The following is a 108,478-nucleotide window of genomic DNA, read 5'->3' on the forward strand; positions in this document are numbered from 1 at the left end:
GCGTGACTGAATCTGGAGTGCTTTAGCCAGATATGGACACCAACATTTCCATACAAGCAAAGTTTTCTCAGTCAGCCAGAAACAGCACGCAGCCAGAACGTTTCCTGTGTGCTTTTCACGTTTGTTAAAAACAAGTTTGCTTTTCGATTCTCACTTTCTGCCTGTGTCTTTGAGCCTTGGGGCGTTTATCGCAAAGGTTGTTTTTGGATAAATCTCAGCTATAGTCAGATAGCACTCAGGCAGTGAGAGCTCTCTCTCTCTCTCTCTCTCTCTCTCTTCTGCTGTTCTACATTTTTGCTCAGACTTGCTTTTTAAAGAGGTCATATCTACAGTGAGGTGTTGTGGGTTTTTTTTTCCCCAACCCACTAATAGATGAACTTGCAAAAACTGGCTATGGAGCTCTTCTGCTAGAGCAGGCAGTTTGTGTTCTTATTTACCTTCTGAAATGTGATGTAGTCGTTATTGTTGTTGGCGAGACTGTTGTAGCCAAAGGTAAATATTTAATTTAATAATCCTGGGTTTTGTTTTCAATGAGCAAATTAAGCCGTTTTTTTGCGCAGCCCTCATTTTCATGCGGTTTCCAGATTTCCATTTGATGTCTGATTTGCTTAAGCTTTAACTGCATTGCAGAGCTTTGTGGGTTGTGTAGAAGCTGTTAGGTGATCGGTGAAGTGGGAACGTGTTATTGTCCTGAGTGCTGTGGCTCTCTTTATTTAACAAATATATACATATGATACTTCAATAGTAATACAGTTCCATAGAATAAAATGGCTTCTCATTTACCAGGCATTGTATATTACAGTTTATAATATTTACACAGTCAAATGCTAAATCTGACTACCCCTGGTCGAATGATGTTTTATCGACTGTATATGTAATAAGTAATATTAGCTATAGAAGACGAAATTAAATATGACCTTATCTCTGCAGGTTATGGGGCACCAGGCCTAGGGGTCACGACCTGTGCGTCCTTTACACAAGAACCAGGAAAGTACATGTTTTTCGAAATGTCATCACCAACATTCCAGGTCTTTGTGTGAAGTTGGTGTACGCACATTGGTTCTTCCGTGTGCAGATAGAGTGTAGTTCACTGTGACTATACCCTACGGCTCAGTGGGAATGAGTCTTACTGCTGTTGGATATTTTTACTCATTCAGTCTTATAACTGACCCGCTTTCAAGCTCTCAGCAGGTCACATGATCTACTGTATGGCATTCATTACCACTTTACCGTATACAGGGGGCTGCCTTACAGGAAAGTGGAATATGATAGGCCTCTCTCAGTGGATAATCCTCCCTTCTCCATTTTAGTGGGTAGCCAATTGCATTAACACTATTGGAAAAACTTTTCTTATAACTATAAACATAGACATATTTACACACAGTGAGAAGTGTTGGACCGACAGCACTGAAGTGAAAATGATTCTATGTTGCAGTCTTTTTCTAATAGAAATATACTGAGTAAAACAATGGTTGGGAAAATTAGAATATTTTGCAGTATTCACATCAGTCTGAGAATTTCCAATGCCTTGTTTGCTGTAAGAACCAAATGCACTGGATCTGAGATGAAAATCTCTGCTTTTCAGTGTGATGGACTCCACTAAATGAATATCTATCTGCTCCAGGTGAGGATTAACACTGGAGCACTCACTTTTGTACACAGAATGCATTCAGAAATAATACAAACGCAAGCCACATTAGGAACATATGCAGGTTAGTACAACGCAGCAGTGCCCAGTCAAATAAAACAAAGCCAAAAATCTAAGTCTCTAAGGTGAATTGAAAAGTCATGTGTTAGATGTTAGCTATTGCTAAGCTATTATTGAATATTTATTCTGTAGGATTTTAAGTGTTTATTTTTATACGTCAAACTTTGATGGACCTATGCAGTGACTGTTTTGTCTAAAGCCTAAATTCACCTCATTGTTTGTTAGAGTTCACTTTGAAAGATGACCGCAGGCTGACATTATCATCCATTCAATGCATTTGCAAGTTTCTTTTAACATTTACAAATGTTTCCTTGTTTACTCTTTGTATGTACAGTGACTGGAGTGTCTCATTAGTGTAAGAATAAAGGTGTATGATGTCCATGGGTTGCAGGTGACCTCACTGGGTATAGTAGCCGTGATATGGGTTACTTACTCATTACTCAGACACACACAACTTTCATCCAATGTTTAAGTGGTTTTATTGTTTTGTTTTGTTTGCTTTTGTTTCTTTTTCAACATGTTTAGTTCTTATTTATATATGACAAGGAAATAAATATGAATTCCTGACCCATTTATCCATGTCACATTTGGAAACAGGGTGGTTAATGTGTGTCAGTCAGTAGAGGAGTCCCAAACAGCACCATGCTCCCTACATAGTATCAGAATCACTTTATTTTACCACATATGTTGGACAGACTAGAAATTTGTCTTGGTAAGTGCTCACATGTATAACATGTTATACATACAAAATAAGACAGACAGGCACAGAGAGTAATAACAAGTATTAAACTAAGGGAATCCAGAATATAGAATAAAGAAAATGGGCAAAAAGCATCATGTGCAAGAAGCTAAAGTGGATGACTGATATGAGTACACATGCAGATGACAATATGTTGTTTATATATCTGTCTCTGCACACATACTATAAAATGTGCTATAAAAATATTATATTCAGGATATTACAGTATTTAAAAAAGGAATAAAGGGTTAAATACCGTAGTTGTTTAACTGCATATATTACAGGGCAGATGTTATAGATATTATTAAAAAGGTGTAGGTTCTCATAGTGCCCAAACCATTATATTATGACCTACACTGCACCCTACGAAGGGTGTAGGTTAGACATTTGGATTTCAGCCTTGGTTTTACTTCTGCATGGAAACATCTCTCTCTGATCACTCACGTTTACAGACAAGGAGAGCTACTTTCTCAAACTTTAAGCCAAATCAGAGAAACAGACAGTGGAGATAAAACACTTATCCCCCAAAAGTCTGTTCCACTCTCAGGGTGCAGGGACATAAGAGTCCGATTATTTACACTGTAAACAATGCTGAAATACTGAGACAAAATGTGGCTTGTTCTTTAAGTCTCTTACACGCTAAAACAAAACACGAGTGAAAAGGCTTGATTATTGAAGCTTGTATATGACCTGTGTGTGAATAATTAGCACAGATTCAGTCAGAAGAGCTGAGAATAGCATTGGAGTCTAACGTACTAAATTTTTCTTTAGATGCTATGATGAAAATGCTATTATGGCTAAAAGAAGATAAAGGTTTTTTCCCCCTCTCATTATGCAGCAGAGTCTTTTACCCCTCACACAAAGAATGGTATGTGGAATGTGTCTGTACGTCTGAGTGTTGTAAGACTCTCTCCAGCGCAGGGAGAGGAGCTGTGTATGAGAGAAATGTATCCATTTTTCCCATCTGTTCACATGAGTGCTGCGCTCTGTAATCAGACGACTGATCACTACCATGACACCCGGGTCAACAACAATCATGTGACTGTAACCCATGGATAACAGTTGTTTTGTTATTGGGCGTTTTACTCTTTTTCTCATGTTTTAGTTAGAGGTAAAGTATAATTACTGTCATTGTGTTCAATTTTTTATATGTGTTATGATGCTTGTGATTAAAATGTGTTTTATTAGTTAAACTGTAATGAATGTGTCCGTTAGCTTCCCTTACCTTTATGATTTTATGACTTTATTTTCCCCCATAATTTTCTCTTATTTAATTTTTCTCTGGGGTCCATTTATGAAAAAAATGTGCTCTATACACACTCTTAAAAAATAAAGGTGCTACAAAGGGTTCTTTGAGTGATGCCATAGAAGAACAACTTTTGGTTCCGTAAAGAACCATTGTGGTTTAAGAGATGTGTGAGTGTGAAGAACCTTTTAAACGTTCAGAAATCATCTCACAATCATAAGGTTCTTTACCCATTTAAACGTATTTGCAATAATGGTTCTGAAAGTGGTTCTTCTGTGGAAACACTCAAAGAACCTTCTGTTCCATTGTAATTTTTTAAGATTGTACCAAAATTGTTGTCATTTATGGTCAATTTCTGTCCTCTCTTGATACTTACACAGGATTATCTTTAGTACTGTGCACTTATATTATCGCTGTCCAAAGAAAAACATGTATCGTTTTATACCTTTCTACATTATTTGAACACAGAAGCGGTCCTTTTCACATTGTGTGAATGTTTCATGAAGAATGGACCAACAGAAATGCTCAGATTACTCCAGATTAATAAGAACAAAATATTTTACACTGACTTCCACTGAAAGTGAAGTTGTTTTTTTCCTTCTCCTGTAAAATAAGATGCATGCTGGAGATGCATGTTTTTCTTGGGTCAGCTATGAATTGTGTAAATGACCTCTGTTCTGATTGGCTGTTTTGTGTGGTGCCCCTGTAGACTGAAATTATTAATGCTGGAGATTGAGTGGGCAGACATATGTAAATGTGTAGGTTTTCATGACACCACACAAAAAAAATGAATCCAAAACAGTTTTTTTAAAGGTTAGTGTATGGACTGTGAAGTGATTGGTAACATTTCAAGCCCTGTTTTTACAAACTACATCAAATTTACAGCCGTAGAGCTTGTAGTTTACTATATTCTTTTAGATACTAACTTCAGCTCATTTACATCCATTCAGAACTTGAGAGTGCAGCATATGGATCTGGCAGCCATTATTGCTCAGACATGTTGACCGCTGTCTAGTGTGAGAACACTGTGCCTTTTCCGATTGCCCATCACTGATAGGAGTCAAAATGGCAGTCGCTGGCATTATGTCATTTTCATTATGCTCAGGGATCAGTTAACAGTACTTATAGATGAACAGATGCTGCTGAGTGAAGGCTAAAGTACCATCATTGAAAAACCTGAATACAGACATGCGCCATGTTTTTATTACACTAATAATTCAGCTTGAGATTTCATTGCTGTATTTCCTTTCTCGTTTGTTTTGGTAGTTCACGAATGTTGTCACAGTAACTAACATAGATCCTGTATCATTTCACTATGACCAAAGTTGCACTTGCTAACTTTTTGTTTTTTCTTTTGCTCTCTCTCGTGAGGAATTCCCCTCATATCACTGCACCTTTTGCTTATTTTAGACTGCACCTTCCCAGAAAGGGAATCAGTGCCAAAATATGTGCACTGGAAAATCAACAAACAGGCTCCTGATTATGGCAAAGCGAGACTGAGGAGGCCTGCCACTGATAGACCTGTGAGAGTTGGCAGTCCACCAAGAAAAACTGAGAAAGAGAGATAAGTCGACATGGCACCACACCTCAATTATCATGTTAGTGGGGAAAAAATGTGCCCTGTAGACATCTAAATATTTACTAGACATGAATGGCCAGAACAGGTTGGATGTTGTTGATCTTGCTGTGGGATGGTAATATGTTAAGTTTGTGTTTTGCTCGTCTGACGTTTACAGAAACAGAGGTAGAAGTGGGTGATATTTGGAAGCAGGCAGAAAGTAAACAAGCCCTGCCCATGTTGGCATTCAGATAGAGTAATAAAAGCTAACTGGAGAGTTGCCAGGCCTCAAACACTTGGAGCTCAGAGGTGGGCAAGGTGACGAGATTTAAATGTTATCACGGTTGGTTTTGTTATTATGAATACCTCATGCGCATCATTAAAACCAGCATATTTTGAATATTCAGATGTGTTTAAAGCTGTTTAATGGCCGCTTTTAAATGTGACCCTACATGAACTTTGCGTCTGTCTCTCTGTCAGAATACTGAGATATTGACTGTGTACTGAGAAAACGTCTATCAGTGGGATTCACATCCACCAACAGCAGGTTTTAATGTGAAGACGGCATAACTCCGGTGTTTAGGGTGGTGCAGGGTGAGTGTGGAATTAAACACATTTGCATTCATTCTGCTTAAATGTAAAGCGCCTCATGGAACTGGTTTGTAGCACATTCTCTCACATTTAACAAAGTGCTCCACTAGGGGCGCTATTCAGTGTTTCGCATCATAGATACTGTGCGTTATTGTTGATAGTATTTATTTCATTTTTGCAATTGTTTATTCATTATTTATAACTTCTTTAACCTTAAAGCCTCTAAATATTATCAAACATACGATTTATTGTGGAATGCCTTCAGGTTTTTTTATCACCCACCCCAGTTTGAATCATGCATTGTCTGTCTCACTGTCTGTCTCACTGTTCACCTCTCTGTCTCACTGTTCACCTCTCTGTCTCACTGTCTGCCTGGCTGTCTCACTGTCTGTGTCACTGTTCACCTCTCTGTCTCACTGTCTGTCTGTGTTCGCCTCACTGTCATATTGTCTGTCTCACTGTTCGCCTCTCTGCCTCACTGTCTGCCTCACTGTCTGCCTGGCTGTCTCACTGTTCACCTCTCTGTCTCACTGTCTGCCTGGCTGTCTCACTGTCTGTCTCACTGTTCACCTCTCTGTCTCACTGTCTGCCTGGCTGTCTCACTGTCTGTCTCACTGTTCGCCTCTCTGTCTCACTGTCTGCCTGGCTGTCTCACTGTCTGTCTGTGTTCACCTCACTGTCATATTGTCTGTCTCACTGTCTGCCTGGCTGTCTCACTGTTCACCTCTCTGTCTCACTGTCTGTCTCAGTGTTCGCCTATCTGTCTCACTGTCTGCCTGGCTGTCTCACTGTCTGTCTCACTGTTCGCCTCTCTGTCTCACTGTCTGCCTGGCTGTCTCACTGTCTGTCTCACTGTTCACCTCTCTGTCTCACTGTCTGTCTCAGTGTTCGCCTCACTGTCTTATTGTCTGTTTCACTGTCTGCCTGGCTGTCTCACTGTCTGTCTCACTGTCTGCCTGGCTGTCTCACTGTCTGTCTCATTGTTCACCTCTCTGTCTCACTGTCTGCCTGGCTGTCTCACTGTCTGTCTCACTGTTCACCTCTCTGTCTCACTGTCTGCCTGGCTGTCTCACTGTCTGTCTCAGTGTTTGCCTCTCTGTCTCACTGTCTGCCTGGCTGTCTCACTGTCTGTCTCACTGTTCACCTCTCTGTCTCACTGTCTGCTCCTCTGTCTATCATTCCTGATATTCATCTGTAAACGTGTTTGTCAGCCTTTTCCTCTTTACCTTACAGTAATACAGCTGTATCATTTGAAACATCAAAACAGATTGAAATTCATTCTCTCTCCTTATTCTCTCAGTGTCCAATTGATTTATATCTGTCACCAGTATGTCCCTGTATTTGTTTTGATCTCTGTGGGCACACTGTGTTATGAAATGTGAATCGATGAGTTGTCCAATTCCTGCACACACAGTTGAGCTTTGCTTTGAAAGCTATGTGTTGGCTCTGGAGTGAATAAACTGATAGTGTCTTCAGTCCAGTTCCCCTCCAGCTTACACACACACACACACACACAGAGGCACATATGTACATGTATACAAGTGTGTGCAGGTAAATGTAACCTAATACCTAAGCTATAAGGTTGTCACAATCTGAGCACTGAACAAAGAAGGGTGAGTACTCATACAGAGCTTAGCACATGTATAATCTGTTCACACACACTGTCCATATGTGTTCAACATTCACAACCTTTAAAAAAAAGATGCATTTACAAAATGTCACACTCACTGCTTCTATAAAATGTATTGGAAACAAATTATGTTTTTAAAAAATAATTTAGTGAGGAAAGGGTTAACAATAGCCCCACTAACATAAGGCTGTATGCTTCTAGTTTCTGTTCCACTTAGTGACATGAGGAAAGCTGATCTCAGAAGAACCTGGGAAAGCTATGAGGGAAAGCAATATGACGATTATAATTATTATTATTATTATTGTCGTCATTATTATTATTATTATTATTATGATTATTATTATTATTATTATTATTATTGTTGTTGTTGTGGTTTTGTTGTAGCTGCTGCTGTTTTTGTTTAATAATCTTCTTTTGTTCGCTCTATTTTTCTTTCGGGGTTAAAATACGTTTGCATTGTGACGAATCCAGCTGTTACGTAAGACCTGCACTATTGATTATCACGTCAAAAATATAGAAATAAATAATTAAAGCATTATGATTTGACGAGGCCTTCGCTGGTGTTCAAATGTTCATTTTAAAATGATGAGTTGTCAGCTGGGGGTCTCGTGCTCTGAGCCTCAGCCGGGCGCGCGGGATAATGGCCGCCGCGTTATTGTTCATATCCTTCATTGTGCTCCCAGCGCCATTTTGGGGAAGCCAGAAGAGCTCAGCTCAGCTCAACTCAACTCAGCTCAGCTAGACCAGAGCCCGAGCATTACCAGAGCACACACTCCGCTGAGTAATACATTATCAAAATAATAATAATAATAATAATAATAATAATAATAATAATAATAATAATAATAATAATAATAATAATAATAATACACATTTCTCGTTCGCCATTCTGAGGGGGATCTGTGCTGAAGCCTATTGTATATTGATTTAATGTTTTTAAAACGTCATAATGCGTTGGCAGCACTTGATAAAGTTAATGCAGATAAATATATAGTGTTTCCTTTTTTATATCTGCGATATTTGATGGTTAATGTGTATGTGTTCAAAAGAATTTTTAATGTGTTTGAAGTTAGGTTCCACCCGCATAAAAAATGCTACTAATTTGAATAAAAAAATAAAACGTTATTGTTGTTGTTATTATTATTATTATTATTATTATTATTATTACTGCTTCCTTTAATTTTTTTTACATGGCTGAAATTAATTAGTGAACTGTGCCACCGTGTAGTTGGAGAAATCATAAATCTTTTTTTTTTTTTTTTTTTTGGGTAAAGCTGATATTCAAAAAATAAAACTGAATTCTCAAAAAAATGAGTTGCTCATTAATAAATACAGCAGCGATTACACTGATCAGGAGCCGTAGCTGCAGGTTTTCCACCTCATAAATCATTCACACTGGTTCCGGCAAAATATATGTATTTTTTTTTCTTTTTTTTATTTTCAACTATGAAAATAATGTACAATAAATAATTTGAAATTTTACTATTAAAGAATCTCAATAAATAAACTAGTTCTAAAATTCATCATCCAGGGGGCAATGCCCGTCTCGGGAGAAAAAAAATGTCCTAAAAGCAGTTCCGATAGAGCCTCCTCTCTGACACGTTTCCTGAGAATTCAATGATTGAGCTTCAGTGAAAAGAGTCCACGCACATTATCCGCCGTCAGCACGAACTGAAAGAGAGCCGGTTAAACAGAAAAGGCAGTGGAATACCTGATAGTGGAACAGGGGCGAGATCCCGGGGTGGATTCACTACAACTGAACATCGTACATGGGTCAAAAGCAATGAATTCCTTCTCTCTGCTCACAGCTAGTGTCTGAATTACAACCAGCGTGGCATTTCCCTCTCTCCCTCTCTCTATGTCTCCCTCAGTGTCTTTCAGGAATGTTGCAGTGGAACAAAAAATATATATTCATTCATAATACTGTGACGGGATGCACTTCTAAATAGTTTTTTTGTTTGTTTTATTTTTTATAGTCGATCAGAACTGTAAGTGCTGTAAATCTATGGTACAGAGCGTGCTCGTAAACAGGTCAAAATCCTCCTCGGAAAAGTCCACGGGGCTGTCCAGCGAGCTCTGCAGACTGGGCGATAAAGCGTCCGAAATTTGGAGGCAAGAGTCAGTGGAAAAGAAATTCAGATCTGCTAGCGAGCCCGCGTCCTGCGGCTCTGGGAAAGCGCCGTGCTCTCGGCTGTCGCTGGCCATTGTGGCCGAGCTCTGTGCAGTGGGCGTGGGGTCAGGAACAGCTGCGCATTTAGGCTGACCTTCCTCTGGCGTGGGATGCCCATTGTCCGCGGGGGTCGGGAAGCAGGCGGCCGGGGGACACGACTCGTTCTCGGAGGCGGTAGCCGAAGAACCGGATCCCGGAGCGGAGGGCTCCTGCGGCTGGCTGGAGTAAGGCGAGGCTGCGTCCGCGCCTTCGAGGCTCTCCAAGCCGCTGTGCTCGCCCTCCGCGCCGTCCCGGTGATGCGTCGTCTGCCGTTTGTGTTTCATGCGCCGGTTCTGGAACCACACCTTGACCTGGCGCTCGGTTAGATCCAAAAGCGCGGCGATCTCCACCCTCCGCGGCCGGCAGAGGTATTTGTTGAAGTGGAACTCCTTCTCCAGCTCCAGCAGTTGCGTGTTCGTGTAGGCAGTCCTCAAGCGCCGAGACCCGCTGCCATTATCCAGTCCCTGCGCCTCTGCAAAATAAAAATAATAATAAAAGTCAACAGAAAAACAACTACCGCGCCACGAATATCCACGAGCCTGAGGGGTTTTGGGTGGGCGCTGGTTGCAGAAATCCCCGCACGACTAGCAGCTTTAGCAGTGCGCATGCAGCAAGCTGCATATTTTGTTTTTGTTCCAGCGCATTCGCCTTGCTTACTGACAACCCAAAATGGCCACCCCGAGCCGTGAGACATGGTTATGAATATATATCATTAAGACAGCGCTGACATCAATCGCGATGGAATCGTTATTCCACAGCAAGATTTACTATCTGGATCCGAGGATCAGGCAGAATACACACACGCGAGATACAATATTACACCAGGAAACGGTGGGGGAGGGGTGGTGGAGTTCTGTAGTGTGGATATTGAAATCTGGATTTTTTATATACATAAATTGCTGTTCGATGGCAGTGAAAAAGCATAAGCGAACATGCCTCGGTGTTAATAATTTGACAACACACACAATAGCAGCACTGATCATAATGCTACATTCCTTAGTACTCATTCTGAGCCAGGGGTCTAAACATGCCTGGTATGTTATCGTTTGCCTTAAAAACGTGGCTCAGGGCACTAAGCAGGGCTTTTTGGTGGAGAAGATCACGCGTGTTTGAGTTATTGATCGGACAACGGATAAAACATTAGCATCACTGAGCAAAACCCTGCAGTCCACACTGTTCATTTAAAGCCCAGAGTAAGCACGTCAGTACTGTGACTACAACAATGTGGCACTGACACTGGGCACCGTGCGCTGAAACACCCTGCGACGGTGAAACTGCAGCATGCTTAAAAATGTGCAAAAATAGCATCCCATCATTATCCTGCATTGGTCCAAACGGGCGTTAGATGTTGGTGTCTTAGCCTGAGCGCCCATGCAGTTCCTCAGCCTTGTGCTCACATTAAAGGTCCTCAAAACCCCCCAAAAATGTGCTTCAAAATGTTCTGCAGTGGTATACTGACCTGTGGGGGACTCGAGCCCTATTGTGGTGTAGCCGGAGGATGCTGGAGATGGAGAGGCAGCTGCAGTGGCTGCTGCTGCCGTGGCTGTTGCTGCTGTTGATGCTGCTGCTGCTGCTGCTGTTCCAGGCTTGGGGCACTTCTTCGAAGATTTCTTTTCCTTCATCCATGGGAACTCGTGGGCGAGCGGGCCGCCGGCGGACAACGCAGCCGAACCCTGCTGCTGCTGCGGCGGCGGCGGCTGCTGCGTTGGCGGCGTTGTTTGCGTCCGGAGCTGGAGGCCATTGGAGGCGGTTCGCTTTTGGCTCCTCGGTCGCGCCTGGTTGCCTGTGCACGGGCTCAGGCTGGGGATGGTGTTCTCGAAAGGAGGTGGAATTACTGTCGAGTCCTTGATTGATGAAGTTTGAAATGACTCCAGGACAGCGGGGAAAGACGTCAGGCACTCAGCAAGGGAAGGCTGGCTGTTGATGAACCCAATCTCCCTCTCAAATTCAAAATTCATCGCTTCGCCTAGGCAAGAAGGGCGACCGGCGACACCAAAATGCGCAAAAATGGAGCACCTCACATCCAAACGGCGCCGGTGTAAATTTTTTGCGCTCCCGCTACGGCTGCATTTGCGGGCTTTAATAATTGTGTATATTGGTGATATTACTAGCGTATGGGGACCAGGGTCTACTAAAACTGAAGACTATGGGCGAAATTGCAGCCAATTCCTGATCACGTGACAGCTCTCGGCCAATCCACACGCGGGGCCTTGTGGCAAAAAAGAAAGCATTATTTTTCTGAATTGATCAAATATTCAAGAAGATTATGGATTTCTGATGTTAGCAGGGATTTACATACAAAATGTAAAAAAAAAAAAAATGCGCGGTTGCCATGTGTTGGACCCGCGCGTGGGTGGTGAAATAAAGCCCGTACAGAGACAATGGCCATGCGAATACCCAGCTCACGGTGATGTAATCCTCAGGCCTAAAGTCACTGTTAAAAGCACATCCACAATATGGCTAACTGCGTATTTTTCACCAAGCTCATTAATCTTCAAAGTTTTGACAAGAGTAACAGACAAGAAAGCGAGCTGGCGACGGCGCGTTCACGAAGATTCCCCAAGTATCGCGTAAATAAATAGCAGTGTATCCGAGAGATTTTAAGATTTGCATAGAGGCATCTTTCGGAGAGGAGGGAAACCTCATTGTGGGTTCGTGTGTGTGGTTAATTTCTTTTTTCAAATTTTCACTCTTTCTTGGGACTCCATGGAAAATTGGGAACCGATTTCGCGTAAGTTTGCCCCTAAATTTAGGATCGAATAAATACAATTCTATTCGCATGCAAAAAAAAATAAAATAGCAAAATCTTATACCAACATTTTATTGTGTAATACTTCAATATGATGCACAATGTAGATATGATCGTAATGTTAGCGTTGAAATGTCAGTGATTCTAAATGGCGTAGTTCAGAGCACGGCCTGTCTAAAGTTCACCGAGAGGTCGCCGTTAAAATTGTAAATGTTCGCTACGCCTTGATTAGCTTTAAAAATTTGAAATACACCGCACTGGAGAAAAACCCGCAACATGAAACGTTTGGTGAAATAGAACAGTGATGCTCTTTTTTAAGAAAGCTAAACAAGAATGAGATATAGGGTAGATATTTTTAGAAAGTAAGTAGTGAAGTAGCTGCGGTGATCAATCTTTTCTCCGGCAAAGCGCCTGACAGGAACCACCCTCAAGAATTCGCTTCTACCCTCCAGGATCACAACAAAGAGAACCCCCTTTATTCTCACAGAGTCTTGGATATTTTTTCCTTTACGTGAAATCATTTTACGAAAGCACTTTAATGACACGAGCTAACGTTCTGCTTTAAATTAGCGAGGAAATAAACACGCGATGTATCTGGACGCTCAGAAAGATAATTATGTCCGCAGACATTTTTTTTTCAATAATCTGTTTTGCACTAGCGTTTCCTTTCGCCATTTTCTTGGTTGGAAGAAGCGTAGGAAAAGATCAAATGTGTGGGAGTTTGGGTTTTAAAGGCTTTACAAAGCGAGCTGGGGGAAGTGGACTTTCGAATAAGAGGTGGTCCATTCAGGAGGCCCACTTCCAGAATGAATCTACTGCGGGTTACTGGGACACGTCGACCTCTCTGTCCAGCTGTATTTTAACCAAGAAAAACAGAGGCGCTGATTTAGCAAATTCGTGATTTTCGAGATTTTTTTTTCTGCTCAAAGGAATTTTCGTCTCATTTGTGGATATTTTAAAAGTTTACCGTTTTATCTCGGCCTCGAAATATCTATCTATCTATCTATCTATCTATCTATCTATCTATCTATCTATCTATCTATCTATCTATCATATTTGTGAAAACAATATATTTTACTTGTCATACGAATTTTTAGCGTGTTATTTTTAAATTGCACGTGCGTGTTTAAAATGTAATTTTTTGTCATTTACATTTAAATTGTAATCCCGGTTTATTTCCTATTTAAACTTTAAAAATATATATATGTACTTATCGAAAACCCATCTAGAAATATTTTAACGTGTCCCCGGATTCAGACTGATTTTGCTGTGCCACAGGAAATGAATGAAGTTTGTAAGCTGTCATTGTGCGCGACTGATTTATGTGGCCACCGAGCAGAGAGTTAAAGCCGTGGAGATACACGAGGTGATTCAGTGGCAGATAACGGGAATTTTAAAACTTAATATAAATTTAATTGTACTCTCGAATGTTTGTATTTGGTTTTAAAACTAGTCGAAACTAAGCTAATTCTGACTCACTGTTAAGAAAATACGTATAAAATAAACACGTCTTGATATTTGCTCTAAACGTGTTTTGTATGTTTTCTTCTTTTATTTCTTTTTTTTCTGTTTTTTTTCCCCTTAATTTTTACTTCTGTCAGAACCGCGGATCTTTTTAGAGCACTTTAAGGTTCAGACAGAGAACATTTCCTTCCAAACTCGGAGAGTAAACTGAGAGTAAGGCCCGGGTTGACCTCCCCTCACGTGACCACTTTGCAGGCGCGGCCTCGAGGGCTCTTTCAGAAGCCGTAAAGAGAGAGATACCACGTGTTCGTGAGTGTGGAGTCCAAAGTTAGAGATGTAAGACGAGAATGGAAATGAATAACATAACATTTTTATTAAAGAATTGTTCAACAGCCAACTCTTAACAAGAAAATCAAAGTAGCTACAAAGAACAAATGAAGTTTCCCAAACAAAAAAAAAAAAAAAAAAAAAAAAAAAAAAAAAAAAAATGGTTTCTCTATACGGTCTAATCTCTGACTATGCAGGAGCGGGTGGGTTCCGCTCTCACGCCCCCCCTGTACACGTCAAATCATTGCTTATGTACAAGGGTAACATAAACCTACGTTTCTCTAAAATACAAGAACTAAAATTAGTTACAATGACAAGAACACAATGTCTTCTTCTTTATAACAGGTAAATACTAAAAAAGTACACTTTCTCGATATAAATACATGGGGGATAAATAATACAAAAAAGAAAGTATTTAAACTGGCTATAACAAATAAATATATATTTATGAATGTTCATTTGAACACACATACCGAAAGACGCTGATTGAAGGTCTTTCGCTTCAAAATAAGATTTAATTTTTTTCCTTACCCATCAAAATGTAAACTCTAAGTGCAACAATGATGCCCAGACGAGAAAGCATTAGGCGTAAACCGAAACGTCTACACCACTGCCTGCTTTCCCGGACATGCATTTTGTTCAATTATACCCTGTTTCCACGTTAAGTCAAGACATGAGAAAGTGTGGGCCTTCCGCATTAGTGTGGGCTAATGTAAGCAAACCCAGAGAGAGAGAGAGAGAGAAAGAGAGGGAGGGAGGGAAAAAGGAGTGGGAGGGTGGTGAAGGAGGGACACTAACAGTTGAGAAAGATAGGGGTGGCCAGTGTAGGCCTTATTGACTAAATTCTCAAATCTTCTTTCTTTACCCTGTACCAATGTCAAAGCAATGATCTTATTCTACTGTCAGTTCATGGGAGAAGGCCCTATAGGTAGCATAGTTCAAAAAGGGACCTCAACTTCTAAAAAGCCAGACTGCCGAAGAGGGTGCGCCATTGTTCTGCTAACGCATGACGTGTTTTTCTGGTGAACAGACGAAACATAAAGAAATAAACAAATGTTTAGCAAGTAAAAAGAGGTATGTGAAAGAAGGGAAGTGAAGGAAAAACAATCCAGTGGTTTCCTAACGCCAGTCTCGAGAAGCACACTACCTCTCCGCCCTCGGGCAGGTCCGAGTGTGAAGAACTCGATAAATATGCTTGTACGAATGCTAACAAACAGGGGTCACGCAGGGTCATACAGTGAAACATAACCTATTCCTTGGTGCACTCTAGCCACAGTTAACCAACATTGGTGGGCATTGTCTTTAAAGGGGCCTTGTTTTTAAGGGAAGGACTGGTGGGAGGTCTTCTAAACAAACGTGTGCTCACACAGGTGAACGGGGAGGACAACATCGACACCGACTGCGGTTCTAGACACGAGGCAAGAAACCACTGGATCATCTTTTTCAACCCCATTGCATCGTCCCATGGGTTTGTGTCTGTTTTATTTTGTTCTTTGTTTTTTTTTTTTTTTTTACTTTTCTACTTTTTATGTCCAAACCTGCTACAGATGAGTCAACTTGGGTGCTTCTTGAATTCTACCCTGAGAAGGATGGTGCGCCGACAGATCCGTGTATGTCGGGTGTGAGTCGCACGGTCCGTGGTGTTGGCTGGCCGACATTTGTTGACCGTTGTAGTCCATGCTGGCAGACTGGTGGTGTGGTAGGTGATTGAGGCCATACATCGAAGGCCCCGTAGCGGGCATGGCATCCACGTAGTTGCCGCCCACATACACGGGACTGCCCTGCATGTTTGGCGTCCCGTAGTTGTTGTTACCCTGTAGCCCGTGTGGGTCGTATTCCGGCGCCGTGTTGCCGTACTTCTGTTGCGACGGGCAACCCTTCATAGGATTCTGATAGGCTGTCGACATGGCGTACGCGTTTTGATGAGGCTTGTTGAACGATGGCGGCGAAGGCGCATCATAGCTGCCCATAGAGTGCATGGAGTTCATAAAACCGGCCGAGGACTGCATTGAGAGTGGGGGGCTTCCGGTGGGAGACGGACCCCCTGAGGAGGAGCCCATGCCTTTTGACTTCTGATCCTTCTTGTACTTCATGCGACGGTTCTGGAACCAAATCTTGATCTGCCGTTCACTCAGGTTGAGGAGGTTGGCCATCTCCACGCGCCGAGGCCTGCACAGGTACCGATTAAAATGGAACTCCTTCTCCAGCTCCACAAGCTGCGCGCTCGTGTAGGCCGTGCGCGCTCTCTTGGAAGCCGCCGAACCCGGAGGGCTTTTCTCGCCACCACTGCTCTCCGCTGGGGTGGGAATGAAATAAAACATAATTACTACATGCAGCAATTGAATGCATCGCTCCCCTTAATAAAGCCGGTCACATATAGGGGGGGAAGAAAACATAGCCCCCCTGATATTGGTTGTCAACACTTCATAACTGGCATTTATTAAGAGATGTGCACCCTAACATTGACCGGAGTATATGTAAATTGTGTTAGGACCAATGCCCACGGCCAAAATCGTACACGCTAGACCATATTTGCTCTCCAAGCGTTGATTGCATTAGAATGGCTCCTTAGCCTTGTGAGCCCAGGCTCACGCTTATGGTGTACACACTCAGCAAATATGGATTCATCTACACTCCTAATAAAGAGGGTTATCCAGGGGTTCTTTCATTCAGGCGATTGTTGTGATTAGAACTGTTGGTTCTATATAGAAACATTTGGAAGGTGAATGTGAGGTTTTTTTTAGATCATTTTTGAAAATTGCAACAAAAAAATGCTGGACGTCTTAACAGTAGAACCACTTTTGGTGCAGTGTACAACCAGTTTCAAGAAGGTTTTATAGGTCTTATCTGGAACCAAAGGGTTCTTTCACTTCTAACAATATTGGAAATCCTTGGTTGCTACTCAGAGCTATTCCCATCAAAAAGAACAGTTCAAACATTCAAATGGTTCTTTGCCATTTTACTAAAGGCACCTTGAAGTATCATTTTTCATCTGTATGTAATAACGTAACCACGCAGTGAAGCACGGTTCTTTACGTAACCGATGTCTTACTGGCACATCTTGAAGAACTTTTGGAACAGTGTAATGTTAGTGCTCGCTGTAATCACTTTAAATAATGCTGTGAGTACTCCTCGTTTAATCTGATCACACATAAATAGAGGAAGGCTATACTCTTGGCAAAACAAAATGTATTCTATGCCAAAAAATGTTCTTTAAATTGTAAGAGTAGTGAAATGTCCCTTGGCTTTATCTGGAGTTATCATTAACCCATTTCTAAATCCCAGTTGTTCTTTCTGTGTTTGTGGTTCTCTAAAGGTCTGGTGCCACGTGGAGCCATCTATATCCAAATATTCGGCATGATCTTTGATAGTGAAGCTCCTCTTATTAGAGGGGGTTTCTGATGTTTATATTACACTCTCATCAAAGTGGTTCTATATAGAACTGAAAGTGGTTTGTAGATCATTACACAATTGTAATTCTTTTTTTTAAACATATATTTGGAAGAACAGTTTATAACAGGTTTTCCACCACAGGGAGAGCACCATTAAAAGAATCATTAGTTCGTTCATGTGGCTCTATTAATATTCATGACTCTATATGTCGTTAGTGAAGAGGACTCTGTCTCTTTAATCCCATGTAACAATCAATGGGACTTTGGTCACACTGCATTTACTGCTGTATTAATGTAAACAATTCTCTTAATGCACACCCTCACAATACTTCATATTTGCATATGGTGGGCTCTTTGCATATTTACTGCCATTTTATGACCCATACCCTACAGACAAATGGAGGAGCGCAATGAGGGCTACTAGCTTGTCACCATTAGCAGTTAGTATACTTAGCAATGAGCTAACTCTCTTTTAGAGCACTCTGTCTGTTGTTTAAACCCTAGGCCTGACCCACTTCTGTCCCAAGCGGACAGGAGCAGGTGGGCTTGGGTTTGGGAAGGGAGCGCGTGAATGTTTAGGGCTGGGGAAGGGTAGGCACACACCGTTAGCAGAGCTGGCGCTGGGGGAGCTGTTTTTTTGCTTGGTATTCTGACGGGATTCTTTCATCCAGGGGAAGATCTGCTTGGTGAGGGTCGGGTTCGGGGCGAGAGTGGACGACTTTGAGGACGACTTGGTAGATCCTCCGCTGACAGTCCCACCATTGCCGCTGCCACTGCCACCTGCCTGCTGGGGGGCGCTGGACGCAGTGGGGTTTACGGGGTTTTGAGGAGGGGAAACTTGGGCAGGTGGGTGGTGCTCAGAAGGCAGGCTAGGCCGCATGCAGCTGCCGTTGAGCTCCTTGGTCTTGGCATGTTGTGGCTGCGTTGGCGCGCTTGTGCCGAGCGACTGTAGCGAGCACGCGGATCTCTGGTAGTCGGCCTCGAGGTGCGCCGAGCTCTGGAAGGCGGCCTGCTGGGCCTCATAGCCGAAGCCGTTGGCCCCCTGGTACGAATAACCTCCGAACAGCGTCGAGTTGTCGTAGTAGGTCGTTTTCTGCATTTCCAAAAGTGGCGTTACCGGCTACCAGGGTCCTGACGACCTTCTGGAAGAACATTGGCACCAGATGTCACGTGACGGTCTTTTTTTCCAACGGCCTCTTGGAAGCTGACCTGAAAGGTTATAAAGAGGCACATAATAAGAGGGGCACGAGGTAAATCCATCTTACCGCGCTGAAAGGCGCCATGACATGAATAGCACGTTCCCACAACGCGGCTTGCAGATGCTACGTCAGCCAATGGTAGACGGATCTCTCTCTCTCTAGCTCTCTCTCTCTCTCTCTCTTTGTATAAATATTTATTTTATATATGTCTATTTAATGAGTATATAACATCTAAAAATATGAATATATAGTTTAATAAAGTAAGTTGCATGTGTTTAAAAAAATATAATATATTATACACACACACATATATATATATATATATATATATATATATATATATATATATATATATATATATATATATATATATAATTAATTCTTACATTTATTTATTTCGTTAAATGTAGCAAAAAAAATACCAACCGTAATTAAACAAGTACACGAAAAATCAACGAAGCGTTCAATTCTATCTATCTATCTATCTATCTATCTATCTATCTATCTATCTATCTATCTATCTAGAGCCCAAAGCACACAAATACAACACAATTAATGAAATGAACTTTTTAATATTACAATTGACCATGTGTTTGTACCAGGCTTGTGATTTTCATATCTGTAATAAAAATATATTCTCTCCTGCAGTCATCTTTTTTGTCAATAAAACACTCTACTATTGGTTGGTCTTTGTTTCTGGAATGTGATCCTCTCGTCTAAGTTACACACTGCATGTAGACGCCTATCTATTTAGCTGTTATTTAGGAATACGTTAATAATTGATAAAAGATTATGTATTATTAAAATGTTCGAAATTGCATTCAGTTCAGTTAGCCAGCCTTGAAAGCGCAGGCTTGACAGAGCACGAGGCTGTGTTTAGTTATTAATAGACGGTAGCATTTAGCATTAGCTCACGTCTGTGTAGCCTAGAATGTGGGCTGGAAAATAAAGCAAAAGAACACTGGTGGCAGGAAAACGGGAAAGCCAAGTAATGCAGCCTTGTTTTCTGAATACTGAAGAAGCATCAGAGGCTAATAAATGACCTGAGCTCGCCAAAATAGGTTAGCAGCTCAGACAAATCAATAAATATGCTTCATGCACAAGGGCCATCTCCAGAGGGGCTTTCTCCAGTTACACACAAATGTATTTGGTCAACATTAAAAACCTGAAAAACCGGCATTGTGTTCCAAGACCAATGTGGTAGTGGAACTCAGTAGTGGACCCTGTGAGTGTGGCGTGAAAAGAGGTCCCCGGAAGCCCTCGCTAGATATGATTCATGATGGTCGCTGAACCGAAATAGACAAATGTAATCCCGGAAAGAGCGCGAGACCTCCTCTCACAGTGCTGGGGTGGTTGAGAGGACAGGGCGAGGGCAATCACTCAAACACTTACAGGCACCTGGCATTCATTTACGCTTACTAGTCAAGGGAGAATCGTAAAAATATGAAAAACCGACACCTCGCCGTTGCCCAGAGGTTTACAAAGGTTCACTTCACTTTTGCAGCAGATATAATATCAGCAAGTTATTTTTATCACTGCCAAAGACATAAAAATAAAAATACATTTAACCAAAATACAGCCCCCATAGATGTGTGTAATAATTAATGGCGTACTGACACGTTTATAAACGTTATCGCTACTGAACACCTTTGTAATCGCCAATGACTAGAGGCCGTGTTTACCTTTGATAAATACAGTCAGCGCAAGGCCTAATTTTAGCTTGATGTAGTGGGCAGCGCTGCTATCGCCTATCCTTTACAAACAAAGTCCAAGCGATGATAATAATTATTATTATAACAACGATAATTACTATATTCCACGCAGAAATAATCTGAGAGAAATTCACCGCAGTAAATAGGTTTAATTAAATGCTAATGGAAAATAAATTAATTCGTAAATATTGTTAACCAAATAATAGAAAACACAAATTAGCGCGAGGCCATATAATTGGCCAGTAATAACATCCATAATGTATCTCAGCGATGGCCCCAGTGCCACCTTTAAATAAATCACGTCGTGTAATAAATCGTTTTCGAAACGAACATCCTGGAAACGTGCAATTGTGGCTTTCCGTGAAACGAAATTTCCAACCACAGTGAAATTACAGCGAATTCACTTTTCCACGTGGTAAAAAATTGTGAACGTGAAACGAGTGCGGCTTTTGCGTGTGTCTGTTTATAACACAGAGAACCTGAGCTACAGCTTTTGGACATCAACTCTCAACACGTCACAAATGTAGCTCATTTATCTTCGCAGAGGACGGACGGAATCCTAATCATTTACTCCAAGGAATTGTTCGGGGGAGAGGGAGAGAGGGGGAAGAGGGACGGAGGGAGGGAGAGAGGGAGGGAGGGTTAAAAAAAAAAAGAAGCATTATAGATATCAAATCATATCGCGGTTCCATTAAATGGAACACGTAATGTCCTGGCCCTCTTGTTACCGTAACACAATAACCAACTTTTCTGTAGATTCAACCTTAACGCAATTATGGAGTGGAGAGCGGACGTGGTTGGAGTGGAGGGGGGGGGACCAAGCCGTGAAACGTCAACAAAAACAACAAGGGGGGAGAAGGCTGCTTTGGGCAGCCGTGAAGTGTGGGGGGGGGTGGTGTAATATTTGAAAGAGAGTATTAAAGTAGCGATTAAACATCAGTGGTCGTTGGCGGTTGGTGTATTTCTTCGCCTATTGGAGTACACTGCGTAGCGGAAATGTAAGTTGACTTAGTCCTTGCTTTGGGGCTAAAGCAGGCCCGGGACATTTGTACAGCAAACAAAAACAAGTCCAGTACATAAGGGTTTGTGAGAATCCGCTCGTAAATATTTCATTCTACAAGCAACACCTAACGAATCCCTTCCGTATTCCGCCAAATATGACCCAGTCCCGCGCGGCGAAGGCAGGAGAGCAGTACCCAGCCGAGTCTGAAAGGACCGAGGAATATATACGTGTTTATAGAAGTGTATATGAATACAAATCTGCGGCTGGCGAAATGATATTCGTTAGATCACTGAGGGATCAGGAGGCTCCCGCTGCTGCGTGGAAGGAAGCTTTAAAGCCTTGTGAACTCTTCTTGAACCGCGTTTGGAGTCCTACGGTCATAAATCACTAGGACACACACATACCGCCATTCACAAACTGATAGCCCTGTTTCAAAGCAGCTTACCTTAGCCTCTGACGAGCGACGTCCGAGCAGCCATCATATATTTATTTCTTCCCCTTTCCTTTTTTTCCTCTGTCCTCCCCCTCCTCCTCGCACCGCGCAATCGATAAAGGAGCCCGGAGCTCGCCGCCGCCGTGGCGATATCTGAGGCCGCCAGCGAGCGTCAGACGCCGGGTATGTGGAGCACGGCTGCCCCGCGCCAGAGTGCGGGCGCTCCTGGACGCTCTAGCATGAAAGATCTGAGGCATGCGAGGAGGGGGGATCTGCAGCTGCAAAATGGACAAGCAGCGCTGCTCCTGGCCGCTGCCTGTCGACTGCTACGCCCTGCGCGCTGATAACAATGGCCTCAGGTTTCGCCTCCTTTCTCCCCTCGTCGCTCGCTCACGGCGCAAGCCTCCACATCATAATCCGAGCAGAGCTGCTGCTGCCGCCGCCTCGCCACCGTCACATTCTCCCCGCCGTATGTGGGCCCCTAAAATCCGTTCGCTTGTCCCGATATTTTTTTCGCTCTTCTCTGTATTATTATTATTATTATTATTTTATTTATTTACCTCGTTGTCAACACAGGCCTTCTCCCGGGCTGTTTGGGAATAACGGAGCTGGCTGTGGTGGATGTGCCAGGCGCGAGCGTTGCCTTAATCCCCATCAAACAGCGTCACCAGTGAAAAATTATGCTAATTGCAGGCGCGCGGGACAGGCTAAGGGCCTACAAGCGGACACCGTTACAGTTTATTACCACCACCATCACCATCACCGCCCCCCCCACTTTCTTAAAAAAAAAAAAAAAAAAAAAAAAAATAGCAAAACACTACTTCTGCACTAGTTTAACTAAGCTAAGCTAATGCTATTATGCTATGTAGTTGGGTACACGTTTAGCACTGATTCATATGAAGCTGCCTCTCTGTTTAGCTCTCTTTAGACTTCATTGTTAATGTTACATCACATCTCTGGAAGCACACCCTCACTACTTACAGAACTTATGCGCCAAACATGAAAACAGGTGGGGAGGAGGGGGAGGGGGGGGTGAGGGGGGGGCACCGAGCCAGAGAACAGACAACAGGCGGAGGGAGGAGTGTGACAACAAATCACCAAATAGAAAAAGAAAAAGCAAAGATCCCCCCCCCTCTTTTTGTTTTGGTATTTAACCACAGTGTAGATCATGGTCACACTAGTCCAGAGAGGCTAGTTAATAACACTCAGGAGGGCTTCTTTGGACCTTTCCTCTTCTTTATGCTGTTATTCTAAAAGGGACTTTGACACGCGGCGCGTTTCTTAAAAATAGTAAATCATCAGGAGATAAAAGACACGCGACACGCGTAGAGGAAACGTGGAAGAAAGCCAGCGCGAGAGCCAAAATGGAAACGAAAACTTGAAGGTGTTTTAGAAATATTACTTTCTCTCCTCTCAGCCTCAGGTCTCTCTCTCTCTCACCCTCCCTCTCTCTCTCTCTCTCTCTCTCACACACACACTCCAACCCCCCCTCCCCCCACCTTCTCTCACCATATTTTTATTATTCAGGACACTACCCTCGTCGTTTATAGCTATACGTAAGATTTATGACTTCTACCACACACAGGCAGCTGTAAATAGGCAACTTTAAAAAGATGCTTCCCGCCTTGGTGCCTGAATAGAGAGCATCACCAGCGGTGTGGGAGGAAGTCAGGAGGCAAAAATGTACGTGTCTGCAACTTGTATTATTTTTTCCCCCCCTCGTAAACAGCATTGTTCCTTATTTCGCAGCTACAGCCAAACGACTGATAAAAGAGAGGACCCTCACAGATTACTAATTAACAAATAGGAATGTCGAAGGACAGAACGGCAGAGCACGGGCTTTGGTTCTTTTTTTTTTCTCCCCTATTTTTCCAGTCAGCCTGGTTTTCTCGAGTGGATTACCACTGTGTTCTCTGGATTACATCACTCTTCTAACCCATGGGATCTATAGACTTTTTTTTTTTAAGTTTTCACGTGAAAACAGGGCGAGGAATTCTGTGTGGCGTTAACCGGAAATGGATATCATATTCGCTTGGTTACGAGGATGGAATACGAAAAAAAACAACAAATACTCGAAACACGTCAAAAACATTTTTTCAGTGTTTTTTTATTTTTATTTTTTAAATACACGTTGGTTTAAAATGAAGCAAAAATATTTGCAAAAATCGAATTAAGCACGAGCGCGTACCGCTACATCAGTTGTTTTGGTTCTCGTATTAATGCAGAAGGCTAAACCCATCAACTGTGTGACTTTAAATACCCGCTCAGCGCCTGGTAACCGATGATGTATTTTGTGTTGAGATTTTGTAATCTATTTTTAATATGACATCACAACGATAGCAGTCGCTTGAGGGTGAAATAATAACCCTGTTTTACAGGTTTCTGTCAGTGTCACTGTTACAGTGTAATAACCCAGTGGTAAAACACTCCGAGCTGGTGCTGTTATTGTTCTTGTTGTTTCTGTTGTCCTCGTGTTTGTTTACAACCCAAGAACAGATTGGGAATGTTATTACAGCGCGTGCGTTTCTGTGGCCGGGCGTTGATTGTTCACCTTTTGCTGCGCCATTATTTGTCATTTGATTCCTCGACTTCACACGGTGGGAGTGGAATGTAACGCCTGGCCAGTATTTCAGAAATGTAGGGCACTCGGATTATACTCTTCCATCAGAGCGGGATTCTTAGTGTTACTTACGCAGAAAAGTCTGAGATTTTAGGAATTTCCTTCGCAGGAAAAGTACCTCCGACATATGGCCGTTGCAGGAAGGCCGAGGACAGACACACAAAAGATTACCGTTGATTAATAGTTCCCTGACAGACCGAAGGGACTTGTTCAAAACTGCATTATGATTTCATTATGATTTTTGTTCAAATGTTCTTGCCATTGCCCTCTTCCACGTGTTCCAGCTGTGCACCTTACTGTCATTTCTGTTTGTGTTCTGCAGTGAAAATGATGGAAAATAATAATAAATAAATAAAACATTTTAATAAAAAACGGAGATATATCTTGTTTCTTTCTTGGCTCAGCTTTCGTTCGTATTGGGTATGAATGCAAATCAATAACGCACATAATAGACTGTCAATGCAAAAGCCCAGGCTCCAGCCCCAGCGTCCTCTCCACAAGCAGCACACACTGAAGATATGAATTATGAGCACACACCGCAGTTTAAAAAGAGATTGGATCACTTACCGAGATAACGTCTTTCACTTCGAGATTTTATGCAAGGATACAGCTTCCTGATAACCCCGAGGAACTAAAAGAAGAAACACACACACACACACACACACACATACACAGAAAAGATGCGATCAAAATGGGGTCGCTAAAAATCCAATACCGAGCATACGACCTCATGTACACAAATCGACCTCGGAGGCACCGGAGGAGTGTAATGTAAGAGTTGGCCACCGGTGACGGATGATCATCAAGTTTAAATGATACTGAGAAACACAGGAAGTCATTCGAGGCCATCGAAAATATACAGAAGAAGCTACATCAACAATTCCCACATTCCTGCTCGGTGCTTCAATTTTGCGTCATTATTATCGCATCATTTTTGAGTTAGAAATGTAGAACAAATCGTCTTTCTACTCGGTTCTATCCAAATAAACTAAAGGCCTTTTTAAAAAAAAAATCTAAATCCATTTGTGGATAATTACTTCCGATATTTTCTAGGATAAACGCGCTAATACAGCTTTGTTTTTCAAGCCCAAGTCAAATCATACAAACAATCATGTGTTAGTCGTTATTATTATTGTTATTATTAATATTTAAATCTCAATCGAACTCTGTAATAGTTGCGTCAAAATATTGTTCGTTATTTAAAATATAAAACACGATCTTTTAAAGAAAAAGGCAAAAATATATAATAACAATAATAATTATTATAATTGTCATAATATAAATGTGATAATATTAATAATCAATCCACGTGTTTAAAGAAAAGCACAAATAAAAATGCATTTGAAACGAAAATAAAAGGAAAAAGATGAAAGCGAGGTGCGGCGACCACAGACAAAACCATAAAACACAAGCCCCACCATTCTGCTCAAAAATCCACCCATAAACTCGGTCAACACAGCTCTTAATCCAAACGGAAGCCTTGGAGAAGCGAAAACGGATATATATACACAGTGGGCGAGGGCCAGAGTCGAAACGGAATGAAATGGCCTTGCTGCTGTGCATAGTAGCGCTTATTAAAAGTGGAATAAAAACGTTGGACGCTCCCGTTCGCCGGCTCCTGACAGCTACCCCAAACACATAAATCAAAACGAGGATTCCCCCGACCTCCCCGACTCTGCGGCCTATAGCGCTATAAAGTTATTTATTGCATCCCCGCACTCACGCACGCCGTTGGCTCGCGTCCATCGCCGGCGCCCGGGCCACTTGGAGCGCTAAACGGCCAGTTTTTGGGCGCTTTTTCGCCGCCGCTCACACGCCAGCGAGCCGCAGTGTTACTGGACCAACCTAAAGTTACCTACAAAGTGAAGGGCGCTCCTGCCCCCGCGAGCAGGAACGCTGCTGCGCTCAGAACAAAGGGAGGAGGCAGCTTCCAGCCAGAAGAGCTGATGAGCCAATTTTTTTAGTGGGGGAAATGGGCGAGAAAAAGCAGCCAGGGAGCAAGGAAATTCTACTCGAACCAGAACCGGTTCTTCTCTAGACTCTGCAGCAAGGAAGGCTCCAAACGGGCTCCATTATTGCGCAGAGTGTATGGACGGAACAGAGGGAGGAAAGAAAACGAGCGGGATTCGCCTGGGTTCATTTCTGCAGGCTTTGCAACAAAGAGCTCGTGCATAATTTATCAAAATGCATATTAAGTGGATGTTCAGGCATTGGGGAGCTGGGCTCTGTTTGCCTTGCAGAGATCTTCAATAAAAAAAGAGAAGGGCGGGAAAAGAAATCCCAACAAAACGGAAAATGCAGGGCTCGAGTCCCACAGTACAATCGCAAGCGCGCGCTCACATCAACTCACACAGTAAACACTTAAACGTCCAACTTTATTGGCAACTCTCTCACACTCCCTCTCTCTGATATTGCATCACTCCTCTGCTCTACGGTCGTAGGCCATACACCGTTCCTCAAGTCCAAACATTAAAAAAACAAACCTCTTACCGTGCAGCACTGAGCCATGAGCAAAGCTGAAAACAACAACCAACCAAAAACCAAAATAGACGAGCGAAACCAGCGCAGAAGCACGAAGTGTCTTTGACAGATAGGCATTGGGTTTCCAGCGTGACCTTTGAATGGAGGCGCGATAACTCACCAGATTAATGATCAATCAACTTCTCTGGAATCCCCTTGCCTTGTAATGTCTTATATATATGTATTAATCCGCGGTGTGTACATCCACAGGCTCTGGAGCCCCGCATGGCACTTTGTGGAAATCAGCGCAATGTCGACCCCATCACATTTGCCCTGTACTCACTTATCAGACCGCAGGGAAGCGCAGAGTTAGGGAGTAAAAAAAAGAGACCATAAAGGCCCTGTCTGCAAATCCAAAATAATGTCCTGATTCCTCCGCTCACGTGACACGCATGCGCCAAATGGACGCGCTAAACTAAGTCAGGATGATGTCCACCCCCCCACCCCCCCACCCCCCAACAAAACAATATCTTTCTGGTTTTGATTTCTTGATCCACTGCCGGTAGGAATTCCCGACTTTTGTCCCGTTTTCTCCAGAAGACTCGGTTTGCCGCGCTTTCATCAAGTCCATTCTTTATTTAGGATTCCGAAACCAAACGCGGGCGACAAGATTGTTTTAGGCGGAGAAAACCTCCATACATCTTCTTTTCTTTTGCATTCTAGCGAATGACACGCAACTTTCAACACCGCCAAACTTGCGAGCGTCCAATCTTGCAACCCTTAAAGCAGGGGGGGGGGTGCCATCGCTGGGAGAGTGGGAGAGAGCAGGGGGCTTGGTTTTTGACACCCACGCTTATGGCTCCATAGCAAACATGCCGGGATTACAATTAACTCTTATTCGAGCCTCTCTGACCTTCCCAAGATGTTCTTATCGATCCCCATGGAACTGCCTGTCGTGGTGAAATTCAGGGGTGGGATTTCTGGAAATTGACTGGCATTTTTCAGTCAAACCATTTTTATTTTTCGCGTAACACGCCGCCATTTTTCATATTTTGGATTCATATATAATTCTCGTTCCTGTGAGAGAAACTGAAGCTGTGAATCCGGCCCGTGTCCTCCGCTAACAAGAAACCTTTCAGCCTAAAACTCACGCCGTCAGCGTTCTTTTTGGGCGAAGTTAATTTTTAAAGACCAAATGGCTTAGAATGGGTAATTTTTAACTTGGGGTGAATGCAGACGAGTGAGAGAGAGAGAGGGGGGGGGGATCTGGGTCAACGTAGCCCCCCATGCCCTGTGGGTCTGAAAAGTGCCAACCTCACCAAATATGACAAACGACTTCAGAGAAGGCGCCTCCGATGTGCGGTTCGGCTTAATGACACCTAGAAATATTGCATGGCAACTTTAGATTAGAGATAAGGAAGTGCCATCAGTGTGTGACGTTGAATTGCAGTTGTTGCCATCAGAGAAACCCAGGCGCGTGTTTAAATACGCCTACGTGGCAGCTGTTGCGTACATATTGAAATCGTGTGGCATGAAAAATAACAACAATGGCTGCTGTAAGCTATCATCTAAATATTAAAGGAAGGTATAGTGATGGTATGGAAACGCGGAAAGAGCTGACACCATAAAAGCCGTTATATTTAAGATACTACAGGCTACTCTAACTTTCCCTGCGCTTCTGGCGCTCCCTCAACTGTCAGTGATTTATGACTAAATCAATTAAATCATAGTCACTTACTGCTGTGGTTTTAACTAGACCTGTGCTTTACAAAGCGTAAACCGCCAGGTCACAATATCCTTTTTCTGCTGGGGCTAACGACTCTGAGCGGAACAACAAAAGCGCCAACCATTTTGGATTATCTGAGAAATATCTAGAGTGGGGAGAATAATGAAGCCAACAGCGTAAAAAACCCAGGGCAAAGCATTGGCAAGATTTTTATTATTTTATTTATTTATTAAATTATTTTGGGGGATTTGTTTCTCCACTCTATCTTCGTTAATTCACGTTTTACAGCCAACTGCTTGGTACTGCTCAGATCTAACGACCCCAGCACCCCTTACATTTCGATTTTATCCTCAACAATGGTCTACATTTGTGTGAATGGTAGCTATAACAAAAAAAAACAAAACAAATCAAAACTTGACTGAACGACACGGGCTCAGGAATGCAAGACTGACGGCTCTGGATCTTCTCAAATTAACGGCACCATGACATGCACAAGCTGTGGAAATCATGAAAACCCAAACTCAAACTCCAAAAAAAAAAGCCTATTAATGAACCCCTCGTGTGTGGGAGGCTCTAAGGCGACGCAAAAAAGTCATATTGTTTTATTTCTTTAAAGAGGCCGTGTTTACACACCTAAGGAGCGGGGAAACTCCAAGGAGACATTAACTTTCAATATCAGCATCCAGCTTGAGGCCACATTTGAATTATTAGCCGCCCCTCGCGCCTCATGCAAGTTAGAGGAAGGAACCTCGCCAGTTGTTTCACACTTAGAAAACAATTTTGGAAAACAAAGAATAATAGCAAAGACAAGGAGAGGGAGTAGTGGTCATAATATGAGCATTTCCCTCTTTTTTTTTGGGATTCCTTTGGCGTAAATTGGTGGGAAAGTAGAAGAAATGTTGGCTGATCTAAAACTGGGAGCGTGATATACGCAACCCTTTCTTCGGCTCATAAATCACCAGCACACGCGTCTACTTTTTACACCTACCCTTCACTGTCTATTCTCCAATCTCTCGGCCAGTCTAAAACACCTACCCGCTCGCGACTGCCCTAATGAGCAAACTTTTAGAAGCTGATAGAAACTTTACTAGAATAAGCCAGAGGTAAAGAAGAGAGAGAGAGTGAGAGAGAGAGAGGCAGGCAACCTTTAGCCTTACTCAGTTACCTATTTGAAGGCATCTGTCCTCGGCTGTTTGGAAACAAAAGCTTTTCGAGCCTGGGCACACCCAGGGATGGCTCTAGCTTGGGTCACACGACGGATAATTAATGACTTGTCGGCAGAGGAGCTCAGGACACGAGGAAGAATCCAAGCATGCGGCCAGTTGGAGCTAGCAAACCTTACCTGACTTCTTCCAGCATTCCTTGGATCTCAGCGAGGAAGGGCTCTGGCTTTTGGAATATTTGCTTAAGACGCCCTTGGGACGGATTTCGAGGCTGAGAGACGGCGCGCGATGTTAGCTTAGCTTTCGTAAAGTCCTTATATCCATACACATAACTTAGATGCGGCTCGCGCCCTAAAGCTGAAGCGCTGGAGTGCAGAAATATGTGGGCATTTATTTTTTTTTCTCTAAATCTCGGCGTGTGATTCCTGAGGCGCAGCAGTCACCAGCAGGCGAAAGATTCCACCTCTAGCCTCTAGCTGTCTGAGAGCCTCTCGCTGCCTGCGCGAAGCAGCGCGGATTGACACGCTGAACTAGTGAACCAGTGCACTGACAGCACGCAACGCACAGCGTGGAGAAGGCACCCGGCTTCCTCTGACCAATAGAGAAGTGCTCGACACCGGCCAACACATGGGCCATATGCTTACTGCAACCCGGGGGCTTCAGCAAGGGCGAGTCTGATCGCCAGCTTCCCGTTGACATTGTGAGAGAAAACTCATTTCTGAAAAACCACGAGGACGGGCACGAGTTTGGGCGCCGCTCAGACGAAAGGCTTTGATTTATGAGTGAAACTAAGTTCACAACACTGTGTATGAAGAGGAACTGAAATGTGCACGCGCAGATTTAATTAATTGGGGGGAAGTTAAACGCGTACCGTAACTCCAGCAGCCACACTTTATTACATAATTATTTTCCCAAAACGCCACATTTAGCGATTTTGAATTCGGGTGCGTTGTGTCCTCACAGTCTAATTGGAGCATGGGTGCCCATACCTCTGCCTGTAAGGGTATGCAGTCAAACGGAAGCAGGCTGTTGGTGTTCTGAGGAGAGCTCGGGCTTGCTGAGTGCGACTGGACCGTTATTTGATTGAACGTCCTGTTTTTTCAAAATTTGCAAATGTACTTGGCCTTGTTTGTTTGCTTTTGTTCGCCGGCGTGTACTCTACCTACGCAGATCGGAAAAACACCCACACAATCTCTGTCTTTCTGTCTCTCTTTGTCACACACACTCTTTCTCTCTCTCCCTCACACACACACACTCACGAGCGCAAGGGAAGTTCAATTATAGCGATGTAAAAGCGTGATGATAGTATCCGTGCTATTCTTAGACGCTGCATAAAAAAGGCGGCCGTCCCCCCCTCTGAACATTTCCGGCTCGGTTCTCTCTTATCGCGTTCCCCCCTGATCCTCAACCGGTTGAAAAACCCTCCGCGTTGCCTGTGGATATCGTTTCTGCGCTCATTTTTCATACGCTCTCAATCGCTGCCTCTGTTCAGACCGTTATGAATTAGCGCGAGCTTTGATATTGATTTATTTCTAGACGGCTAATCATTCCAGCCTTATGAGGCCGGGGAAACACCTGGCCGAGCTGCAGTGAGATAATACACCAGAAGATAGTGCGTAAAACTCTTTCCACAGGCCTCTTTTGCGAACCAGGCTCATCATTTCTCTCAGCGAGCACAGTTTTGAAAAATCAGAGGCGTCGCTGAGGGTCACCCGTAAACGCGGGAAGAAGGAAAACAGAGAAATAAAACCGTAAAAGGCCAATTGATCGATGAAAGGAGCGAACGGCTATTTTCTTAAATTTGCTCATAATTTTGCACTTGATTATCTGGCTAATTCAGTCTTAGTGTTTATATAGTGTTATGTTTGGGGTGTTGAGGTTATTAGCCACAGCTGCACACGCAAATTAACGCTAGATTATTTGGCGAAACTAGTCTTATTCTCTGTGGTATTTTATGTGTGAATTTACTGAGATTATTGGCGCCGTTAAATACACGTTTTCCCAATTCACTTTTTACATAAGAATGTAGTGTTTTATATTTTTAACATAAAAAGAAGCATTTGACTTTTGAAATTAAGAATTCTTTTAAAGAACATTCCAGAAAAAAATCAGATTTCACCCTCACAGCTGTCTTTTCTGTCTATCTTCGTAAAGTAAATTAGATTTAGTCTATTTTCGTCTTGCAGTCTTCCATTTTGGGCACGCAGCCGATAAGACAGCGTTCTAGTTTTAGCACAAACACTAATTCATATTACGACCCAACTTCGTTTTCCTTGCCATTCGATCAACTCTGGGCGAGCTGCTGTGTTTAATAAGTACTGGGGAAAATTAGAAATGAAAGCACACTAAATATTCCTCGTTTTAGTGGTCGACAGAATCTGAAGCACAATATGGCCGCCACACATGGGTGTATTGTTTCAAGAGGTGGGTTTTCCAGCCAGCACAAATGTACTGCAATGCTCTTTGATAAAGAAATGAAAAGCTAAACACGCCTCTCTGACACACATCGGCATCGAATTAGCCAAATGCAGCGGTGTGAAGTGGATTTGTTTTGTTTTTCCACTGGTAAATTGTGGCACCTAGCTGTGGTTTTCTCTAAGGCATGTTATTCTCAGAAAGATGATTAGCTATTTTAGCCTTGATCAATGTACCAATGTGTCTTATGTATTTTTTATATTGATACTGAATCATGTTGTTTCAGATGATAACAATAATTACATTTATACTGCTATTGTTTTAGTGCCACAATATGTTATAATTCTATTATTCATCCTCCTCCTCCTCCTCCTCCTCCTCCTACTACTACTAATAATAATAATAACTCTCACTACTAGAACCTGAAACTAATCCCCGCCCGTGTTTTGTTGCTGTATTATATGTATATTGTGAAGCTAAATGTCGACCCAAACTGACTGCTATTTGGAATCCTTTACTCAACCTTCACTCTGCTGTCAGCGAACGCATATCAGACATGAGATATGCCCTGAATAAAGGATGTCCCATCTCCTCGCCCTAAAGCATCCACCAAAATGAGCTCCGAAATTGTTTTTGACACTGCGCCCGGCAACAAGGAGCGCCGCTGGAATTAGACAGTTTGAAGGTGTTCACCTCATGCAGCTGCGCCCATTAATATTTGATAACAGCCGCTGAATTGTTCTAATTTTGCTACAAAAAGGTTTGTTCTGCCCAGAGGAAGAGGGAAGGAAAGATGGAATGGTACTGGGCAATGAGCACTGTTATTTTCCCTATTATTATTGTTATTATTGTTGTTGTAACTGCTGTTGTTTAACTTATAAACACTGTATATTTTGTGTACTATTTCTGTTGTAATTGTCTGGATTTTTTTTACATTGTTCTCTTTCTGAGTTGTGTGTGTTTGTGTAAAATGAATAAACGTAAATAAACAAAAGCCTGCTTTTGGAAAGAAAAGTCGACTCCTTTGTTTGAAGTCCTGACCCTCAGCAGCGCATGTGCACAATTAATACCATCTCAACCAACACGTCATAAATGAGGTTAGGAGCAAACAAACCTCCCCTCGGTGTAGAAGCTAAAGAGCTAGCGTGTCTCTTTAACGCATGCTAACCAGTGTGAGGAGATCTCTCAGCCCATTCCAGATCTCCTCTTCTCTGGGACTAAAGGGCAATGGCGGTCTTTCTCTGTGCCTGGATGTTGATGAACGGGCGAAATATCTATTTGTCCAAAGTACAAGCAGGCAAAGGGTGTCAGAATATGAAGAGCAATATCTTCTGGAGCTAGTCTGTGTGTGTGGCCCGAGGCTGAGGGAAGACGTGGCCGGTCGTTTCGCCCAAAGCTGGAGCAGACCACCTTTACTAAGTTCGTATTCCAATTAAGTTTTTAATGCTCTGACGGAGAGCGGCTGCGTGCTCGAGCGCGAGACCCCTGGCTATGAATTTTGCAGGCGGGAAAACGCTCTTTTATGAGATTTGCATGGCGACGAGGCGTTCCCGGTTTGGCAAATTTAAACAAATCTTCCCTTAATTGGTAATCGCGGATTCAGTAACTCAAGACCTCCAGCTACTTAGCCCCCCATATTAGTCCCTGATCCATTGCCGTGTATCGCTCGCGATAATCAACTTTGGGGGCAAAATGGGGGAGCTGAGTTAAGGCAGAGGCATAGAGCTCCCCGCGCCGGTGTGAAGGCGAAAAATGCCGGCGAGCTTAGCGCGAGTCCGTCCCGAGCTCTTCCCTCGTTCCCGCGTATCATCGCTCGCCAATCATTTTTTTTTCTTTTTTTCAGAAGAGGGATGATTTATCGCGAAGACGGCCATAAACAACACAACTCCCTCACAAATACACAATGGCAGCCCCGCTGCCGCTGACACACATATCACTATAAATCAAGCCAAGGACCTGGCTGGAAAGGGAGAGAGAGTGAGAGAGTGAGAGAGTGAGAGAGAGAGAGAGGGAGGGAGAGAGAGACATGCAGAGGGAGGAAAAGAGAGAAAGATGGGTTGTGTTGACGGTGAGCAGAATAAAGAAGGAAAACTAATAAATGATATCTATGTTTGTTTATATATGTGAAGGCGATATGGTTTGAAATGCGAGGGCAGGTATCACTGCTTCCAAACGAATGGAGGATGATGGGCTTGGAGACACATGCAGGATGACGAGGAATGGTGAGGATGGATATTTCCGGAAGATATTTACCAGCGACACCATAAAGAGTAAACAAATGCAGGGCGACGGGCGCGAGCCCCAGTGGTGGTGGCGGTGGTGGATGTCGGCGGCGGCGGCGGCGGTGGTGGTGGTGGTGGTGGTGATGATGGTGGTGGTGGTAGTCGCGTGCTTCCCCGCGTTCCGCTATACTCACAAGCTCCGAGACGGTGAAGATGCTCCCCCCCCGTCCAAATTTGTTTTATTGCAGCCTCCGCGAGGGTCTGTGCCGTGGCTTTTTTTCGCTCTGCTATAGGGCTTGTTTTTAAAAGGACAGTTGAATTTCACGTCAGACACTAGGAGACCATGTCTGCGATATTCCTGACGAATACATATCTATTCTGCAACCACTGCATTAATTATTTAATGAATCACGTGACCAGGAGGGGGATGGGGTACCTCGGCTTGCACGCTCGCGGGACCACTATGACCCACCACTGCACAGCCTTTCTCTCAAGTTTCTTGCGTGTCTCTCTCTCTCTCTCTCTCTCTCTCTCTCTCTCTCTCTCCCTCTCTCTCTCTCTCTCTCGCTATAAGGAGAAATTCGTGTCGTGTTTTATAGGCGTGTGTTTTTGTTTGCGGTTATTTACTAAAGGGGTAAGTGAGCGGGATGTTAATAAACTTTAGGAACTCTGCACTGGACTGTCCTACTTTGCTCAGTATTTTATAACATCACCATGCATTGGTCATCGGTATTGCTTCTATTTTTCTTCATATGTTTTCACGTGTATTTATTTTTTACTAACAATAAACAGCTTAAGATTTGGCCACAGCATTTAGCATTATTGTATTTGCGCACTGTATATTGTATAGGACCCGCAGCACACTCTGCACAATAAAATAAAATAAAACAACAACAACAACAATAATAAATATAATAATAATAATAATAATAATAATAATAAATTAAATATTATTGTTTCATTTCCCCCCTGTAACGTATATATTCAACGTGGCGAACTCGCTGCTGGTTAGAAACCCATTCCCAGCGTTGAGCAGTAACAGTGCCAGCAACCAATTTAATAAGAACATTTACAAAAGACTTTTTCTTTGAAGGAAAGTATAAGAAAACAAATACACACTGTGCAAAGCGATCAGGAGTTTGACCACAACGTTCTCTGCAAATTAAAGACAGGTACCATGCAGCAGATGAGTGAAAGAGTGGGGTATCTCTTGTGAAGACCCTTGCCTTTTGAGAGTTATGGGAGACAATAGCAGCGATCCCCTTCTGCACAGGGCTAAGACAAAACGCAGACAATAGGCATGGGGCTTGGTGAAAAGGAACGGACTCACTCCGAGACTCTTGAAGGTCACACAATAGCAGGACTCGCTGTGGACATGGGGAAGTCTAAAGCACTAGCTGCCAATTCTCCTTTCTCTGCTACAACAGTCGGAGCAACTCGGGGGTTACGGAATAAACTTCGCTGTAAAAGCGTGTCTCTGTTTTGGGGAGGAAAATTAAACGCTCGTCTCTGTCCCACTCGGAGACGCAGAACGTAGGGATAAAGGCGACAATGTGAAGTTGGAAGCGCTTGTGAAAATGTGTGAACAACGAAGACAATGAAAGATGCGCCAGTGCCACACACTGTAACGTCAACACTGCTGTTGATCAGATTATAGCGCACCACAGACTGTTCAGCAGCCCCCAAGCCCCCAGTGAAGCACCTGGACCAGCCCAAATATATACTGTGTGTGCACGAGAATCCCTCTGAAAATATACATCTGTTTTTGTGGTTTTTATCGCTGTTATCGTTATTTTATTAAACTAAAAAAATAACAAAACAATAATAAAGACCAGTTCAGAGCAGTGACTAGAGGAAGAAAGAAAGAAAAAACAAAAAGAATGAAAGAAAGAATGAAAATATCAGGTGTCAGGCTAATTTTAATGAAAGATTATTTTGTAAAAGAGGCGAGGCATTCAAAGAGAGCGAGTGAGCCCAAATCCACAGTATTATTATTATTATTATTATTATTATTATTATTATTATTATTATTATTATTATTACTATTAGCAACAATAAAATAAATATAATAATTGTATTTTATTGTATTTTTAATGTATTTATTTTTTATTATTAACAACACCAATAATAAAACATACATATAATAATTGTATTTATTATTATTATTATTATTATTATAAAACTGAATGGGGCTGTTAGTGTTGACCAAACCCCGTTCAGAGGTGGGAGAAGACAAATTCTCAGTAACAATAGAATCAAGAGAAACCCTGCAGCTCTGAGCAACACACACACACACACACACACACACACACACACACACACACACACACACACAGACACAGACACAGCACTACCGGCCTCATTCACAATATTACCCCCATCATCCTTCCCTCTTTTTCTGATTAACGTTGTGTTTGAAGATTTTCACTCAGTGTGTACAGCCTGGATTGTGTGTGTGTGTGTGTGTCTGTGTGTAAACAGTGCGCTGAGCTAAAGGCCAGGTTTATTCAGAGCGGCGGAGATTGATTTACGGCGCCGCGCATCTCTTCTTTTATTGCGGACCGTAAATCTGTCAAACGCGGGGAACGCGCAGCGGCTTTCTCTAACGCACTGAGCGCGCGACACCGCGGGGCTGCGGGGCGATCTGCTTTAATCCAGCGTTTGTTTAAACGCTTTAAAATCGGCAGAAAACAAGGAGCTAATTCATGTCTCAGTGCAGGCGTTGGGGATTTAATGCTAGCAGCTAAAAACAGTTCTGAGATCAGGAGCTTACCCATTTACTTTATTATTATTGTTATAACTACTACTACTACTACTACTAATAATAATAATAATAATATGTTCTTAATTATATTTCCATTGTGCACTGTGTTTATTTTTACTCTTATATTGTTGTATATTATTATTGACGTTGATTTATTTTCCACTACAGTGAGTGAGAGTGGGCCGATGTGCAGTGCTCCTGATGTGTGTGTTGTACTCAGACTGGGGCTGTGAGCAGTGGCTGCTGAAATGTGCGCGTTGGTAATTTGATGTTGCACGTTTTTCGAGGCTTTGGAATAAAAAAAAAATCCAGCTTCCTCGGAATCCAGAATCTTCCTCTTTAGTGAGCGCGCTCATTACTCTTCTCCCTCTCCGAGGCCATAATGGAATGTGTATCACAGCAGCCATTGAGTTAGTTAAATATTAATATCAAATGAAGAGCACCCAGTTGGGAAGATAGCGAGCTAAAAGAAATGAATGCGCGCGTGCCACAGCGTCCCTGGAAATAAAGGAAGGGCCATATTTAGTAAATAGCTGGGAATCCTGCGCGCGGGCGGATTGGAGGAATACTCCAGTGATACTGATGCTGGGGGAGATTCCTGAGGCAGCGGGGAGGACGCTTGGCTTTTAGTTGGCATTGTTAACAATGGTCCTTTGCCTTACTTAATATGTCTCTTTTTTTTTTTAACACATGCGCGCGCGCGCGGCCCATGAGCACAAAGCTGGCGCGCGCGGGCCATATATCTCAGTGACTACGCAGCGTTGACCTCCGCTCTGCGGCTTTTCACAATAATAATTCAGCATTGCGCGAGGGCTATTTGTTTCGCAATTAGCGGCGTGAGCTAAAACAGGCACCACACCACCACAGCCGCGCGGCAGGGCCAAGTGACCGCTTTCCAACAAATCTTGGAGGGCTTTTAAAGAAGGGAGTGGAGAAGCAGGAGGAAGGCGAGGTAGAGGGAGGGGTGGGGGCTTACATGATACAATACGAGGCGTTGTCATACAAAATCGCCGTCATATTTCCGCGCTGGAAGGGCCTCGCGCTTCCTCTCGCCTTGAAAGCAGTGCCACAATAAAGGGCAGCGTGCGTGGGTGTAATACCATTGTACCTTCAAATACACAACAAGGGTCTGAGGGTACTATTGTGTGGCTGGTACGAATTCTGAGGGAAACTGGGTGCCATTGTCCAGACTGTTGTGATCAAACGCTTAGACACTGGGAGGCGTGGAGTCAATATGAAATAAAAATAACTGCAATGATATTCTGAAAACCCTTGCGTACTCACAAGGGCACGTCTTCAATATGTGGGTAACTGGTGCTGTCTAAAATATGTTCCGTGTATTCTTCACTATACAGTGCACAAGAATGGAGAGTGGTGAACGATTTCAGACACAACCACATGCAGTTTTTTTTTTACAAACCCATGCAGTGGATTGTGGGGTTGGACGCTACTTTTTTGCGGTGCATTGTGGGATTGTTTGAGTGCGTTGGAAATTGCCCGCTACGCTTCAGACACAACATACCGCAAAATAGTGCACTTTATCGTGAATATGACGATAATAGCACCACGTTCAGCCAAATTCAAATAATATATTTTACGTGCTCTATTTGTCTCCACTTTGTTTGTCCCTTTTCCTTTTATTTTTTTTCTTTCAAAACATTAGAACACGAAAAGTTTAATGCCCTGGAAAAGCCAACGCAGGTACACGATCAAATCTGAGGTTCACAGCTGGATCCTGGGACCACTGCTGTGTCTTTAAAGGTAGATTTGCAGTGTTTCTGTGGTGCACACATAGCAAAGCTGTCTAGCCCTTTTTTCTTTTTCTTTCCAGTGTGTAATGTGGGCTCCTCGGGGCCTGTGGAGGAGTGCTGAGAGCACTGTGGTGCACGTGGTGAAGGAACAGTCTATCCAAGGCCCTCAAACAGAAACAAGGAAGACCTGTGGAAGAAAAGGTCTTGGCAAGGCCGCGACTCGTGTTGTTTTAAGGGCCCCGTTGGTTTACACGACTGTCTGAAGGAAGAGATAGCGCGCTGCCCTCAGGTTACAGTGCCCCGACCGCGCTGTTATGACAAACTCGCCCCGGGGCCTTGCTGACCGTGTAACGCAGAGCGCTGTCCAGCCCGCGCCGGGTCAAGGGGTTTCAAAGGGTCAGTCTGTGCCTTCGCAACAGACCTAATCGGTCAGAAACAACGTGTCCTCTGGTTGAACCCACCGCAGCCCCATCCTGCTGCTGCTGCCCACTCCGAGCATTGATTTTTTTCCCCTCATCCCTCAACTTCTTCCAATACTAAGGGCCTATATTTTCCCCATTTGTTTCTGTTACTTCACCACGCTTCATGCCCCACGAGTCCACAGAGGGATGGCGAGCGCCGTAAGCCAGAACCGCCGGCCTGTTCCAATGCGCGCTCCCAATTGATTCGCAGGGGTTAAACGCCGGTGAGCGCGGATCGGAGGCAGTGGTGCTCATCTGAGCACACACAGCAACATGCAGCAGCTTCGAAGCAATTTGCTGCATGTCGTTGGGTTTAGGCAAATTGTTTCTGTTGCTTTTTTTGGGCGTCCTTTTAATTCTCGTGTTTTTTTTTTGTTTGTTTTTTTTGGACCAATAGGGCATTGAAACAATTCATCCTCGACCGTCCCTGCACCTGCGTGCCACCCAGAAGACCGGCAAAACTGCAGCGTCGTGCAAAAAAAGCCCAATATGACTTGCAAAAGAAATAAACAGCCATAAACTCCAGGCATTAGCCAGCGGTCACGTGATCAACAGCAACGTGCGTCTGAAGTGAACGCTAACATTCGCCAACTGCCTCTACGTTCACGTGCGTAAAGTAGATTGAAAGTGATTAATACTAACATTGCCCCCAACCTGGCTCACGTGGGCGCGTGCTCATACACATTCACGCCGACTCTATCCCTCTGTCCATCTCTCCTCCTCTCTATCTTTCTTTCTCTATCCATAAGGTGCTTCTTCCTACACCTGGTGCCAAGAGAAAACCAGTTGCACTCCCCCCCTCCCCCCCAACACTCCCCCCTCCTCCCCCTCAATAACAAGTGACCACAAACACACAACAGACGGCTCACAAAAGTCACATTTTCTGCCCCGGGTCAGCAGCAACACCCCGACATTTGCGCCTAAGCCACCCGACAGCGAGCAGAGGCCGTAAAGCAACAAAACTCTCTTTTACCTCCATCGCTGACATCTCTGGTCCCGCGAAGAGTTTCTCTCCTGTGGCCATTTCTCTACGACTCTACTGCAGGGATGGGACCCTTCTCTCTCTCTCTCTCTCTCTCTCTCTCTCTCTCACACACACACACACACACACACACACAAATGTTTTCTTGTGGCATGACTTGTCTTGTGAATAGAAGATGGTAGTGTGGTGTGGGGGGGTGTCTTCAAGTGTCCTCCAAGACTTCACTGCCCTCGTAGCAGAAGGTCCGTGCAGTTGTGCTGCTGAATGACAATAGAGAGAAGACTTGTTTAAAGAGAAGCTGTGATTAATGATTTTTCTGTATAATTCTCACATTTTTCTTAGGGCCTCTGTCTGCAAATAATGGCGATGAACTTTTGAAACCCTTAAAAGAAATCTGTTCGTCTCTATTCAGACCTCCGAGGCAGAAGTCTCTCCCGTTTTCTTTCTCCTTTTTTTCCGCCCCTTAAAAATATGGCAGGGCTTTGGGTGAGAATAGAATTCCAAGGTGCACATTGTAGCAGATGCCACACGCAAATTCATTTAAGCCCTGATTTGCTCAACAACTGCTGCAAATGATAAAGGCCTAAAGAATCACACGATAACAAAGGGTTAACTATCTATATATATATAAATATAGATAATAAAATTAGCATTTATATATTTCATTATATTTATTCTCTATATAAAATAGTTATTTTTATTTTTCTATATTTAATTATATTGGATTACCATTTATTTTTTTTAAAAAATGCATCTTTTTTAAATTTTTTGAATACGTTCATCTCTTACGCAACACGTGACCCCCGCAGAAGTGGCAACATTGGATTTATAGTTTGATATTTAGCGAATATAAAAGCGCCGTAATTTTTAAGTGTATTAAACGCTTGTTTATGACGTGTTTCCATTGGCATTTTTTTCCCGCTTGAAGTCTGTGACGTTTGTAATTTCAAGAGAACATTTCATAAATAAAGGGGAGAAAAACAGACAAATGGCCGGGGCTGGAGACGCGGCGAAAAGAGCCGCTGATATCAACGAGCAAGTAATAGAAAAATGTTCTCGGTGCCACGGAATGCTAGCAGACCAATTTAAGGCCATACTTTTGTTTAAAGTTCAACGCCGGCAAACGGAATGTTATTTTCTCCGGCTCTATATTTTCGATACCTGCTCCAAGAAAAGAAAATGAAAATTAATACAAGGGCTGCGCCATCCAAAAGAAGCCATTTGTCTTCTTGATTATCTATTTGGTTGTCAGCGTTTGAGCTATGGCACCGGCCCGCTCCTTTGTAATATAAAAAACACACAGCTCGCGCTGGCAAATACACTCCGAGCTGTTGTGCAAAAATTACACTCATTAAAGCATTAAAGAGCCACGAGCCGAGAACCCCCCTTTTTTATTCGGCTTATTTTCGAAAAAGGGGGACGCACATTTGGAGGGGCTTTCTCGGGCTGCACGGGCAGCGGTGTGTGCAGCGTTAAATTAAGGAGAGAAGAGAGTGAAACCAAGGGGTTTGTGATTTAGAGCAAGATTACAAGGCGTAATGTAGCAGGATTACTCGCAGCCTGGCGATATAAATCACCACGGCAGATATGCGCGGATATTCCAGACAGGTCCACACTCAAAATCCGAACCAAAACCCGCTCCAACACCCACCACAACCCAATCAGCACGGTGTTTGCTTTCGCATACATCACTTCATATTACAAATCGCGAAATACAATTTGTGCAGCGTTCAAGAGCGTAGCCTGGCTTTTGGAATCCACAGCAGCACGGGACACAAGAAGAAAGACAGAGCTCGGTTTTGAACGATTTATTAAATTTCTATAGCTATTTACAAATAACAAAGGAAGACAGTGGAAGGCGGAAGCAGAGAGGGGGCGACATACAAATATGAACGAAGGGGAAAGACAATATCACTGCAAGGATTGGTCTTTGGAATGTAAAATGAATTGGTTTGTAAAAGATAAGATACTAAACCAATATGGTTTCTCACATGGAACAAAGAACGAAATGAAGAAGTGAGGGAAGAGGCCATGTGCACGTGTTTATTTGAGGTGAAATACAAACAATATTCGGAGACGAACAAAACAAGGGAAACGAAAAATAAAGTGTATTCATCATCCATGCAATATACGCACTGTTCTCTATACAACCCTGGCACACACAGAATTAAATTACATTTCCACGTACAAAGTAATGCAGATATTTTTTGCAGATATTTGCATTTCATTCAAATGAATTCGAAACATCCGGTCACTTCATAAATCTAAATAAAAACAAACAAACAAAGAAAAAAAATATCAACAATTACTGCAACTGAGGTAATTCAAAGAGTATTTAGCAGTGCTCTCTTTCCAACGCTTTGCATTGTACCGGATTTGGTTGTGTTTCTGCCCAGCTTCATTCAACTGTTATTCCCTTGCATTGAAAGTGAACAACGCCTTGATCAGACACGGTGCTACAGAAGGTCTGAGGTTCATATTCTCAATCTGAAATACGCTAAAATATAATAACAATAAGACTTCAGGGCTGGGTTTCCCCAAAGACTTCGTAGAATTAAGATCAGGGTTAAACGGTGGAGGTGGCATCATCGTGAATTCTCTCTCTCTGTATTTTCCAGTTAACATCATCCTAATGCCACGAAGCGTTTGGGAAATTGGGCCCAGAACGTGCCGAGTCCCCTCGTGTGAAAACCACAGCTCGAGCTGTATCAGTCCCGTTGGCAAATCAAAAGATTACATGTGAGGTTAACGTTAGAGGAGGAGTAAAACAAACAAACAAACAAAAGAAGCAACTTCATATTACGAGAACAACGTCCAGCTATAGTTTTCTAGGCTAGGAGCCAGCAGAGGGAAAGAAATGCAGTTAGAAAATGGCTCTTGACAAAACAAGGCGACTCATTTATTAAGCACAACGCTAGACGTCGAGGTAATGGGCAGGCCCACGGTTCGTCCTTTGTACCACAGAGTAAACATGACAAATGGGCTCGAGCTTGGCATGATTAAAGATGAAACACGGATCCATCTTCACCAAATCTGAAAACTATCTGCCGCCTTCTGCTGCAGTGGAGGGGGGCAGAGGGAGCAGGAGCGAGAGCGGGGCGGGGGAAGGAGGAGAGGGGCGCGGGGTAAGACTGGGCACCGGACCCGGGAGGGAGCCCATCTGTGGAAGTGTTTGGAGTTCGAGTTTTCGCCCCATTTGTGTGTTTAAAAGCCATTTTCCTAGCGCTGCTTTTCGCGCCTCCGCTTCAGCCCACCTCGTGTTATTATCCCTGTGGTTGAGGAGCGTTGAGAGGGAGAAGGGGTGAGACAATGTGGCTACAATCCTCCACGCCTCGCTGAGGTTTCTCTCTCTCTCTCTCTCTCTCTTTTCCTTTATTTCTCAAGGAAGAGAATGTTCTTCTGAGGAGTGCAAAGGAGTGCAGCTATAGGCTCGGCGGAGGTCCGCCAGCTCGGCTTTGAACTGGAGTGGGGTTGGAGCTGGCTGAGTGGCTGGAGGAGCGAATCTTGGTGTTGGGAAGCTTGTGGTCTTTCTTCCACTTCATGCGCCGGTTCTGGAACCAGATCTTTATCTGTCGCTCGGAGAGGCAGAGGGTGTGGGCGATCTCCACTCTGCGCCTGCGAGTCAGATAGCGGTTGTAGTGAAACTCTTTCTCCAGCTCCAGAACTTGCTGGCGCGTGTAAGCTGTGCGCGAGCGCTTGGGCTCGCCCCCCGAATAGTTCGGGCTCACTGTGGGGAAAGAGAGCCACAAAGAGAGCCACACGTTACCAAACAAGTCACACAACAAACTCACCCAAGACATAAGCATGCACAAGCACCCACACGTTCACGACTGAGTCTGAGGAACCGACATCACACGCGTGAGCCCTGCGTGGAAGCGGACTGCGTGTTCCTCTAACTGTAATAAATATATATAAATATAATAATTAAATAAATAAATGAAAACGAGGCCAGGAATCCGGTGCAGTGGGTTATTAGACGAAGAGTGGCGCCACGGTGTCACAACACAAAGCTGCAGCCACTATCCTTTAAAACATGACACACTTTAACGTGTGGAAATGCCAGGGGAAGCACAGCTGCAGCAGAGGGCCGATTTAGAGCCGTGGGTCCTTAAAGGAACGTGTTTAACAGGGACTTTACCAAAGCCTCATTTGCCTCCATCTTAAGACTTCTCGCGATAGCGTTAAAACTCGCTAATCATCGCCGAAAACTACACCAGGCCCTTAACAGACTTCTGTTTGCGCTCCCATTAGTGTTTTATTATTATCTTCATAAATGCCAATATTTCATCCGTCATAAAACTTTTTTTCCCAGCGACCAATGGCGAAGTGACAGAGGAAAGTATATGTTTATACAAGCAACCACTTAAAATCAAATTACCAAAACATAAAACGTAACTTATGGGTTAGTAGAGTGCTCATAAAACCTTCCCGGGGAAGAAATGAGAGCGAGGAGGTCGCGCAGACTTCAAAAAAAGGTGCTTGGAGAAGAAGTGCAATAAAAATTTATGGAGGGTGTAATTATATTGCCCTGCAAACAGCCGATCGTAAATCTCCAGCAAGGGCTACTTCGCTGAGGGGAGCGATAGATTCCTAGCGGCCGACATTCAGAGCCGGGGCGCGAAGAGGATGGAAGTTGAGCCGCACTTACCGATGTTTACGTGGACTTTTTTCATCCAGGGGTAAACCACGGGGTCTTTCCGCGACGCGGCTGCAGGAGTGCTCTGGCTCATAGGCGTCTGGCCGCAGGCGGGCGGCGGGCTCGGAGTGACCGAGTCCGAGCAGTGATGGCTGGGCTCTGGGAGCGGGGTCGAGAGCGCGGCGGGGCTCAGGACGCGACCCCGAGGAGACATGACCGCGGCGGGCTGAGCCGGACCCCGGCACGGCGCGTAGGGCGGGTCTGATCGCTGGTGGTGGTAGAGCGACTCATGCTGGAAGGCTGGCTCTTGCCTCTGGGCGCTGTAGTAATCCGGAGAGTGGCTGGGAAGGTAGTCGCTCTGGGAGTATTCCTCGCAGGGTGGAAACTTGGGGTCCACATAGTTGGAGTTGATCAAATAGGAACTCATGGCCATTAATTTCTTTTGAATTGCAACACAAAATATACTAAAATTTATATCTATCCCTTTACTCGTTTTCCTGTTTCGTAGAACCCTCCTACTTTTCTGTCAAGTGAACAAAGTTAAGAGTCCATGTGACGGCGGCAGCCAATGGCGTGGATCCTCGCCATTCCCGGATAAGGAAATGCGAATGGGCAGTTTAGACTGGGTTCAGCATCAGCGCGTACTTCCCAACAGCCGCCCGCTTCATTTTCTGCTGTGTGTATGTTTCTTGGCGTGGGCTTCGTGCGCTCGTGACAGAAGCACAACAACAATATAAAAAGCGATCAGAAAAAAAAAAAGCTCTCCGGACTTTTGTGAACACGAAAGGACCTCCGAGGCTGAGCCACAATCCCCCCACCCCTCCTTTTCCCTCCGCCCTCGCGCCCTCCTTCAGCTCCACAGTTGCAACGAGAACGTTCACACTCCCCTCCAAAGCATAGTTCAAATGTTTTGAACTTGAAAATACTTTTGGCCCGGTCCCTCCTGAAAAGCGAGACCGGGGAAAGTGATGCAGGGGGCTCGCTCCGGCCAAGCTCTTATGCACTCGCTAATAACGGGGAAAGAATGGAGGTGGCGTGATCTGCGTGTCAGAGATGAATCTGGGCTTGTTTAGGATCGATAGAAAATTCATCAACTAATTCAGGTTCCAATGCCTCCTAAATCAAAACCGAGACCTTCTGCATTTAAGCGCGCGGCGCAGTCACTCTCCTCCAAACAGCGCGTTTATCCTCGCGCTCCCATTTACACAGCACGCATAATAATTGCGGTGCACATTACCATTAGCTTTGGCTTTGTTTTTCCCATTGCTGCAAGTGCTCTGGTGTAGCATTCGCTGGAGTTTAACAGACTGGGCTTCCAAAGAGGTGGTCACATGGCAGCCAAAATACCGGTGACATCACTGGGTAGTGGATGAAGTTAAATATTAAAATTAATAAAACTGCCGCATAACAACTGGTTCCTACTATGCGTGGTTTATACGAGGAGGCTATAAATAGACACAGCGTCTTCATCTTCCGTTGATGTTGGAGGGTGGGCTATATATCAACTACATACTCCCCTAGATACGAATTTGTGACTGTAAGTGTGTTCACACAAATCCGGATCTACAGGGTATATATAGATGACAGGTTTCCTCTGGACAGCTATTGATGGACTTGCTCACCTTGACAGCACCTCCTCCATGTCAAGGTGCTGCACCTGGAGCGGTCTGCCTCCAAGTGTACGAGCAATCTGTCTACGACCTTAATGGATCGCTCCTTCCCTTCGCAAACATGCTGCTAAAGGGGCAAAGATTCTTCAAAAATGTCTCACGTTTTCCACTGAGTACAGTCACAAAGGGCAAAGTCTCCCAGAATGTGTATCAACAAATTAAACAAAGAAATAAATCAATTATAACGTCGCTCGTCTATGACGCCATTTTTGTTTTCTGTTCAATTCCAAGCTAAAAACACACGCAAGAAAGAATCCTACTCTATTTTTTAAAACCTACTCCGTACCGTGGAGCCGAGCGGGGCGAGTGTGAGATTTGTGGAGAGGTCAAGAAAGCAGCAAGTGAGAATAAAACATGTGGGTTTTATTGCAGGTCAGTTGTGTTTACAGACTGCAAACAGCCGGCGAGGGGCTTACAGCAATAAAACCAGCGCGAGAAAATCGCCACATCCAATCTGAGAAACACGCAACATTTTATGACTTCTCCAACAAGTTTGCCTTAACAAGTCAAGCACCAAAACCCTAATCCCTTTCATTCCATTTCCAAAACGGCCTGGAAATAAACACTCGCCACTCACTGCGTGGAGCTTTACTCTGGTAGTTTTCTTAATCTTATTCCAAGAAGACAAAGCAAAATTCAGCCTCTGTTGAGACGCCCGAGGTAAGAGCCTTCTCCGAGATCGCGGTTTAACAAAAGAAGGGCAGGGTCCGGGGAAAATTCAAACACGAAAATAAATTAATGCTAAAACTCTGGTGAGAATTGTAGCTGAAGTTAATGAAGTAAACGCAGAAGGTCTCAGAAAAAATCGCAGAGAAAATGAAAAGGTGTGCAGTATTTCTGTGATCACAAATATTTCATAAGATAAAACAAAAATATGTCAGATTTAAATAAAAAAATAAACGGTGTAAGCGGAACCGAGTGGATGCGTTATCAGACCCCGAGAGATTCTTATCACAGATTGTTGTCATAATATCTGCCAGTATATTTCATACCAATATTTCACTGCATGAAACTATCGCTTACGTCGCCTCTGAGCAACAGCCAGGTGCTTCTCAGCGCGATTCAAAGGGGAGAAATGTGTCTATATTTTAATAATTTAATAGAGAACAATAATTCCCAAAATATTCCTAAGATAGATATTATTAAGAATTATATATGGAATAAATAATAATGTAATAATATAATATTTAACTGAGATGTGAGTGTGTGTATATTTGGGGGTGTTGTTTATATTTTCCGTTAAATATAATTTTTACGCAAAGTAGCCAAATTTTCGTTCGTGAAAGACGTAGTTTCTTCATTTATTCGTTTCATTTTATATTTGATTTTATTGTTCTGTCTGTGATGACACCTTTGTGAGGACAATAGATTGCACACGAGCCTTTGTTCTGAGTTTTGGAGCCTTCATTGTTGACGGTTTTACGCTTTTGGAGAAAAGGGAACCAATAAAAAATTAAGACAATATCGTTCATTAAAAAACGAACTTTGGAATAAATCCAGCGCAGCGTCGTGTGAATAAAAAAAAACATCGACCAAATCGAATAATTCTAAGATCAGTTCATTTTTTAAAAAAACTCAAAGCGAATGCAGTGGAAGGTTGAGGAGAAATCTGCAGCACCCCTAGCGTCAGGTAATCACCGATTTGCCTTTCTTAAGGAGGGCCTATTTTCTTTTTTTTTTCTTTTCCCTCTCTCTCTCTCTTTCTCTCTCCAGGTCTTTGTTGCTCACCTGAGTTTTCTCTAGTGTCCGCTGGTGTTGTGCAGTGGTGACGGGTTCTTAGCAGTGATTTCGAGAACGGGAGGCTGGATACAAACTTTCTCGTGAGGTTTTATTATTCACAGCTAAACCCTTCACAGCTACAGTGTGTTTTTCACCAAACTGTAACAAACTGAGTTTTAAAAAAAGGAGAAAGTTCATCCTCGCTGTCCACTTTAACCCTTTCACCTTCTGAAGTCCCCGACCTCGCCTTCACCCCCCTGTGAAAGGCATAGGGACCTCGAGCCATCTGCCTCATTATGGGGTTAATGTGTACACCCACAGGCATTCAGAGCCCAGTCGCGCGGACTGTAGCCAAGGTACATATCCACCATAAAAAAAAACCCAAAACAATGAAAAAAAAAACTGCACACGCGCGCAACAGTGCGACTCAGTGGGGCTCGAAATCAAACTCATAACTCCGTTATGAAAGGAGGGGGCACTCACACACACACTCACACACACACAGCACAGTGCGCAAAAAGGCACGTGGTCCGCCCAGGCAAAGCACCTGCACAAGAGCGCGCGGCGGCGATATGTAAATGAATGGCCAATTTCTTTTTACTTACTTTTCGTCTCCGCGCGCTGAACCTCGGTGATTTTTTATTTCCTCTCGGTCGACCATCGGACACGAACGGGACCGGACACCGCCGCCAACCGCTCCGAGGCTGTTTTATTTCTGCTGCGACCGTAGCGCGAGCCCCTCCGCCCGCAACCCCCCCTTCTCTTTCCTCCTTTCTCTAACGCCACAGGTTTAGCCCGTGACCTCGCCGTGATACCTTTGCACGTGCAGCTCCCTCTCACTTCCTCGAGCTTCTCCGCGACAATGAAACAGCGATCGGGGACCATCTTCAAAAAACAACACGAGATTTTGTTCGCGCGAGCCGCGGGGAGCTCTAAAATAAAGTCAGAGAGAATAAAAATAAAAGAATGATAATCTGGTAAGCCCCCAAAAAAAGGATAAGCGCGTCCGTCCCCCAGCGGTTCTTTAAGCTTGTTGTTGGCGGCAGGAGAGAGAGGGGCTTTCCCCCTCAGAACGCAGCCCTGCGGTCTCTAAACCGGCTAAAAATAAAAATGCACGTTAGCCTCGCGCCGTTGGGAAACACTACAACACCATTGGACGCTTTCAGGCATTTTGTTGTGGACTCTCAAGTTTTCGAATTAATCTCGCACTTTGGCAGTCTTTGTTAAACAGTGAGGCGTGTCACGAGCCCCGGTACATTTTAATATTTGTTAGACGCGCTGACCTGCGCTTCACCCCTTCCGCGGGTCTCTCCCACTCGCAACTTCTATAGTAATGCATGCACAGTTTGCGCGCTCATATTGAATTGTGCCCAGGTCATTACTTTGAAGAAAAATGGCTTGGGCTTTAGGGAGGGGGGTCATTCTAAAAGCCTTTTGAAACCCACAAATCAGTTCAACCACGGAGCACATTTTCTCTCCTATTTCCTTATTTTCTTCTCGCCTTCATAAAACTAGACCAGCGTCAAACAAAACACACACGCGACACTTGGCAGGATTTGTTTATTACGTGGTAAAACGCTAAAGCGTAATTCTCAAATGTAGCTTTTGGTTTCAACGAAGTAAGCTTTTGTCAGACCGTTGCTGGTCTAATCATAAGGCACAAGACCGGAAACTGTACGTTCGGTACATTTTGGATATTTGCCAAAACATGTTTGTAAAACTCAAAAATAATAAAAAATTAAAATAAAAAAAGGAGATGTAGTAAACTCCGTATTCATTTCAGTTCCGCTGTCTGTGTGTAAACAAGGTCAGTGAAAATGTGACAATATCGTAGCGCAAAATAAAGATCGTTCAAAAGAGATAAGAAAACGTCACCGAAATTCTGCTGAGACCGTGTGTGAACTCCACAAAATGATAATGCACCGCATATCTCTGCCAGGCAACGGCACAAGCTGCGATGGAATGGAAATGAATTCGATGAACTCTGCGTGAACTCCAGCGGGGACCTGTTTTCTAATACAATTATTCACCACTTACACACTTAGTTTTTCATAGTACCAATTCACTCAGGATTCTATCATCTGACCTACCACCATTTGTTCGAATATTTATTCCTCTAACGCAATTATTTATTTACTGGATTATCCATTTCCCTCCGTCAAATTTCATTCCACACCACGCTCACGTCAAATGAATTCTCCTTTATTATAAAGCAGAGGAAAAAAGGCCCCAACACACCACAGCGGGTTCGGAAGGATTTCAGAGCGTATTTATATTTTAGCCGTAAACACTGGCGAGTCACATGTACTCAAGGTTATTCCAGTAGTTTCAGAAGAACAAAACACAACCAAAAAGTAACACACCACGTTAACGGTGAATATCTGCGGTGTTACACTTTCAGACCAGACAACTACTAAAGCTGTTATTTCCGTAACAAGGGGAAGTGGGCGTCTTTTCTACTCTTTTTCTTGTTTACTTCATTTGTAGGTGGAGACAACGTCTTGTCGACATTTTAACAAGTAAACAACATTCCCCAGGTGGTCTTCCGCATGTCGTTTCTCTGAATTTTGTGGATATTTATTTAATTTTGTTAAGAGATAAGATAAGAGAGAAAAAATCAACTCTAGTTCTCAGTAAAATATTGCAATACAAATAATAATATAAAGAAAAATATTTTTATTTTATCATTCGTTCAAACGTTTATAAGAAACGAATCCCACGTCCCTGACTCCACTCAGTTTATATTCTGGCAGTGTATATTTATTGTAGCAATTTTTGAATAATTTGAACAGATGCTGATACCATCAAACGATCAACAACCAACGAGCTGCTTTCTGCTACATTTACTGTTACTGTCAAATCATTAATATTACTACTACTTTTACTACTACTAATAACAATAATAATAATAATAATAATAATGATAATAATAATAATGATAAATATCGATGTGACCATTATAAGTTGGTCTAATGTAGCGTAGATACATAATTTACATTAGAAATATAGATACATTTTTAGTGTATTTTTTTAATTTAATTTTTTTTTACTTAATTTTATGTTAATTTTTTTTGTTTGTTTGTTTGTTTCTCTTAACTTTTAAAGATTTTTCGACACAACAGCCTATTTAAATACAGATATGTTTAATTTGATCTTCAGCACATGAAGAAAGGCGCCAGTAAAAAAATGCTCAGTTACTCTTTAAAATAAGGGTATTTTTAAGTAATTTTTGAATGTTCTGAAAACAATCGTGTGGCTTTGGAGGAAATAATCTGCTTTGTACGAGAGCGAGGATCGAGTAGAGCTTTTCTGTGTGTGTCCTTTTAAATAAAGCTTCGATTTTTCTTTCTTTCTTTCTATTTTTTCTAGCTCTTTCTTTGTTACACAACGAAGGTCGCCCTCTGAACGGACACGGCTCTAATATCATTTCTCTCATCTTTGCGCATTAGACAATCTGTAGCCCCTCACTCCCCCTGCTTTTCCTCCCTCCCCCCAACTCTCTCTCTCTCTCTCTCTCTCTCTCTCTCTCTCTTTCACACACACACACTCACTCACTCACTTTGCCATTGACGTCCAGCTATTGGTCTCGCGCGCAGTCCACTGTCGAGTCACGCACCGCGTAAACTTTTGACCCCTTAACTTTCTGACCCCACGCGCCTCTCCTCCCTCCGGTCTAAAGACACTGAGATTCACCTTCACGCGCTTCGCTCTGGGGGATTAAGCCTAAACCTCGCTAAAAGAAGCGCGCTCTAATATCTGAGTTCCACAGCTGAGAGTGGGCTTACTGTTTCCCCCGCTTCCTGATTCCCAACAAAGGGATGTACAAACCAAGAAGGACTTACGTTGTCGCCTGCACGAAAATCCGGTCGCCATTTTTACACGTGCTCTATTCCCTAGTCTTTACTTTGTGATTTCTGGGTTAAACACAGCGACCCCGAGCTCGAGAGGAGATGGATTTTGATGCGGTTACGTTACTGATATTTGTTAAATGCTTGTTTCAAATTCCCACGTCGTCTGATAGCAGAAGTGGCTCTTCCAGACGCTGTGATGTTGGTCTAAAGCGGGCTCTGCTGGACACTGTGGAGCATTGCACTCCAAAATATCCACTAACAAACAGCAGAAAACTACAGAGGATATAGATGTGGTGCCAAATGTAGAATAGGTTCATTTTCTAGCTTCGTTTCTGCGCTAAATATGAATGTAAACACTCATATGAACAAGAGCTGTCAGTTTGCGCCCATTTTAGTGCTGATATTATTATAATTATCATTATTATTATTAATAATATTATTAATGTTTATATATTTACTACTAATACTTATTATAACAACAATAATAATAATAACAATAATTTACTTTTTACGTTTTTACCAGCGTCAGATTAAAAAAAATAATCAGAACCAGTTTATAATAAACACATTTAAATAACACTGCGGGCAGCAGTAAAGACCCGTTTACAGCGTCCATTAAACTGCGTCCAATAACTGAAAAACACATTAGCAAATAACATTAATACATCCAATATATCATATTTATACCCGTGTGACTCTTTATTGTCCACAAGAGAATAGAAGCAGAGCTTTAGAAACTGATTTTCAGCTTATTTCTCTCAATCTTTCAGTAATTGAAAAATATATATATATCCTTCGTCAAATGCACCTCTCTACAGTCCCTACAAACACACGCTCACGAGCAGAAACAAATAAAGGCACGCGCACTGCTAAAGGTCCCATTAAAATTGGGGATGTTTTGGTTGGGCGTCCGTTCTCTCCTCACAGATCGGATACAGTGAAGGAGGAAGAGGAGGAGACGGAAAACCTAGGTAAATAAAAACATTCCATCAACTTCTCCTCCTGCTTTTCGTGGAAGGATAAACACGGTGTAATTGTGTATGATGGACAGGCCGTATTGTTTTGCGCCTGCGCTCTCGCAGCAGCGCACGTCTGCTGACCTCCGAATGATCCCGTCCTCATGCATTATGGATGAGATGCGCGAGGAGATTGCCCCTATCAATATGCAAAACGCATTAGGCTGTTAAAATGGCAATTTAAACGTTCAAAATCGCTGCGTCGCTCTAGTCCATGTCTACACACAGGCGAATGGCTTTCTACTGAGCAGGTGACCACAGGGAACGGCCAGAGCCGAGAGGCTTCTTTCTGAATAGTGTATACATTTCGTTATTTATAATAAAAATGGTTGCGTTTTAAGTAAAGTCCGATTGTGAAAAACAAACAAACACGGCGTATTTGTGTATTTCTTTGTCATTCTTTGAAGGAAATGGAAAGCTGATGTGTGTTGCCCGGTGCCGTCATAAATACGAGTTTCATCGCAGCATAACGACTCTCACGTTTTCGTTTTTGTTTTTTTTTTTTTTCTTTTTGTTTCAAACCATTCACACCAGCCCCGTTTGATCCCAGGAGCTTGTGTCAAAACGCATCCCACACACCTCATTTCTCTGACGCACAAATGCACCCAGAACTACGGCCTAGTCGCCTAGTTACTCCCCAACACAGAAAAACAACGCAGACTTCTGTTAACTCTCCTCGGCGCAAAATTTCAGACCTGAATGAAAGGCTTTGGGAATGGAATGTTTGGTCGGGATTCAAAATGAACTTTGAGTCACTTCTGAACGTGACAACGCTGTTTCCCGCGTGTGTCCCACAACGTTTACGGAGATGCGGAAAAATGGAAAGAAAGAACAAAAAAAAAACGAAATGGGAACATAGGACTTGTGCATGCGACCAGCATTCGCCTTCCTGTTTACGGCCTTAGACTTCCTCACACACACACACACGCGCGCGCGCGCACACACACACACACACACACACACACCAAAGGCCAAATGGACAGCTATAAAACTTCTAACACAAACTGAAAGCAGAGTGTCGGGTTGTAAAACTCTCTGGAATGCAAAGCACGCTTGATTTGGAGAAGTAATCATCTGTTTAACACACTTGTGCATGAAATGCTGGGCGCTGAATCAGTGCATGAATTAATGAAGGCGCGTAAAACACACCAAACATAAACGGTCTCATTTTAATATCAACCCCCCCCCCCCCCCAAAAAAAAATAAAATCCATAATTTTCATCGTAAAACGAATCTCAATATTCTATTAATAAAATCGAGTAAATGTAACATCAACACAGCGTTTGGACAATATCGTGCACCACAATAAAACAGTTGCAGTTCTCTCCTTCTAGATTTACAGGCTGCTTAATCGAGTTCAGCAAACCAAGGAGACCTTTAAAAAGCTTTTATACGCTGGCTGTTATCCAGCTTTAAACTATGTAAGCGGTTTGGGAAGAGAAAGGGATATTAAAAAAGAACAGGACAAAAAAATAATAATCCCACGGTGTACGAAACAGTCTGGGGCTTTGGTTAATTGTGTGTATAGATTATTAGAAAATATTGTAACATAATCATTTGTGTATTTAAGGCTGGATTTCCGAGCAGTAATACGTTAGGAGCCCGCTGCGCTCTGGCTGTAGTTACCCGTCAGACACGGGTGGCATTCTGCAGTCATAACAACTGATGACAACACGGTATCATCGTAGTTTATTCATCGCTACTGAGGCATGATTTTCGAAAGTGAGTGTAATGTAATAATCCAGTCTGATCTATAGCCTGATGTAGTCGGATCTGAGAGTCTGATCTGAGTCTGTAAATGTGAACTGAGATTGAACTCGTATTGACCCGAGGTGGCAGAGAGACACTTAACTGAACTATGGCCAGATCTACGCAGAGCGAGGATTATTATTGTCGGCGACACTTTAGCACTTTTACTCATCCATCGATTCGCTTATCTGTTTAAAAACCACGGTATTTGTGGTTTTACACATAGACACATTTACACAGCGCAGTATTCCGTTGTTCTAGGGATTCTGAGAAAGTTGGCTTTTACTGTGTATTATTTAGACGTTTCCTTTTTTGAAAACACATGGGCGGGAACGAACAAAGATTCGCTTGTAGAGCTGGGGGAGTTATATTGTCATGTTGTGTGTGTGTGTGTGTGTGTGTGTTTGAGAGAGAGAGAGAGAGAGAGAGAGAGAGAGAGAGAGAGAGAGAGAGAGAGAGAGAGATTAAACGCATGTCTATTTTCTAAATATATCTAAAAAGTAAATACTACACATGAAAATTGTATAAACCCGTGATTTGAACGTCATACGCTATCGAATGTAAATGTGATACATGTCAGACACAATCAATTCCCGTGGAGCCTTGAAAAAGTGGCAGTATTTCGTCACAATTCGACCACAGTGAAGATATGGTTAGTATTTTTATTATTTGGTAATGATTTCAGCTTTTTTAGCGTTTTTTTTCCTCAACTGACAAAACCTTACAACGTCAATAAAACGTATTTTTTAAAACGTATATTTAAATGTTCAGTGTATTACACTCAGAAGAGTGGAACCGATATTGGTTCGTGTTTTTATGATTGTGCATTGAGTTCCACATAGACACCAAGGAAGTGTGTGTACAAACAGCAGCCCACACACATGACCCCCACTCTTTACACGCGCCACCGGTTCCCCAATGGACAGAATGCGGAAAAAGTTTACATATCTGATTCTTAGATCGACTCTTAGATGCTAGAACCACGGAATGATTGACACAAGCTTTAGAGACGCTCCCCTCCTCGACTTCCCACCTCTCCTCACATCATCTACCAATGTAGGCTTTAAACTGAACTTACTGTGAGCGCGCACGGTCCACTATCCTTATATCCGCCTCCAAATGGGTAGAACCAGAGAGACACGACAGGGTATGGTCCAGATACGGTCAGTGAGTGTACTGGCCTACTAGTGCGCTCTTCCCCTCACAACTGACCCTTTAGAATCCCTTCGAAGCAGTTAAACCGTCACTTGCATTCTAGAATGTGAAATATATAGTACATTGTCAACTCCCCAAAACCATAAAACTAACTTTATGGACCCCACGTGACTTTTGAGAGCCAGTAAGGGGTATCTGTCTGTGGCCTGGGCGATTTTTACGATCTAACTTCAAGATAAAACGCTCATCCGTTTGACATGTAAATGTCATAGCTACTTTTGGTATAGTTTGGTCAAAGGCAAAAGCCAAATTGCAAAAAGGCGAGGCAGCGCGGGCAGCCGCTTCACTTTTAGGACCTTTCCACGGCTCTCAAAAGTCGCGTTAGAGGGTGGCAAAGCGATGGTGAGTTTCAAAGTCCAGTGCTTGTTTATTGGGAGGGCTACTGTAGAGTGAGGGCTGTGTATTTACAAGCGGAAGAATGTCAGAGATATGGGAGAATGTGTGTGTTTATATCCGAGGTGTTCTTGTTCAGCCTTAAACCCTGGTGCCTTAGCGTTATTTAGCGTGGTTTGTGTTTGATGTCGCATGGGTGTTATACGCGTTAAAGTTCCGTGACTCTCCGTAAACTTTAGTAAAGGTGGCGTGGCGTTGAAAATCTTTAATTTTTTTATTTTTTTATTATCAGCAGAAGGCCTTGACATTTACTCATAATCTGAGGCACGATGTGTGTGTGTGGTGTGTGTATATGTGTGTGTGTTGTGTTTTTTTTTGGGAAACTGCAGTCAGGTGAAACCGATTATCTTGTTTGTGCCTTAATTTTATTGAGTTGGAGTCAAAATTCATGCCCAGAAACAAACACCGCTCTTAAAATGTTGGGTCAGAATATGGGGAACTTTATTTCTTTCTTGTTTTTTTTTAATTTTACTCCAAGTTAAGCTACAAACAAATACAAAAAGCTTATTGGCAAAATGCTTACAGGCAGTTCAACATGACATTAGCTTTTGTCGCTTTCCACACACGTTTGCCATTCACTCTGCCTACTACAAATAGCCAACTGGTCACAATAAAAATGTTCAATATTTACAACTTTTTTTGGGGGGGGCGTCAAAGGAGGGACATAAACATGATCCAGTAATATACAATTACATATTTGGAATATAACTATACACACGTATGACCGGATACAGAAATCTAGGAAGGACTATTTACATATATCCCTTTAAAAAAAATAATCGAAGAATTTGAACACATGACAAAAATTCAATGAGATTAGACGAGGACGGTAGAACACATAGAGGACCATGGAACACATCACGGCTTCTGCTGAATTTACTGCAGTCGCCCACTAAACTAGAGCTTCACTTCATATTTGGGCAGAGGCTTTTCTAAGCTGTAAACTCAAAGGTATACACGTTTATAGGTAGTAAATAAGTTATAACATTTAAGAGCTCACATGCTAACTCTCAAGAAAGCATTAACATAGCACTTGACACAAACAATATTCATAACAAGAACAACGGGCGGCATTTTTGTCTATTTTTTTTCCCTTTTTTCTCTTCAAATGATAACATAGTATTAAAAGAACAGCCTGAGGACTCTAACGTCCTTTTAATTCATTGGAGCAGTACCACAGTAGAATTTAAGTTGCCTAAAACATCCAACAACATGCCGAAAGGTGCCGCTTTTTACAGTACTCGGTATAGTGTATTGAAACCTAGATTTCCTTGTTTTTTTTTTCTTTTGATTTCATTTGCACAACACTTAAAGAGTAGGATTTGCGTTACCACTACGGCTGGAAAGCGCTGCCTGCAGTAGCCAGGCTCATGCTCTTCAGCTTATTGTCCTTTTTCCATTTCATCCGCCGGTTTTGGAACCAGATCTTAATTTGTCGTTCTGAGAGGCATAACGCGTGGGCTATCTCTATCCTCCTCCTCCGGGTCAGATACCTATTGAAATGGAACTCTTTTTCCAGCTCTAGCGTCTGATAGCGGGTATAGGCAGTTCGGGCCCTTTTGCCGTCTGGTCCAGTCATATCTGTATGGCATGGATAAAATGCAAGAGTGAGGAAAATCGTTAGCGAGAATGGCGCAACACAGCATTAGAACAGCAGATAGCCAACACATTTTTTTGCACTTTGGAAAATAACACACAAATACCGATGTCTTCCGAGGATTTATGGCTCGAGTGAGTACAGTGCAGTCGCCAAATGGTACAGTGCACATCTGCCTCGCGCTGAGCCCCTACTTTTCTGACTTCGCTGGAATATTCAGAACTTTACGAAACACTCAACGTTTCCTACAAATTTCCTCTAAAGCCCCGACTCTCCCCCCAACGCTTATTCGTTCTCTCACCTTTTCTCCATCTCGCCTTCCTCACTTTTACTGTCTCTCCTGTCTTCTCCCCCTCTGTGCTCACATTCCCACGCGCCATAAAACAAGAACTTTTCAAAGAAACAACAACTTCTAAGCCCTCATGCCTTAGTGCCCTCTCCTCCACCTCGCTCCCCTCTCTCTCTCCCGCCGCTAGCGAGGCTCCGTACTTGAGAGATTTATGGCTCTTTCGCGGAAATGTGAAATAAAGGCTTAATTCTGGCGCTAGCTGAGCTACAAACTCTTAGGCGCACAGTGCTACTTCGCTAACAGCAACAAAATAAGGAGGCGTATAAGAGAATGCGGGGGTACCATGGCTAATATGTAGTTTCCGCATCCACGGGAATATCTGTGGCGCTTGGCCATCGCTGGTCGCCGACGTGGTGGACGTTGCCGTGGTCTCTTGCTTTTGCTGCGCGCGCGGCGCCGCGCTGGCCGCTCGGAGGGAGCCCTCCTCGGTCTCGGACGAAGCGCTGGCCTCGTCGATTTCTGTGAAGTGTGGAGCGCTGCTGTTGGCGAGGGTGCTGCCCGCGGTGGAGGCGCTTTGGTCGGAAGAAGGCGAGGCGCATTTAGGTCCCAGGCTCTCGCTGTTGGAGCACGGCAGCGGCTCCGGGGACGCGAGCGAGCAGCTGGACGGCTGTCGGAAGCGCGTCTCCGGCGCGGGGGACTGGAAGCCCCGCGAGCTGTCCCCAACCGCCCCGAAATGGCCCGTGTTGGTTGAACGATTGACGCTTAGGTCCATCCCATTGTAGTTGTAGCCGTAAGAGCCTGAATGCATGGTGCCGGAGTCCCTGTACGAGGCGTTCATAGCGCTGCTGCTACTTCCATAATTTAGTAACTGATAGTCGGGGCCATTTGGGTAGCGCCCTGAGAACGAGTTTACAAAGTAAGAGCTCATTTAGGTTGTTTTAGAGGGCTTGATTTGTAGATCTTGGTCGTTATAACGCTGTGCTTCACGATTTATGATGTATTAATGAATTATAGCAATGCACTGTACTTCGTTTTTGCTATGTATGCGGCCAAATATGGGGGTGGGGGTGCGTTTGGGAATCACGTGCTTTTGTTGACCAGTCGTAAATTCTCACTGATGACTTCAAGAGGTAATTCATGCTCTATGGTTACAAATGATGACGAGACGGGGAGTCGTTAGGCTCGAGTCAACGTGTGCCTCCCATGGCAGGGATGTGCTGCGCGTGAGCAGACAGCGTCACCTACTGGGGAAGTGCGTTATAGCAGGCGGAAGACATTTTCTAACTTTCTGCCTATTGTATTCTCTGTATGGTGATAATAAAATACTTTTATTTTTGTGGATGAAGATCTCTGGCTCGTGTCATGGTGTGGTGGCTGTAAAATGTAGATTTATTTTTAAATTTTATTTATTTGTACTCGTTAATATAATTCGGTTTATTTAGCGCATTGTAGTTATTTAAGAGAAAACAATAGGTAACGTATACATTTCTAGCTAGCGATGCTTAGTATTATGAAACGGTTTGCAAGACTCGTCAATGACAAGGGCATTAATAATAATAATAATAATAATAATAATAATAGCCCACAGTCCAAGATCTGCTGTTACAGAGCAGGGGTATGTTTGCATGTGCCTCCTTGATGTTACCTCTACGCCATTTCTACGCTGTAGTTAAACGTGAGGAGGAACAGTTGAGCTTCTCGTGTACGTTTAGAGTATCCGACTGTAGAATTTATGGACTGAGTAGACCATAAGGAATGCAGGGCTGTGATAGATGGCTCGAGTTGATATATGGTTTGTTGACACAAAGACACAAGTTATTTCATGTATGTGCATCATGATACGCGATCCAGCCCCGTGTCATACATGTGTGCTTACATTCAAACCGGAAAAGTACAGTTGAAACAGCCCAGACAGTGGAAGCGTAAACATTCAGGACCGAGCAAGAATGGAGAAGACTGTTAGCGAAGGGGACAGATGGGGAACCTCAGTGTAACTGTGTTACTGCTTACAACGTTCAACGCAACTTATATTCGAAGAGCATACCAGCCCCGAGCTTTTGAGTTTCATACTCAGCGGGAACACGGGCAGATCGTGGTTAGATGAGTTATGATTGATCTCCTCTAGGCCTCGTGTTCCAGCAGGTTCACGTATGAGGCACGTTTCTTTACCTGGGATCTTGACTGGCTCTGGGTGAGTGCACGGTGAGCGCGCGGACAGGTCAACTTTCCCCTTCGACCACTTATTAAAGTGCACTGACCCCTTCCTTTCACTTGCAAGGGACATTTTGCCACGGAGCTGCCGGTCACTTTGTCCTTGAAAGCGAAAGCACTGTCCTGATTGACGGCTTGTTTGAGCGCGTGTACCTGTTCCTTGCAAAGCCCTGGAAACACGTGGCAAGGTGCTTTTTTTCCCCTGTGGTACAGTGCGATATATTCTGCTGCTTTTAAAAAGTAGAGAACAAATGCATTGATTAACGACTAATATTTTGCGAGAGCAAATAATCGCATTCACTTTGTCGTTCGAATAAACCGCAATAATTCAACACAGAAACACTGCGCTCTTATTTTCACGTGATGCTTTTTCACAAGACACTATTATTTAAAAACATGGCATAGCAGGTGGAATATTGTTTATATTTTATTTATTCCTCTTTTTTTTTTCCCTGATAAAATTAACAACAAAAACACGTACAAAAATGTATCTGAGACTTAACCGCCCCTGACTAGCTTCAGAAATATAGAGTGCTCCAGTCCTACTTTTATTTCATAAACCCTCACACAGCAATACACTTTAAAACCAGTTTCTAAACCATCATCATCATCATCATCATCCAGAAGAAATACGTCATTTCGTACAATGAGAACTGAGTTTTATTTTTCACATCGCTTAAATATGAACACGAATATAACATTTTCAAAGAGCTTCGTTTAACATGGTCTTCTAGATGTCGGACCCAAATCCAAGGATATGCGCGCGCACAAAAACACATTAATTAGACATCATGTAAAAAAAAAAATACAAGGAAATAATAATAATAATAATTATAATTAATAAAATGTCGATAAGTGGAATGCTACAACGAATTTTACCAACACAACTTCACCGGCGCGAATTTATTTACACAGGGAGAGTCTTCCTTTCTGCTGAAATACTGAGGTCTCGTGCCTTCTTTTGGGTTGTTTTGCTTGTCGTCGACTTTTCTTTTTTTCTGTTTTGTTTTGTTTTGTTTCGTTTTTCACTATTTCACTCTGTCCTCTTCTCCTCCTCTTCCTCGCCGCTGGTTTGTGAAGAGTTGATGAGTTTGTTCTCCTTTTTCCACTTCATGCGCCGGTTCTGGAACCAGATCTTGATCTGGCGCTCGGTCAGGCAGAGCGCGTGCGCGATCTCGATACGACGCCTCCGGGTCAGATACCTGTTAAAGTGGAACTCTTTCTCCAGCTCCAGCGTCTGGTAGCGGGTGTAGGTCTGTCGCCCTCTCCGCCCGGGGTTTCCGAAGCTCCCTGTCCGAGAGAAAGGGGGGAAAGAAAGTCAAACATTAACACTGAAAGCGTGCATATTACAATGACAAATGCATGCGAGCCGAAGAGCTCGAGGGCAACAACATGACTTGCTAGTCTCATGCCTCAGGAGAATGTTTAAGCGTCTCGGCCAGCGTTACTGTATTACAGTCTGTTCTTTGGGTCTCTGGACATTGATTCAGATGTTGGACGCTGTCTGAGGCTGTCAGGGGTTTACGGTGATGGCAGTAGATCCGAAAATCACATAAAATCACGCTCTCAGAGGAAAACTGAGGACGTGCCATGTTTCAGTTTGTGACGTTAATAACAGAACGTCTTTTCTTTGTATAAATCCGAGCCCCGCTGCAGTTTGGACGCCTCTTGGAAAATGTGAGAGACATCTGTGATTTTTCACAGGAACAAACTGCCACTGAGAATAAAACGAAACGAAATGCTTGTGTTTTTAAAGGTTCAGTGGAACAAGTGTAAACCTGAAACGCACCGGCTACAACACGGGGACCTTTAAATTATGACGAATTATGGCGCACTTAGAGGGAATATATTCAACAGACTAGTGTTCCTCCAAGATTTATTCTTTTTATTTCATTTTTTTCCAGCAGCTGATTAACACTGTCCTCTCCGACCCCTTCTTAGATCGCTCTCTACCACTGTTTACCACTTGAGTTCTCTCCCCTTATACCGTATTTCACCGTGAATTATCCCTGCGCCTTTTGCAGTAGTGTGCAAGAGCGCGCGAACAGAGGGCGGACTTGTCAAAAACAACAATACCAGCCATTTTATGATGAGAGACACGCAGCAAATGCTCTGGTCTTTTACAAGACAAGACACCTCTGCGGTTTAAGTATTAAGCCAAAGACAAACGCCAGCCAAAATGCATTCTTCTCCGTCAGCCGGAGGATGCAGTTATAAATACGGTCGCATGCACGGCGGATAACAAGGCTGGCGCGTGTTTGTGAACGTGAAAGTGTTCTCCGGTTTCAGTGGGGCGTTATGGAACGGAACGGTGAGAGTGTTTACAACGTACGGGCTTCTGACGGCGCATAACCGGGGGACACAGGCGCGTAGCTCGCTCTAGGAGCTTCAAAATAACACAGCGAACGCACAGTGAAGGGAAGGTGACAGTGAGACAGTTCCACGCTTACCGTTACACGAGTTCATTCGCTGCATCCACGGGTAAACCGGCGCCGTCGCCTTGTGCTCGTCGACCTCGGTGTAGATGCTTTTCCCCGCCGAGCCCGTGCAGTCTGTTTTGCGGTGGTCCTGACTGAGGACGAGGGAGTGGTCCTCGATGCTGGAGAGGGCGCACGCGGGGTCCTTTTCCCTGTAGAAACTCGCCGTGGCGTAATCGCAGGCACCGGCGGCGCTCGCCCTGCCGTACGCGCCGTTCTGGTAAAAGGAGGAGGAAGAGTACGCCTTCTCTTGGACGCTGCTAGCTCCATACCCAGCGCCGGGATAGTGTCGTAAAGCGTCTGTGTATCCGGAGGAGTAGAGGGGGATCTGTCCCAAGAACGACTCCTGTCCTCCGGGCAGAGTCACAGGGAAAGTTGAGTTTACAAAATAGGAACTCATTGGGAGGGCACCGGCTCTTTTCCTTGCTTTATGATTTGTTGTGTTTTATAGTCCAAGTGGTTTAGCTATTAGTAGTTTATCGGAGATTGGGTTTTAGTTGAGGGGGGTGGGGGGGCTGCTGGGTGGCTATGTGCCAGTGCGGGACAGAGTCGAAACCGTACCATCTGACCAGCCGCTGACCAATCGCAAGCGTCCGTGCCTGCAAAATAGCACCCTTGAGGGGGGCTGTGATTGCATGCGCCGGGGGACCCCAGAGCAAAGCTGTATTTCTGATTTTTTTTTTCACTCTCAACCTTTCTCCCTTCCCTTTCCCTTCCAATGAGAGCGCTCAGTGCGAATCACATAGGAATTTTAAAACGCTAAATTGAATACATCGCCACTTTTTCCTCCTCCTCCTCCTCCTCCTCCTGTTTTGACTGAGCTGCGCTCATATACAGTAGATTATGGTCTGCTCCGCTCGCCAGAGACAAAGGAGGTGCCAAACAAATAAGCCAACAAATACAAATACATAAAGCATTTCCAAAGCACCTATTATTCAAAATGGCACCCGGTGGATTTTTCATCTTTCCATCGCCGCTGTTTTTCAGAGCCGTGATTCATTTCGCCTTATCGCAAAGTTGGAGACACTGGGCAAACAGGCACATTTATATCCGCTATTTCATTTCCTTTTCCTGTCATCGCCGTGATCTCCAAACATAAATATAAATATCATTAGCGAAAGTTGAGGCCAGCGAGTGAGCCGCGGAAAAAGAGGCGCAGAAATCCTCTGATTCGCAACAGGTTGCAGAGGCGCTGTTAGCGCTATTATTTCCTTTCGGAGAACTCCATTTTGTGCGCTGTATAAATGTTACGCAATGTGTAATTGGGACGCAATTACACCTCACACCCCCCCACACATCCACTGTAGTATAATTATCTTTTACATACATCTACCCACTCCAGTCCCTGACCTTTACTGTGGGATAATAAAGCAGTTTATGGCCGCATCTGTCTCTCCTGATCACGACACGTGCTTTCTGACCGCATTCTTACAGGAGTTCCACGCTGACTCCAGAAGAATATATGGGCTGCTGGATACGGCCTGTGAGCACCAGCAAATAAGTCTGCGTTTGTGGTGTTTTCAGCGCGTGTGTGTTTTTCATTAAGCGGGGTACAGTCACCGAGGCCGGGCTCCTGTCGCTCCGCCGGCCACTTGACCATTTGCTGCGCCCTAAACAAGTGGATATTTTTAAAGGTTGGCTCCTGGGGGTTGCGTGCGTTTTACTTTCATTTCAGTTTCCTTTCTGGCTTCGCGAGGATGCTGCGCTTCCTTTCGCACTGCTCGGCTTTCTGTGAACGGGAAGCATCTATTGTGTATCCACTTGTAAGAGAAATCAGGGGAAACCCTGCTCTCCACAAGCCTTCGTTCATTATTAATGAGGGGGATGAGGTAAAAATGAACCTGCGCCACTTTTCCTCGCCGCGGAAAAGAGCGCGGCTAATGTTTAAATCTTTGCGGTAAATGATTGTATTTTGTTGTTGTTTCTTTCAGTTACAATTTCACTCGAACCAAAGAAGGCAGCTGACCTCGACTCTTCAGGCGGAATATGATGCAGAGCTCCAGAGGTGGAAGGACCCCCTGAAATCAGCTACAAATCACATCTGAACGCGGACTGAGGAAATCACTACAGAACGCGGCCTGATAAGGAAGAGAAAGTTCCAGCTTTTCACACCAACGAGGACAAGGAGCGACACGCGCTGTCACTCATTTCTGCCAAGTGCTGTAACTTCCTGTAAAGTCCCCCCCCCGAGTTTGCCGCGACACTGTGAACATAGTGAGTACGAACCCGCTCCAGAAGCACGACAGACTTTACTTTATTATTTTTATTTTTCATTTCCCGATACAGAGGTCACGCGACTGTTTGTTTATTTATTTATTTATTTATTTTATTTTATTTACGTGTGTTATTTCGCTGTTGACTATTTTATTTCCTGTTTCTAACTGTATTTTGTAATTCTCTTCTCGTTTGTATTTTCAATGACGTTCCAAAAGCGAGTACTGACGCTTTTCTCTTGTCTTTATTAGTTCTCTTGTATTTGTTGTTCGTTTGTTTCCAGCCTGTTGCACCGAATCTCTCGGTTTAATAATAAAACCCCCTTCAGCCGTCAGTACAGTGTCCTGAGCGCCAGGGTCATAAACTTCTAATAAATCTGCACTTTAACTGTAATGTGGTCATGAACGCTTGGAATTCATGCTACATTTAAATGGTTCAAACAACACTTCTGTGCGCCCGGCGCGCGCTGACCATTCCCTGACTTCAGGAACAGAACCTGTGCAAAAGTGTGTGTTTTTTAACGTAAAGTATTAAATATAATATTATTTAAATCTACATTTAATAGTGTTATTTACACTTTAATTAAATATTAATTGTGAAAGAAGCACAGCATTCGTACCTCAGGTTTATTATAATGTTGTATGCCACACCTAACGCTTCTAAAACAACGGAACTCATTTGGTATTTCACTGTTTTATTTTGATTAAAGAAGACAGCGGCGTTCTGAAGAGGACGAAGCTCTCTATAATTCGCAGAAACACTTTTTCAAAAATACAGAGCACGTGCTGTTTATTTCAGAATCTGAATGAAGCTTAAATTAAAAAAAATGAAGCAAAATAAATTAGATTTTTAAAAAATGACCGTGGCCCTCAGTAACATTTTAAAATGGCACCCAACATTAACAACAAACTCCGAATTCAAAAAAGCACAGCGTCCACGGCGCACGCCGGAGTTTGTGTGTTGAGAAAGATTAATCGCTTTTAAAAGTAGATGCTTGAACAGACTGCTGCTTCCTTTTGGACACCAATAATTCACACATTTGTTAAAAAAAGAAAGGAGCTCCACGTTTCTCCGGCTCTGAACTGTACGCTGTTCGCTAAGATGTTGAAACCCGCTCGCTCTGACGTCTTGGTTATTTTTGGTTGCACAGATGTCATATTTTTCTCTGTAGTGGGGTCTAATTATTTTTCCTAGTGTCTGATAACATTTGTTGTGACGCGCAGGCGCTGAAACTGTAAAATGAAAGTGTATCATAAGCCACAACGTGTAAAAACCATAAACTGTGAAATAATAAATAAATAATGTTTGCACAAGAACACTGACATTTTGTTGTATTTTAAACTGAACTCAATAAAGTCTGAAGATTCTGTTGAAATCCATTGAAGTCTGTCGTTCTGTAACGCGCCGTATTCCGTGTCCCGGAAGTAAAGTGCTCTGTGTGGAAATGATTTAATGTCATATGATTTTTTTGTTTCTTTCTTTTTTTTTTGGTGTTGAAGGGCACAAAGACAAATATAAAGGCTACTGAGCGCGCACTCTGTCCCCATTGACCGCGGGTCTTCCCCTCCCCCATTGTCTCTTTCTGTCTTTCTTTACCTGTTGGTGTTGTGTTAAACGCGCTGTAAAAGTAACTGTAAATAACAGCTTCCTATGGAAACTAACAGCTAATGTTTGTGTTTAGTTCCGCTCCGAGTGCAGCAGTGGCTCGAGCCGAATCAGAGCGGTCCAGCTGCTTTATTTCCACACGAAGTCGCTCCTGGGTGGATCCGACGAAGCTTTGTTTACAGTGTCTTATTCAGAACCTGCGCGTGCATGTGTGTGGATGTGTTTGTGCGCGTGTTTCAGACGGGGTTAAAGTTCCGGTGAGTGAGCACTCAGATCAGCGGGCACTTGGGCCTCGACGCGCTTCACTCGCCGCAGAAAGCAATAACCTTGGAACGGTCATCTGCTGAAGAGAACGAAGGGTTTTCAAGGGGAGGGAGGGCGCGCGTATGAAGGGGATATCGGGCCTTAAGGCTCGGCTTTTCTGCGCGAGCGCCACAAATCTCCCCCAAATGCAGACACTTCAAAGGGCGGCAACAACAGCCCGGAGAATTTACAGCCTCTGCATTCTTTTACGTTTCACTGCCATCGGGCTGAGCAGGCCTAGACCCCTCCCAGCGTCTCCTCTTATCTGCCGCCACTTTATTCCAGTTATTCCCACACAGCTTCTACCAGCATTCAAACACTGCATCTGCGCGAGACACGCGTGGAACGGCGTGGACTCAAAAGAGAGGGCAAGAGTCAGGTTATTCACATACGAGAGTCTCTCTCTCTCACACACACACACACACACACACACACACACTGACTGAAACACAGCCTGAAACTACATAACAAAACCATTCAAATACCAGAGAGAGAAAGAGAGAGAGAGAGAGAGAGAGAGAGAGAGAGAGAGAGAGAGAGAGAGAGGAGAGGGGCACACATTCTCACACTGCTATAAAATGTCAGGTCACACTCACTCAAGGAAACACACACACACACACACACACACAGATTGCGACAAACAAATGCACACTGCCATAAACCAAGTCTCTCTCTCTCCTTTCACATACACAGTTGTAAAACTAACCACCCCCTTCCAACCCACACACACACACACACACACACACACACACACACACACACACACACTGCAAAAGCATAGCATTCTCCTATCTCTGAAACGCAAGGCTTGAAAACACCCGCTGTCACTGCGCTCAACGGAACGCTAGATGGCACCAAACATCGAGGAAACAGGGCGAGCCGCTGAAGCCTGCGTCAGTGACCAGCTCCCACCAACAACCAGCTGCTGAGACCCCTACAGCAGCCATGAGCCCACCATCTCCACCATAAACAGCACTACACACAAGCTTCTCGTGTGCATCCAACACATTTAACAAAGGCATGCGCTGGATTTTCTGAAGAATTCCAGACTCGTTACGTGCTACACACTGACTTCAGATAAATGTGCACATATCACAATTAATTCAATTAGAAAACAGCTGCATGGTGTGATACACAATGTCTGAGAATATAAAAATACATTATTAATAAGAGCGGTAAAATATATGCTTTAATTAGTGGCGTATTATCCTCTCGTCTCTCGGTTTAAAATAGCCTCTATTTAAAGTGGGGGGGTAGTTATAATGTGGAAATAAAGAGGTGGAAAACAAAGGGTGCGGGGGCGAATAAACCTGCTGAACCGGATGGAGCACCGGCGCACTGGGAGAGGAAACCGGAGCGGGAGGGTCTAGACGAATAACCGCTCCCTCAGTAAAAGCAGCTGAAGGTGGAATACTCTAGAAGAGCTGTAAATGCGCCAGAGAATGGAAGAATGTTTGTCGCTGTTTAAGGAACGTGGAGGATGCTTAGGTTTGCAATGTCCAGCTAAACCGAGGACAGCACCCACGCGCCGGTACGCATTCGAGTTCACAACCGAGGCTTCCTAATGCATTTCTGTTTCAGGCGCTAGAGCTGGTGTAAATTGTATTTTTTTAAACTAGCATCCCGTTTTCGCATTGTGCCAGAGCTTTTCGCCGCGCGTAGGAATGTCGCATTGCCTCGTGCTACTTGATTAAGCATTCCACGTAGTGAGGGATCCAGGAAAGTGGAGCTAAGATCTGATTGGCAACAAAGCTGGTCCATCAAACCATCTCCCAGCATCTCACTATCCACTAACTGTATAATACACACGGTATAATACACACACTGGATTCATTAAAAACAGTCATTAGCAACAACAGCAACAACAACAACAACGCTAAGCATCACAGCATTTAAATCTACATCTGCATTGAAAATGAAAAAAAAAATCAATCTAAACCGGTTTCCACCAAAGCCACGCGGTGACTAAAGCCCGTCAAATATCAAAAAGCCAAGGGTTTAAGGTTTAGCTTCGAGGATTAGCCTCCTGCAGACAGAACGGATTTTTAGGGGAATGACAGCCCGCCTTACCTTTGTTGATAATTCGTCACCCGGCGGCGGGACAGTGAGGAGAGCCCCTCGCGTTTCGCCGCTCGCGCTGGGGAAGTCCTGCCGCCATTAGCGCGAAGCCGTGACTCTGACAGCAGCGCCGAGGCTTCAATCCGCTTCGCTCGCGTTTGTCACCGGGAGCCCGATCCCCGTCTGAAAAATTAGATGAGACCCAACTGCGTGTCCACATCTCAGTCAGAGTCTCCATCGCAGCGGAAATCCCAATCACCATCGGCCACATTAGCATACGGCAGCGCGCGCAGGAGGCTGGTCTCCCTCCTCAATAGCAGGAGTCCGTCTCAACTGCGCGCGTTCCGTGTTTGTTTTTTGCCAAAATGCACCATAAAACGGAAGAAGAACCTTTAAAGAACGCGCCGAAGCTTCATAAGGTGCAGCGGCCAAAAGAATGCTGCAATATAACCACTTGGGAAATCATAAAAAGTTCATGTTCACGGTTACCCATCCACATGACCATCCTCGGCCAATCCCAGGACCCAGGCACTCATAAAGTTCTATCACAAAGTTGTAAATTTTCATAAAACAACAAGGAATTTATTGCATTTCTTCATGACTGCTTTAGCAGCAGTGCCTCTGCCGTCGCCATCTTTTTCTTTCACTAAAGCCTAAGAAACAGTGTGGGCTATCTTTTTTTTTCCGGTTTCTTACACACTCAGGGCTTTGCAGAGATGAGACCTTTGCTCGTCGATGAACAAAAACAACGTGCGTTTATGCTGCAGTTTCCCCTCAGAGCTCAGCGCGGTTTGACGACTGTATTCGCGTTTAACACAAGGATTAAAATATCTTTAGATTATTTCAGAAGTTTCAGGGCGCATCAGCACTTTGATATGTTTGAATAAAACGCACAACACAGAATAAGCGCAGACTGCTCTTCATTATAACTGATTTATTACACTATAAAGGTCTGGTACACAGTTTTATAAGCGAATCTATGATTCGTGTAAACAAATAGCCGCGAGACTCGGGTTACATAGTTTAGGCAAATGGCCTAACATTAAAATATTTGTCACAAACACAAGCATAGGTTTAGATTCACAATCACACCATTTATACATCGCAGAGGAGTGCTTCTCCGCCGCTTATAACGGACGACGAGAGGTAAACAGTGACACAATAATCCATGTTTATGCCTTAATTATTAGCGAAACGTCCTTTTAGCGAAAAAAGGTTTGTCCATTTCTTCGTTTCATTGTAAGAACACAACCCTTTACACAATAATGATACAAACCGCTCTGTGTATTGTTACACACTGTTTGGTGTAATTTAATGACTATTTTATTTTGGAAGCCGCTAATTAAAGGGCGTTGTTTTGAGTGAATTCAGTATCAGATCGTGACGCAAGGCCGGATTCGGAAATGGAGAAATCTGCCACCACTTTTAACCACATTCTAAAATCGGTCAAATACGAGCGCGTCCAGTTGAGTTTGGAAAGGAAATGCTTTTCCCTTCTCTCTTTTATTTGTAAACCGAGCGCCCAGTGCTGCCATACGGACTGACCCCTGAAAAGGAGAGACCTGTTTCCCATTCTGCCGACTGGTTTTGTTCTTTTTTATGGCGTTTTCCGGCCTGTTTATTGATGCACTAAACACATTAGTTTACAGCCCCTAATGCAACTGCACTCTTTTGGTCACTTCCTGACATAAGGCTGGTCAGAAAGCAGGAGTGTTTCTAAAAAGAGTGTGGTTCCGTTTGTGACACAAGTCATTTCACATGTGGATCTGTAACACTGTACACACCTGCTGTAAAATAGAGCCGGGAAATTACACATCAATTTTAGAAAACATTTTTTTAATATGAAGGCCTTGTGTAAGACTGGGATCCAATTTCTTTTTCTCTTCAGTAGACAATTCCTTTTTTATTTTTATTTTTTTATTGACATTTAGAGTCATACAAAGGCTTTGTTAAATATTGTATCATCATTGTTATAGTTTATGCTTTTTTTTAAATGAAACCAGCGCATAATGCTTAATAATGTAATTTTGCAATTAGCGGTTGAACGCATATTAGAATTGTATTGGAAAAATATAATAACAACAATAATAATAATAATAATAATAATAATAATAAACTGTTGTTGCTCCTAATAATATGTTGTTGGTGTGAGAAAAAATAATTAAAATTATATACATTTAAAAAATAAGAAAAGACATAGGAGGAAAATAGAAGAAAGGTTGATAAACTGAGGAGAAAGTCGCACTGAGGTTCACCGCGGAATAAAACACAAGAGACGACAACGCAGAAGCTAATACTTCCATCACTACATTTTTTTCTTCTTCATTTATTGACACAAATCCTGGCGACACGAAAAAAACATACATCGTATGGTCCACTTTACATCATCAGGAGAAAACCAAACACTGGTTGAAATGAAATGCGGCTTTGAATATGAAAAAAAAAATCAACTGTACATTTAAATACATTAAAGAGCACGGCGAGGAAAACTGCGTTAAAATAGTCACAACATCAAACATTTTGTTGGAGGGATCCCTTTTCCGTTCTTTTACATTTCAGTAACTGGGAGGATTTCTAGCACTGCTTTATTCTAATACACACAGAATGTCGCCCAGTAAACAAGGAACGTCCCTGGACGTTTAAAATAAGTCTAAAAGTAGTCTGTCCGTCAAGGACATATTTTAAACGTCAATGGACGTCCAAATTCCATCTTAATAAGTTAGTTAAGTGGTGACCAATCGATAACGTCAGTGGACGTCCAAAATGCGTTTTATACAAGTAATTTATTTCGGGACCAATTAATAACGTCAATGGACGTCCAAAATACGTCTAATAGTCGTCTTTTCAATGTCTGTGTTTGGACGTCTTTTCAACTTTCATTTTGAATCTTAAGAGAACGTTGATTAGACGGCAGTCATTAGGTTATTTCAACGTTGAATAAACGGCTAAATGTTTACTGGGCGTACAGTTTTAAAGAAAGAACACGCACTTTCTCAGTGCTTTTACGAGTCTAACACAATGGCAAAGCAGGTGGGGACACTTACACATAAAGGGCAGTAAGTTTAGGTAGTACTGTTGGATATACTCTACTCAGTGTATCGCGAGATTAAACGGTAAAAATTGCAGCCTAAAATGAAGGTGGCGAGAAAAAACTGAAGCGGTTTAACTGAACTCAGATAGATCTTTTCGAAATAAACATCGGTTCAGTGTATGTATCTGAGTTGAATTAAACCGGGTCGTTTACCTCTCGCTGTAATATTTCAGGGTAAAGAGACTAATCCGTTTTTACAGTGTAAATTATAATTATCTCATTACTCCTCTTCCTCTTCGTCCTCCTCTTCCTCGTCTCCTCTGGTGTGTTCCACGGCTGGAGAGCAGGGGTCCGTTTTCTTGTTCTCCTTCTTCCACTTCATGCGCCGGTTCTGGAACCAGATTTTGATCTGGCGCTCGGACAGACACAGCGCGTGCGCGATCTCCACGCGTCTTCTGCGGGTCAGGTAGCGGTTGAAGTGGAACTCCTTCTCGAGCTCCAGTGTCTGGTAGCGGCTGTAGGTCTGGCGGCCTCGCTTTCTGTCCACACCTGAGGAAGGACACGAGACATTAGCAACAGGCAGGAAAACATGCACGGGACAACAGAGCGCGCGATTAGCTTCAGTGAAGATGATAAATTTACAAATACACAGTAATAATAATAATAATAATACCACATAATACACAATAATTATAATAATCATAGTAATAAACACTTGATTTACAAACTTTTTAACGTACGAGACACAACCCTCACTGTTAGTTGTTATTGTTTTTTGTTCACATGCGCAGTGCGACTATCTTCATTCCCAGTAAACAAGGAACGTCCCTGCACGTTCAAAATAGGTCTAAAAGTAGTCCGTCCGTCAAGGACATATTTTAAACGTCAATGGACGTCCAAAGTACATCTTAATAAGTTAGTTAAGTGGTGACCAATAGATAACGTCAGTGGACGTCCAAAATGCGTTTTATACAAGTAATTTATTTCGGGACCAATTAATAACGTCAATGGACGTCCAAAATACGTCTAATAGTCGTCTTTTTAATGTCTGTGTTTGGACGTCTTTTCAACTTTCATTTTCAACCTTAAGAGAACGTTGATTAGACGGCAGTCATTACGTTATTTCTACGTTGAATCAACGGCTAAATGTTTACTGGGTTAGTCTCTAAACTTCAACGAATTTCAACTGTAGCGTTTACTTTGTTTAACTGAACTTCTTCGCTGGTTTTACAACAGTAAAATTACTACATCAGCGCTGTTACTCTCATTCACTCTAAGTAGGTTTGACAAAGATGGTGTTGCTGTAAATACGTGTTCTCGTTTTGTAGAGAACAGAAAGATGGACGCACAAATACAGAGCCACGTGAACCACACCGGGGAGTGGAAAAAAGAAACGCACAAAATCAACGTTATTTCCAGCTGGACGTTACTGCATTTTCATAATTTAAAAAGGCCCTCACAGTCCTTACTGTGGAATGTAAACACACCCAAGACTCTTCCAGTGTTCACGAAAGAAGAAGTGTACACACACGGAACGCGTTCCTTTACAGAGATGAATACTGTTATGATCCAAAGGTTGAAAAGCTGACTCCGTTTTAAAAGTGGATTATTTTTCACCACAGTGGAAGTATTTATATCTTTCCTGGCAACCACATTCATTCATGTGCGTGCGTGTGTGTGTGTGTGTGTGTGTGTGTGTGAGAGAGAGAGAGAGAGAGAGAGAGAGAGAGAGAGAGAGAGAGTTTATAAATACACACAGTCTTGCATCATAATATACATTTTAAAATCAATATCTTCATCTATTTTTATTATTTGCGTTTTGTTTACAATTTTGCTTGTATTTCCTTTTTTAAATAAAAGTAAATAAATAAAGTAAATAAAAAGAAATGTGGTCTGAATTGTCATTCAGGGGCAAAATATATATATATATATTTATATATTTTTTTTTTTCCTAGATTTTTAACAGTACAGTGCCCGTTTGGTTCTACGCAGCCATTTTACGAGGTGCTTTAAATAACCGTTTACAACATGTTTCCATCGTAGAGAAGCACCATTTAACCATAAAAATATATTTCACAGTTAAACCCTACGTCTCTTTAAAGGAACCTTGAATAATCTTTTTACCAAACGCTGTAAACGTCGTGTTTTTGGAGTCGGATGAGAATTCGGAGGCTGTGTTTATGTGATGTCTCCAATCTCCATTCTTAAATTTACACTGTCCACATGCGATATTTTATCAGAGATATAATATAAGACTAATGCACACGTGACACGTAAGGCTCTGAAAGCTCTGTAGTGAGTAAGTGCGGCTAATCTTAGCCTAATTGCAGATCCAGGAAAGGAACGCAGGAGCAGGAGTCTACCCTTGAATGGAGTGAGCGTAGCGCACACATGGGAAGCACATTCCCGACTGAGGAGAAAACCTCGGAGTTGGGACTTCCTCCCGAACACCAACAAAGTCAACAACGCGCCGGTGTCTTTACACAGAGGCGCCGAAGCGCTCGCGAATCCATCTCAGTAACGGCACCGATTTTGAAAAGAGACTTGTGAAAGAGCATTAAAATCCCCCTCAGTGCCGCGGCTCGGCCCGCGCGCCGATGAGAAGCAGACCGCCTTCCTCCCGTTTCCGCTTCGAGCAGACCGTCGACAAATGGTGTCTGCTTTACGTTTGGGTGCTTTCTGGACGTCTTTTATTGCTCTTCTTGGTCTCCGTCCGTATGTCCGTCTCTGGCGACGTGTGACGGTCTGTGATAAGCTCAACTGGCCTCAAATCAAACCCTGAAAACAGAGGGACGAAAACGAAAGAGGAAAGAGTGAGAGAGAAAGGAAAAGAAGGGTGTGCTTGTGAGTGAAATTCCCTGCGGTGGAGCTGTGTCCTCTTTAAAACCGAGTGACATATTTTCTGTGTTCGTGTCTCAGAAGAACACCCTTTTAGGCTGAAAACAAAGGCGGGCGTTGTGCTCAAGAATGCTGTTGGAGAAAATTGGAAAGTGTGTGTGTGTGTGTGTGTGACAGAGAGAGAGAGAGAGAAAGAGAGAGAGAGAAGAAAGGTAAAGTCCATCTTAAAGTAATGTGGCGTATATTCCATCTATTATTTGGTCATTTAAAATTTCTATCAAAATAATAGCAATTAAGCGGAAGTGTTTTTTGGGAAATGTGGAGTTTACCGAGTGTGTATTTCCATACATAACAATGATAAATATAAGGGGCTTGGTATGTACAATGATATTGTTGTAGATATTATTATAAGCAATATATAATACGTAAATCAACTCCTATATTCACACAAATCATCCTTTATGCCTTCAAACTAACCTTAGTGCAGCCATGGCCTTTACCACGGGATCATGGGAAGGGCGGCTGTGTTTGGCTGCAACATTAGCAAAAGCTACAAGTCCCTGTCAATTTACTTGTATGTCATCTCTCTCTCTCTCTCTCTCTCTCTCTCTCTCTCTCTCTCTCTCTCTTTCTTAGAATTGTATACAGCTGTCAATCGCTTTTATAGCGTACTGTATATGTTCAATTTAACAGTGTTATAAACAACATTTGGCTTATTGTGAATAATCTAATTAGCAGAACCGAAGAAAATAGCCATCAAATATTTGTTTGTCTCAGAGTGGGACAGAGTTTACTACTTTTGAGCTTTCGTTTTATGGAGCGCGTCTCGACTAAATCATGCTTGAAATTGAAACTCGATTTATGAAGTCAAAGAGTTGCTATTATTAACGACACAGCAATAGGTAGCTGCCTGCACAGCGCTGGGAGATATGCATGGGCTGGAATTGGAGGTGCGCACGTGTCATGCTATGATATTAACAGCATACACACATCTGTAAAGGCCAGGGGGATTTATGTTCTTCAATCAAGCAGGGCGTATACCTACCTGCTAGTAAATGTCACGGGCCTCGCTAATGAGGAGGTGTCTATTTCCAAACTATTTACACTGTTGTGTTTTTGCGCTTGGGGCGAACAAGACGATGAGTGTGTGGGGTTGACAGTGGACTGATACCAACTTTAGCGCGTATGGAGTGCCGTTCGAGTGCTTACAGGAATAATTAAACAACAACAAACAACAGAAACCACTAAGGGCACTTTTCAATTAGGCACCCCACCCACCCCCCAACCCCCCAACCCAGGCAGGGCACGGAGAAGAGGTTAGCTTAGGGGAAGTGAAGAAAACGAGAGTTTATGTGACGCAGATTCGAGCAAGTGATTAGAGTAGGATGCCTTATCAAGAGCACGCGCGCGCACACTCACACACTCGATGTAATTCCGCAGGCCAACGTTACATGCTTACATCAAGTGTAATTCTACGCGATTCATCATACTCGTAATGTATCAAATTTCCTGACAGATCTGAAGCCCCAAGTTCGCCACATTCAGACACAAATCAAAGCCGCGAGAGCCCCTCCACAACATCCCGGTGAAGACGCCATCGAGCATTGATTTAGGCTTTTAATTCAAAGCAATTAAACATTTGAAATTAACCGCATTCTAATTGTGACGTCAAATCCCTCCACCTTATTGTTACTCGGCGGAGGAAAACGTGACCAATCACCGATCTCAGTAAACAGTCACTGAACTGAAAGACCCTTACGCTGTTATTTAAAGGTTCTCCAGTTGCACATTTGTTTTTCGTATGGAATATTGCTCGGTTGGTCTGGGAACACCGCCCAGTCAGACGTGCCTTTGTAAACAACACCAAGAAGTTAGTCCTAATAGCCAGCCGTGGTATTTCCGAATGCTAAAGCAGCGGCGCCCCCCACGCCCCCCACTAGCCCCCATCTCTCCTTTACAGCACAGCACTGTCTTGTGCGTTTTTTAGGGGTCTTCACTCGTGGTTTTATTGAGGTCGTATAGCCATAAAAGCGCAGGCAACAGCGTCAGGCGGAGTTCAGGAAGTTTCTCTGGCCACTTCGCCATGCCACGGTTAAAGAGAGTCCTTTGTAATCATTTGGTCGCCCCCGCTGTACCCCCTCCCCAGCTCCTTTCGCCATAGACACACAATCACACGAGCCCTGGTTTTAGTAACGTAACTCCTACAGACCTGTGCTTCTCATCCACGGGTATATCCGCAGGTTATCATCGCCGCGCTGGTGGCAGCTCCGTTGCTCGTCTTTGCCGCAGTTGCTTCTGGAACTGTCGCACATCACGCTCAGACTCTGGGGCTCAAAGGGCGAGGCGTGCGCGCTCAGTGCGCCGGCGCTCAGTCCATAGGCGGCGGGGAACATGCCCTGGCTCGGGGCGCTGTTAGCGCACAAACTCGGCGCAGAGGCGGAGGGAGAAGAGCTGGAGGTAGAGAACGGCGAGCCATAGGCGCTGGCCCGAGGTGAACTGGACGAGAAGGCGCAAGAAGTTTGCTCGGGAAACACTCCAGCCGGGAAGACCGAACTCGCCGCTTGGTACTGGGACAGAAACGCGTTGGCATAATACAGTGAACTCATAATTTTGGGTGGGGGGGGGCTTACTGCCTGTTTTTACGAGGTCCGATGATATATTATAGAATTACAGTCTAGATTTACACCAAAAAATCAGCCCGCTTCCAAACAGACCACGTGACCACCGGCACGTGACGGCCAGCTCTCCAATGAGTCGCCAGACTTCCCCCAGCTCTGTCTGTCTGATGTGGACTGCACACCGCTGGCCGTCCTCCGTTAAATTATTCACGTCCAGACAAGGATAACTACATTCAACAGAAAGGCAGAGTGGAACACAAAAATCGAAGGAGCCCTGAGTAGCCCACGTCCGTGTAATCACCTGATGCAGTGTCCAGCGATAAAACACCCAGAAAGTGTGTAAATATATGAGAGCAGCCTGCCTCAGATTTAGGGGGTTGGGAGAGAACCACACAAATAACAAAAAACCCATTTACTCCCGTATCGATTTCGGACACTGTACATATCTCACCACCGCGTGTCCCCCAACGTCATCGCCGGGGTCTCTACTGTGTACACGGAGGCGCGCCTGTTTAGAAGCCCCTATAAGGCACAATGGCTCAGGCCCTTACTTGAAGGAAGTTTCTGCTTCAGAGCATCCCTATAGACGCAGTAATCACCACCAGTGAGCCATTTCCACGGCGACGGATTGGCTTTAGTGCACTGGAAGCACCTTTTTTTTTGCCCACCAGCTTCCACCGTTGTCTAGACCTCAAGTGTGTACTGCTGAATGCAGAAGTTTGGGTTGGTTCTTCCAAGAGAAAACAAGCAGGCTTCCTCCATAAAGTTTAACAGTTTAACAACCAAGATATGAACTATTGCGCCAATATTTTTGGCTGATTTATTTCCGGTGCGTTTTTTCAGTCGTTAAATTAAATAATAATAAATAAAAATACATTTAAAAATGTGCACATGACATTTTCAATGGACTACGAAAATCAGCTGGGCCTGGGGTGTCCAAACCTCTGAATGTGTGTGTGTGTGTGTGTGTGGTTGTGGCTGTCTGCTTTTCTTGGCGCTTGCAGCACTTCTCTAAATGTTTAAGAGAGCATCACAGCGCTGAGCCAACATTTCACCTGATCTAACGGGGCATCCTCACAATCATCCGCCCTCATTTCTTCGCTAAACAGACCGCAGTGCTGGGCTTGGTGTGGACTAATGTGTACTCTAGATATTAATCTGAGCGCCTAAAGCGTCTGCAAGTTTTAGATCTGCCAAAATAGTTATGAGGCGTTTGAACTGTGGTTCAACAAGAGATCCCACTCCTGCTTAACACACAACTAACGCTGTAAATCCTCAACTCAATCCCACTTTATGAGCAGTGCGGGGGGGGGGGGGGGCTCACGTCTTCGGCGCCGTTTATCACCCAGTATTAAGGTTTCCAAACTTTCAGTACACTTTTATGTTTAGAGTGGACCAGCGTCTGTAACGTGGAGGCCTAGAGAGAGCAGTGAGTGCTGGCTGTACCTCGCATGCAACAAAGCAGAGAAAACAAGCGTGGTCATGGATTCTCGCGTGTAAACTTTATTGTGCCCACTTTTTTTTTTTTTTTTTTTTTGTTTTTTGTTTATCGCCCTCTTCCAGGTTTAGACAATAGAACAAAGTGATGAAGAACAATGAAAGCATATCGTCAAGTTCCCAAGAACCAATTCACGAATACAGTACAAAAAAATCTGTTTCACAGTAAACAATGGGTCACATGACAACCTTTTTTATTTTTTTTTTATGTTTATTTCCTTTTTATTTGTGTATTCATTTATTTATTTATTTTAAATCCACTGTGCGCATGCTTTAACCCAAGAAAGGAAGACGAAAAAGAAAAAAAAAAAAAAAAAAAAAAAACACCATCAATCTGAGAGAAACCTAAAGGGAAGTGTAAAAAGATCCTACGGCATAAATAGGCAGTTTCATGTTGTTGGAAGTCATTAATCGCTACGTCATCATCATACTCGTCATCATCGTCATCATCATCATAACATATAAGTGAGAACAGTTAAAAGTGCACCATTTAACTTAAGAACTATACAGCTGCCAAAGGTAATTGTTAATGTCAAAATTCCTAACAATAGAAACTGAGCTTTGTTTCACAATAATTATTCCACGAAGAAAGGAGGCTAGTTTACACAATGCGCCTACTCTCTGAACATTAGGTCAAAGGAAACAAACAAACAAACAAACAAACAAACAAAAACGTAGAAATGCTTCATGTCGTTCGTCATCATAAAGTTCGGTGGTCGCGTGTTAGATTAGGGTCCTTCTTTTCCGCCACCATCGTTCAGCTTCCCATCGACTGAAATATGTAACGACCCGGCGCAGACTGGAGAGTCTATCCGACAGAAACCCTCTTTCCGTGTCCGTTTCTTTACTTAAATATAGCTCTTGCTTAGCTCTCCTGATTTGCTGCGTGGCCTCCACTACATTTGTTTCGGCTTCTCGCAGTCTTCGGACGCTGATTGGGAGCCGGACGCCTGCTCTTTCTCCCGCTTCTCCTTCTCGATCGCCTCCTGCTCGGACTTACTGCTGGGGAACTTGTCCTTGTTGTTCTCCTTTTTCCATTTCATGCGTCGGTTCTGGAACCAGATCTTGACCTGGCGCTCGGTCAGTCCTAAGGCGTGCGACACCTCGATGCGCCGCTTGCGGGTCAGGTACGGGTTGAAGAGGAACTCCTTCTCCAGTTCCAGGGTCTGGTAGCGGCTGTAGGTCTGGCGGCCTCGCCTGCGTCCGGCAGCTACTGGCAAAAACAAGGTCAAACACGTTAGACAGGCTCCAGGAAGTGCGCGAGATACCTGAGGTTTTTTTAAAAAAAGACTGTAGCATATACAGTGTCATTTATTATTAATAATATTATCATCATCATTAGTCTAGTAGTAGTAGTATTTCATATTTAATGTTTACAGAACTACAGAGTATAAAAAACCACATCCATTCAGATAATAAACCCTTGAAGGACCCCTCTTTAGGGTGAAGGCTCATGGTGGACCACCGCAGAGCTGAGAAGGAAATGATGAAATATTGTTCCATGATTATCCACTAATAGGGACATCAGAACTCACAGCACTGCTGTCAGCAGCCTACATCAAAACAGGGTCCTTCAGGGGTTCTTACCCAAAGCTGTGGTTCCCAAACCACAATTTAGCAGCATCAACTGTTTAATGGCCCCTAGAAAACCTTGCTGTAAAGAAGTGCTTTTTAAGAAAAGCAAGAAAGAGTGTTTCACTGTTACAGAACGAGGCGAGTTTAGAGAAGTCCTTTTTTTCCTAGGGGTCCCTAGGTGGTGTTTAAAAAGTCTTATTCGGATGTTTAGCTAATCCACTGTACACGTGCACGCACATTATGGGTTTATGAGCGGGCTTATGGCTGACCACCAGAGGCTTAACACAGTGGTGAACTAGAATCCGTGTGAACTTCAATGTAAACGTTTCAAACGTTTGAATGTTGTTACACGACGCTACAGATGTGCAGCGCAGTAAAGTGTGTGAAGTGACCACCCTGTAGTGAAATAAGCCTCGACATCACTGTAAGTCGTAAAAAAAAAAAGCTCCACTAAAACTTTGAGTGGGGTGAGAAGTGAAAGATCAGCTGTAGGCCAGAGTCTCACACATGGGTCTGGAAGAGGAAAGAAGAATGCCCTCTTTCCCTCCGATCCTTTTCTATAGCAGGGTCATTAAACTGTAAAGTGATTCACAAGTTTTGGACACCATAAAACAATAAAAAACCCTCCTCGAGCTATTGTGTCACCCAACACACACACACACACACACACACACGCAAACACACACACACAGGAAATGCGGCTCCCAGACTACTGAGTAGCCCTGGGAGTTGTGGGCCAGCTAAATTTGATCCCAAACACCAGCGCAGCAGCACGAGGGATTTGGCCGTAGAAAGCTCACCTTGCGGCCGCATCCAGGGAAACAGCTGCGTGGGGGACGGGCTCTGCTCCGTGTTGTCCGTCTCGTCGCCGATGCCTCCCGCGGCCAGTTTGCAGTCGCTGTACTGGACCAGGTCCGCGTCCTGCGCCCCGAACAGCGTTTGCCTTTGCAGAGCGTCGTAGCCGTAGAAATTACCCGGCTCCCCGTGACATGTGACGGCGCACGGGCTTTGCTGGTACGGCGCGGCGGAGAGCGTGGACGCGCCGTGGTGATAGAACTCCTGGATCTGCGGCGCGTGCTGGAAAGTTGCCCCGGTGCCGGGACCGTACACGACGGTGGGTCTAGTCCCCAGATCCTGCGCAAAACCGCACTCGTAGTAATTGGGACGTAAGGACTCTCCACTTTTGTATTTGGAGAAGAGGGAGTTGACAAAATAGGAGCTCATCTTTTTGTTGTTGTTGTTGTTGTGTTCTGCAGTCGATGTTTGTTGTTGGAGGGGCTTGTTGTTGATTTTTTTTATTGCATGTGTCTGTGTGTTCGACGGTTCTGAAGCCCAAACGCCACAATTCCCAATCACTCGTGTTTGTACACCTCGTTGTGAACAAGCCACAGCTATTCAGCTTCCACTGATAAGGCGCCGCTCGCTCAGGAGATCCAGCATCACAATCCCGGCGCGGGGAGCCACTTCCCGAACACTTTTCTGTGATTTACTCCGCCGCAAACGACTTGTTTCATATTTCGCTGCGTCCTTTCACGACCATTTGCATCTATTATCGAGCGTTCTTTCCATTGGCTTCCTCTCGTCCCCCACACGACCACCGCTCTGCGCGCTTCTGATATAGAGGGAGTGGGGAGAATGAAAAAGAGAGTAAAAGAGAAAGGGAGAGGGTTACAGTGGGGGGCGAGGGAGCAGGAGAGAGAGAGAGAGAGCGCGCGCGCGAGAGAGAGAGTAAGGGGGGCTATGGGAGAGAGGAGGGGAGAATATGCCCATTAATATATTCAAGCGGGTAAGTTAATGAGAAATCTGCCGCTTTGCATCAGATCAAATACACAGCCTCCACCCTCCCCTTCCCAACTCACCCACTCCAAACCACACGGGCGAAGAGGGCTTTGGTTTTTGGTGGATGTTGATCACACACCAACTAAAATACTACGATTTTAATAATTTATATCCAAGACCCCTACAACAGGCGGGGGCCCCCTTCGTCCAAAATGTCAGCCGGGGTCCGAACAGCACAGGTCCACGGTTTAATTGCTGCCGCTTTTAACAAGTTCCATAAACCCAGTGGTCTTCCTTAAACGACTCAGAGCATCCTCTGCGACGGCTGCAATAACAGAAACAAGCCAGCCGCGTGTAACGTTTTGATCAACTTGTTTTGTGTACATATGATATTTATAAAGGCGTTAAGACGCAGAGAAATGAAGTGCACACAGCAGGAGTAATGGGGAACGTGCCTGTAAACGGTTGAACACACTATACAGCGCAATAAACGCCTCGCCTGTTTATTGTTTACATCGTGCATCAAAAAGAGCCGTTAGGGGGTTTATGAGATCCCGCGGCCGGAGCCGTAAACGCTGCGCTCGGCCTAATTTCTCCAGAGCAGACACGCTGAAGTATTTCATTGTCATTTTTTGCTCTATTTTCCATGCGGTCACGGCACGTGCAGAAGAGGACGATCTTAAATGAACCCTCAAAAAATAAAATAATAATAATAATAAAAAAACTTGTTGATGTCGTCATAAAGAGCAGACAATTAAAAAAAAACTAGCGCACATTACGAGGAAAGTGAAAGAACAAGGCAAAAGTAATTTTTGCAATTTTTTTTTCTCATTTCAAACGACCAGTGTGTGATGAGCGAAATGGCGGAGTGACAAAAGAAAGGCAAAGTTTCCTCGTGTCCTTTGACTTGGACGGATATTATCGTCACTGTTAGATATTAATATAATTCATTAAAATAAATTCTTACACCCAAAAATTAATATATCACTGCTTATGAAGATGAATATAACGGAGAGGACAAAGGGCGAGGACCTCACGGTGTGTTTGATGTTGTTGTATGTTTCTGCACGAGTCAGAGAAAAATCAGGGTAATATCATGTTTATTTAAAAAATAAAAATTTATTAAAAAAATAAACAGACAATAATGGCGACTGTAAAACGAGAATTCGTGTGGTTTACTGGAATATTTAATGAAAATCACAGCTTTTTACAACGACATTAAACTAGCAACCCTCTCCCTTCCTTTCTATAATTGAAGGAAGATGGAAAGATGGAAATCCCACCTTGGCCCATTGTTATAAACGTCATATTTATTTTCTGAACCTCCTTCTGTTTGGTTTGTTTTTTCTTCTATATTTTATATAATCCTTGTACAACCCAATTCAAATAAAAACATATATAAATTCAGAAGTGTCTTGTTTTATTTCCGGGTTTAGAGAATCAGTGATCACGTTATTCCTCAGGTAACTCTCATAGAAGTCGTTTGCTCTTATTGTGAAGTACACGAATGAAAAAGAGACCAAACGGACGACGTATATCTCTAGAAAAATCCTAAGCCTCATACATTTCATGTACAAACGAAAATTAGGGCTTTGATACAAAAACGTTACGTTTAACGCAAATCTACCGTTCTTCCGTAAATAAAAACGAAACGTTCCTCTTCTCCACTGTGAGACAGACAGTAGCTCTTGCCCCAGTTTTAATCAAGTGGAAAGCAGCTCTCCATCGTCTAAGAGAATAGGAATAAGCAGTGCTCCGGGTTTGTTTGGTGGAGCAACATTGCCATCATGTGGTCACTTTGTGTTACATCATGAGGAAACGAACCCTCTGTGGGACGGAAGTGCAAGACCTAATGGTTCTATAAACAACAGACATAAAGCCGAAACGAGCGCATTAACAGCTCCGTAAGTGCAAATCCACTCATGTAAGAGCCGGAGTAATTATTTTTAATTCTCCATAACAAGGAATCCAGTTTAAACTCTAACGTATCTGTCCGGTACCATGTTCAAACCTTCAACCTAAAAATCCAATGAGAAAAGCTGCTCCTTACGTTTATATACAATATACTTTTTTATAGTTTGACAGTCTGTTTTTTAATTGTGAGGTCTTTTATTATTATTATTATTATTATTATTATTATTATTATTATTATTATTATTATTATTATTATTATTATTATAACATACTCAAATATAGTGGCCCAGTTGTTTTTTATGCTTTGTTTGGAAAGCAAATCCACAATTCCCACATGTAAACTTCAGCTTATTTTAAATGTAAAATGTAAAATTCTGGCTCGTAATTTGCAGTTTATATTTGTTTTAGATTTTAAATTTAAATTTACAAAAATATTTCTCTCATTGTCCTTTCAACAGCTTTTATTGTGATGGCAATTATTTCCTAAAAGTCTGTCTGATTAATCAAACAAAGCAAAATGCGTTCAAATTTTTTAAATAGTAAGACAATTTTCTACGCTACGCTTTTTAATTATTATATATATTTATATACACACAGTCTGAATAAAATAAGACCAAAATAATACCATCATTTCACGGTATGAGAAATGTTCTGAAAAAAAAAAAATAGAAATATATTAATTTTTGAATCAATGTTAAAATGTTTTTATTTGAAATGCTACAAGTTTAAACATTTATTTATTTTTTTCACATTTTCTAAATAGAAGTAAAATTCGCTCGTATGTGCATTAACAGATTATAAAATTTAAAAGTGAATTAGACATAGTTTAGTATCCGCAGTCTACGCCTTAGTCACGTCCCCCCCGGTATTTAGTAAAACGCCAGAGTTTACTAATCGTGATTAAAAAGAATCCATTTGCCTTGAGATGAGTATTGGACAGTAGTCCTTCTGCTGAGGAGAAACCCTGCTCGTGATAATGCTGGGGTGTTAGCGGTGACAAAGCTCGCGACGAAAATAACGTGGCACTCTAGTGCGTAAACACCAATTACCCCAGTGTGCTTTTAAGCCGGGTGTGTTGGTGAGGCCTAAATGTATAATGCGCCTCGGTTGTTGTTGTTACTGCCGCTGGAAACTGAACGACCTTTCTTTTCAGTTTCTCCGAGGAATGCGATGGTGGGCTGAATTGGAGAGGACGCGCATTTTGAGCGAGAGAAAAGCTGTTCTTTAGCAACCGTCCTTTGTATCAGTGCGCACCGCGGCCCAATCGGATGTGAGGCCACAAAATGGAGGAGTCGAGCTCGGTCGCGAGAGCTGTAAACAAATTAAGGGTGGTCATCCCAGACGTCTCGCCAGAGATCCTCTTTTTTTGTGTCAGTTTATGGCCCCCACTATAAGACGGCTGTGGTGCGCTCGGAAATGGAACAAAGTGTGGGCTCGAGCTCTCATCTGGAAGTCCAGACCTCAGCGCTCGCGGCCCCCTACTCAGCTAGGAATCCGCAGATCTTAACAACAAACGCCGCCAACAATAAAACGGCAAACGCAAGAGAAAGGAGCTCGGTATAAAACAAGTCCAGGGTCCAGAAACTCGTCCAAATCGTGGTGCCAAACTGTTATTAGGAATTCAAAGATTTTTTTGCTCTCATTTTCGCGCGAAGTATTTGCTTTACAGCCGTTTAGTTCTTAACCTTCAGAAATGTATACCCTATAAAGTTTTATTGCAGTCATATTATTTTATTGCGGCACACTGAATTGAATTTTCTTTCTCTTTTTTATGACGCCCCACTTCCCATTCCCTCCTCCAAAGTGCGAGCGCACATCCTTTCTAGCAGTTTGTTTCCTTTCAAAACATCCAACAGAAAGCAACAAAACACAGGTGTGCCGAGTCCAGTCTAAACGTAACCCTACGGTAACTACGCGCAGAAACCCGAACACCGCCGGTCAAACGAAACAAACGTAAATATTATTCTAAACCTTCCCAATTTACTGCACGCTTTCTATTGTGTGGCTGAGATCAGGATACTGCAAATACACGTTATAAAATACCAACCGTGCCATGATCGTACGCAAACCACTGTTTATATTAAACATAGCGAAGAAATTATAATCGAATAATAATATACGTAGAAACGTGTACTCTGCAGAAGTGGTTTGTGATTTTTCATTCTAAAAACCATTAGCCAGAGATGTCTAAACATTTGCAGGCGACTGTTTGTGTGGATTAATATCTGAATGTAAGCCTTTGCTCGCATTAGAAGAACAGAAAAAGATTAGAGCGTTAAGTGATAGTAAATACTGGCCCAAAAACACATCTGTGGGCCAGGGCTATTGGCTCTGTCTTCAAAACAAGAAACGGTTAATTGGTACAGTGTGTGGTAGGTTGCGGTATCTTTGTTTGAGAGCTCTTCATTTGCTGCTGTTGTTTTTAAAGCTGCTAGTGGCTACTGCCTTATGAAATATCTTAATGGCTATGTTTAATGTTTACTGTTTATGAAAAGAATATAAACACTGACACACGTTGAAAAGAGGGTTAATGGGGGTTTTCTGCAGCAGCCGAAATAAAGGCGTATTTTTTTATTATTATTTATTTGTTATTTTTTTAATTCAGAAAAACATTGAAAACTCACATTAATGTTAATGCTTTAGATTGATTTTTTTGTTTGTTTGTGTTCTACATTAACACCGGTCTAGCTTATATCTAGGAGAGGGACTATTATGGTATGTTCATCAGCAGGGATGGCTTAGATTGACATCGTTTTTAAACACTGCCTGATGTCCCCCCCCCCAATCAGTTCAGAAAGTAGTCCTCCACAATCTCTTCAGTTGTCCACATATGACACGCACGTTCCCCTCTTCCTCAATGCGAGACAAATGCTCCGGCGCACGAGAACATATTTTTAACACATGCCCCTCGTTACAGCTCAAAATGAATGTGGTACTGAAAAGTACAGAGCATTTCTCTCCGACATGAAGAGGATGAGGGCACTTGAGGATAAGCGCTGATTTACTTCGAGTTACAGGGGGGACGTTTGCATTTGGGCTACACTGGAAATAGTGGTCCCTCTTTGTAAACACGGCTGTTTTAGGCGGCGGGGTTGTTTTTTTTTTTTATTTCAACGTAAAAATTCACGACATGCCGGTGAATGCTAAACGCACACATTGAGGATATCCACACACTGCTATAGATATATTGAAGGGACGTTGGGGAACATGCATAAATGGCGTATACGCTGAGCTATAGGCTGCTGCTGCTGCTGTATTCATTCAGTAGAGTGTTAGAAACAGGGATGAGTTATAGCAGTCGGTAACATGGCTGTTTCTTTGTAAATAATAATAATAAAAATAATAACAAAATACATATGCAGTGATTAGATCGTAGACACAGCAATGACAAATACTCAGATAGTGTTCTATGTAAACTTTTAATACGAGTCCAGCATCTGCCGTGCCATCGCACAGAGAGAGAACATAACAGGAGCAGGATTTTACAAAAAGAGCTTTGAGATACATGGCTGAAAGGGCGTTTCACTGAGGTTTTCAAATTCCAGGGGCACTGGTGAATTTCTATCATATATATGATGCCATAAATGAAGGGAAAGCAAAAGAGGAGCAGCATGCCAAAGGAAAAGTGTATGCGTGTGTGTGTGTGTGTGTGTGTGTGTGTGTGTGTGTGTGTGTGTGTGTGTGTGTGTGTAAGATTGTAACACACTTTCGCAGAGGGGTCGGTTAATGGTGTCTCACACTCCAAAGATACATTTGAAAGTTGCAGACAGACGTGCACGCGACTCCAAAACAGTCCAGGCATTTTTAGTTCGACAGAAAAGAGACAAATGCAAACGTGTTTGGGAAATCTTCCCCAGATTTCTTTGCACAGGCAAAGCAATACAAGGTCGAGCAAACAATATCGGAACATAGTAGTTATCTCTGACAACACAAATAGACAACAACATGTAAACAGTATCAGAAAGAGCACGTCTACCTGCTTCTTCAAGTAAGAGATCTCTTAAAAGCTCATCCCAATTTAATACAATGTAAAACGCATTCCACCAAAAGAAACCAAAACATCGTATTTACAATAAATTAGAATTAACATACTAACACTACACATGAAAGAACTTTCAATTTTACTAGCTACTTTGTTTTAAAAAAAATTAAAATCACGTAAGAGGGTAACTAAACCTATCTACAAGTCATGCGCTATGTAATGTATGTAAACATTTACACACCTAAATGCGACGGAACGTGTATTGATATTGTGAGTTGATATCGTTATTAACTGCCGAATTATATTATCACTGTAGAGCTAGCCTCACATGCGCACGATCAGCAGATAAAGGCTGTAAGTCGGTCCGTCTATGACGTCATCACGGGGTAACGTTTCAAATCGTGGCGTGTATTTTGAAGTTGACTACTCTTTCCTTTAACAAAAAGTTTTCATTACACAATTTAGATTACATTACGGCTTTTTTACGCTAATGTTTGACCCAAAAAAATGACATCAATAATTCAGTGTAACTGAGCAATAACCTTATTTGGGCTCTAAGGAAAAACAAAATTAGACCTAAACATGCACGGCCAAAACATCATTCTTAGTTTCATTCCAGTATTAAGACTTTCAAAGAAAATAATGAAATGTAACGTGGGCTAGCCTCTTAACCACAAATTACCTGAATATTTGTTCCATAAATGGCACTGATTAGACGGCTTTCACTGATGTGGGGATTTCATTATGTATTGAGTAAAAATTAGTAATAATATTAATATTAATAATAATAATTATTATTATAATGCCGCATTTGGGTAAAGGCATAAGCGGTAACCATTCCACAGCCAAAATAACACATTTACAGTCAGGGATTAAAAATAACAATGTCTATTTTGCATTTTTATAAGTAAAAATACAAGTAGCTGTAGAAATAGTTCCGTTAAGATGGAATGGTAGAAACAAACAACAGTGAGTAAATTATGCATAACATAGGTTCATTTTGCCAGTCACGTAATGACAAGAGTTTTGCTTTCTAGCAAATGTAGCCTCATATAAAGAACCCATAGGAAGAATATTTATGAGTAAAGTATTCTCTTTGCCAGCATCTTTTTTTTTTTTTTTTTTTTTTTTTTAAGGGGGCGGAAGTAATAATATATAAACATAGGCTACAAACACCTCCTATCACACCACAGTCCAGAGGTAAGAATAATTTTGATAAAGGGGGTGGATAGAGACTGGGCGTAGCTTCTGTTTTTGTTTTGCCCTCATTCCTTGGACTGGTCCTTATTCATTTTCTTCATTTTCATCCTTCGGTTTTGGAACCAAATCTTAACTTGCCGCTCCGTCAAGTTCAGCAAGCGTGCTACCTCGTGCCGCCGGTCTCGCGTGAGGTACATGTTGAAGAGAAATTCCTTCTCCAGTTCCAGGGTTTGATATTTGGTGTATGGACACCGCTTCTTCCTGGACGAGCGAGCGTGTAACCAGTTGGCCGAGGGGTCGTCTGAAAAAAGGAAAACACGGTCAGGGTTTCAAAGCAGGATACCGGAACCCAAATCACCATTCCTCTAATGAAAGAAGAAAATGGAGGGTGTTGTGCGCTGCCTAAATATAAACCACAGTGGCGTCTATTTTTAGAGTTTTCAGAGAGACACCTCGGCTAAAGGTAGTGTCATATAACAACAAAACACATGGAGGGGACGAACCACTGGAGACGTACATCTGTATTTGTTGAATGACATGTTTTTATAAATGTAATTTGTCAAATAAAGACCCTGAAATGCCTTATTTATTGTATTTTACTAGTACCTTTTTCATTTGTTGTTGTTAACTACTCTAAATTAAAAAGAAAATAACATCTTTCATCCGCCATATTTGAAATTATGTTATGAACTCTAATCATTGGGTTACATTTATCAGATAAACTATTACTGTGTATTAAAATGAGCAGAATTGAGGACTATCTTCACGACACTACACAAAAATGCCATTTAACCAGAGGTCCCCAAATTTTGCACCCGATTGTACACCCATTATTACAGTCTCGCACCACACATGCAATTCCACAGTGGCCCTGTCAGCCTTTTTGTGTCTTGAACATTCCTAATGACTAGCAGATCTCCCTGCTCTTATGTAAGGCCTCAGAACTCACATTAATGGTACATTAGGGTGTTGGCCGAGCAGTGTTCGGACATGATGAGTCCAGGAAAAAGACCGGTGTGTTCTCACCGTGAACACCGCTTCATATAAGAAAGCAACTAATGTCACCTCCGGCACGGCGTTCCAATTATGGCGTTGTCACCCCGCTCTCCTCACCCCACAACAGCTCAGCCAAAGTGGAATGCGTTCTAAACCGCGCGCGCTAGTGACATTATATTATCTCCTTTTAGGGAGAAATGTGGAGAGAAATATGACGGAGGAGCTTCTCTAACGAGGCTCGTTCTCCCTTAGTGGCTTCCTCGGGAATGCAGATGGGAGTTCAGAAATGTTTCCACTCAGTTGCCTTTGGGATAAGAAATATTAGGATACAGTATCTCTGGCTCTGCTAGCCTAGCAGCTCGGAATTTCCTCTATATACTGGAAACGGAAGACGTAGAAAAAGCTTTCGAGGCTGCCTTTATTTTTAAATTGTAAACAAAATGTGGCATCCTTGTTTAAATAGAGTTAACTGTGTATAATAACAACGATTCAACAAAGAAGCGCTTCTGTACATTTTAGTGTCCAGTTACACACAAGGTCCGGCCTGTGCTGAAGCTGTGAACACGCTACATTTTAATAAACAAAAACATGCTCTAAACCTTACAGAAATTTGACATATACGTTTTTGTAACCATGGAAACGTGTCATTTAGGAAGACCAGGGGGTGTCCAAACTTTTCCACACCACTGCATAACTAGGAAACGTCGCGTGACACGCTAGCAAATACTGGGCACATAACTCGGCCCTAGAGCTTGAGGGTCACCAACGCGCACGTTAATGGGGTTTTGAACTCTCGGGATGCGCTCGTTCTAATTCTCGCACGCGCAGAACCTCAACGGTCTCGGATATCCTACATCTCTAAAAATATATCATAGCTCTAGGTCCAGTAATTCATGCATGTGTCAGTCAGACAGGCCTCGCAGACACGTCTGAGATATGTGGAGTCTGCCTTTCCACATTCTGACTTAGGACACAGTTCCGAGACGTCTAACAATAATCACTAAAAGGCCGCCCAGTGCAATCCATTAGGTGAAATGAGAGAGAGAGGGAGAAGCGAAAAAATCAACAACACATTGAGAGTTTACAGCCTCGTTTATGGCAACGCCTCTTGACAATAGCATCGTATTGTTTTGGCTGAAAATGGGGGGTTTGATATTAGGAAGCGCGTTATTACATTTCCGTGCGTTTAGATTGCGTCGTTTTTCATCCCGACCTTTTTGCACCACACACGTCCCAGGGAGCCCACATACAACAATTAATGGATATGTTGGCTTCACTTGTAACTTAATAAACTTGGGGGGCAATAACTTTCTTTTTCTTTCTCATGGGCAGCCGCGAGCACAAAGTGGGCCATGTAATTCCTAACTTCATTGCTCTTTCTTACAGTTTATACTGGAACGCCGCCCAGGGCAGCACAATGGGGATTTCTGTCGCGCACCATTCCATTAGTGTTTGTGTGTTGATCGAGTCTACTTCACGAATTAAAATCAATGTCCGCTCCACGTCAGTCCGCCCAAATCGAAAACGGCCGTTTGTCAAGACACATGCCCTAGTCGAGGAAGAGTTAAAGCATATTTTCAGCGTGTTGGGATCTCGGCAGAAGCCCGGGCTGCGTATTTCTCTCTACTGTCCCTTCTCTATGGGAGCAACCATGAATAAGTGCCAGTACAGCACAGCTTGATGAATCATCTTTGCTCATACTACGCGGGATGGAAAGCTCTCGTTCTCTGGAGACACAGAGGGAGAGAGAGGGAGAAAGTCTTGTGCACAAAAAAAAACGAGAAAGCAATGACTAACATCCGGACACCTAGCAATGCATATTTACTAGTTTACTAGCGCTAGGCAGTATTACATTTCACGGAGATACGGGTTCTCAAAGCCACGTTATCATCTGTCCTCAGCACTGCGTATTAGTGTTGTTATTTGTGGGGGGTGGGGATGCTTGACCTCTTAACAGATACTATACTACACTTTGCTCAAGTGACACCATTTATTTATCTACATGATCTTTATTTCCCCTAAACGACGCGTTTTTAATCCAAACACAACCATGGAATTAGTGCAAAACATAAGGAGTCAGATGGTGATTTGAGTTGTCATGCTACTGAATATAGCACACTGACAGGAAGCAGTAGACCGTTTGGTTTTGGGTGTAGAACAACAAGGTTTTCCATGTATTCTCTGTAATAAATGCACTGTAACATGTCAAAGAAGCTGGAGATAAGGCATGAGCTGTGAAATCTAAACAGTGAAGCTTCGGGGCAGTAGTCCATTGTGTACAAAATAAAAGAGGCAGCTTAAACCCATGGTACGATGAAGCTTTGTCAAAAACACACACACACACACACACAGAATATGCAAATTCATCCAATTTTGATCGCAAGGTCCAAAAAAGTTGCCAAATCAACACCGTTCACTGTGTGTGTGACTGTGGAGGAAAAAAAGAAAAAGAAAAAGAAAAGAAAAACAGCCCCAACGAACTATAAGCTGTAGACAGCGCTGGGTCTTAAAAACCTAGAACATTGATAAAGTAGCTTAACGCTGATGTCGCCTACAAACAAAACACGCCGCTCTCCGAACTGTGCCTTTACCACCCCGGCAGAAACTGGGCTGGGTGGGGAGGCTGTGCGTTGCTTTGTTCGCCTTTTATGACAGCATTAAAAAGCTTTACAGACTCTCCACTTCCTCGTTTTATAACTTACTTTGATCTGGTCCTTCTTTGTCCTCGCTACCTTCGCAAATGTCCTTACTGTCTTCAAATCCGGAGCCGTGGCCGGAATTCACGTCCCGAGGAGCCGAGGACGACTCCAAAACGTATTCGTGCTGAGCTCCCAGTTTGGGCGGCTCGCCGAGGTGTCCCAGCAGCGGCTCCATTTTGACGTGGCTCTGGCCGGGCAGGGGTTCGGTTCTCGGGGCGCAGTCCAGCCATGTCCGGAGGTAGCGGGTGTCCGTGGAAGGCACGGGCTGCGCGGGGATGTAGGGGTGGTAGACCGCCGATAAGCCGTTGGAAGCGTGCGGACTGAAGGGACTCCACGACGAACTGAACACCGGAGGCTTGGGCTGAAAGCTGCACGAGGGGAATTCGGGATGCTCCCCGGCTCCCGGTTGTCTGGAGTTAGCGTACTGCGCATTGGAGAATCGGCCAGCAGCGCTCGGATCTTCCCCCTCATGACTTATGATGGAATCGACATAGTAGTTGCTTAGAGTTCCAGAAATGGACATTCTCGGACATTATACAACGTACGGTTCATTGAAGGGAAAAAAACATGTACCACACAGAACTGGGGCTCTCCCCCCCTTTCTCCACAATGCCGCCTTTCCACTCGTTCGCCAACAAAGTAGAGCCGGGCTGCTGTGTTGTGCGCTTCGAGCGAAATGATTGGTCAGTCTTTTTTGCGCGAGCCTGATAAAGAGTCAATGGGGCGTAAATCAATCCGCCAAGGGGCTGCGCAGGGCTCTCCTCCTCTCGCGCTATCCATATTTCCCCCTCTAAATAAACTGTCTTGTTTATGTAATATGCAAAATGGGAGTGTATCCATATATCCTCACATATCTACGAGCTGTCTGGGAAATATCCACTTAAATTATACGAGGTTTTGACGAAACGAATAAAAATCCAGGGGCTTAAGCCCGAGCCAGGCAATAGCACACAAAGATGTGAGAGAATCCGGTTTCCTTCTTCGTTTTTTTACGGAACGGAGCATGTTTTATGTGTGAGAGCGTTGTAAATGCTTAGGATAACTTTGATCATAATGATCTCAGCGGAGCTCGCGCGCGGAGGCCCTACTACAGGCAGCAAGGTGCCTAAACGAAGACAAAATCATCGCTCTGTCAAGTTCATCCATCTTCTAACACGAGTTCGACCTGTTGTAACATTCTTTTGAGACATTTTACAGCCTTCGCCTCCGCTCTTTCACTGTAGACGGGTCTTATTCAAGGCGCGTGGAGATAATACCGAGTTTTACTAGGAAATTAACAGTAATTTTTCTTAACGAGTGTGTTAAACACTACTCAGCGACAATCCTCTTGTATTTATGGAAGAAACTACTTGAACTTTTTGGTCGTTTAATACCATAATAAAATACTACATCAGGCAGCTTTGATTTTTATAGACCTGATATACTGCCTGTGGCGAAGACCGTAAATGAGTCTGCCGTAGCATTCCGTGCACGCGCTCACGAGCAAAAAAAAACGAAAGAAAAAAAGAGGAATCTCGCTAAGATTTAGACGCCCATGGTTTGAAATGTGGACGCTTATTTTTCCGATTTTCACAAAAGCCACTAAGGTGACGTGTGACGTCATATCTTTCTGTGAACTGCTTTCCACCTCTTGTATGACCAAAGATTACCAAATGAAACCAAGTGCACCCCAATAACCAAATAAAGGTACGATGATGACGTTTTAAATCTGACTGGAGGCAGATGTTGAAGAGTCAGTGGTCTGACTGCTTGAGAGAACACTAGTTTCACTAAAATTGCACTGTAGTTGCGTGAAGCCTTTTTAAATGCGATTTTGGTTATAATTTGGCATTTGGCACGAAGCTAATTTTACACACACCCTGGAACCCTGAGTAAACAGGCCCAGCATCATAATGAGACACATTTGTGCAATAAGCTCTGGGAAAGCCAGAAAACCACAGAAATGCGAAGCACCTAAAAGCTAAATTAAAACCTTACTGCTTTCCTGATCGTTTAAGCTAAATTAGTACTAGGCCTAGAAATTAACCCCGTGGCTTGTGCGTTGCTTTATCGCGTTGCAATCGGGCCTCATGTTGTTGCGAAATCTAACTGCATTAATAATTATGAACGTAAAATAGCCACATTCAAAGCTAGCTTCGTAAATTTGTTTATTTTAACGAGAAAAAAACGCGGTTGATATATTTGTACTTTCACGATGAATCGATATCCTCAGCTACAACACGTGATAATAAACACTGTCTATCAAACAAACGCTTCTGTTACAGTTTAAAATACGAGAGTACGGCTTTGACAAAGCACTGAGTTGTGGAGCTATATATATGATGTTACATTTTTATTGAAAGTAAGCTGCGTTTTGGAGAGTTTCTCAGTGCGGTACCAACCACCTACTACCACTATAACTCTCACCCATTTAAAAGAGTCTAGCCGTTTTCCTGGATCATGTTCAGACTCGAGGATCATATCCCTGCTTCGCTAAGCAGCTGTCAACGTATGAAAGGGCAAAGCTGGTAACATCTCAATGTTAAATGTCTTACAGGGCTGTGTGGAAAGATTATCTATTAATTGCAGTGTACGAAATTTGTCTGTCTGTCTGTCTGTCTGTCTGTCTGTCTATCTATCTATCCCTAGTTGGAAGGCGACAGTTAAGGCTGATTATAACAGCAAGTGTGTGGATTTCTATAGTCTCTTTTGCATTAGACGTTTGTGTCTGAGTTCTGACCGGATTTGATTGGTTCACAACTAGGTCACTATTAAAGTTACAGTTTGACTTTGTAGATAAAAACCTTTTCGTTTTCCGGGTCCAGCACAAAAATAAGCTCACCTCATTGTTAACAACTGGTTAAAAGAATTTTATGAATATCTTGAGTTTCATAAAAATGTCAGAGAGGACCTTATCATTCCAAACTCACATGTTTAAATACACCATATCTCAGAGAGCACATATTAAACACAAACACCAGGATTACAACAGGATAGAGTACCACACACTGTGTCACCAACCACACAGCAGACTTATAAAGGCTTTAATGAAAACGAACAACATTCTAAAGAGCGGCAAAGTTACTAATAATAATAATAATAATAATAATCACCAATTACCAAAGCCTATAATTACAACTTATTTGTAAGAACTTTTGGGAAGATTTAACTCGTTTAAAGCCTAGAAAATAAAAACAGTTTGTTGTGATTAAATCTTCAGCTTGTCGCCTTTAAAATGATAAACATCATTGAACGTCTTCACAAAATACAACCGAAAAGAAAACGCGTTTAATTCAACTAACCCTGCTCAGTACATTACCGTTTGTAGGTCGGTGTAATTCTACGTGAAATATTTATAGACGGTAGGTTCTTAGCATAATATACTTACAGGTAGTCGAGCATATTTTTCTCAGTTATTGTCAAAGCCGTGTTGTGGTTTTAATATAATTTATGCATTTATCATGAAATCAGTGCATAGATAGATAGATAGATAGATAGATAGATAGATAGATAGTTGATAAAATTTTATGCAAAACGTGTTTAGACACCTATTTATATCTATAGCGGGTTTTATTCTATTATTTACATTTTTTAAATGTCCAACTTCACTGTTACATCCGCACAGCTATAGGAACTAAGTTAATTGTTTAAGACAAACACATAGAACTCTCCCTCTCTCTCTCGCTCTCTCTCTCTCTCTCTCACACACACACACACACACACACACACACGAGCTTGTTTAATTGATAGATGATTTGTTGCGGTCAGCAGAAAGTAAAAAATTCCATTCATTTGGATTGAATATCATTTTATGTTTGGTACGTGAACACAGTCCGTGTGAAGTCTTCGGTTCCAGAGTCCAAGTTGTTCACAGTGGTGTTGATCCAGACGTCCGAATACCACAGTGTTTTAATTCTGGATAAATATTATTTAATAAGGGTACAAACGCTCATTTTAAACCCATTAATGATGCAGATTTACAGACGAGCCAATGGACTACTCTCCAAGAACTTTTTTCCAAATTTTGCCACAGTTTCACAATTATTAACATCTAATTAAACACGAGAGACGTGTGTGGCTTCGCTGCTGTTGGACAGTGAGTGAGTTAAGTGTCTAAGGATTCCACAATTCCACAAAAGCGTCAATCACTGCACATGAATTTCACATGAATTCAAACACTGAATTCTGTAGCAGTTTGAAGAAGGTTGTAGAGTAACACCGCTTTATTGTTTACCATTTTGGATTGTAGCAATGATATTACAGCCGGGAAAAAACATTCATATCTTGTCAAATTACACATTTTTGTTGACTTTCTAAGTACAAATATACACACATCCTACACAGGGAACACACTCCTGCACACCTCGTACTGAAATGAAACTTAGTATAAGATCTGCGCATAAGTTAAGGCTTCTTCAATATTAAATTAACGAATAAAACGATGTCATATTCACTTTCCGTGCTTGTTTCCACAAAACATACTTGGACGTGGTATGTCCGACTGTGCGCCACACTGTTTTTAAGAAGAATGAAGGGTACTGAAACTGCTGACCTGGTATAGACCAGCTCTCCACTGTATAGTAGCGTCCTCCGCGGTGAAGAGTCAAACCCCCGGGTGTAAATGAAGAATTGTAACGGGCCGTTGTGCGTTAACACATTTACAGCTGCCGCCCGCTGCAACGTTCATAAAACCGTATTATGTTTGTAAATGAACTGACGCTCGCAACGGAGCGGAGATAGAGAAGTCATCCCAGGCCCGTGCGCTGCCCCGCGTGCAGCAGTTAATAGCAGCTACACGACTGTGCTCCGTTTGATAAAGAGATATAACTATTTGCATCTGCTGGCTTGGGTTCATTAATCAGGGACAGATTTACATTTACATGCACGGGATTTGGCAGACGTTCTTATCCACAGCGAATAACAGTTCAGTCACGGTACAGATCTGAGTCACTGTAAGTTTAGGAGTCTTGCCCGTTGACTCTTTTTGGTTGTGAGTAATACAGATGCCTGTGTTGGGAAGTGAACCCCAGTCTGCCACATGGACAGCAGCAAACCATCCCCTTCTGCGCGAACGCACTTCATCACGCCGGTGCATTGGAGTGTATCAGCTGGAGTAATTCAGGCAGTTTCAGGTTCCTGTGTTATTAAAGGTCCAGCCCAACAACGTGAAACTACCTAAATCACACAGCAGCTTGACCTTCTGTGCGTTCAAAAGCGAAGCTCTGGACGGCCGCCAGTGGACGAGGAAAGCGAGCACGCTGGAGGAGAGAGGCATTCTAACACAGCGAATGTGGAATGTCCAAGTAGAAAACTAATCTTACATTCAGCCACTGGTCTAAACCACTAGAGCCTTTTGTGAGCGCTGGGGAAATGACATTGTTCTGTTGAATTTCTGTGAAAATAAATAAGGACTTTCTACAGGAGATGGTTCTACACTTTTTAATGCACAAGTCGTGTTCATTTCCTCAATAAAAAACATGTATAGACACCAGAACAGCATAAAAGACTCGCTGTATAAAAGTTGTACACTTATAATTCCAACACACACTAAACTCGGCAAATATTTCAAGTTGCGTATAATTACTTTAACTTAGTACATCAGTCAAACGTGTTATTGAACGTTTTCCACACAGCTCTCCTGTAGGGAAATGGTGTGCCATCAGAGAGTAAAGTTTAAAAACAGACAGCGCAAAAGCGATGAGAATTTGCAAAAAAATGCGAACAAAAACCGAGTCTGAAACGTTGGAAAACCTTAACGTTACAGTTGTGTTGTGGTGTTCAGATTATTTACGATACCGAAATTTCGGGCGATTGTTCAAAGCAGTTACCCGGTATAAAGTAATTTAAGTTCACAAGCACATCCGGTCCTTTGACTTCCACAGCCTAGCCTGGTCATAAAACGCGGCTCGATTGCCCCCCGTTAAATAAAGGGGGGGTTGGGGGTGGTCTTTTTGGCCAATGACGTTGGGAAGTGCGGGCTCTAAACATGGCGACTCCCAAAAGCGAATACAGACAAAAGGGCAGCAGCTGTATTATGTGCCTCTTATCCGCACATGTTCTGAATTATTCTTTAACTCTCCAACCATTCGGGGCGAGCTGAGCAGCTTGGGAAGAAATGAAAAACATACACCATAATATCCACTTAACCTTGCTTCGAACAGGAATGTGAGGCACAAGCTCACTGGCATTAGAATAACACAGTCATGCCTCGGTTTGATATTCTAAAATATTAGTACATTGGGTTTCCCCGCATTCCCCGCTGAATGCAGAAGAACTGGATTGTCTCATTCCTTTTCTAGGACAATTACGAACAGAATAACAGCATGTTTCTCTCATTTTCACTGAAGGCGTGCTGAAGGGCCTTGGACCCTAAGGCCATGTGGATTTTAGACGCTGAATTAATAAATCCCTGAACATCCTGTTGTTCGCAACTTGGCTTTTGGACTTGGGGCGGTTTTATTTTTGAGATCACGAGGCCGAGTTCAATAAGGATGGACAAAAGAGTAAAGACATCTGCGCTACACACACACACACACACACACACACACACACTTAAAATACGTTCTTCATTTTTTCAGCAGAACATTTTAATAAAATTAATATGCCACCGTTTGTCTTTGTAACGTCTTCAAACTTTTATCTCCAGTTGCGGGACAAGTATCCTTTCCATTTCTTTTCTGTGACACTGCTAGCTGCTAAACAACAAAAGATGTGTAACATAATAATATTTAGTTGTTCAAAGCTAACGTAGATACATAATATCCCAAAAAGAAATAAAAATTCAAAAAATCTTCTCCACGGAAGTTCAATACATACAACCCCTGCAGTACTCAGCGTCATCAATCGAGACCGACACTGAACCTAAAACCTACTTTGTTTTACATTGCAATATAATTAGTGTAAGGTAAAATTAAAATTAAAATTTTTGCATTAACTATAAATTAACAGAACAATAATAAGTAGTCCATCTAATTCATGTATTATCTGACGTTTAAAATAAATGAAGTTTTAAGGAAGAGCCTGGTTCATTACTTAAATTTGGAGCATGTTCAAACGGATCAAAAATTATCCCAATATCCTGTTGAGAATTTAGAATACGATTCATATTTTCGTCGCCACTAACAACTTTTTATTTCAAAATGCCACCTTCGTGCACATTTCAAATGACCATTTATCAGATTCAATACCATATTATCAGTCATAAATGTGCAGAAACATTCCCGTGCCGTGACAAAGCCAAGCTATAGTTCCATGTTTTGTTTAAATTGGCAGATTAGTGCTTTATTTCTCTCCGTTTTAACATGTTTGTGCTAATTATTGTGCTGTTTCACTTTTATCAGGTCGGTATTTGACCCTATAATAAATAAAATACATAAATTATGTCGCATTTTATACCACAAATAAACTGTAAACAAAAGTCGAGGGAAGCAGATATATTCTTCAGGTCGAACTGGAACAATAAAGTGCACGTGAAACTTTGCAAAGCCTTCGTTTTGGCTCTGAAAGTATTGCTCTCGTCTTCTTGTGAAATGTCTGAATTACATTTTGTAGCCCACTGTAATCCAACACGTTTTCAAAATATTTAGGCAGAGAACCGTGTTGTTGTCGTTGCTTCGGATACGATCTCAGGTGTTTGTTGGTATTCAATGACAGTCCTCATCGAATCACACTGGTAAATGTGTGACTGTATGCCTTCTGTGTTCCCGCGACATCTTCTTTAGTTTCATCCTGCGATTTTGAAACCAGATCTTCACTTGGCGGTCAGTGAGACTGACGCTGCGGCTGATCTCCAGGCGGCGCTCTCGAGTTAGGTACATGTTGAAGAGGAATTCCTTCTCCAGCTCCAGGATTTGGTGTTTGGTGTAGGGACATCGCTTCTTTCTACCCGCCTTCGCCGACAACCAGCCGCACGGAGCCGTCTTCAACTTTGCGTCTTCTGCTGAAAATCAGAAGAAAGTCGCTATTTAGATTCGGTCGTGAACAAAGTAACAACCGCTGTTTTTCATTCTTCGCAAAATTTCCGGCGGTCGCAAAAAGTGAAAACATGTTTTGTCATATATTAAAACATTTCTAAACATTTCTAAACTGCTTTTGTAAATATATTTACAACGTGTACCATCGCAAATAACCAAACTAATAATTGTAAAAATTTAGTAGATATTTATGATTTATGCTCAGGATTTTTTAAATGATTTTTTGCTTCTTTTCAAGGGAACCTTAAAGATTTTAACATGAATATTATACTTGTTTCTCCATGGGAGAAACTTTAATAATGAACCACATATAGCCCTGTTAAAGTTTATCGTCGACAATCGAGTCTGTGAAAGTTAGACACAACAACATTTTTTTACTTCGGTATACAGTAAAAAAGTTAATTAGTTTCCTTGGCTTTTTTTTTTAAACATAAAAATGAAGGAGCTTAAAATAGATTATTCAAAAATTATTTTTAAAATATTGGCTAAATTAGAACCCAAGAGGAACCATTTTAGAGTGCACTAGAAGGCTACGTTTAGGACAGAAGTAAAACAGATCTTTTATGGCAAGAGGTAAAGTCATTAGCCTTCTGCTGTTGACTGTGTGGGCGACTGAGCCATTGACTGAAACAGTTAACGTGGACGCAGAAGTTGAACAGACGATTCAAATTAAATATGAGCCTTGAAAATCCGCACATGAATTAGACCCTGTCATCTTTCTGAAGCAAATAACACTTGGGTTTAATAAAGAAAAGGGTTTGGTTAACTGCAGATAAAAATATTGTTTCAGTTGTTAAATCTGAAAGAACTTAAGCATCACGCCGAGTACTAATGATATATACACGCATACACATATACATATATATATACACATACATACACATATACACATATACATATATACATATATATAGCACACACACATATACTGTCCAGTAAATGTGTACAGTTTTTCATAGGTTCCGCTGCATACATTTGAATCACGTGTATTAGGCAGTACTTTTTCTGGATATGTTCGTTAAACAAGTAATGCCCCCACGAAAATAATTTTTGTAGCATCTCAACGCAATTTTCTTTGCCTTTTAACACAAAATTCAGCTGCGATCTTCGACACGGCCTTCATATGATATTTTAAAAAAAAAAGGCTTAGAAAGTGCCAAAAAATGGTCGATATCTTTAATAGTGTTCAGCATTGTTTATGTTTAAAAACTCTATTCTCTATTAAATTCTTACACCATCAAATAAAAAGCAAATTTGCAAATAAAAATATCCAAATTTTCAGTGTGGATTTAGGCTCCATTTGTATGGAATATATATTTTGCAAATGCATTTCTTATTTAAAAAAATAAATAAACAAAAATTTCAGCCTGGAATAAACAGTAACGAACATCCAGAATGGTACATTTTTGAACGGACTCAAATCCTCGTGTGCCGTAAAACAATAACACACCTGGCCCGGTGGATAATGGAGTCTTCCGCTGTTTTGATGCTCTCTGGTTCTCTGAAGTGTTGTGTGAAAAAGCAATTCAGGCAATTTACTGTTTTAAGAGAGTGACGTGGTGCCATAAAATCATCAATTAATTTGGAGGTCGCTAGCGTATTGAGTTCTCTCTATTCCTTTTCACAATGTTTGTAAAAATAATTAATTAATTAGCTAATTAATTATTTAATTAAAACGTGCAACGCGTGTGCCTAATCTCTTAGAGAAATGCGTAACTCTACAGTGTGGAATACCCACCTTGTGTTTCGTCTGTGGGGGTTTTGGCGTCCTCGGGGAAGTCTGGAAGGGGGGTTTCTGTATGTAAACAAGACGCCTTTGTGGCGTCTGCGTGGCTTTGACTTTTGTGTGAGGTGGTGGATACAGGGCCTCGGCTGCTGTAGCTTTCATTCCTTTGGTCTGGACATTCTCTGCAGTCCAATGCAAAGTTATGGATATTAGGTTTGCTGTCAGGCCCGTGGGACCTAATGTTGTACAAACGCTGGGAGTGTAAAGGCGGTGTGTGCGGCAGGCTGACAGGGAGAGTGTCTATGCTGTGAGTTGTAAGTTGTGTGTGCCCAGGATAAATGGACGGTCCTGGACGAAAAAATCCTGGAATACGACCGGCTCCGTTAACAGAGCCCACGTCTATCATCCTGCTGATACCTGGAACACCAGGAGGCTGCTGCGTTGAGTTAATGTCCAAGTCCAGGGTGACATACGAGCCGCTTTTTTGGTCTAATCCGCTGAAAGAGCACGTGCTCACCTGTGGATCCAAGGCACCCGACGGCGTAGCTTCCCAATCCTTTCCCCTATGGTGGATTAGGCGCCTGGAAGCAGCCACATCATCCTGCACCGGTGACGGGTGCAGTTGCTTTATTGTCTCGAGCGCTACCCAGGTCCTCTGTAACTGACAGTCCGTGTCCTCCTGCGCCATGCGGATACGTCCCTTTGGACTTCGGTTAACGAGAGAATTAATTTCGCTAGGCGTCAAAACGGATCTTTCGGAACATGACATCGCTACGGCATATTTTTTCGCGTCGCTGACGATAGGTTTTTTAGGCAGCGAGGCGCGCGCAGGCTTCCCCCTTCACAGAGCCCAATAGAGACTGTGGTTCACGGGCAGGCTCCACCCCTTCCATAACTGCTCCTTTCAAGTGCTTGATCAAACTATACGACGCTGCAATTGACTTTCTCTCAGTTGAATATTTTAACACTGACCCACAAGACGATATCCACACTGAGATATATTCATATATATGTCTATTCATATAAAAACGTGAAACCTCAGATAGAAATAACGGGATTAGAACCCTACTGGAGGAAACCAAGTCTCTCAACCAACCGTGGTATATGAGTATAATAAGCATTCTTATTTAAACATATAGTTTATTTATCACTTTTATATTTAATGCTTGTTACTGTTGTCTGTATATGAATGTAGCACAAGTTATTGCCCTAGTTCTAAGTCCTTTTACTTGTTCTACTTCTTAATAACACCATCAGCCACCATCACTAATACAACAACAACTAATAATAATAATAATTATAATAATTACAGTAATCATCATCATCCTCCATTTAGTAATATTATTTATTACAGTGGCTCCACAAAAATCACAATCCCTTGACTATTTTTTGAAGGATTCTTTAACCAAAGCCAAAGAATAAACAAAAAGGGACGCTCATTACCGGCAACAATAAAACTATCCCTACCCGATACATCGAAACAAATATATAACAACATTTTCGCATTACAAATGCTGTCTTACCTACTAAACCGATCATTATTATCTGTGAAAATGACAGTAATTTCTGCGGAACTATATACTCACTGAAAATAATGGTTAATTTCTTGGTAACTCCACTGATTAAATATTTATTTTGTCACACATTATGTCTTTACATACGGGTAATTACGTGAAAATTATATACTTGTGTATTTATTTACTCACTGGCGTATTTTATATAATTAATTTGTCAATGCCTTGCGTTAAGTTTGAGGGACGTGTCAGTAGCCTAGACTTGTTTTGTTTATTCTAACAAATAAAAATGTATTCATGCGGCATTTTCATTGTTTAAAGACCTAACTTATAGAAAAGATCAAATGAAGGGGGAAAAAATAACTTTTGCCCTCATAACACACATGAACAAATACATAACACAAAATACACAGAACAAAGCACCAGTCTTTGGAGCTCCATGACAAGCATATCACTGCCTCCAGAGGTCGCTCTACCACAAGCACAGGAGCCAAGTCCACGTTGAGTCTATGGTTTTGTGCTCTTTCACATCAACACAAATTCATAAGTGAACTCTACTTATTGTCGTTTCTATCTATGTAGACCCACAAACTGTAATGTATTGGTAAATAAACCTGGCTGATAAAATAAATATATTTTGTAACATAACTTCATTTGTTGTGAACTGTATTTTTTGATGGACGTCTATATTTGCTGACAAAACGTTAAGCTGAGGTAAGTAAAATACGACAAGGCTTACAGTAAACAATTAGCCGTTGATTCAACGTTGAAATAACGTAATGACTGCCGTCTAATCAACCTTCTCTTAAGGTTGAAAATGAAAGTTGAAAAGACGCCCAAACACAGACATTGAATAGACGACTATTAGACGTATCTTGGACGTCCATTGAGGTTATTAATTGGTCGCTAAATAAATTACTTGTATAAAACGCGTTTTGGACGTCCACTGACGTTATCGATTGGTCACCACTTAACTAACTTATTAAGATGGATTTTGGACGTCCATTGACGTTTAAAATATGTCCTTGACGGACAGACTACTTTTAGACCTATTTTGAACGTCCAGGGACGTTCCTTGTTTACTGGGTATTTCTACCGATTACGGAAAGAGCCGAGGAAATGTTTGTCAAGAAGCAAACGACAGGTAGCGTTATAGGCTGAAACCATGTGACATATATAATATAAGTAGGCCACAACCAAAACAACCCGTTTGCGTCACATTAAATATGTTAGATGCCACAAAGAGGTAAATGTCAAAATCAAAATTCACGATACCAGGAACGAATAAACAAGAAATACACAAAATAATTACTGCTTACGTAGCCATCCAGTAGACTGAAAATTTAGGTCAAGCATCAGCTTAATATTATTTGAATCCATCTGCTTTCATGTCTTCGCTCCAGTCACAACAGCTTCAGCAGCTCCAGACACTTGTAGGCCTCGCTCTTCAAGTCTTCGAGCCCACACAGATATGTTGACGTTGACAACGCCAGTAGCGGTTGTTTAGTTTTCGTCTGGCCGGCTGCAGTAAACCAAAAACGGTCGCCCAACCTGCGACAGACGACAAATCCCGACCAACACATTCGTTGCATTTTTTCAGCGGAAGAAAAGAAAACTTAAATAACACGGACACAAAGATGACATGAAGCTCCATTTTTGCATTCCTTGCTTTCCAGCTTTTAATCACAAACAGAGTCACTAGTCCCACCCAAATGGCGAGACGATCTTTGGCCAAACTCATGTCGGCTAACTGTAGCCATGACAACTGAACCCCCCATTTGCTGTAAAGTTTTACTGCCAGACACTAAACAGCATGTGCCTGGTATGGAAAGGAGAAAAGATCACTGTTATTTAGAGGCGCGAGACCTGTGCGCTACAGTTTCTCTAAAGAGAGTTTCCCAAAAGCTTCGAGATAAATTGGAAGATATACATTTTCTCTGAGCACAAAACTTAGGATGGTGTATCAGATTGGAGAGCCACATAAGATAATGAACTTCGAAGTCACGCGTAGTTAGGCCACGTCCAGCCTTTAGCCAAGCAGCTATGGAAGTAGTCTTCAAGCCACGTGTGTACTACAAATGAATCGGGCGCCTGTGATCCATAATGCAGTGCAGGCAAACTCAGGTCGCAAGAAATTCAGACAAACTTGCACTTGAAATTAATCACTAATTCCGAGCTGAAATTATCTGAAATAAGAAGAGTAAGAGTCCGCGTGTATTTTCCTTTACGCTAAAAGTGAAACAACATTCTGCGAACAAAAAATTGCTAAGAAAACGATATTCAACGCTCGGCGCAAGTCTACGGAGTGTGAACTGGTCGATCTTATTAAGCACACACGTTAATCTGGTGCACTATTATTATTATTTTTATTATTATTATTATTGTACTGTAGCATATTTACACTTAATTGGTGATAATTTAAATTTCAATCTATAGTTTGATCAGAGGAGGATGGGTCCGCTTTGTGAGTCTTGGATCCTCCCAATGTTTCTTCCTTCAGCCTCGAGGGAGGTTTTCTTTGCCACTGTCGCCTTCGGCTGCTCGCATTGTGCTTTGATTAAAATGTTCTGTTCTGATACTAACTATGTGAAGCTGCTTTTTGACGTCAGTTGTAACAGGCGCTATATAAATAAATTTGATTTGATTTGACGTTCTGTAAATAAACCCAAATGTATAAACAGAAGTGTAGCACAAGATTTGTGATACTGAATACCCTTTTAAACTTAAGCAAAGTTAATAACATATATATATATATATATATATAACGTATTTCAAAAAAGTGTATATTTCAAAAAACGTTGATAATTTTTTTAATAAGAAAAATCTTCAGTAAAATCATTATTTATTTTGCAAGGTGCGTCGGCGACCAGTCAAAACCTGAAAGAATGAATTAAGTAAGACCCTTTTGTTCAAAAGAACAAGGACACACAGGCACAAAGAGACACAAAGAGCGCGTTGTCTTGGTTTTGTATATTACGTCAGTTATGAAATTTGTTTATGCAGTTACAAATAAATTAAGCATTACAACTGGATATCATACCGTCACTGGAGGAATATATCCCACTAATTGAATATACCACGTAATACTATTAGAAATTGAATAGACACACACACACACACACACACACACACACGCACACACACACACACACACACATATATATATATATATATATATATATATATATATATAGTGATTATATATATATATATATATATATATATATATATATATATATATAATCACTTAATAAAATATGTAAGAACTAAATTCGTACTATGTGTGTTTTCACTTGTTTCACGTCAGTGGCTTGTACACAATAATACAACTGTTGAATTTTTCCTGCAGCCGATAGACACATATGAAACGTTCTTTTAAAAAACACTAAAACATTTTGGATTGTTCATTTTGTAGACAGTAACTGTCAGTACATTCATATTGGGCAGCTCTGGATGATGCGTATCATACACACACACACACACACACACACACTTAAAGACTTTTTTTTGTAAATTTTATTAAGAATGAGAATCTGTGATTTGTTCATTATCTTTTATAGTTATATAAGTTACAACAGGGGTGGCATGGTGGCGCAGTCACACAGCTCCATGGATCTGGAGGTTGTGGGT

At 42.7% G+C, this 108,478-nt stretch overlaps 9 protein-coding genes across 14 annotated transcripts; all 9 read right to left on the reverse strand.

The window, feature by feature from the left end:
- Nucleotides 1-8,970: 8,970 nt before the first annotated feature.
- Nucleotides 8,971-11,753, reverse strand: hoxb2a (homeobox B2a). Its single transcript, XM_066642635.1, has 2 exons — nucleotides 11,141-11,753; nucleotides 8,971-10,153 (listed from the first exon to the last, which is right to left on the reverse strand). Exons 1-2 carry the CDS (start codon nucleotides 11,637-11,639, stop codon nucleotides 9,453-9,455), a joined length of 1,200 nt encoding a protein of 399 aa, XP_066498732.1. The 5' UTR covers nucleotides 11,640-11,753; the 3' UTR covers nucleotides 8,971-9,452.
- Nucleotides 11,754-14,352: 2,599 nt separating this feature from the next.
- On the reverse strand, nucleotides 14,353-69,727 carry hoxb3a (homeobox B3a). 5 transcript variants are annotated; one of them, XM_066641557.1, is made up of 4 exons: nucleotides 69,540-69,727; nucleotides 25,148-25,211; nucleotides 18,217-18,822; nucleotides 14,353-16,517 (listed from the first exon to the last, which is right to left on the reverse strand). In XM_066641557.1, the coding sequence occupies exons 3-4, from the start codon at nucleotides 18,710-18,712 to the stop codon at nucleotides 15,763-15,765; spliced, it is 1,251 nt and encodes a 416-aa protein (XP_066497654.1). In that variant the 5' UTR covers nucleotides 18,713-18,822; nucleotides 25,148-25,211; nucleotides 69,540-69,727; the 3' UTR covers nucleotides 14,353-15,762. The 5 variants fall into 5 exon arrangements, with proteins under 5 accessions (XP_066497654.1, XP_066497653.1, XP_066497655.1 ...); XM_066641556.1 differs by lacking the exon at nucleotides 69,540-69,727 and adding an exon at nucleotides 40,516-40,566; XM_066641558.1 differs by lacking the exon at nucleotides 69,540-69,727 and adding an exon at nucleotides 29,932-30,040.
- On the reverse strand, nucleotides 43,933-45,596 carry hoxb4a (homeobox B4a). The gene is made up of 2 exons (XM_066641565.1): nucleotides 45,173-45,596; nucleotides 43,933-44,251 (listed from the first exon to the last, which is right to left on the reverse strand). Exons 1-2 carry the CDS (start codon nucleotides 45,591-45,593, stop codon nucleotides 43,947-43,949), a joined length of 726 nt encoding a protein of 241 aa, XP_066497662.1. The 5' UTR covers nucleotides 45,594-45,596; the 3' UTR covers nucleotides 43,933-43,946.
- Nucleotides 57,262-59,587, reverse strand: hoxb5a (homeobox B5a). The gene is made up of 2 exons (XM_066642657.1): nucleotides 59,002-59,587; nucleotides 57,262-58,354 (listed from the first exon to the last, which is right to left on the reverse strand). The coding sequence occupies exons 1-2, from the start codon at nucleotides 59,585-59,587 to the stop codon at nucleotides 58,107-58,109; spliced, it is 834 nt and encodes a 277-aa protein (XP_066498754.1). The 3' UTR covers nucleotides 57,262-58,106.
- On the reverse strand, nucleotides 61,635-63,747 carry hoxb6a (homeobox B6a). Its single transcript, XM_066641564.1, has 2 exons — nucleotides 63,321-63,747; nucleotides 61,635-62,160 (listed from the first exon to the last, which is right to left on the reverse strand). The coding sequence occupies exons 1-2, from the start codon at nucleotides 63,745-63,747 to the stop codon at nucleotides 61,904-61,906; spliced, it is 684 nt and encodes a 227-aa protein (XP_066497661.1). The 3' UTR covers nucleotides 61,635-61,903.
- A 2,145-nt stretch (nucleotides 69,728-71,872) lies between the features above and the next one.
- hoxb7a (homeobox B7a) lies at nucleotides 71,873-78,002 on the reverse strand. Its single transcript, XM_066642718.1, has 2 exons — nucleotides 77,606-78,002; nucleotides 71,873-73,107 (listed from the first exon to the last, which is right to left on the reverse strand). Exons 1-2 carry the CDS (start codon nucleotides 78,000-78,002, stop codon nucleotides 72,839-72,841), a joined length of 666 nt encoding a protein of 221 aa, XP_066498815.1. The 3' UTR covers nucleotides 71,873-72,838.
- A 2,405-nt stretch (nucleotides 78,003-80,407) lies between these two features.
- hoxb8a (homeobox B8a) lies at nucleotides 80,408-82,353 on the reverse strand. Of its 2 annotated transcripts, none has more exons than XM_066641563.1 (2): nucleotides 81,887-82,353; nucleotides 80,408-80,721 (listed from the first exon to the last, which is right to left on the reverse strand). In XM_066641563.1, the coding sequence occupies exons 1-2, from the start codon at nucleotides 82,308-82,310 to the stop codon at nucleotides 80,408-80,410; spliced, it is 738 nt and encodes a 245-aa protein (XP_066497660.1). In that variant the 5' UTR covers nucleotides 82,311-82,353. The 2 variants fall into 2 exon arrangements, with proteins under 2 accessions (XP_066497660.1, XP_066497659.1); XM_066641562.1 differs by having other exon boundaries at nucleotides 80,408-80,724.
- Nucleotides 82,354-90,026: 7,673 nt separating this feature from the next.
- LOC136665173 (homeobox protein Hox-B9a) lies at nucleotides 90,027-94,246 on the reverse strand. The gene is made up of 2 exons (XM_066642761.1): nucleotides 93,660-94,246; nucleotides 90,027-90,262 (listed from the first exon to the last, which is right to left on the reverse strand). The coding sequence occupies exons 1-2, from the start codon at nucleotides 94,177-94,179 to the stop codon at nucleotides 90,027-90,029; spliced, it is 756 nt and encodes a 251-aa protein (XP_066498858.1). The 5' UTR covers nucleotides 94,180-94,246.
- A 7,053-nt stretch (nucleotides 94,247-101,299) lies between these two features.
- LOC136664484 (homeobox protein Hox-B10a-like) lies at nucleotides 101,300-104,022 on the reverse strand. The gene is made up of 2 exons (XM_066641666.1): nucleotides 103,347-104,022; nucleotides 101,300-101,574 (listed from the first exon to the last, which is right to left on the reverse strand). Exons 1-2 carry the CDS (start codon nucleotides 104,020-104,022, stop codon nucleotides 101,300-101,302), a joined length of 951 nt encoding a protein of 316 aa, XP_066497763.1.
- Between the last annotated feature and the right edge of the window lie 4,456 nt (nucleotides 104,023-108,478).

This window comes from Hoplias malabaricus, chromosome 13 (assembly GCF_029633855.1).
Source record: "Hoplias malabaricus isolate fHopMal1 chromosome 13, fHopMal1.hap1, whole genome shotgun sequence".
Classification (NCBI taxonomy): domain Eukaryota; kingdom Metazoa; phylum Chordata; class Actinopteri; order Characiformes; family Erythrinidae; genus Hoplias; species Hoplias malabaricus.

Bases quoted from the DNA above. Each gene is read 5' to 3' on its own strand.
- hoxb2a (XM_066642635.1), bottom strand. From the start codon at position 11,639: ATGAATTTTGAATTTGAGAGGGAGATTGGGTTCATCAACAGCCAGCCT. The intron at 10,154-11,140 runs GTCAGTATACCA...TTTATTTTGCAG, and splicing joins AGGGCTCGAGTCCCCCACAG to AGGCGCAGGGACTGGATAAT.
- hoxb3a (XM_066641557.1), bottom strand. From the start codon at position 18,712: ATGCAGAAAACGACCTACTACGACAACTCGACGCTGTTCGGAGGTTAT. The intron at 16,518-18,216 runs GTGTGTGCCTAC...TTCCCACCCCAG, and splicing joins CAGCGCCAGCTCTGCTAACG to CGGAGAGCAGTGGTGGCGAG.
- hoxb4a (XM_066641565.1), bottom strand. From the start codon at position 45,593: ATGGCCATGAGTTCCTATTTGATCAACTCCAACTATGTGGACCCCAAG. The intron at 44,252-45,172 runs GTAAGTGCGGCT...CTTTCCCCACAG, and splicing joins AAAAGTCCACGTAAACATCG to TGAGCCCGAACTATTCGGGG.
- hoxb5a (XM_066642657.1), bottom strand. From the start codon at position 59,587: ATGAGCTCTTACTTTGTAAACTCGTTCTCAGGGCGCTACCCAAATGGC. The intron at 58,355-59,001 runs GTACCCCCGCAT...CATGCCATACAG, and splicing joins GAAACTACATATTAGCCATG to ATATGACTGGACCAGACGGC.
- hoxb6a (XM_066641564.1), bottom strand. From the start codon at position 63,747: ATGAGTTCCTATTTTGTAAACTCAACTTTCCCTGTGACTCTGCCCGGA. The intron at 62,161-63,320 runs GTAAGCGTGGAA...TCTCTCGGACAG, and splicing joins GCGAATGAACTCGTGTAACG to GGAGCTTCGGAAACCCCGGG.
- hoxb7a (XM_066642718.1), bottom strand. From the start codon at position 78,002: ATGAGTTCACTGTATTATGCCAACGCGTTTCTGTCCCAGTACCAAGCG. The intron at 73,108-77,605 runs GTCTGTAGGAGT...GTCCTTCCTCAG, and splicing joins CCCGTGGATGAGAAGCACAG to GTGTGGACAGAAAGCGAGGC.
- hoxb8a (XM_066641562.1), bottom strand. From the start codon at position 82,310: ATGAGCTCCTATTTTGTCAACTCCCTCTTCTCCAAATACAAAAGTGGA. The intron at 80,725-81,886 runs GTGAGCTTTCTA...TGTTTTTGCCAG, and splicing joins TCCCTGGATGCGGCCGCAAG to TAGCTGCCGGACGCAGGCGA.
- LOC136665173 (XM_066642761.1), bottom strand. From the start codon at position 94,179: ATGTCCATTTCTGGAACTCTAAGCAACTACTATGTCGATTCCATCATA. The intron at 90,263-93,659 runs GTAAGTTATAAA...TCCTTTTTTCAG, and splicing joins CAAAGAAGGACCAGATCAAA to ACGACCCCTCGGCCAACTGG.
- LOC136664484 (XM_066641666.1), bottom strand. From the start codon at position 104,022: ATGGCGCAGGAGGACACGGACTGTCAGTTACAGAGGACCTGGGTAGCG. The intron at 101,575-103,346 runs GTGGGTATTCCA...TCTGATTTTCAG, and splicing joins CCCCACAGACGAAACACAAG to CAGAAGACGCAAAGTTGAAG.